Below are 144,179 nucleotides of genomic sequence, written 5' to 3' on the forward strand. Positions count from 1 at the left end.
AGCAAAACAGAACTGGCAGCATGATAGAGGACAGTAAACCTGAAGCCTGGCTGCCTTCCCTCTGATGCACTCTTGAGAAGTGCCTGCTTTTTATTGCCTAGCAACTTTTTTTACAGTATCATTGTGTATTAGTTCACTGCATTTCAAAGGAAAATGTTCTAATTTAAAATACAATAGCACCTGGTTGTGATACTGTAATTGCGTATTCATATTTATAGATTACTTCAGAAGAGTTCAGTACTTGCCAAAGTAGCGAATTTGTGAGCAAAGATTCCATAAATTATGAGATTGCCTTAAAATCCTGAGGCTCCAGGATGTGTGCCTGTGTATTTCTCTTGGGTATTTCTTTAGCGGTTACATTTTCAGGCTTTCCACTGCCAGCTGAAGGGCAAGTCACTTATGAATAATAGAAAAGCTGAGAATTTCCTTCATGTTAGAGGGCTTCAGGAGCCACAACTTGAGCATGAAATGTCACTGGATTTCTAATGAAATCATAGAAGCTGGCAGGGCTGCAAACTTACTGTCCTTTGCCTACTCCTTTAAAATTTGGACTAGTGTTCCTGGAAAATTAAATATCACTGTCCTTTAATACATTTGCCCTGTAGACCCGTGCTTCATTATTTTGCATTAAACGTATGATTTGCAGCAGAGCAGATGTATTTAATATTGATAAATAGATGAGTATTTGATGTATGCCATAGTCCTATAGATGTGCATTCACATCTTTTCTTGTTGTTTGACTGTTGCTACACATCTGCAATAAAACTGTAGTAAATACTTTGAGGAAACTTTTACATTATACTTTCAAAAACTGTTTTTCTTCACATTGCAAACTTTTGTAATTTAAACCCAAACATATGCATTGTCCGCACATTTCAAGAGGCAGCCGAGTTAAAACCTTTTGGATGAGATTTTAATGAATGACTGTGTTCTCTCACTGAATCAGTGCAGGGAGTAAATTTTTAATGACTCATTAACAAAGTTAATAGTTTTGAAAATCATTACAGTGTGATTCCATTATTTTGTTTCCTTTTGCAGTGTGACTAATGCTCCATGCATCATAGTAATGTTTTGCTTTTGTTGCTTCCAGCAGAAGTTGTTTTGAGTCAGAGCTTCCTCTAGGAAATGTGTTATGAAAATGGCACTGTAGAAATATTCTGAGACATTCAGGAGTCTTTAATGGATTTAGGAAAGCTACAGACCTACTCGAGGGCCAGACATCACAGCCCACATTGGTCCCTTGAGAAGCAGAATTATACCTAATATGATTTTCAAAAGTATTTTAATAGCCTAACATCTTGATTTCAGTCTGAATTAGAGGCCAAATCTCCATAGGTGCTCTGTGTAAGCTGCCTAGCTTAGTTTTCCTTCCTTCACTGTCAGAAATGTTTCAGATGTTCCTCGGTTAGCATTCACATGGCTGCTGACCTGCAGCCATTTGCCTGGCATGGGAGAGCTTTATACAATACTATATATCCTTTTCTGTCTACAGGCAGCACTTTCTACCAACTATTTTTTATGCACAGACGTATCTTTTATAGAAGCCTTTTTGCTACAGCTGTTGCCATGAAAATTATTCTGTTGCATTCATTTCAGATTGACTACTTCTAGTGGATAAAAAAAAGTACCTAAAATTATTTGCTGCAATTTGTCTCTTAGTCAAATGTCTGTATAGCCCATTGCCCACTGAGTGAAGAGTATTTATAATAAATGCTAGCTAACAAGCTTCTTCCTTGCTAACTGGAGCATTAAATTCATTGACAAATGTTGTCATGGGTTGTCTTGTGAGCAAATAAATGTAGTTCAGAGGTAAGGGAGAAGAAATATGAGGCCACAGAAAGGGTCCTGGAGAAATCTGAAAGCTTAGAGTGTAAGCCTTAGAGAAGGCTTTTATCCTGACAAAAATATTACAAGGCAGAGTTTTATAAAGTGATTTACAGAAGAGATAGTATGGTTACCCTGCCCATACTGAAAGGTATATAGGTGTTCAGAGACTCCAAAATATATTACTTTAAAATGAAAACAATGATTCCCATTGATTTGAGGTACTAAATTATATAAATACAACTAGTCTTGTTTTTTGTGAAGATTGCCTCCCTTATGAGCTTATGGCCAGATTACTCAAGAAGTCTGTGGGTATCAGGAGCAGGTATTTATTATTTTGCCGACCACAACATATTTAAGGCTGCACCCAGGACACCCTGCAGCTTGGGCTGTATGTAAAATAACTGTAAATAACCAGCTTCTTCTCCTGACCTTTAGATTACAAGATCTTTGGGGTCAAGAAACCTCCTAACCTGCAGTACATACCTCTGCTGAGGCCTTGACATGCTGCTATGGTGGTGGCATTGTATTTGTGAAAGATGCTAAATTATCATTTCCTGGCAAAGAACTTTGTCTCTGCTTTACAATTTTGTGCTTTTCCTAACAGCCTTACTACGGTGTTTTTTCTTGACCTATATCATCATCTTCATATGTACCTGTGCCATCATGGGGACTGTCATCCCGGCAGTCTTCATGGGTGAGATTTCCTTCGTCTACAGCAGGACCCTGCGATAGTTTCAGTCTTGCTGTTTTGCAGGGACTAAAGCCCGCTGTCGTAACAGTGAATTGGGTTACTAGCAGAAATGAATTTGAAGTGCTTTCATGGATAGGACTACAGGGAATCAAGGGTTTATGAAATGTGTAAATAGGAATTTGTAAGAAACGCTACATCCACTTGCTTTTACCTACTGATAATAAAAATGTATTTCTTTGGCTGCAGGCATATTATCTTGCTCGTCAGTAATACATGATGCTCTTAACCACTGTATTTAGACATTCATTCTGTACATTTGCTTTCCTTTCAATAGAGGTATGGAGACAGAGTTATCTTCTCAGTGTGTGTATGTGTGTAAACCTCTTTTGTTCTAATGGAAGATACATGTGACTACCTTCATGCAAAAAGGAGACAGCACCTGATGCTCTTTTATCTCTCTTCTCCCCACAAGTACAGGAGACTCCATTTATTTAACAAGGTGACTTTACTTAGAATATTTGCTTATGAACTGAGGGGAGGTAATTTTGCAGTCTGTTGCTGAGCAGGGCTCTGGGAGCCTGGTGCCATGCTTGAGATGGGCTGCAGACCTAGCTGGTCTCTGGGTATGACTTCTGCTTGCCCTGTCCAATTGCTGTGCTATCCTCAGCCTCATAAGCCTCAGTGTGGTGGGTAGCTGCACAGGCAGCATTTTCCACTGTTCCTTGTGCTTTTGGTTAGGCTTCAGGGGAGGGAGGTGTGTGAAGGATACACAGAAACATGGAATAATTGTTTAGAAGGCAGTTTTCAATGCATCAGGCTTGTAGCAGAGAAGTTGTGTGGACTGCATACAGGGCATGCAGTTTTTTCCAAACCTTCCTGAGCAGGGTCTCAGCAAGCCCTACCTCCCCAGGAATCACTTGCAGATCCCACAGTTTCAGTCATGACAGGGAAGGTACCTGTGTGTCACTTACCCACTCTCACTCCTGCTTCTGATGCTCCCCAGCTCTGGATCCTTTTGGCAGGGGCATCAATTTCCTCCGTAGTCTGTTGGTGGCATACGTAGAACTCGGAGCTGGCCCTGTCTGTGACGGGGTCTGGATGGTGCTTACCACAACTGAATAGGTCTTCAGGTAGTTTGATTTCAAATGAAGAATTTTTTTTTTATACTGGAAGTGTCCCCTGATATTAAGGACTATAAAGGGATCCATGGAAAAAAAAAATACCTACCTTGAAGGGTTAGGCAATGTTGAAGAATGTGGACAGAGAGGGAGCCCATATTTTTGGGCACCAGCCAGCAACCATCAGGCCTGATTGCTTCTGTAGGTGCACTGTAGTTTCTTAACACCGTATTGCTGTATTATTGCAGTTGTGATACAAGTTATGCTCAACCTGTGCAAACAGTCATGGACTTTTGACTTTTGCATGCAAGTTTTGGTCAAGACACTGAAAATTAGTAGCATTTGGAAGGGAGGCTGTTTAGTATGTGCTGCCTGTTACTGGACATTTGAGTCAGGGGGAAATTCTTTGTGCTTTGTCCTCATAAGAAAGCAGTGAACTATGCTGTACACTAAAAAATTTATGCAGAGCTCTTAAAAATGGCAGTGCTTGAAAAATAAAATGGACTGTAATATTGGCACATTCAGCATTGCAGTACTTTTAAGACTAATTACTAATATATAGATTCTAACTGGTAATTCCCACTTTAAATTATCTTACATTTAATTACTGCAAATGGTTCCCTTGTTCTTTAAGCGTAAATAAATTTATGTGAGCATGTGTTTAATAGCCTCTTTCATATTTTCCTTTTCACCAACACTGGAGTTTATTCTACTCAAGCTAGACACCTCCGTATTTTGTGGTGGTTTATTTACCTGTCTACCCTTTTTCTGAAAGTATCACAGTCAAGATAAATATATTGGCATAAATTTGGTACTTGGGTGGTTAATGTGAAAGCCATTTCTGAACCATTAGTTTGTTGTACATGGCATTTTATCTTTATTTAGGAAAAAGTGCATTAATTGCAGATGCTAACTGTAGCTTAAGCAAATTTGGTTTGCTTTGAAATATAATAAACCTTGGAGAAGGGATTACCCCCAAAGGTAATACCCTCACTTATAAGTGCTCAATGTGTCAACAATCTGTATTTTAAACCTACTCCTACTTTAGTTTGAGGTGTTTGTTCAATAACACCGCACTCCAGAAACACTGATTCATGTTCTGTTTAAAAGAACAAAACTAACAAAAAAACCCAAACAAAACCAAAACCTAACACCACCATCACTACTCAAAATGCATCTTTCTGAAATGTGTGTTGCTATTGCTGTGTGTTCTCAGCACCTCAGGGCACTGAATAATTTTATATTCAAATTCCAGTATAAGATTTTGTATACATCACTTCTGAGCGAAGATGTTTCATCCCCAGAGTTTTTGTTAACATTTCTCATCTAACAAATGCTGAAGGCTGTCCTTTAATGCTTTTTTCACTGATTTAAGTTACATATGTGATTTTATGTCTGTATACAGCCTGGGTAAAGGCTTGGCTTTGGTTTCACATGTCCTTCAATTTTGCCAGCTGCAATTTCTGCTGAAAGCAGCAAAATTTCCAGCCAGTTAGCGAGGGACAAATTTCAGTCGTGAGTGTGTAACTGATCAGTGGATGTCACAATGGCCAGCTAAGAGCATCAAACATTGGGAAACTTTTGGGAGGGAGTGATTCTGGGTGATACAAACTGCAATACAGATGCACAGTCACTATTTGCAGTTTGTCATCTGAACTTGCAGTGTAATAGAGCAGCAAAATGGTACTATCAATTACCATGAGCAGGGAAAGATGGTCAATAGTGTGATATTAATGAAATCAAGGTATAGATTTCCATTTGCAGCCGCAGTACTACTGGTAGAGGAGTAACAACTGTGATGTCTCTAATGAACGTTAGATCTTATGTGCTGTCTATTTAAACCCTAGTTTCGTAACCCAAATCAGTTCTTGGTAGCTACGAAGTTATCCAACAGCCCAAAGAGAAAGAGGTGACTTTAGCCCTTGATTAGATTGGAAATGGAACTTACAGAGTTGTTTGAAATAGCATGATTTATTCTGGCTTCTACCCTTAAATATTACTTTTTTCCTTCTATATTGTGCCTACAAAATATTTTAAAACTTCAATATTTGGGGATTTATGTGCCCTGATTCTTGAAAGTGCTCATCTCCTGGCTGCAGCCAGGAGATGGGAGAAACTTGCCACATAAGTGAAGACATACTGTCAAGCACAGTGCCCCAAGAACAGGCTTTTTTAAAAGCCCTGTTTTCCAGGAGTCCTTATGGAGATCGACTTGTGTGTCCCAAACACTTTTGCAAATCAGATGCTGTCAGTGAGGTATCTTCTTGCAAATTTGAAATGTTGATAGTCATGTACATAATGTTTCCGCAGAGTTTGCTCATACTGACCTCCTGTGGACTTTGGCTGTTCAAAGAATGCACTGGCTCCAGAAATATCTCAGTGTGTCCTACAGTCTGTCTGTCATGTGGCTTCTCACACCTTAGTAACAAATGAAGTAATTCTTGAATTGAATAAGAAAAAAATTGCAAAATGAGAGCTGGTGAGAAAGAAAACTGAATGCAGGAAGATAGAAACCAGCATGATAGAATTAATGGATTAATCTGTTCATCAATTATTCTTTGAAGTATGTGACAACTTCTTTGCCTTTGATTTGTAGCAGATGGATCAGCATTACTTCCAGGAATAAAGTCATCGCCTTTTTGTTCTTTTTGCTTTCTTTCCTTTCCTGTTTAGGACACATAAATGATAACTGAATTTCTTTACTTTTGTTGCTCCAATGTAAAATCTTTTGAAAAAACATACCTTTATCTTATTTCTCTACACAGCAGCCTCTTCATTCCTCAGTAGGAAATACTGCAGGTTTGTTAGCCACACATATATAGTATCCTGAAAATACAGCATTAGTTCAGATTTTGGCTCTGTTAAGGACTCCCGTGCAAAAGGAGGGGGCAGCCCTTTCCTCTTCTTTTTCTGGGTAGAAATGGTCCCATTCTCCCAGATTTTATTTTCCTGACAAACTATAAATTTTACATAGCTAGGGTTGCCTTTCTGCCTCTTTTGACGTGATGTTAGCTAACGTTTGGAGATTTGCAAGTGGTTTCCAATGGATGAGGAAAGTGTGGATATGTTTGAGACTGTGTTGCAGGAGCAGCAAGGCCGACTCTCCTTTCTCTCTGATCCTTTTGGTGTGCCAGGGAAGGAGGAATGGTCACTAGGTGAAAATGAATGAGGAAAATAATGGAGATGAATAGAGAATGTGCATGATGATGTGGGTCTATTATTTATTCCTAGATTCAAGATTTCAAACCCAAATAGATGATTCTTTTCTGACCTTCATAGGTCAGAGCTCATAAATCCTACATGGAGCCTGTAGTTTTGGCAGAGATACTGCCTCTCCTAAAAGGAGGTGCTGGATCCTCATTTAAGTGCTTCAAATGGTGAAAAAGCCCATGTCATCCTTTAATTAAGTTGTGATGTGAATTATATTCTCTGCCAAATAATAAATAATGGTAGGCAGTTCTCACCAGCATGCATTCAGCTCACCTCTCAGTCAAATAATACCTGGTTGCTGGTTACATGCAGAAAAAAAACAGTAATCAGCACTTTCTCTATTGGTGTGTGATCAGGGACAGTAAGATAACTCATTTCACTGAGCCTAAGCTGCATTTTGCTGTTTCCATCATTCAGTAGTGATTGCTGTCTACCTTACCATATCAGTGTGAGATCTGGGGCAGGGGGTCAGTATGTTGTGTGGGCATACCCCTTGATTTATATTGCATCAAAGAGTTTCTGCTTAGGATTTTCCTCAGTGTAAAAGAAGCAGAAGTTAACACAAAGCTGTATTGCTTCTGGGTGACATTTTCTTATTGGAGGGGCAATAGTGTAGATGTGAGTTACTTGGAAAAAGGAAGATTGTGACAGTATGCTCAAGGGTTGTATATTAATGGAGTGAATGAATGCACACACATGCATTTGCTGTGCGAAACACAGTAGACCTAAAGTTCATGCTTGTAAATCATACATAATATACAGCAGGGTTGCCTGGGTAAGGAAATTCTGAGACTTTGTATAAGGAGCTCTTATGTGCACTGATAGCTTGCTTTAGAGGAGCAACATCATCTCCTGGCTTGCTCTCTGCAAGAAATTCCACATACTGCTTTATCCTACATTGGAGCTGTGATACCACTGAGGCTATAAATGCAAGCATAAATAAGAAGGGTAGGTGGAGCAGCTCTCCATTGTCACTTGATGGTCTGTTTGCTACAATGGTTGGTAGCAGGTCAGCATGAGTGTAATCCTTTTCTCTTTCCGCTATGTATGTGTATGTCCAAAGGCAGTCCTCCTCAGAGGCCACATGATAGCCCTTCTCTGGTGAAAGATGAGTTCATTGTTGTCAGTCCCACTACATAAGCTCTGAAAGTGGAATTTCCTGGCAGTTTCTTCTAGGATCTGTGGGGGCATCAGATGCCATGAATGAATGCATTCATATAGAAAAAAAAGACCAAATTGTCAAAGGCAGCCAATGTTTTTATTCTTTGTTTTTATATCTTAATGTAACACTTAACCACAAATACAGTCTGGGGTATGGGCAGGCTCATTTAAATGTCCGTATGTGTGTCCCTTAAGGAGTCAAGTCAGCTGCATCTCAGGCAGACTGTGGTTCCAGCTCACATTCCAACAGTCTTCAAAGCAGACTTATATGCAGTTCTGGGCCAAGAAAAATGGGAGACTTAAAAAATTTAATTTCTAATTTGATCTGACTTTTGGTATGTGTGGCTATACGACTTCATTTGTATCATTTTACGTGTGGGCTGGTCAGAGAAATAATACATGTCTTACTGTCCTTCATGGAGCACCAGTTCAAGGTGCAGCACAAGACATGACAGCTTGGAGGGAAGGTGGGTCTCTGCGGCAGATGGGAATCAAGCTGTCATGTTGATTTTCCTATCCTGAGCATCAGCCCAAAGAGGAAAGGGAGCTGCTGCAGGCAAGGCCTGCAGAGCCAAGTGGTGCTGAATCTTAATTCAGCAGCCCTTCTTAAAGGGCTGGAGGAAGGATCTGTTGGGACAGAGTGACCCTGCATTGTACCTCCACACACTTTTTGAAGCGATTGAGTAATCCTCTGTATGTGACTGAGGCCACTATACAATCTTGTTTGTGATTTTTAACTGTAATGTAGTATATTTGCACTGGATCCTAATGAAACTGTTTTAGGGCAATACTGTAAGAAGTGTGGTATAAGTTGGCTGCAGTTCTAGCATTGTAGAAGAACATAGGTGCTCACAAATCTTCTGCAAAGCAAAAAAGATAAAAATATGGAACCTTTTTAGAAATGTATGGTTTGATCAGAAGATGATTAAATATACATTTGAGAGTGTTTTCTTTCCCAATTTGCAAAGGCTGATGAGATCATTTCAGTGTGAATGGCTTTCAAACAGGCAACAAGATGAAAACAAAAGTCAGGTTTAGAAGAGATTTATGATTTTAGAGGTAATTATAAGGAACGGTACTAAGACAGAGCACCTAACACAATGCAACTGAATTATCTCAACATATTTACATTACAAATCCTGTCAAGAATAGTTAAGCTAACAAAAAATGGAAAAATTTCACATAGGATAAAAAATAGGAAGGTTCCTTAGTCGTTAATCTGATTTTAAGCATTAAAGATCTTATAAAATTAAGCCTAACATGAGAGGACAGAAATGAGTAACCCATAAAGCACGAAAGTTGCAACATGGAATTTGAAGTTTTTGGTTTGGGGTCACAACCATGATGATCAGAATGAACCTTTTCTACTCTTAACATAGCAGCAAACTCTTTACAATATTGTGTAAGTATTGTTATATTATTAGTGTCTTTAAAAAGTCACAACTTGTAGGTGAAAATTCAATGTAAAATAAACCCCCTGAATATAGTGATTAGTATTGGTAATTATATTTGTCTGCTGTATTTAATGCCCTTTGCTCTCCTGGAATCAGTCCATGGTAATACCATAAGCTCTCTCACCTACATCTTCTCCATAAAACTTGCCTGGAGACGTGAAAGCTCTTTTCTGCTATTCAGGTCAGGGCTGCATGTAGGCTAAGAGCTTGCGTCTCAGAAGGGGCAGCTGCCAGGATTGCTGAGTCAAGTTCTCAACATCATGAGATTGAGTCCTCTCTGTATGTTGTTTTATTTCTTCTGTAAATGAAAAGTCATGCTTTTTGCCATTTCCTCCTGCATGTAGAGTACACTCAAGTAGTGCACCGTGTAGGTGCTTGGCTATAAATATTAATAGGCCAGAATACTTGACTTGGTGACCTAATATGGGCATTAACTCAACAGGTTCACTACTGATAGCATTAAAATGTGCACTCCTTTAAAAGCTTGACCTTTTAATTGCACACCATTTTGCTGGCTAAATAATAACCTTTCAATGGGTAGAAGATACTTGCGATGATCTAGATTTTAAAATTTTAAGTGGTGTCCTTCAGTGGCAGCCTTTCTTCTTATTCAGCTTAGCAGAACCTCACTTGCCCTAGCTGACAATGAAATCCTTTTGCCAAATGGGAGGACATGCTGGCTTGTGTGTCAAAGTGGCTAGAAGCTCTGCAGACAAAAACCACTTACCAGCAATGAGATACTTGGATTTATCAGAGAAGCGTCACTGGGTAGCTGCAAAAAGCCTCACTTGAGTTGACAAGTTGGAAAAGGAGTTGTAAAAGATTGTGAAAGATTGTAAAAGAGCATTATGATTGGCTGTGTTATGCTTAATAATGTATATTTTGAATTTGGGAAGGTCACAATGTGATATGGGCTTCTAATGATAGCTACTAGGAATGTTACAGCTAAACCCCTATCAACACATGGTGTTGATCAACCAGATGTTGCACCTGGTCCCATCAAATATGTTGTAGCTCTCAAAATTCAACTAAACAGAGAAATTTGACAGGCATGATCTGAAGATTTCTTGGCAAATGTTCATACTTTCAGCTAAAATGGACATCGTTTTCGAAAGACCTCACCATCTGCTAGCTCTCACTGCTCAGATAGGAGTTGCAAAAAAAGTGGCTCTCACTATCATAACCAGTTTGCTTACCCATGAACAAAGTAGTGGAGCCTTTTTTTTTTCCCAGCAGACTTGATATTCTACATGTAAAAATAAAAGCAAAGAAAAATGTGGGAAAATTAGGTTTTTCCACTGGAATACTGCAGTTTCATGAAAGCAGACATTTCATGGGAGCATTTACATTTTGATGTCATCTTCAATGGGAAAGGGTGGAAGCAAATGGCTTGCCAATGTCACTTAAGTAATGTTGAGTTGCTTGTCTCAATGAGTTAAAACATTTCATTTTCATGCTAGTTCATTTAATTCCATTGAGACTTTTGTATTGTAACATTCATTTTATGCTAAAATGCTCTTTATTTTCTTGTATACTGCTCCAATGTTGATTTAAAACATCCTCTTCTTAAAAAAAAAAAAAAAAAAGAAAATAATAGAATCAGCATTATCAAACCAGGCTTTTGGTATTCTGCAGTTTTTAAGTTTCACAAGAAATCTCAACTTTTGTGCTATTTTACAATACAAATGCATTTCAAAATGTCAGAAGATCCCACTGAACAAAAGTATTTTCTTTTCAATTCTAGTTGATAAATTGCTTTTGGACTGTTACAAGTACTGACAGGATATATTATTACTTTTGCTGGGTGGTATTTCTTCATTATGTCTTCAACCTGAGTTCTGTCTAGAATTTGTTCAAGTAGTCATCATATTGGTCGTGTATCACAGGCTCCTGTTTTGCTTTAAAAAAAATAGAGCATAATTCATTGTACTGGTAACCATGACCTTACACTATATAAAGCAAATTGTCAGTGACTTTCCAAAAAAGACATTTTGTGCAATTTCTATTCAGGTTATGCTAGCATAGCACTTGCTGCTGTTTGGTTTTTTGTTGCTTTTTTTCTGGTTGGTTTTTTGGTTATTTTTGGGGTGGTTTTTTTTTGTGTGTTTTTTTGTGTGTGTGTGTGTGTGTTTTTTTTCTCTCTGGCGGGCATGTTATTTCTAATCAGAAACAAAACTGCTATTCTCATCGATCAGCCAGGTGAGCTTTCTCTTTGTCTCTTATTGCTGAGGTTAGCTCCTTCCCTCGAAAAAGGGCTTGTTCTTATCATTGATCGAAATGAGTCCTTATGATACCTGGGGCATCAGGTAAAGCAAGTTTAGGCAGCATAGCCCGCATCTATGGAGCTCAATCTGGACTAACATCCGGTGCATCTGGATTTGTGTGCTCTTTGAGTTTGTTCCGCAGCCTACACTCAGCTTGAAGTCTTTATACACTATTGTCAGTAACGAAAGTAGCTTCTCTACAGTGACCTTGATAACACTTGCCCACAAAGCAAAAGGTCATTTTAATATCAGGATGAACTATTGTGACAGTGATTGTGATTTTATTGATTCTGGTCTGTAATTTATCCTACTCTGTACTGTTTGGAGTGGCATGTGGCCTTCATTTGCAGGTGATATTTGCCCTGTCCCTGAGGACATGACTTTTAATATCTGTTTCTTCTATGGCAAAACACTTGTCTTTGTGAATTGCACTTTTTGTCTTGGATAAACCTAACCGCATGTCTTTAGTTTCTCATTATGAGGCAGGTGATCTACATTCTGACCAGTGATAGTGTTTTTAATCTGAAACACTGAAACAGGTGGACATGAAGTGCTTTACATGATGTAGCTGTGCAGAGTCAACTGTATTAGGCAGATGTGCGCTAAGACAGAGTTGGTTGGCTGTAAGGACTGACATGACTAAGGCTAGGGCCATAAAAATAGAATTAATTGGTATTGCTCACATATGACTTTGAGGGTGAGGGCTATGTATTAACAGCTTCAGAACAGTTTGATATTGGTATTGCATTTTGAAATTTAGTCTTCATGCAGTATTTCTAACTGAAGATTTTTCTGTATTGATTTGGGTTTGTGGTAGACAAGAACATAGCCTTCCCTTCTCCCTCACTCCCCACGCCAGTGCTAAGAAGCAAACCTACAGAAGGTGTGCTACAAGTGTGCTTTCTACCCTTATTTTTGCAGTCTTTGTAATCCATAAACACATTTTGACTTTGGGTGAGGTACATTTTGACAGTACCACAATTATAGAGAAAGGATGATCTCCCCTCCTGTATAATGTCTAGCTAAATAACTGAGCTGCTTTGGATACTCCTTCCCCTGTATTCCTGTTGTGAACTCATCCCTAAGACTTCATTATTGAATGGTAGGATGTAAAAGAGGGAAGAAGAATGACTGCAAATGTAACTGTTATCCTTGTATAACAGGGAACTTGCAACCCTTATCTCTGCTGTCAAAAAATAGGTACCAGGGATGTTATGCTCTATATTATTGGGAAGTTGTTTTCCCATTTATTTAATGCTCTGAGAACTGTTAAGACTGTATCAGTCCTCTGCATTAGAGAGGAAAACTGAAGGAAGATAACAGTGTTTTTCTTGTCTCCCCTGCTAACAAAACAAGCAAACAAGAGCTTGTATTAAGTCCACAGAATGCCATGTTTCTTACTCCTGAGGTTCTGCATAGGAGCAAACAGAGTGTAAAAAAAAAGAAAGAAAAAACACATACCTCAAAAAAATGGAATGATAAAATGAGCATTTCTAATGGTGGTGTTAAGGGATCATTTGCTGTCACAATGACATTCCATCAGCATGTCTGGAAAAGGTGAAGGATTCCTTGGCCGTGCTGGTCCAGATCTTTCATGGCACATTTTCCATTGCAGAGGGTCATGCCAGAGCTGGGGAGAGCCAGGACAAAGAAAACAAAAAGTACTATCCCCTTAATGATAATTTCCAAGGTTAAAAACCTGAGAAATAGAATCAACGGCATGACTGTCGTTTGGTGACACTGAAAATGTTTTGCTAAGTGTTCCAGTAAAGATGATACAGTAATGGTGTCACATTGTGCATTTATATGTCACAATGCTTTTTACAGTAGCTATAGACTTGCAGATACACTCCTTGATAATCCTGCAATTTTATCATCAGGGAGTGATCGCCTCTCAGATATGAAAGCTGATGTCAGCGTCTTCTGCCACTTTGATCTGCGTGAGCTGATGCCTTGAAAATTAATGAGAATGCTATATGTGAAATCAAAATCAATCTACTGTGGATTTTTTTCCTCTCTTTGCCTTTCCAGCAGAGTTGGCAGGGGGAGGGGGTGGGTGGGAGACATGCGTTATCAAATCTGAAGCATGGAAGAGTATAAAGGCTGTAATCTCATCTCAGGATTCTTATGGCTTTAATAAACTCTTCATGCTTCATTCTTGCAGTTTACTGCATCATAGGGACCCCTCTGCAAAATTGCAGCCATAAATTTTCTCTTCTGCTGGACAGATTTTACTCCCTTGCTTTGGTATATATGTCATCCTGCTTTCAACAGAGTCGACACGACAAAACTGATTAAATATTTGTATTCATATATAAAGAACCGCAGTTTCTTAAATGGAGAGAAAGAAGGCAAAAGTGTCATTGACTACAGTTCATGGGTACTTCTTGGTGCTTACAAACACACAAAGAAAAGCAAAATTCAAGTCCTGTCACCTCTTGGAATGAAAATTCTTTGTCACTTGATCTAAGATGGGCAAAATATCTTTATTATCACTGGCATTTGGTAAAAGGTATTAGTCAGTCATCCAAAAAAAACATTATTGTCCTGCCATCTGCTCCCACATCTGCCTAAATCCTGATGGCCCCTAAGAAACTGTCTGCCATTAGCAGTGATCCCTAAAAATAACGTCCTTTTTACTATGGGTGAGGTGAGTAGACCAAGTTCTCCCTTAAGGTGACTGTCTGGCTCTGATTGCACATTATGTTTGGGGCTAGCAGCTGTAAATTGCAGTAATTGTTTGCCTACTTCTGCTGGAAGAATTTGTGTGGTGGAGCCTATTTCATCTGTATTCTTTGTCTCCAAGGCCCATGCATGGTCTCAGCTCACCCTGCCGCTAGCAGAGCTTTCTCCTGTGCTGTGTATATTCCTCGCTGGGGCCAGCTTATGTGGTACAAGGCTGGTGATAGCAATTCCTGTTGAAATGAACACAGCAATGGAGTTACCTGCCAGATGTGACATCTTTGTGTCCCTGCTGCTGTCAGGCAGGCTGAGCCAGTGATCTTAGCACTGCCTGTAGGCCCCGTTCTAAGGACAAGGCAAGCACTAAAGACTGTTGTTTCCTCAGCCAGGAGTGCCAGAGCAGGGATGTTTTCGATGTTCTGCAAAGATGGGGTATCTGTGCTGGGGAGACAAGTGTTGTCCAGCAGGGAAGGCATCCCCAGAGCTGTCAAGGGTGGGAAACTGCAGAATGCAATTGCAGTCAATACAAATGGCAAATATTTCTGTGCGCATGACAGCGGTCTGGTACACTCAAGTGAGTTAGTATCAAATCAATAGTCAGGACTGGAAGAAAGCATTTCTAGGCAGTCCATGCGTGCATTTCAATTGTGGTCTACACTACATGGAAACTGTACTTACAGCTGGAAGTAAAGTTTGATGTGTTTGGTCTTCACTGCAAACTGTTTTGAGCAAAGTGTCATATCAGCATTGAAATGAGGTGACAGTGTGATGTTTGTAAAACCTTTGCTTTATAACATTTTGACCACTAGGAAACAAACTAACCCTAACCTTGCCTTTGGTGTTTTGAGGTAATTAGAGAAGTTGTAAAATGGAGAAGGCCATTAAGAACTTTATCTTCCTAAAATTCTCAAGTAAGTTGTGGAAAAGGTAGAATATTTCTATTTAAAAAAAAAATGCTTGGCACTAAAACTTGGGATTTATAAGGGTTCTCCTTCTTTTGTTTCAGGGGCTTGCATTCAGATTAGTCATGACATAATATATTGAAGGCTCTTTTACTGATAAGGAAAAATAAATTCAAATAACCCTGGTGCCTTGGTATAAATGTCACAAAGTTTGAAAATGCAAGTCTAGAGTATCAAAACTCAAAGGTCTTCAAATTAAGAACCAATTTTAAATTTGCAGCTATCATGCTGGTTTCAGCAGGGAGCAAGCCTAAAAGGATGCAGTGCATGAATTGAAAAAGCAGTTAAGATTTATGTGTCTGAATTACCACTGTCAAAAGGATATTCTCATTTTTTTAAAAAATGGCTCATATTAAGTCTGTAGATTCCTAAGGAAGGGAAGAAAAGTTACTAAGCCTTAAATATGAAGACAACCATGAGACAAACATTTCATAGTTAAGGAGGATTGTAAGATGGATCGGAAGATGGATAGACAATCACTGGGTGTTTCTTCTGGCCTTATTTCTTGCTGCCCTGCAAATCTGAGAACTCATTCTGATTATCCACATCCATGGTGGGACCCCAGTGGTGTGTGGCAGTGGAGGTAATGGTGCCTTGCTCAGCTCTTTACGTATATATGCACTAAGAGCACTTCTGCAGAGTGTTGCATCTCTTGTGTGTAGAAGTTGTTGCTTCTTGGAATCTAGAATGCTTCCACAGCATGCACACTAACTGTATTAAAGGACCTGAGAGGTATATGCTGAAAAGAATTTGAGGACCTTTATAGTGTCTCACTGATGTTTTGCCTAACAGGATGTAGGAAAAGTAATTAAAATATGGAAGGCCAGATTTTTATTCTCAATGGGTAGGAAAAACCAACCAATCAAACAAATAAAATGAGGCTTTCCAAAATAGTTATGGGATTTAGAAAGACTGGTTTCAGGTTTCAACATTTGAAACTGTAGGGATCTATAGAGTTTCATTCTAAGCTAATTGAATTAGAGGTTAAGATGTGCATTCTTTTAGTAATCTGTATTTCCAGCCCTTTCCATCTGGATAGTATTGGTATTTCCAAGGAGACACTATGCTAAATATATGTAACCAAACTGCTCAGCACAACCTGCCACCAACATAGTCGCAGTGCTTTAGGGTAGATGTAGATCATAGGAGCTTGGGCCTCAAGCAGGGCAAAGAAGCATGCCTTCTACAAGACACCTTAGGGATCTCAAAGGAAGAAGCAACCACTATAGTGTTTTTCTGCCAGTTTTAGCCAAACAAGGAGTATGCCCATTAACCTTCACATCACATTGCAAGGTCTATTTGCTCAAGACTTTCCTTGACAGAGAGAGGTTATATGCTGAGCTGATTTGACAATAAAGGCATCAATGTCAGCTCTGCATTCTTTTTATGAACTCATAAAGTTTTAAATTGAAATACATTTGTTCGGAGACTGCAATGGGTATACATCCATCAGAGAGGAAAATAAAATGTCACACTATTTCTGATTCACCAGCAGCTGTACAGAGCATAAGAGGCTGCTGTTTTATGTCAAATATGTTACTTAACCAAGTGGAATAGGGGAAACAAAAACGTTCACAGCCCTATCCTCCTCCTATTGTCCCGCTGTGTTGTTTGCTGCATTTCCAGGGCACTCAGTTCCTAGCCAGAACTTGCTTGAGCATTGGAAATTTTCAAAGACATTCAGGACAGTTTGTCACCCAGCTGCCACACCAAACCCAACCCATTTCAGGATCCAGATATGAGACTACCCAGTCAGACAAGATTGTGTTTCTTGTAGCTTTATTCAGTCCCTGTAGTTGTACATACTGGAAGGTGAAATAGAAGAACAGGACATCTGAATAAGTCACCTCTGTGGCCAAGGGAGAAATGCATGAAGATCTGCTAAGCAAGAGGATGTCCAGGGAAGGTATTGGCCAAGTTAATCCCCAGAACTCTGGTCAGACCTGTTTTAGTGATATTTGTGATTCATGCTATGTCCTAGAGCCTCAGAGAATTCAGAGTAAAGAAATTTCTTGTTCAAGGGAAACATTGCACTGAAGTTGCAACCTGCCTGTGTGTAACTTGGACATCTCAAAAGCCAAAGGCAGGCTACAGGTTTGCTAGCACTGTTTGAACTGTCCTCTGTCATTGTCATGCATTATCCCTGTCACTTGGCATTTGATAGCTTTCTGCCCATTATGCCTGCTCAGCTGCCTGATCTGTTCTCATAACAAAGCTACAAGAAACAGGTTAAGCTACATATTAATGTTTCAGTGCAACACTGCAATTTGATAACAATAAACAGAAGCTTTTATGAGGCTGTAAATGTCTCTTCCATTTATAAATATTGTACTATAACTGCAGGCTCTGGGGTTACCAGACAGTCAAACCTTTCATCAAAGCCAAATAGTTCCTAAAGTACCACTCTTAAAAATCTTTTGCAGGCATTAATGTTTCATTAGTTCTCTCAAACGAGTCTCCTTGGGAATCTGTATAGCAAGTAAAATCTAGCTCGAACCCGTGGAAAAATTAACAGCATTTTTAATTCATTTGCTCAGAATTTACTCCACATGGCTTGTGGTGGTTCATAGCTGGTATTCCAAATGTACTCAATTTTAAAGGGTAGCAGTGAGATTAATAACATATATACAAATGTACATTGAACAAATGCACACTCACCCTCCAGCCAGGTGTCTTTCTATATGTCCATCCAGCTCTCCATCTATCCCTTGCTTTTCCATGGAGAGAGGCTGTGTCTACCCTGAATACATACGTACCAACAGAACATATCTCAAAGCCTGCTGAATCTTTGAGTATGCTTATACTACCATGCAGCACCCTGCAGGGATAGTTTATTTCATCTTGAAGAGTTTGTTCTTCAGTTAATGCAATACAGGCCTGAAGTTTGGAAATCTGACTGTAGGATATAACTCTTGCTGCTGCTAGCTCCAGATCGGTCTCATTTTGCCCAAACTGGGGAATCTGCATTGTGTGGGGTTAGCATGTGCACAGGCAAGCGGGTCTTTATGTGCATTTCTACAGACCTGGTGCTTCCTCTCTCTGCTTGGCCAAGCCAAATTTCCAGAAGCTACAATGCAGTTGCACCCATGGCACAACAACCAAAAAAAGCACTGTCCAGGTATTTGATTAATTCACAGATTTTCAGGTCAGCAGGGACACTGCGACTACCATAAGTACACATATTACCTCTCTAATGTACTACTCAAATTGTGCCAGCAACACATGAAGCCTGTGTATTCACCATGTTCACTGGTCCTCGTTGGGTGCTTTTTACATCTAGCCCTGTAAAATATATACCCTCAGTTCCTGCTCGCTGTTTAAATGTGAGTAATTTGCAACCTGTTGTTGTTACTTGCACATTGGCTTATAGCTTTATAATTGGTGTGAAAGAAATTGATTTTGGCATCCCTACTGGCTTTGTTTTTTCCAGTTTGTATGTGGTCTTCCAAGCAGTGTTCAGGTTTGTATAGCTTATCCAGTAGACATTTAATATAAAGTACAGCCAGAGTGCAAGCGGGAAAGATTGAACCTACATCTTTCATTTCACAAGTGACTGGTAGTTTATTCTCTGTGGGCAGGATTTTTTGGGACAGTCAAGGCCTGAACTGATCAGTAGATGTGCTAGGTGAGCATTTGTGGTTTTATAAGGCCTCCTAGAAATAGAAACAGAAGGAAATTGCTTTGTGATGTTAGGAGTTGGGATGGCAGGTATTAGAGGGAGAAGGGAGGTAGAGGAAGGCAGGAGCATGATGGAGATACATCTCTGGGTGTCTGAAGGGCTGCAGGTGTGGAAATGGGTATGAGCTTGTGAAGTCCCATGATCTACACTGCTGCTCACATTATTTGTTTGAACAGTGTTGTAGTTCAAAGTACAGTGAACTGAGCTGTTCCGTGCTTGGTCACATCCAGCTCAGTGTGACTTTGACTCTCACAAGTCAGAGACTTTGGATTTGAGGCTGAAAAAGCTGTTAGCATTGGGAAGAAGAGCAAGTCTATGCTTGACAGTAAGCTTGAACATGGTTATAAATGATGTCAGCATGTCTGTAGATTTCTTCAGAATGCTGGCATTCATTTCATTCATCTTGCATCTCTCTGCTATTAAACCAATTGCAAGTGTGTTTATTGATAGTCACCTAAATGCATTAGTAAACAGGGACTCAGCAACAAAATGGTCACATACCTAATGGGTCCCCCCATGAACCTTTGTGGACTGATTAGTCTACATTATCTGTTCTTGTGGTCTAGAAGAAACTGTCTAGCTTTGCTGGGGGAAAAAAAATGGAATTAGTAGAGTGAAAAATAGCAATGGGAACAACAGAGTTGCATGGGGCAAGTGAGATTATGTGATGCCATTTTGATTTGAATTACTGATTTAGCACAGTTGACACAGGATTATGCATCCAGGAATGCACAATATAGTTCCCGCTGACTAGATGATGTTGAATATCTCAGAAAATGGTGTCTCAGGATAGGAACTGAGCATCACAAGAGAGCAGAATACGAGTTGACGACTTCTGCAAAAACCTACCTGTGAAAAATCATTATAACAGGCCCACAGGGATGCTTTCCCGAACCATGTGCTTAAAGCATTTGTCCTGAAATATCGCATGGTTGTTTGCAGTGAGCAGAGGCCCAATTTGTGAATTCATTCCCCAAGCTTGCTTTCTTTCTTTTTCTCACACTTTATAAAATTGCTGTCTGTGGCAGTGACAAGGCAACATGTAAATACCTTGCAGAAGAGTTATTAATCATTAATGCAGATGGTTTGAAGGCATAAGCAAACAGCGTTTGGCAGGAAAAACTTTTTAATGAGGACGGCATTAAGGAATTCAATTTAAAAGCTGTGAAGGGATTCTTTGCACATGCCTCTGGCTTCTCAGCCTTCCAGTTCTTTCCCTGTCCACTAAAGATTTTTAAAGAAGCTTTAAAAAGGCAATTTGGAGTTCGTTGATTTCACATGATGTCTTTGCCACAGCTTCTCACAAGCAGGAACTGCAGAAGTGACTGCAGTGTTAGGGGGAAGTGCAGCAAGGATTTTTCATACTAGAAATCTTTAGAAAGGGCATCATGAAAATAATTTGCTGGAAAATGAAGCTGGACAAAATCAGTTTATAAATAAAGTGGAAATGTTCAACAGGAAAGGAACAACTAACCCCAAGTTGGGGTGAATGATCCATCTCTTTCTGTGACATCTCTCTAAAGCAACTGCTAGTGCTCAGTCAGGAATTATGGGGTCGATGCAGAGGTTATTTGGTATTGATCTTTGGCCTTGTTTTATGTGGAATAGTCTGTAAAATTACAGTGGTCCTTGCAAATTTATTAAAATGGCTTAAAATTTATTAATTGCTCTGGAAATGCAGGTCATGGACTCTGAACTACAATAATAAAGCTTTAAGCCACTACTAATCATCGGAGAAGTTTGTACAATGGGTGGTTCAATTACCCTGCGCACACGTTTCTCAGCCGAACTGCAGTGAGGCCACACTAGCCATTCTGTCCTTTCCTAAGTAAATGGGACTGCCAGCACTTCCCAGTTTAACACCGTATTCCAACATCAACAATTAAATCTTATTAGTAAGGCATGTCTGTAAATTATTACAAGGATATTCAAATAAAATATTAATATTGGAATAAAAATATGCCAGACATGAGAAATGGAGACATTAGAAAAAGCTATGGGCATGCATCACTGTTCAGGGGAGCATCAGGGGGATGCTTTCTTATCTACATAGAAATTATGGCTGTGCTATTGTATCCCATAGCTCCTGATGAAGGAAGAGGTCATTGTTGTACACGTTTTTTGACAGAATGAGGTCGTTGACGTTATCCCTTATTAGTTCAACAATGGCCATGACAGATTCTTCATTGCCTTACCTTAGAAATGACAGTCTAGTTTCCTATCCTGGCTGACCTTTTTTTTTTTCTTAAAGGGAAATACACTTGCAAAACAACAGCAGAAGCTAATATCTGTGGATGCTGGGATTTTCTCTCTCTTCTTGTGAAAGGGTAGTGGGAATAAAAGGAGAAGAAACTTGAGTGGGTTCTGCAGCAATAAGCACCCCTGTTTATCTATAGTGATGCATGTGAAGGATGTAGTCTCTGCTGCAGGGGAGCTGGTGGAAGAAATTCCTCTTTCACAACCACGTCAGATTTTTGCCCCTCAGAATGAGGCAGGACTGCTCGCTCCAGGGTTACACTACAAAAAGGCTCATAGAAACAGACTGAGTTAAAAGCAATGCCTTCTAGATAGAGGAGCAGGGCTTGGCAGCAAGGGGATGGCACAGAAGTGGCCATCAGAAGTGGATCTGCCCTCACTACTGTGCAGGGTCTCACAGGCTCACAGTGGCTGGAGGTGCTGCTTCTCCCACCTCTGCCAGAGGTAATGTCCTTGCAGCAAGGCTTGCCAGTTGTTCTCATCCCACGGGAAGCAGGAGGATGGTGGCAAAACCCCAGGGGGACAGGAGGCTGTGACAGCACACAGGACTGTGGTGAGGAGTGCCCCACCTCATCTGCCAAAATGCTCAGCTGGTTAAACTTGGTCTGATACAGTTGGGGCAGACCCCTGCTGAGCAGACCCTGAGCAGCAAAGGGCTGCTCCTTAAGGGAATGATTTAACTGGTTTGCCTGTCTGAGAAATTTCTTATGTTTGTAAGCTATGGTTAAAACATTGCAGAGCTGAAATTGGAGCCTTATTATTTCAGAGAAGCTTAGCAATATTTCCACACAACTTGATTCAAACTGGCACTTTTATACCAAAATGAGAGTTTATGTTCAGGCTTTATTCATTTTCATAAATTTTAAGGCCAGGAGGACACATTAGATCATCTGCTTTGCCTTCCACAGCATCTTAGCCCTGTGCCCCAGTACGGAGCACAATAATGTGACTAAAGCTCCTCTTAACATTAATTTTCCATTGATGCACCACTCAGAGTAAGAGATTTGCACCCTTGACCTTGGGCATCTAACACATAAAGATTATATTTTTTCAATTCTCTTGTACACATTGAGTCTTTCAGTGCTGGAAGCACAGACAGGTATAACCAGCTCAGTCAGCCAACATAAAAACCACTTAAACTTTCCTGGCATACACAAGGCTAGAGATGCAGGAGAAATTCAATGTCCTTGTCTTGTTTAATAAGTCTGCAAGCTTGAAAGTGTTATTAAACATTCAGAAAACAGAATGTGACACACTTAGAGAAAGTTTGTGGGAATTACCTTTTAAATTCCTGTTGAAGTCTCCTTGAAAAATGAGAACCGAGAACAGAATTCTCATTTATGGTGCCTTACAGTAATTTGGATTGAATGAGAACTGGTTTCTTTTCCTCTCCATTCGTTTAGCAAGTAAATGGAAAATATTTTCCCTGAAAAACCTTTAGGGAGTGCATGGGAATGAAGTCATTCTAACCAACCACTGCAATAAAGATGTAATATAAATGAGGTTCACTTTTTTTGGTGGAACTTCTCTTGGATTTGACCTGAAATGCAATGAACTAGATCAGGGAGACAGTTATAGGAATAGTTAAATTATAGGGAACAAGGAGAAATGTAAAAGTCAAAGCTAGAGTTGACCTGTGTCCATACTCTGTATCATCCTTCTTTTTCCCCACCCGGTAGGGATAAATTTGGAGTTTGTAGTGGATGTTGTTAATTATTCACCTAAAGCAGCTCATGAGATCTAATAAAGCACTAAGACTTCATGAGGACAAACTTCAGTGAGTTGAATGGCTGCTTTCCTGGGTGAAGTACCACGCTGTATTTCTGACACTGGTGTGCTATGTTCAGAGCATCTCAGAATTCAGTAGTAAAACAAGGAGGCTGTGAGACCCTTGGCAGCGTCTATGCTGGGTGATGTCTAGCCTAGCCACCTATGGGGCCCTTAGGGCTTTCTAGGCACTCTAGACCTTCAAATGCCTTCTCAGTGCAGATGCCTTGGCAGTGTACAGTGTTTTCAGACCACTTACAAAGCTCATGGAAAAGCTGCTGATTCGAAAGAGGACCAAAGACCATGAAATGCCTTCTCTAGAAACAAGTTTGTTATCCACCTTTGAGAATCAGAACTTGGTTTTGGTGTGAAGCGCAGAGCACTGAGACTGTGGGACTTGTGTGCAGGACATGAAATGAAAATGGCATCAATCACCCAGCAGGGGCACGTAGGCATTCCCCAGACTGTAGCAAGACATTTTCTGAGGTGGCATTGGGCAGTGTCTCCTTCAGTAGGGATCTGTTTGCTAGCCCAGCCACTGGCCAGGCCATACCAATCTCCCTGTGGTACCTAAGGATTGGAGTTGAGAGGAAGAGATTGCTCATGCAGTGCAAATGGGAGCAGGGTGGACTCTGAGACAGCAGGTCTTATGCTGCAGGTTTTTTGAGGCATATTATAAGCAACATCGTCTCTGTTTCTTTACCTTCAATAACTTCCCACTTTGAAACCTGTTAAGAGGCTAACTCAAGGAACTATTGTGATTGGTTCATGATCCACTCTGTAATGAAAATAACGATCCAGCAATGGTTATTATACAGTGATGTTTGTAGAAAGATAGAGGGGGCAGTCTGAGATAAAGCAAAAGATAAACTGACGATCTAAAGTTATAACCTCACACTAAAAGGCAAAAGAATATTTTCCAAGGTTGTTATCAGGGAAAGTTAATAGAGCTTTAACGAATATTAATTTATCTCCATAGAGATTGCTAAGTTCTGTGCTTTTGCTGACATGGCGAGCAATCAGTATTTAAAAGTCTAGTATTTCTTTTGATTTGCCACAATTAACGTTTCATGGCATATATGTGAGTTTATAAAATAAAAATAATTAGAACTTGTCGTTCTTGTTTTTTTGTAAGGACTAAATGACAAACAGAGCCATAAAGCCATGTCACACTCAGAATCAGGATGCTCGTGTAAATGCGGGCAGATGATGCTAATGACTCTGAGATATTTCTTCTTAATCTCCTCATATTTTGAATGGAAACATGGTTTTAAATAAAAATGCTTATTATTCAAATTAGATGGATGTTATTACTTAGCACATTAATCTTTTCTTTTTTTTCCCTCCAAATGTTCACTTTACAAATGTAATTATTTTTAATCACACTGGTTCCACTAAATTAAAGATTTGGTTTCCTTTTTCTACTCAAATTCAAGGCCTTTGCATTTAAAAGCACATATTTTTTTTATAGATTATTTCCTGCCATTTTACTTCAAAAGCACCTAATAAAATTTCAGCAAATGTGATTAAATAGCATAGAAATGTTGCCATGGTATTTTTCATCCTTTCAGCATCGGAAAATAGTTGGTTTCTCTATTGCATGTTTGCAGCTTTACAAGAGTGTGGGTGTGTAATTAATCTGATTCCTTAATGTGTGTATTGAAAATATATTTTCTTGCAGTTCAGTGACTTATAGTAAGCTACTGAGTATTTAACCCTGGCAGAAGATCACAACAGGGCCTGTAAGGCATTCAGATACTGCCTATAGTTTAAAGTCTCGCAAGGTACTTTGGAGGCCTTATTGTCACCTCAAAGGCAAGCATGAATTCTACCCCATGCTTAAAAAAAAAATAAATCCCAAATCCTCAAACCTATAGGAGATTTTGCGGCCTGCTTTTCCCCTGGCAGTTTGCAGTAGAAAAAGCAGCACAACATATTGTGTTATCTACTGCCATCTGGCAAAATTTCTTTGTCTGAACTTTTCACTGGCTTTATGAGGAACAACAATTAAACTCCACGCTGAAGACTGTTCAGCCTCGCAACAAGATCCAGTCATTTTCAGTACCGGCCCTCTGTTAGTGTATATAATTAATACGGACTTTGAGACATTAAGCAACAAATTCTGTAATTGGACGATATTTCATGTGCAGATTAGGAAGCAGCCATCTGCCACGTTCTCTATGCATTACTGTGGTTTATTTTAGAAAAAGAAGAAAAATCCTAACATATTCACTGTTTTGCAAAGACCAAACATGTTCCCAAGAGAACCTGGCTTTGCCTTTGCTGGAAATGTAGTTCAGCTGCAAGTGTAAATTCACATTCTTTTCTGTGCATGTTTTCTCCAGCAGTTTTGCTAGTGTGCCAAGGGATAGTACTTCTGTGAGTTTCTGCCTAACAAAAAGTATAGAAGTAAAAACCAAAAGATAAATAAAGCCGCACAACAATCTATGTATAACGTATTATTTGTCTGGGACATGATGTTCTTTATGTTGGCATCCAATGCTCTAATCACAGTGTTGCATTCTGTGCTGCCACGCTCCATATCTGATCTTGTATTTTACTATAGTTCCATGTGTTAACTCCCCAACTGCACTTCAGTGATGCCTCCCCATCCAGTCTATATGACCTTCATCTCTTTTTAGAAAATAAAAATCTACCTAACTTCTATTGTCCCTGACTTTGATGTTGGTTATATGACCAAGTCTGCCTCTCCACAATTTTTCTGCAGAAGGGATCATGAAGAAATGCAGATGAAGGAAAGTGATTAATTGATGGGATTTTGTCATTTTGAAGGAAGCAGAGATGTGCTGTGAATATCTGTGTTAGTTAAAGGGAGCATAGGCATTCTTAAACATGTAAAAAAGGATATCCATTCAAAAAGTATTCCATGAGAAAATACTGCTCATCTTATTGCATTAGCAATTTAATACGCTTTGAAAAATAGTGTGAAAAACAGTTCACTTTCATTCATTGTACAGGAGGTTGCTGTTGTAGAGCATGGTGTTATAGCACTGATGATCTGTTGTTTCAAAGTCATTTTTGAAAACTGGCAAAACATCTATACAAGTCCTGTAAGCTGAGCAAATGCTTGTCAAAAAGGATTGGGGGAAAAAAGGGATTAAAGACATTGACAGGAGAGAGGCCCATCAGTAGCTATTACTTGTACTGGACCATATAAAACCTGTTAGATGCAAGTCTGCCCTGCAAGAAAGTGGGAGGGAGTCCCAGAGGAATGGGTACTCTGCCTACGTCCTTCATTATGTTCTTCTGCAAGGGCCTCTTCCTGTCAAGCGCATAAGTATTATCTCATTTTCTGGATGATTCAATTGATCCACAAGGGCTGTGTATTTAATTCCTATGTTGCATTTTACAGGCTTTATGGAGATTATTGTCTTGGATCTCCATGTGAAGTTCAAAGAAGCACTGTTTCACTGAGCTGTGCTTTTCTCAGTCCCATAGGGTTTTGCAAAGTCCTACCTGAATTATTTCTTTTCTGCACTTCTCTTTACAGTGTCAAGTTAATTTTTTCTTTCTGCTCCATAGTGGGCATGGGGGACTCATCCCCTCCTTGAAGCTCTAAATATAAAACCCCTCAGGTGAATGACCACAGTCAGGGAAACAGTTATTTTGCCGGTGGTATTTCACCTCACTGTAATGTTACAGGCAACAGCTCCATCAGTGGTGAAAGCTTAGCTTGGTTTCCTATGACTTTTTATGCCAGTGTTGACTTCTTGGAGGCTGACGCAGGTGACTCATCCCCATCTGTTCCTTCAGTCACAGGCTGCTAATATATCTCTCTTTATTAGCTTTTCCAATCTCTGAAAGTTTTTAGGAATTTACTGTCTTTAAGATCTCTGCCTTCTTGTCAAATTCAGTGGAACTGAGTTTGCTGGAAAGAGTGAAGGCGTAGATGCATGCATACATACAGCATGATTACCTAGCCTTTGGTTCCTTAAGGAAGATAGGCAGAAAGTATCCACTGCATTCTCCCCAGTCCCCATCAGTGCAAGGTGGTGAGGCTGTCTTTCTTAAAAGGCATTTTATTATGGTGTAGTTTTAAAAGAGAATGAATGATGTGAGGTCTATCTACTTGGTAGTAAATGGGCTGTGATTTTTTTTTTTCTTTTCTACCCCTCAGAATCCTTGACATATAACCTTTTGCTTATATAAAACTTTTCAGCTGTTCATTCATAAGTTTAACTATGCTGAAGACTATCCAGTGGAAACAAATCTTATTATCTCTAGCTTAATATTTCATTATCTAGCAGAATATGAGGATATTAGACTTGGATATCTGGTGGTCTTTAGAGATTACAACGTTTAAGTTCTTATTCCCATCTTAATTTAAATTTAAATTTTTATTATTTTTTTTTTAACTGATCACAATTACCTCACATTTAAATTTTGTCTTTCAGGTTTTCAGGGTAAAAAGTTTAGGTGAAAAATATCTTATTTAGGTTTTCACTAAATCGTCCACTCATTTCATGAGTGTTCGTCCACTCATTTTATGTCCTAACAATGTGTAGACAATAATGAACATGAAACAATTGCAATGGCCATTCACTATGCATCAACATCACACATCTGACAAAAAAAATCCCTTCAAGAACTGTATGATGACCTAATACATCTTTGCATGTTACAAAATTGTTAATCTGTGGCAATGTCACCCAAAGTTACAGTAAATAAATTACTGAAGTAGTTTTATGGGTCACAGTAAGGTGTATATTTGGAATGTGTTGTACACTCAGAAACGCATATACATTTGCCATAAATGAATCTTCAGTCTCTGTGAATCTTTTTATTCTCTTTTTACACACTGTAAAATTGCCATTTTTATGGACAGGCTTGGTGTACAATATGGCTAAAGAACTGCATGAGTTAATTAAAGAGTAAAGGGCTGTCTCTTCAGCTGTATATTTCTGTTTGTGACATTAGCACTTCAGGACCACTGGCTTGTACTGGGCAGACATTCAAGTAAATCACATACGCTGCAGAAGGTGTGCTCTCATACTGTGCAGGAGTATGTGGTTTGGTCCAAAATCCAGAAGCTTTGTATCATCAAGGGAAGTATCTGCTCTCCCAGGATGCCTTCACATTTTTTGAAAGCCTCAATAACACCCAGACTGCAAAGCAGAGTAGTTTCTGTAAATGGCAATCCCACCAAGAAAATGAACATGGAAAGTAGGGCAGGAGAGGCTTACTTAAATTCTGTCTGCTGCTATCACAGATAGCCATGCTGTCACAACCCAGTCAGGCGTGCATCAGACTTTACCTTAAATCTCCTTGATGTTTGCTTTTTGTTGTTTTTTTTTTTTTTTATTTTTGCTTTTTCTATGCCCACTGAAAAGCTGTTCTAGGAAATCACGCCTCCAATAGCTTCTCAGCCAAAATTTATTCATGCCAATTAATGCTCATTTGTTCTCATGCCAGCATTGTTCTTCAGCTTAAATTGCTCTTCTAGCTCCCTGATGCTTACCCTGATGTATTTATAGAGCTCAATCAGATCTCTCTTGGCCTCCGCTTTGCTAAATTAAGAAAGACAAACACTCTTAGTTCAGTCTCAAGGGACATATCTTTCGTTTCTTTGATCATCCTGCCCCCATGCCCTGTTGGGTTTATATTTTTGCATGGAGCTGACAAGAACTGTCCCCTGAACTTCAGTCAAGGTCTCCCCAGGTTGTCTTATCTGTGAAATTATACTCTTCTCTCCTGGGAGGAGGGAATCAGGGTCACCAAAGTGGCCTGTTTTTCGTCAGCTTCCAGAAGTGAATGTTTGCACCCAAATACCCGACTCTGAACTTCACACTAGCCGTGTATTTCCCAGTCTATACCTTTCATTCCATGCCAGAGCAGAGATAAGCAAAAGTCATATAGGCATATATGAAACTTTCAGTTTCAACATTTTTTCCTTTGAAACCTGGCTTCTCTGCATTAAATAAGAGTTTCTTCCTCTGTAACTGAGTGATGGTATTTTGCATAAGCACTTTTACTTTTCATCAAGATAATATTATTGAGACAGCCAAAAGGAAGGCAATTGTAGCATAAGAAGTTCATTAGAAAAAGAACACCTAATATTTACATTTTAAAAGCATGAAGTTGTTTATCTTGCTCATTATTATCCAGTATGAACTAAAACATTTTCAGAATGTGTGCTTTCCAAAACAATTAAAACCAAAAATACTCTAATTGCTCTGATGTATAGAACATAATTTTTTTCCTACATGTTAGTCTCAGAGAAAAAGTGGCACAAAAGTGCCAGGAACTATAACTCATTGCTGCTTTTCCACATAACTTAGTCATATGCCTTAATTTTGAAACCCATATCCAATAATGCAAGTTCACTTTTAACAGCATCTTTAATAAATCATCCTGCTTCTGCACAGAAGCTGGGCCTTTTCTGCCATTTTTTTCATGTAAATTAGATTATATATGTAGATTTTTTTAATATCACGTGGATGCCTGTGTTTTCTCCTTCAGATCCTTTTGTTCTGAGAAAATAGTCTTTAGTTTCAGTTACAGACAGATACAATGTCTCTTTCCTGTGGGGCATTGTTTTGTTGCAAACAGGCTAGAAAAGCTAGAAGCACAGTTAGAGAAATAAACATCAGGGATGGCAAAACACCAAGAAAAAGATTTCTAATGCCATGTGGGTTATAGGGCTTTAAAAGGTACATGTCTCTGTCATATTCCTTCCTACAACCCCATTGTGTCATCACAAATATGCTGTACAACTATCATTCATTTCACATATTAGGCTTATCAACTCCTTCCCCTTTACAGCCTTCCTCATGTCCTCTGTTTGCTCTAATCAAAGTTAATCCATAAAAAAAGGCTCAAAAGACCAAACTGACCAAGCTCAATTAGTTCATTGATTAACTTCATAACTGTGCAAGAAGCCACAGAGCCAGACTTATGTGAAGCGAATGGCACTCACAGTGACAAGGTAGAATCTGCTCAGTGTGCATTTCAACCCAATTGTATTTATATTGCAGCCTTTTATATCTTAAAGCATTCATTCTTATTACCTGAGTCTTCATGCATTTTGATTTTATCTCACCCTGTCTGTAAGCCAGCTAGAAGGGCACTCTCATAGCCTCTCTATATTTCATCATATGTGGGGTTCAATAAATGAGGATGCCAGCCCTGTCTCTTGGCACAAGCTGCTTAGGCCCTGTAAATATAATTTAACATTAGTGCAAACCATTCGGGAAAGAAACCTGTAGTTCCTCGTAAAGCATTTCAGCATAGTAGAAGGAGGGCTTTGTATTCTAATGAATGTATACAATGGTTAGAGGTGTATATCTTGCTTAACACCAGGTAAATAAGTGTAAGACTAAGTTTTGTTTCTCTTGCAGTGCTCTCTGAATTAGACAGATGTACGACAACTGTAGTCTACACATGTGCTGTTGCTATTACGCATTTTCTGACCCAGAAATATTTTGGCTTTGGCTCTTTGGATTGTACACTGAGCCTGTCTGTTTCTGCCCAGATAGATACACCTGCTAAATCACAGTCATGAAGCATATGCAATCTCTTTGTAACCACGTTTCTCTTCTGTTATCCTTTCTGGATGCTTTTGAAGACAAGATAGTTGGTGAGGTGGGCCTTTCATGTGATGCAACATCACCGTAGCCTTGTGCTCTGCTCTGGACCAGGCTGCCCAGAGCTGTGCCCAAACCTCTTATGTGCTTCTGACATTATCTCTTTTCTATTTGTAAGGTTTAGCAAGGAGGTAGTCTGCGTATAACGTAGTAACGTGTGTTTTTCTGTACTGAAATATCTGTAAGCATAAAACACTATAGATGTTTGGAGGAGAAGACAGAGGAATACATTTTTAACAACTCTGCAAACAACTCAGATTGCTTTTCAGAAGTTTCCTCCTGCAATTGAATATTCAAAAAATGCTCTTATGATAAACATAAACCCATCTGTGGTATTCACTAGCGGCTTGTTTTAGCTTTACGATGCTGGAGACAGAACTCTAATCTCAGCGGGTGCATTCTGACTGAAGAAATAGCCCTATAAAAGGTAATGGGTAATTAATATAATCAAAAATTCTTCAGCAATGGCTGGGATATAAGAATTTGGTTCATATCTCCTTTTGGGACCATGGAAATTAAGTTTTATACTTTCTGGCAAAAAAGGCTGATATTTCTATTCTGAATACTTTTATCTCAAAGTGTACATGCAACAGCAAATAGTGCATTTCCACAGTTTTGTACCGTTCTTACTGGAATTCGATTTCTTCCTTTACTAGGAATACCTGAAACACCCTCAAAGTAATGAGATGGTAATGTGCTAGAAAAAGCCCTTGAATGAGCTTAGTTTTAGTCAAAATATTGTAAGTGTGTTGATTCTGAGACCTTCAATGACAGTAAAAATACTCATTGACAAATGCTTCATTTTCTCTTAATAATACTTGCTTTAATGTTGCTGTAAATGACATCAACCTTGCTGTAATGATACAATGCTAGCAGTTAAAATCTACCATCAATGGTTATTTGTATTTTAAATTTCACATTTTCATTTGATCCCATATGCTTTTGACAACCCTGGATTGATTTAAACCCAGGTGATTACAGAACACTGAATTAAAGCTGAATGGTGGGTACATTACAAAGGTGAGGGAACAGCTAGATTCTAGACAAAACCTGAGCTAATGTCTCTCTTCTAATTGAGTGATAGGCAGGCAGTTTGCAGTGTCAGCAAGTATGGTTAAATCACATTGACTTTTAGTGTTAGACCAGTAGTTCTAATAGACTGGGTTCACAGTCTATGAATTGATGTGAAAGACAAATACATTAAAAGCAAAGGTCATTTTTATCTTTTGCCTTTGGTAGCATACACTTAACTGCACAGAGGTCGTTTCCCCTCCAAGAAATTATTGTTCGTACAGTTTATCTCAAATGAGTTTGGTAATGAAACTCTACAAAGGTTTTTTTCTTTCTAAATCATCCTCCATAACTCACTTATCATCCTCATACCTCATTGTACTATTTACCTCCCTTCATGCTCAGATAGGAGTAGTATTGTTTGCCTTTTTATTTTTGCTTACAGCATCCAGCGCAATGATCTTTGCTTCAGGTGATAACGTGGCAACTAATACACAACAACAGGTCCAACTATGAAAAACAGAAGGAAGCTATGAGCTCTCCGCAGGAATGGAGCGCATGGTAGGAAATATCTAACATTGCTTCCTTTGGCAGGCAATAGAAAAAGAAATAGGTATCCTGGTGAAATTGCAGCACTATTCCCCTGCTGAGTTCACAAACTTTTTGCTAATGCTAAAAGAATGGCCTTTTCACGTGGCTGAATACTGTGGACAGGGGAAGAGTTTTAGTACTGCTTTCTGTGTTGTCAGGTACCGGTGGCTGCAGAAGTCTAGGCCCATTGATTTCTCGGGGCTTGCCGTTTACTTGAGGTTAAGTATGTGCCTGTGTCTTGGCTCAGGATAGCAACTGGAAAGCTCTGAATGCTTGTGTAGTGCAGATTAGTAGCAGTGCTGGTGGTACATAATAACTACCTTCAGCACAGTGGTAGCAATGATAGCACAGTAAAAACGCTGCATGTTTACAGCTGAAGGTTTGCGTCTGATGATGAGGCAGGATGAAAGGAGTTGCGTTTCAGGAAGGACTTCGGTGAAAGACAGCAACATCTTATGCTAAGAAATAAGAAAAGTATTTAGTCAGTAAGTAGCAGTATCCTTTCAGTGCTGATTGAGAGTCTCAACAGCATTTTGGTAATGTCTGATTTGTGGTCTTATCTAGTATGGGGCTTCCCAACCCCATAATAGGCCACTGAGAGCCCTCTGGACAGTGCTGTCCCCCACACCAAGTTAAACATGCAGGAGGAAGACATTCTCTTGAGAGCCTGATCTGGTCAGGGGATCCATATGGGATGTGCTTCCAATCCTTCCAGCACCCACAGGGTGGGATAGGAGAGAGATCTTTTACTCTGGGTTAGAGCCATTTGATACACTGAATGTGATGGCCACGATTCACAACACAGCACTCTCTCCCTAGGCTGCTGATTTACTAAGGTGCTTCTTTCCAGTCTTTAACTTAATGGTTTGTGTTACTGGAGGGTGCATATGGAGGGAGCAACTTCTGTGTGCTTGGGCTTAACAAGCTGAGAACAACTCTGTGTGTTGCTGCTGCAGCCAGAAGAGGCTGTATCATACTGCCTGTCACTGTGTTTTTTGGGAGTATAGAAACATGAGGACTGGGGAGAACAGATACAAGGAGTCTAATGCTCAAGAGCAAGTAGGGCCAGAGACTCATGCACTTTGTACTTTAAGTTACCGGCACATTCCATGGGGCTGACCAAAGTAATTTCTGTAATTATTTTTTGTTAGAATACGCTCATTTGTTGACATCTGAAAATTCTGTAAGAAGTTGGGGCTCTTCAGCCTGGAGAAGAGAAGGCTGCATGGAGATGTCATAGCAGCCTTCCAGTATCTGAAGGGGGCCTACAGGGATGCTGGGGAGGGACTCTTCATTAGGGACTGTAGTGACAGGACAAGGGGTAACGGGTTAAAACGTATACAGGGGAAGCTTAGATTGCATATAAGGAAGAAGTCCTTTACTGTGAGGGTGGTGAGGCACTGGAATGGGTTGCCCAGGGAAATTGTGAATGCTCCATCCCTGGCAGTGTTCAAGGCTTGGTTGGACAGAGCCTTGGGTAGGATGGTTTAGTGTGAGGTGTCCCTGCCTGGTGCGGGGGGGTTGGAACTAGGTGATCTTGAAGTCCTTTCCAACCCTAACTATTCTATGATTCTATGATTCTAAGTTATCCAACAGCTGAATTCAGACAGAGCCCTGATTTTTAATTATTTTTTAGTAGTTTCATTTTACCCATAATAGTACTACCTATTTGTATTAACTTGGGTAAGTAATTTTTAAATGCAACCGTCATACTCTGTACTGTAAATTGCAGTGATTTTACCATGTTGCAAGGAATATATTCTGTTACTATGAAAACTAAACTTTTTACTCCAACATTTTTGATATCCACAATGGTAAAATTTTGGTATGGTCATCTCATGGCTTCGCTATAGACCAGGTTCAAAATTACGTTCCACAATACATTTTGAGAGTGTAACAATTTTTTCTTTCTTGGTTTAGGGAGGGTAGAATAGCAAGCAAGCGGAACACTAAAAATCTGGAACTTCTTGCAAGCTGAAAATTCCATGGTTTGCTTCCCTCTAATACCAAGAGAGGAAAGGTTAATCTGAAAGTACACAGAAATTCACATTTACAAAATCTGGTCTCCACAAGGCCATGAAATCCTTAATTTGTTTATTTCTCCCAGAAGAATATAAATCACTGTTGCATCCCCCAAATGTTTGTGAGTTTATCAAAAGGAGCGTGTATTCAGCATTCATTCCAGTCTGTCATTAAATCCTCTGGATTATATGGCTGTTGTTGTCTTTTAAATTCCTGGTAAATATGATGCTGACAACCAGCTGTTCTTTTCAATGCATCATATAACCAAGCATCCTAGAGTAAATCATTAGTCTGCTTGCATCCACCTATTTTATGTCACTCAGGGAGATTACAGTGTCCATTTGCAAAAGTGGGCAGCTTTTGTTTTGGAGGAAAGCACTATGGCATCATCGAGGGCAGGGGAACATGAGAGGCAGGGCAGAGCTTCTAGGATATTAGCTCACTCAGAGATAAGGCTTTCTTTGAGCCCAGTAAAGGGACACTGTTGTTTTTGGTGACTTTAGCCCTTCTTGCCCTAAGGCTGCTTTAGAGCTAAGGTGTTCAGCCCTCTGAAAACAAGGGAATGCTCTCCCTTGCACTTGTAATTTACAGTAATTAGTTGTGAAGTGATGTTTGGTTTGAGGGTAAAGCACTGTGAGCAACTCATTCCTAAAAAGGAGATTGGAGAGGAGGGTCCCCAGTGGGAGATAGTACGTCATGGTTTCTGGTGTAAACATATATATTCAACATTTTCTGTAAATCAGGAATTGGAAGGAAAAAAAAAAAACCAAACCACAGTGATTTTGGGTTGATTGAACTTTTTCTCTCCTTGCTTATGTTTAAATGCTTGGTATTTCAGCTGTGTGAAATGCTAGCAAGCTGATTGATTACTTGTATTCATAAGGAAAGAAAAAAACCCCGCAAAAACCCTAAATGAAAAAATGAAAAAAGAATCCTAGCTGAGACGCTACTTTCAAAGAACAGATGTCTTGTGTCTGTAGAGTATTTTGCAGAAGCATAAAGGGATATAGTGTATCCTCTGGGGATGAAGGAAATTGAGATGGAGAGAAAGCATTGCAGGGAAATTCATTAGAAGCTTTAGAAGTAATAGAAATACCAGCCATGATTTTTGGTGCCACAAACCTTCATTGGCTTGAAGTACCAAGTCCTACAGGGCTTGCCTGAGATTAAGGCATAAGGATTCTTGCTTACACTGAGTTTTCCCTTCTCATCAGGACAGGAGCAGAAGCCCCATCTGCAGATATTTGTTGTGGCAGTGGATGTCTTTTATGCTTTCTCTATCAGCCTGCTTGGCTTAACCTTTTGACCATCTTTCAGGCTGCCTCTTAATGTGAGCGTTTTATTGACAATTGTAGTTAAAATTGCAGTCAGTTTAGCCAGTCCTGTCTGCAGTTGCTTATAATTCTTATGTATCATGACCTTGCTTGTGCCCTTAATTTCTGCTGGAGATGCTCATCTCCTTGCATTATAACCAATGAATCAATTTTATTTTCTCTGCTGAAGGTGTGTGTGGGAAACTATTTAGCCCCACACTCCTTATCTCCAGTAAGAAAACTCCTACAGTTTTTCTCTCTTTGTAACAGCCTATTGATTGTGTATGTCAACCATACATTTGTGGTCACTGAAGGATTTGATTTTACTTCTCTTTGCTCAGTGATATCTAGAAAGTGACTGCTTGAGGGGCTACTGAGAAGTGGTGATCTTGTCAACATGTTTTATAATATGCTATTTGTATGTAATTACAACACAACCTTGTGAATAGAAGAGGCATTTTTCTTCCTTAGGTGCTCTTTTTGGATGGTATATGCATCTGCATTCCTGAGGCCTCAGAACTGCAATAAGCAACATTGCTCCATATTGCTTGTTGTGCGTGCCCAGATTTAGTGCTCTTCTATAAACTGTTTGCCTGTAAATAAAAGTAGTAATTTATCTAAGTGTTCGATGGCAGTGCCTGTTGTGCTCACTTCTGTTGGTCCGGGCAGTCCCCTGCCATTGAGAGTGATTCAGATGTGTGCCTCAATGAAGCACAGGCTGGGAAGGATCAGTTGCTTACGGGATGAGAAAGGAACATCACTGACTTGCTCAGGGTCACAACAACTTCAGCACTTGAGGGCTTGTGCACTGAAAATGCTGGCCAGGGCCACCACCCTGGGCAAAGGGACTCTCAGAGGGAGAAACAGTGGCCAAGACGGACTTTGGTCCATCAACACTGGAGCAAGGCAGTCCATGGGGACCATCATGACCTAACTGTCATTGACTCCTGAACTCCTTCTATAAAGCTCATTCCCGTTGACACACTCTTGACTGAGTGTTATGTCTGCCCTAAGGATTTGGTATTGCAGTTCATAAAGAAAATTTGCCACTACTTCTCTGGTAGGAAAAGCACTTAATTTCCCTGAGAGAAAATGAAGACAAGTAGCTATATATAATAACAGGGCATGTAGTAATTCCCTATCAAACGCTTATAGTGTCTTTAGTGAGAATTATTCTGCAACCGGTATTTCCAAATCAAGCGCAAAAATGTTTCGGGTGCACCTTCCAGCAAATATGTGCATATCAAAATAGATTACCTGTTTATTTAATTTCAGATCCATAATCAAGATCAACATTGCCTTTCTTAAATTGTACTGCCCTCTTCTGGGATAGATGTCCAAGGCACTAAGCCCCTGAGAAGATGCCAGCTCTCAGATTAGTATAGCCCTGTTTAGTTTGTCTTTATATCCGTATAAGCACAATATCCATTTTCCTTTTACCTGCTAGGACCCTCTGAATAAGAAAACATTTTGAATATGTGCAGGAGAATGTTGCAGCTTCTATTTTTATAGAAGAATTAGACCTGTATTTTTGTAGAGAGGTCCCTGAATAGCTTCAGGCTGCAGAGGTTAGGAGCAAAGGAAACAAGGAGAGTCAGGCTGAAGTTAGGGCTAAGGTAGTTCTGAGTATTGCAATTCACTGCTTCAAGATTTAGCTTTATGCTCTGCAAGAGGATTAAGGTGGGATGTTTGACGAGCCTCTGAACATGGCATCATGCTTCACATGGCTCTTTGAAAAAGAAAAAAAGGCAGCAAAATAATCACATATGTGTGGGCCAACAGGGTTGAAATTGGTCAACAGTGTACAAATAGATTCTTTGTCCTTATTGTTTTGAAAGCAACAGCTGGTTTTCCTGTGACACCACTGCATGCATCAAAGCTTTAATAGGTAAATAATTAAGAGTTAGAATGAAAGATGTCCAAGTCCAAAAACAAAGCACCTTCTGCAAGGTAATGATGTAAACCAAAGGGTGGAAGAATACAGTGCTTGTATATGTGACAAATATTCCCTGTTGGTTTAAGAATAGGTGCTTTGTTTTTCATTACATACCACGTTGGAGATGTGTCATCTTTAATCCATTTCTGTCAAGCTCAGTTGTCAGTAAGAGTGAAATTTCTTTCCAAAAAGACATAGCTGCTAATCCCTAAAAGTGCACTGTGACCACATTCTTGTCCTTCCAGCTCTCTAATCAATGTTTCCTTCTGCAAGGTTGCCCTTGCACCTGGGAAACAGCCTCTTATTATTAATAGAAAAGACAAAAAGCACAACTTTTTTCTATTCTTGTTTTGAGGAGAGAGACACCTTTTTAGATATTTGTTTATTTTGTAACTTAGTGTCACGGTGTTTCACCAGTCAACTGAAAACTCATCAACTTTTCAGTATGAATAAGAGGAAAAGACTGTTTGATGTAGCCTGTTTTCTTCAGGTGCTGTCGTATAGTGCTTTAAAAGAGCCCCCAAATGGTGAAACTCGTAATTTTAAAACTCAAGTCTTCCTTACTGAGTTTTCAGACCAATAAATGGGATTGCTGGAAGAGCTATATTACTTTTTCACAGGATAATATTGCGTATTAGGAGGAAGCTAGCTAAAAATCAGATTTCTTTGACAAAAGATACAAAGTTTGTTTTTTTAAATGAAGAATCCATTAGTATTATTGAATACACTTATATTTCTTTTAACTGTAAATGATTTCTTCCTACTTGGTTCTTCAGACTTCAAAGGCTTTCGAGGTTAGATAAAAGCAGGTATATGTTAGAAACCTGGATATTATGGAGGTGTTAATATGTGGTAGAGTTTTTTTAATCTAAGTGATCAGGACCCATTAACCTCTCTTTTCCTTTGGTAAAGAGGTTTTTAGATTGACTATTACATTGCAAGGAAATCCAGGGTGTATTATTTCATTCACGTGGTGACTGATGCTCCTCAACTGGACAACTGAACAAGATGGGTGTAGAAATGTTTTCTCAGATGTCCTCACAAGGCAGAGCTGGGTGAGAGACAGTCTCTGGTGTGCTAGACGAATAAATAACTAGACACTGGGGCCATAACAAAGGCCCTGGGTAGCTTGGCCCTTGGTTCCAATACCTGCAGAAAGAGTTGTATGTTTGAATCACATATGGGTGAGGATGTGCTGAGACCATTAAAATAAACATTATTCCATGGTGCTAAACATGTGTGATGTGAAAATTGCCTTGAATCGTAGATATGCAGCAGCCATTACACACTCACCTATGATAAACCAGGGTTTTCATAATAAAATATTTTTCATGCAGATACTATCTGTGTGTAGTGACAGCACAACACTTCATTTACGTTTACCTATGGAACACTGGAACAGGCATACAGTGCGTTTCTCTAAAAGCTTTCATGAATGTTAATGACGGGGAATATTGCTGGAAGACAAAACTTGTGCCTAGGAAAACAGAAAAGGAAAGCTAATAAAACATCATGTGGAAAATATTAGCTTGCTGGAAAACTCTTTATAGTTTGAATTAATTTTTAGTTCAGCAGCACTTTGTAAACTATAAATAAATAGTCTCTTGCTTTCCTGTAGCTTTCTTCTTCTTATGGTATGCCTTAGAAATCTTCACATTCAGTGATTTTTATTATATTTAGCTATCACTGCAGGCTCTTTTTCAGAGAGCTTTTGTATCAGGCTGCTTTATCTCTGTTCCTAATGTGATAAAAGCCAATTTAGAATCACTTCCTTTATACATATACTAGATATTTTGTACAATATACTAGATACTTGATACAAAATACTAGATATTTTGTTGATAATAGCATCTTTTAAAAAGGATGACCATCTGGCTTTATTCACTTCTGCTTTCAGTGTCTTTTCCAGCTCAACTTTCCCCATGGAAAGATTAAATCACTGAGATAATTTTCAGTCGTGTCTGCTGCAAAGTTGTGGTAGCGGTCTTATAAGGCTCAGCCTTAAGGCCTTTTCCAAACTGGATATCCAGATATAGGCTGCCAAGTTGGGTACAGGATCATCTGCCACTTTGATTCGCTCCCACAATGCCTCCACGCATCACCAGGAAGCCTGGGCTGCTGCCTGCTCTTTTACAGGTTGGCATTTCAGGGCAAGAGCAGGTGACAGAAATGCAGAGCTTCAGAGTCTGAAGGCTTAACTCTAGGTTCCTGAATTTGAAAGTCTCGGAAATACTTTGGGAAAGGTGAGACTCACCTATCTGAAGGATCACAGCAGAAACGCAGTTGCAAGCCGCAAGGTGAACATGGTGGTATCTGGATGTTGGGCAGCATCTGCAGGTTTACCAGGAAGTGACTACTTTGAGATACTCTTTGAGCCCACAGGCTGAACAACAATGATGTTCACACAGTCATTGTTGAGCAGGCCAGGAAGGATCCATTAGTTCATCTGAGTTATTTTCACACAGCCCCTCTCAAAACTGTTGTCTAGTAGGCCCAGTGTCCCTGTGTCTTCCTATATTTGCAGGGTTGCCTGGAGAAGTATCACAGCATAGATTCCATGCATGCCATCCACATCACACCCAGGAAGTAGGAGCTGCATTTTACCATAAGATTTCCTTAGTGTTTATTACAACTTTGAGGGACTGGGGGAGGTGGTCTCTGATATACACAGTTTTCCCACACACCCATGCCAGGAGCTTAACTTACCTGTTCAAATCACATGGAACTGGCCCTGAAAATGAGAGAGGGTGGAATAATACTGGAAGATCTGTAAAGGCGTGGGAAGTTGGATTTATTGCTATTTGTGAAGCCACTTAACACCATTCAAAGCAGTTTTGGCTGGTCAACAACCCATTGGTGAATCTCAAAATATATGCCATGTTTATTGAGACAGCCTTCTGTAAAGTATCGTCACGTGTTTTTACCTAGTGTTTGCTCTTACCCCCTCATTTACTACAGGAACCAAAACCCTTCTCCCTCCCAGGCCACGTAATGAAAGACCAGCTAATAAGCAGGAAGGTAAATGATTCCTGAAACACATCCTTTGCCTAAGCTAACTGTTGAACAGAAACCATGCTCCTAGCAACTGGAGTCATTCTGGAAACACATGCCTTGAACAGACTTAAAGCTGCAGCCATTTTAATCAAGTGATTAACAGATACATAAGTAATTTTAGCAAGTTACACTCCCACATGAACATTTTTAAACCTGAAGATTGCTAAAACGAGATACTCAACAAACATGAAATGAAAACAGTCCCAGTCGCTGAATTTAGAAAGTAGCCAACAGTCTGGACTCATACATACACTGGCTGGGGAAAAAATGAGTTTCAAAAATATTGTTTTCAGGTATAAGTGACTAAAGAGCACAGAAAATAACTTTTCAAATACAGGTCTTTATTAGCAGTTTGGGTTAGAGAACTGGGTGTTCACTATGACTCAGGTTTTCCATTGAGAGCAATAAGAACTTCTAGGTGTTCACAGATTACAAGTTAAAAATATGGAAAGTTATTTATTTACATGACCGAGATGAAATTGAGTTACAGTGGCTAATAGGATAAGTGTTGCAAGTTAGACATGAGAAGAGTGATACAAACCCAATTTACTGAGCAAATTAACTTTGTTAGAACACTTGAGCCGGCACAAAGATAACAGTGTTTTAGGATGAAAACTGCCTGCCTGGCTTGTGTGCTCTGGTGTCTCTCTAATTATTATAAAGTTCTTTAGGCAAGCTTTTTCACCAGCCTAAGGGAGCCAAAAGACATTGATAAATGAGCAACAGAAATAGAATGAAAACTTGACTTAATGCCCTAACTCTGTTTATCGTAATACTCACTGAAGCAGTTCTGGTTCTTTTGCTCTGTGTAACTAAAATTGTTACATTTTGCTTCTGCGTTACACAGATGCAGCTGATTTGCAAATGGAGTTAAATGGAGTTTTCAGGATTGAATAACAAGCCCAGAGAATCCCTTAAAAAATCATGTCCTGAAAAGCAAAGTAGCAGATAGCTACTGACCACATTGAAGGGGAGCTGAAGCAGCAGTGTCCACCCGAGGCAGTTCAGATATGGACTGCAATGCATTTAGCAGGATCCTTTTGCCTTTCGATAATGAGCTGTTCTCTGGTTCACCTTATGCCCAAGGGTTTCACAGTGCTTTACACAAGTAAGGTGAATGGTGTCTGGGTGCAGTCGGGCAGTGAACAAGGGTTTTTAATATGCTTGTCAGTCCAGAAGGTCTTCTGCTATTTCCAAAACTGTTCAATGTGAGAAAGGAAGATGGACTTCAATGAAGTACCCAAGGTTATGCTGTAAATTAGTGGCAAGGTGGGAAGCACCTCACAAACAGTCCCCACCTGGGATTGTGGGGCTGATCCATCTATCTGAAATTAAAAGAAAGCCAGACCTCTCTGATACATTTAAGCCAATCTGTATTGAGCATTTTGCTATGAGATTCAATTATAAAAAGAGAAAGAAAGAAAAATCTTGTAAAGCTAAACTAAACTGTGTTAACAGCATAGCGGTCATTCTTTGATGTGGTGCTTTAGAGGAGCTGAAGCAGAACATGCTGTTCCTGTGCGATTTAATAATAATAAGGCTGTGAAACTTTTTCTGATGCAACAACCCAAGACTTGTCAACATCTAACACTGGACCTTAAAATCACCAGACCTGAATATACGAAGACGAGCTGTATTAATTAACGGCATCTGTGCTCATTTACACCAGCTAAATATCTAGCCTAACATTCAATATAAGCAAATTTCTTGTCCTTTCCCAATTAGCTCTATTACAGAAAATCTAATTAAATCATATCTCTTAGCAGAAACTAAGAATTCAAGAGCTACATTTTTTTCACTTAATTAGAAGCTCTTCGTCTTGAACTATTAATTTTCTGAAAAAGATACCAAGTGATTCTTCCTCTAATCCACTTTGGTTACTGAATGAAATGGTTTATTTACTCTTGAGTTAGCTCTTGAACTGTACGCTTAGGCTCCAACTCCTGTGAAGAGCTTAGAAGATGATAGGGATCATAGCTGCTTTTCTCCGCACCTCTGGATAAAATCTCTTCAGGTACAGCCTGTGTTTCTTTTGTGCCCAGAGAGACATCTGGATGACCATCAGGAAAGCAAAAACACCAACTACCAAAGAAAAAAATAGGGAAAAAAAAAAAAAAAAAAGGATTACATGTCATCTTCAGTGTCTGTTTCTGTGAAACCAACAGGGTTTATGGAAAAGTCTGCAGTCTCTTCTGTGCGTAGTAACAAGTTAACTCAGCCTTTGCTCTCAGCCCTGCAGTTGCTGATATACCCCAGCCTGAGGCTCAGCTTCCATATCAGCATTCACACAGATGATGATGTCCAGAGCTGTTAGACACACCCTGAATCACCTATGGCTTCGTCATAAATCACAAGGCCTCCTTCGGACTTAACTATTTTTCTGGTTTGCTTTTGGCCACCTTTGTTTTTACCTCTGGCTCCCAACCATAACAGGGAGCTATGCTGCAACTTCCTGTTGCATGGAGAAGGAGCTTGGCCTTGGAGCATGTAAGCAGTAGACACATGAACACATTTAGCTGCTTGGCAGCAAGGTCTTGCAAGGCCTAACAACTATAGATACCCAGGCCCCTGCTGTGGTTATCAGGAGGCAGTAAGTGATCCCCCAGGAATCTCTCCCTTTGTGCTGAGTGGCACCGAATGGGGAATGCTTTTACAGGTGCTTTTTGCAAATTCATTATCCTTTCTTCCTTAAAATAAGCTGGCGGTTCAGAAACATTCATGTGACATCTGGTCAAGTTTTGTTTGGGATAATGACAGCAAGGATGAGTGTGATGCATATGTTGCTGCTCCCTTCCCTTGTAAACGCAGCCCTACAATGTCTCCAATCTTTCAGGTTATTTCCATACCAGAGCATAAAGCACATAAACGTTGCATCTTTTCAAACAAAATTAGAAGCTTTATTTTTGCATAATGCGGTTTAATCCACTTTTGAAATTCCCTTTTCATTTGTAAACCACATGGGGTTACTTTTTGTAAGCAGCTTTTATATGTTTCTGGTTTGGAATAGAAAAATAATTAAAAAGTGAAAGTTTTGGAGAGCTCAGTCCCAAGGACCATATTTGTATGGGTATTTAGGTCTCTGAGGATGCAGGAAAGTACTGAGCAGGAGTTGCAAAAGTGCTACTAGGCAGGCTGCTGTTATGAAGTGGCTGCCTGCTACAAGCAAACAGGGAAATTCTACAAGGAACGCGTCTTTCCTCTCTTAAAATACTATGTACATCTGGTTTCCTCTCCCTGTAAGTGTTTTTTCCAGGTTTACAATGCAAAGAAACTTTATTATATCAAAAATGATTGACCATAAATAAAAAACACTGACTTTTTTTTTCTTTCTAAATTTCAAAATCTGCTTTCAGTGTGGAAATAGAATAGACAATACTTCACAAAAAGCAGAGAGCTGGTTTTGATCAAAAGGAGGTGTTGCAGTAGTGTTCTCACTTTCTACACTTTGAAGATTTATACAGTCATGTCAAAAGGGGGATTTGATGGCAATATTTCATATGCTATACAATTTTGGACAAATTTTATATTTCCAGAATTCACTTCCACAAACAGTTTAGAGACTATCCTTATTCTGTTCCAAACTTACCTGGCAGGGTTTGTGTCATCACTGTGAAACTAATCCAAGACCCAACCTGTTATAAAGACAAAGTCACTGTTAATTTTTTACTTTCTGTAAAACAAAAGGGCAAGTTTTCAAAAGCTCCCCCTTGAAGAAGAGTGTGATATTTTTACTGGGAACAGGTGAGGAAAAATAGCTAGAAAAGAACTCCCCAGTGTGCTGGATGGGGTGAAGAGACGGGTGGTAAAACCTTGGATCACCGGGGAGTCTGTAGCAGAAAGGAATATGCACAACAGTCATGATATTGATGTGAGAGAAGGGTCTGGTGGAGAAACAATTGCCACAGTAAAAAGACTGACATACTGAACATAATGATTGGTACGCAGAGGGAACTACATCAAGGTATTGCAGACCCTCTGCAGGCAAAGGCTGAAACAGTAGCTGTCTACTCTTTGCATGTAATCAGAAGAAAGCCATGTACCTCGTATGTATAGTTGGGACAGGAAACCAGAAAGAAAAGCCACGTGAAGGGGTTGTAGGTTGGACTTGGAATACAGGATTTACTTCCTTTAAGAAAGAAAAATAGCACAAAATTAAAAAAAGACTCAGACAAAACCAGTTTCAATAAAGGGAGGGTAACTGAGCTTTAACCACAACTAGCCTATGTAATAGCCATGCCTCAGCCAATGCTTCCAGAGTAAAACTTCTTAGAAGAGTTTCAGTGAAATCTTTTCAGACAGCAAAAGCTACTGAGAATACTGAGCACTTAGTAAGCCATATATCAGTTTTTACACAAAAGTCTGGCATGTCCAAAGGATGCAAACTTTGTTCAGCAGAAGAAAGACATGTAGTTTAATGCAGACTATCCAGCAGGTGAGGGCTAAGGGTTATAAAGGATGCAGCTGTATCTTATTTAGCCTGACTTAACAATGTGAACTTGCCCCCTTTTGCATCCTCATCCTTCATCCCAGGGTAGAACAGAAAAAAACTCCAGAGCTAACAGGATGACACTCCACAGCCAATGATAATGCTCACACAAAATGCCACACATGCAACACTTCATTTTTATGTTCTGGCAACAATGCTCTCTTTAATACTTGTAGGCACTGGGAATGTAGATTAATTATCTGGCTCTTGCTGCTTTTAAACCAAATTAGGCTCCTTGCAAAAAGCAACATAAGCACCTGCCTAACCACTGCACATCAAAAGCTTTCCAGAATAGAAACTGACTTCTGTGTGCGAAGTTGATCATACTGTGGTGAAGTATTTTCTTGAATAGGGTGTTATAGTGGGAGATTATACTATTATTATCTGAAAATATATTTGACTTTCTAGTATATATAGTATAACTTTTATCCTTGTGGTACAAAAGATACTGAAAACCCATGCTTGAAGCAGCCTTTTAAGAGCATATATATACATTGATGGCTACGTAGGTAGTTATTCATGAGTCTATCTTTGTGTATTTGTACATATCTCCATGTGTATCTTTGCATGAGTTGCACATATCTAAAAACTCTGCAATCTGGTTTGAAAGTTTTTGAAACTTATTTATTCTGTTGTCAGTCAACAGGATGCTTTAGAGAACTTACATGCTTACATCCATATTTAAATTACAGTTGTGCCTAATTAAGACAAATTTGCTATAAGCCTTGGAACAATAGTGTTGTTAATGTTGCCTTGACACCACATTTGTTTTGAAAATGTTATACCAATGGCATGGTACCCACTTCATCTTTCTTTATTCTGTGGGTGTAGATACATAAATTACTGTATTTCAGAAGAAGATGGATAGGTTAAGTACACTTCAGTCTTAACTAGACAAACAGGAAACAAAGACAGACCTGAATGATTTTGGTGAGCTAAAGCTACATTGATAAAGTGATTTCCAGCTTCACACATCTGCAAGACATTAAAAAAGTATTTTCAGTTGTATGCTTAAAATGCGGCAGTAACTGCGTTGCAGTGCATAACCAGAATCCCCCCCCCCGCATTACCTCTTAGTCTCTGTATACAGAAAATATGTACTTCTAAGTGACTTTCCCATGGGAAATACATTCTGTGACCTTTGTCAAACACACAAGTGTCTAGTGAGCACCATAGGCACAGCCAGGTGTGAAAGCTCATTTTTCAGCTCCATAGAGGTCAGCGCAGGCAGGCCCTCACTGTGGTTCCCAAGACCAGCATGTACAACATGTTTTGGTCTGGGAAGATCAGAGGGGCTGCCTGGGTTCTAAGGAAATTAGCAAGATACTTTCTGAATTGAACATCATTGCCGTGATTTGGATTTAATCCACTGGTTTTGTAAAGATGTCATCAGCTACAGTACCTACCCTCTTCCTAAACAAGCTTTCAAAGCTGTTCAGCATAACACGTTTGGTCTGCTGGTTATAGAGTACAATAACCAGTTCTTTGGGTAAGTCATAGAGGAAATTAAAATAGGCAGCAGTTCTCTGAAGAGCAGACTGGTCGAATGGTTAGTAGTCAGGAATTGGTAAATTAGGGCAGTCAGTATTATTCTTGGTTCTGCTACTCTGGTTATGCCATCTTCAGCCTTAACTAGCCTCTCAAACTTGGTCTTTAATATTTAGATGGTTTAAAATTTGGATACCATGTCTCCTCACTTGGTTATATAGCACATAATACAGGGTGATTTCACATTAGTTTATGGCTTCAGCACTTCAATTACAACTACTGTAGAATCAAAACCGATTACTACCCATACTTAAAGTAGGAACTTGTAGGACAACCACTTTCAATTCCTGCAAAAGAAAGCCTGTTAGTACAACAATCTAATTTTATGGTTTTCATTTCCCCCTGCTTTATGAAGAAAACCAAAATGCAGTTTACATTACAATCTCAGGCTGAACAGTTTTATTCATTTCACTGTTTGAAGACTGGCTTCTCCTCTCAAACTGAAAAAATGCAGTGTTAAAAAGTTATGTTTTCTTATGTAATTTTTCATTATAAATGTTGGAAAGTTAGAAAAATTAAGAAATTAAAATAAAAAGGAAGATTGCTAAAACCTAGACACGTTGAAAGTATAAAGTCATAAAATTAATAATAATAAAAAAAAATAATTGTAATTTTTAAAGCTAATTTTAAAAGTTATCCATAACAAATTTCTGTTAAGAATAATTAAAAGGAATCTGTAACTTAATTTTATATTGAAATGTGACATTATCTGAAAGAACATTTCAGTAACATTGCTGAAGAATTTTACCTTTTTTTGGCAGAGAGATTTGTGGGGGTTTTGTTAGGAAAGTTTAAATCAGGTCTATTAGCAAAACTGTTTTCTGCATGGAAATGTATTCATGGAGCAAACCCTGCAGTCCTTTTATGTTTTTTAATTACTAACTGGCTGTCATCCATCATAAACACCAGATGTAAAACACTAAATAGCCAGAAAAGGAAATTCTATTATAAAGTACCATATCAGAAGCTGTAATTCCAGCCATAGCAGTAGAAGTAATTTTAATTTACATGCTTCCAATTATGAGCTAGGAACATGATTTTTTATGATTACTATTATTTGAAAGAAAAAAAGTTTTAAAGTTAAAAGCATTTTTGTGAAACACTATACACACTAAAATGTGCAATGCCCACATCATTGTGGAGCAAGAGAGATTCACTGTAGTTAACAGCTACTAATTTTATAATCAATTCCAAATAAAGCAAGCAAAGGATAATTCTGCAGGGCTTTTTATATTCTGTTGTAACTACTCTTATGTCCTTCTTTAGAAATGTGGCTGCTAATGCTCTGTATCAAGAAGTACTGCTAAATGTATGCTAGTTCTTAGTATCCCAGATATAAAATATGAGGGTATGGGAAGCCACACTAAAAAAAGGCGTCACGTTTATGAAAGAATGTTGAAGTGTACGTACTATTCTCCCTCTTCATAGTCCATGTGAGAAAAACATCCCTGCAAAGCTTAGAGCAATTTCTCTAAATATGAGACTCTTTCAGAGTGGCCTGCTGACATGCTTCAGATGACTCAGTACTGTTGTTTACAGCAGCTGCAGGTATATACACTTAAATCAGGGTATGTAATACAGACAAGCCTTTAAAGAAGGGGAACAAAATTCTTCCAAATATTTTATTTGTATGCTTTAGAAACCTGTGAAAACAGCTTCAAATCATTTTATTTTTTTATGTTGCTGTTTTAAGTTCATTGTCTGGGAACCTGCCAGAACAAGGTCTGAAAGGGAAAGGTTTTGAGTTCCTATGGGTAGGAAGTTATCAAAAGAGCTGGAGGAATTCAGACCACAGATGAGGTGCTGATGCAGATCTTAAGGGGATGGCTGTATTTTATAGCAAATACCCCCAACAGGATTCATCTTTTTGTTTGAAAACCGCATTTTTCATAAAAGCTGTAACAGGCTATGTTGCATTGAGGCAAGGAAGTTTCATTATAAAACAAGGTTTTTTCTAAGCAGAGGTTTTAACAAGGTTTTACAGGTAGCACTGAATATTCAGGCAAGTGGTTTGCTTGGTTTCAAGTAACCCCTGAGTTTAGGAAGGGTGCAGACAGTAAGATGCTCTGCACACCAGTGTCTACCACTGCCATAGCCTCCTGTCTCCGCAGTACAGGAATACTGCTTTCAGCTGTAGAGCCTCACTGAGTGCATGAATTTCATGTGAGTGGTTTTTTGATTGAGTATTCTTTGCTATACCTTATTAGGGCAGGAAAAGCTGAGAGCTGCATGGCCAGTTCCACAGACATACACTGTCAAAACCATGATCTTTATGGGTCCTGATTTACAAAAGCATTTGAATATTGCTAAGAAGTTGTTGGAATGCTTTTCTGAATAGCGTTTGCCTGAAGGAGCCTAGACACATCTCCCTGTTATATTTCTGGAAACTGATCTGTATCTGATTTTCAATAAGGCTGACTTGGCTACTGACCCATGCTTGCTTGGGTAAGTCTGCACTGAGCATTTCCAAGAGCAATGCCCATGGAGTATGGAAGAGAATGTATGCTCCCATGTGAGAATTTCTTAGTGACTCTGTGTCTCACTATATGGCTATATTCATTCAAATATCAGGTTTAGTAGCCTCAGCCATTCTTTGTCACCTGTCCTTTCCCTTGGCTTAACCCGCGTTAGCAGGGATTGTTGTTACTGTTTTTAATAGCTGTTGAGGTTAAGTTGTTCCAGGTACACAGTACTACTACAAAGTTTGCTGAGGATGTAATTCTTCAGTATTAAAATACCTTTAAAAAGTGGCAAGTTCCAATCTATCTAAATATAATGCAGTTAGGAGTAGTAATAATGCTGACAATGTTCTCATGGCTTTCAGATACAGTACTTCACATCAAGCTTTTACAAGTAAATAGTACTAGGAGACTCCATGGCTAGAAACCTTAATAGATTTTCACTAAATCCAGTCAAAGGAAATAGGACTGTGAGCATGAACACACACACACACACACATACGTGTATATATATATATAAAAGTAAATGCATGGCAGCATTACTGAATTTTGCTAAATCATGAGTAATCCTGATTTTACAATCATTAATAAAACTTTATTTTTGTACATACCAGAAAAGCAAGGGTGGCAAAAGAAACTTGTCTGTAGCCAAATGCTAGAAAATAGAATGAAATTATAAATTGCATTTTACAGTATGCACATGGTTTGATGGGTGAAATTAATCTAGAGCTGAGGGGCAGAAATACTTCTTGCCTGACAGGTTCTGAAGGAAAAAGTGGACACTAACACACACACAATATGAAGACAATGCAAACTGTAGTACTTAAGAAATGACAGTCTCTTTAGCACTGATCTCAAGGCAGTTTTCATCTGGCTTTTTTCTAGTATTTGTCAGCTTCATATACCCAAAGTGCTCTTGTCAAAGCAGCTGGTCACGTTAAATTCCTTGGAAAGGCAAGGGGGAGGGGTAAAGTTGAAGAACCAGGTCATTGGCAAAACCAGGCCAGGAATCACAGTGTTATCTATGGGCCCTTCTATCTCCATGAGCAGAGAACCCAAGATGCAACCTATCCATAATTTTTTCTTTTTTTCTCCCAGTAGTGACGCAGTAGAGAGGCTTTATTACATAGCCACTGTCTGCTTCACAGTCTCGCCATACTAGAAATGTATTTAGCCTTTGGAATTTTTACCTGACCTTTGCCTGCTCTCTCCTTTTCGCAGTTGTCCCCAGACCACTGCAGTGCCGTATCATGTTCACCTTCAAAGGTTTACAGGTCTGAGGGCCATGAATCATGTGTATGTAACTCATTTCCCTAACCAGGTCTCAGAGAGCCTTTACTTTTGAGAGCCCTTTTTCTAGCACATGACTCCTCTGAGGTGCTAAGGGCACATGCTAAAAATCCTGCATAGCATTCTGCAACTATCTCCTTGACTTTCCTTACCTGTCCCCAAATCAGCAGTCTCTGGATATGGCTGTGGAGGTCACCTCTCCTGCACCCAAAATAAACCATGGATGTTTTACTAACAGCTAACTGTGCCAGAGGGCTGGTGATGCTGCAGCTTTAGTCCCATGTAGCTATTATTGCCATTTTAAGGCAGTTGCAAACAATAAGAAGTACTTCTGCATGCTTTCTCTGTTGGAAAGTTATGTCCGGAACAAATGATTCCCTCTATAAAGAAGCTGCACCTACTGATTTGATGGCCTAGACTGCTAAAAACTGTATCTAGGGAGGTTTCAACATTGTTTGCAGCATTACTGTTAAAGCCACACCAAATTCAACTTTCAATTAATCACATAATTCTTAAATAGAACTTATGTGTTATTTTGAAAGGAAAGCGAGTACCATGTAGGAGAATTGTTTTATTGAAAACAAAAATCGTAATTTGAGTGTAAATAAAAATGGCAAATCAAACCTTTTGTTCCCAAAGATCATAAATAAGATGCAGAGAAAGGCTAAGGTGTAGCAAGGAAAGTAAAGGAGCATGAAATAAAATTTATGCCAATTATGCTCAAAGGCAGCAAAATTTCAAAGAGTAAACAAGAAAAAAAAGCATAAAGAAACAGCAGCGTAACAATGAAATGTGAGAAGGAACAAAATGATGAATGAAACATGGAAGCAAAATCATAGGATTTTTTTCATTATCAGCATTAATATCTGATTAACTTTTCTTGTTTCTCACAAAAAATGTCTTCATTTTCATTGAAAGGATGTACCTTTAACAAGTGAAAATGGAGCCAGCTCTGCTTCAATTCTACATTCTTAATACAAATATAGTGAAGATGAGCAACATATGTCGATCTTTGCATTTTCTCCACTTGGTCAATATTTCCAGTTCACAAAACTAGACAGTGATTGACCCTGACTGAACAGGAACATACATTCAGTAGCACAGCAGGAGTGCCTCATACACAACAGTCTTCCTTCTGACAGGGAGTAAAGGCTAATCTCTGGCTAGATTAGTCATACGCTCTCATTTGAGAGCTTTCTATCGATCTTGAAGGACTTAAAGTTGCATACAAAAAACTTTTTAAAAACCAAGGTCAGTTTTGTGTTCTACTTATACATACAGGGTGGCGTATATCGTGGGTGATTGATGTAGTATGCAATCCAGGAAGTGAATCCCCAGTAAAAGGCACAGCCCTGGAATGGACAAAAGAGAGGGTTTGGGTTTTTTGTTAGACAGGGCAATAAACAAGTACAAACCATAACTCTATAAATTCTGGTAAGTGCTAAACACAGATGACTGCTGAAAGACTTTGTAGTGGCTTTTTGAGTCACAGAATATAGATCTTTTTAAGACACTATGAAGCCCCTAAAAAAAGTAAAATGGCACACAGTGTAGATTTTTTGGATTGTTGAATGCATTTTATACCTTTTGTAGAAATTGACATTTGTTTTCTCCTTATTAGATTCTACTGCTAAAGGGCACATTTCTCAGAGCTGTACTATTAAAAGTCTGTGGCTGGTTAACACAGCTGAACTGCTACTATACCTTAATCTCAAAATTTCCAAGCAATACAGAACTAGCCAAACAGAATGCTAAACCAGCTAAAATGAGTAAAACTGAAGAGGCCTGGTTTAACCCTGGCAAAAGAAAGGGCACACAGCTCCTATAAAGATATTTGAGCTACACACTGCATCTACTCCTATGGATCCAGGCCCACTTCATCGTCTTGTTAAAAAGCAGTACTCCAGCTGCCTTTGCTTGATGACTGAAGTCGTGGGATTGGGAAAGCCCAAGCAGAGATAATGCAATCATATTCTTGGTCTGCATAGGGGGTCTCTGCTCTCATCCTTTGTACAAGGGCAAAACCAAAACCCACCAGCCAAAGAACCGAAACCACCCTGGAGACTGGATAAAGCCTTTGTATGTGTCTAAGCTAAGGATCCCATGCTCAATACCTTCTTGGGAAGAGCAGTGTGCTGGGACTGGATACAGCTCTATCCCATAAGTAGGGCTGCAAGTCAGGCTTTCTCCTTTTGAACTTTTTATGTGATGCCACCAGTACACAAGGGGATAATCGTAACCCTGAGTCTTTAACTCCCACATGCATGAATCACTTTGGAAATGGCACTCTGGTTCCAAAGCTCTTTAGCTTTCTCTAGCTGTGCATCTCATTAACTCCTTTCTGACTGGAACTGAGTCAAGCCCCCTGCCATGGCCATACGTTTATCCCCTTCACTGAAATCTTAAATGTATTGCAAAACTTTTAAAGAGAGGATCTTTACATCACACTGCATGGGATGGGAGGTGAGGTGATATAAAATTACCAAGACTGAGTATGTGAAATGAAAGAAAGTAGAGCCTGTAAGTAATGACACACAGTTGAAATTCAGGAGTCTTTGGGAGACACAAGACTTTAGGCCACCTCAGTATCTTCCTTCCTGGGCATCCATCTCTAGGAGGACAATATTTTTTTTCTGCCTGTAATTTGATTTTCACTTCCTAATGCAAGCCTGTCTCATGCTCTATATTTATATTGCACTGAGGAAGTGGAGAGTGATTTCTGTCAGCATTACTAGATGTTGCAGCAGCATATCTCACAATAAAATAGTATTCAGTCTGACAAATATCCTAGACATGACATTCAATCCCTTGGGTGGATGAGTCAAAGTGGACATTGACATGCAGGAGCAAAAGCTGACATTGATTTCAGTTCAGGTCCTTGGGGACATGGCCCTGAATTTTTTCCTATATTTGTATTTTGACCAATTCCTGGAGCTAGAAATAAATTGTTTTTTATTCTTCTGTCTTCTTCCAAGGACTGCTTTGATATGAGGATATTATCTCTTACAGGAAATGATAAACATATTGTCACCTTTATCATATTTTTCAGAGGAGTGTGCCCTCCCGAAAACTTGTGAACAAATAATGTCTCCAGAAGATGTCTGATGTAGTGTAAACAATGGCAGAAGCAGGCCAAGCTGGAAGGCAAAAAAATCAATGTAAGTGGAAACTGCTTTTTATTACTTCACAATTTAATGTCACAAAAGGAGTAAGGACTAATATTCTAAAACCGCAGTCACACTGAATTCATTAAGATATTGTCTTAATTGAAGCATCTATATCCAGAGATTAATGGAATCATTTTCAATTTTATAAAAAAGTTGTTTTCATTTTGCAGACAAGCAACTTGTTTTTACTAGCCTTGAATTAAAGAGTTCCTTGAGCTCTGAATGTGATACATAGTTTTGACAAGACACTAAAACAGGACAGCTGTGTATAAAAGCAGGCATCTGCTGTGCTTTTCCAAAAGATGTCTCCCATGTTTTAAGGCCACCTTAATGCTCCTGTAGAATGTATCTGACATTTAAAAACATTCTGAATATCTTCTGAATGGTTTCTTTGTCCTTTGCCAACTCAACTAGCTGCATGGAGGTAGTTTGTATTTCATTTCCTTGTGGATGCAAAATGAGATTTTGTTGCAAAGTTAATCTATGCTGATGGCTTTTTTGTTGCACTTTACAATGAAATGAGGTAATTGTTGTAGAAATTATTTTACTGATTCTTTTTTGAGGAAGGTTACGAAACAATAACAGGCGTTGATGATTTGCTTCCAAGAATAAGTTGCAGCTCATAGAGACTGAGTTTCAGAAACAAATGTCAAGAGTGATTCCTGGTGGCATTTTATCTTGGTTACATTTACCGTATTACCAGAGCCTGTCTCACAGCAAACCAATTATAAGATATAAATGAAAAGTGGTTTTCAGCATATGAAATCTCAAAGAGTCAAAGATTAAACAATTTCAAAGTAATTAAACCAGAGAGAATTGAACTAAGAAAATTTCAAACAATTAACAACTTATCTAAAAGTCTAGAGCAAACTTTAAGCTTTGCTGGGAATTTTAAAATTAATTTGGCTTAGGGAGACAACCTCAGATGAACCCATTAAGGGGTGGCCTCTGGAAGGATTCCACACATACCTTGCCCACTTAAAATAGCGTTAAGGTATTGCTAACTCTTGTGTGCCATCAGAAATTATCTTCTTGTGAACATATGAGCAAGAAAAGGAAGTCAAGCATTTTGCACTCTGGATTTTAAGTCAGCTATTCTGTGTTCTCTTTCCCAGTTCCATTAAGTCCCTTAATGTATTTCCAAGTCTGTTTCTCCACCTGTAAAAGGTATTATTACTCACTGTGTTTTTCTGCTGTATACCAACAACCTTGATTCTGCAATCATAGCATGAAAAAAGTGTTGTGGGAAAGCTGTACAGGTCGTTGAGGCTCCTAGTTCCCTGTGTACCCTCCCACTTCCAGGGCTCCAACTTGTGCAGCCAATAGGCTTTTCTTGATCATGTTCCATCCCTTTGCCAGGCACCAGTCCTCCAGAATGGAGACAGTCACACTGAAGGGAATTAAGTTCCTTAAGTGTGAAAGTTCCCAGCCTGCTTGGTGCATTAATCACCATCCTGTGGAGGGGTACAGTTGGTGGTGGAAGTGCCTTGATCATCCCTGGGAGTTACCATGAATAGTGATTGCCACTTTCTTGTCTGTAAGAGTTTTTAATCCCTCTCATTGATCAAGTCTGCTTTGTTTTTTCCAGAGTCCTGCAGAAGGCTTAGGAACGGCAGGGGCTGTTGGAGGTCATAAAAAACTATCTTGGTTGTCTGTCCTCTCTTCATTGCTTTTTGGCACATTTTTGAGTCCTAGCGGACTAAGCAGGTTGTGTTTCATTGTCGTCAGCTCCTGCTGTATTATATCAGAGCTGTTTGATTTTCCTTGTTAGCATTACTGTTACAACGATGGAAGGAAGCAAAGCTATCTGATTTATGCTTATATATGAGCTCCTCTGATTTGTTTCTGTACAACCTGTTCTCTTCACTGTTTTATACTGGTAGCTGAACTCTTATTTTTGTTTGTCATTTTAAGTCTTTTATTTCTAAAAAGTCTTTCAAAACACAAACATGTAGAGTATGGTCCCATAGAAATAGTTCATTTTGAAGAGGTTAGTTTTAAAAATCAAAGTACCAGTTCTGAATTCCTATGGTGCTTCTTTTGAGTTTCTCAGTTGTTCTTGTCCTGACTTATGTCATGTAGATCTCTCAGAATTCCTCCTTGTTGTGCCTAGGTGAGAGCTAGTGTGGAGGTAATTATCTTCTGTGCTGGATGCTGGTGCTACTCATCTTATGAGTGGGAATGTGCTGTAAGGATACTAGGAGTAGGCCACCTGAAGTCTTGTCCTCTCTTCCCTGTCAAGTATGACTTTGGATGATTACCTGCTGTGGTTTTTATTTCACCTTCTGTTCATGCTGTGAGTCTGGAGTGCAGACTACTTGGAGAAAATACTACACCTTCCATTGTGACCAGGTGCAGTGACCATTGCAACTGGGATCCCATTTTTGGTCAGGCTTTTGAGTGCTGCTAGGATAACAAAGGGCTATTGATAATAACAGTCTGAAACTCCCACTGCATCTGAGACTATGCATGCAGCCTCAGAGCCTCTGTAACCTTCTCAACCCTGAAAATGCAGTTTCCACCCCTCTGGCTCCTTGTCTTCCAGGACAATATTTCACACAAGTGTCACTTACTGAACCACTGGGTGCCGAAAGTTCTTCTTAGTTTCCACATGATCGTAGATAGTTGAGAGGCGAATGTAAAAGAATAGATATATTAGAAGAGGCCCAGTGTATTCTGTTAGAAAAAACTAGAAATGAAAAAGAAAACAGATGTATCAGAGTAGGAAATTGTAAAGGCATGAGAAAAAGAATACCCTTATCCACAACACCTACTTGTCCTTTGAATGTATCTAGAGAATGAAAAAGAGATTTCTGTGCAGAGCATTAACCCAGTCAGGAATGCTTCCTGGAAGGTGGTCACAATCGCTGTTATCTCCTCTTTATACTTTTGGCTGTGCCGTCGAATGCCTATTAGGAATCTAAATAGCACTGAAAATTGTGGTCCAAAAGCTGAAGGCAGCTTGCTTTCCACCAGTGTTTTTTGCAATTAAGTGTTACATCAGATAAAACCCACCCAAGCATGACAGAGGCAAGCATAGCTTTGAATCCTGGTTGCTAGCAGAGTCACCTGGAAAGGAGGGTTCATTGCCTGAAATTTGGTGGCTGATGTAGGAGCAGGACCTGCCTGCCTGGTGTATGGCCCTTTGAGCCTATTCTTCAGTGGCTGAGTGGAACTAATCCCTGTGAAGAAGAATAATCCTGTGGTGGGCAGACTGAACAAGTAAGTTACAAAGTAAAACAGAAAGAAATAGTTTCATCTCCACATTGTCACCGCTGCTAGCCATAGAGAGCCACGAGGACATGTGAGGGCATGAAGAGAAGGTAGACTTATAGTGCTGCCAGTTAGCCACCCTCAGTTTTACATTCTGGCTTTGATTTGGTGCAGCCTGTATTGCCTTTTGTCAGGGCACACTCTTAAGCTACAAACAGCTGGAAGAAGTAGAACATGGTTAGAGTGACATGAGGCCTGGATTTGATCATCTGTCCCCACTGGAATGAATCTCAGAATAAAAAGGAAATGGTGTAGTCCTACATATTTACAAAGATCAGCAACTGGCAAATCATAACTGAAGTGCATAGTATTGCTTAAGGGGTAGAGTCATAACTAATGGGCTATTTGGCTTTAAGGTGGCTACTTGCACTGCTATGGAATTGTAATGTATAAATACCTGTGGCTTAAGGAAGCAATAGCAAATCTAGACTACCTTTCTTAAAAGCAGTAGCTGGCAGGCAGTCTGAACCCCAGTAGGCTATTCTTCTAATCACTTTTCAGAAGAGCTGTGAAACAGAAAGGTTTACCTGCAGAAATATTCTGCAATTAGATTTCCTTCATTTGGGACCACCGGTACCATTTTTTTCCTCTATTACAGAGGGAAAGTTTTTTGAAATTTCAGCCTTTCATATCAGGACTGTCTCCAAAAGTATCATCTTAAGTGCTCTCTATCACAGAAATGTAAAATTCTCTTTCTTTCCATGTGACACCATGATTTCTGTGCTCTCTTTAGGCTCTGCATGATCCCAAATGTGGGGAGGGGGTGTGTATGGAAACATTTAATCAAGGAGTTTCTAAGAGCCCACATTGTTGTGGAACACATCACAGCCAAGGGCTTATGAGAGTTTTGTCCTAATAGCAGTTGTATGGATCTGTTCCTGACTGTGAGCCCACTGCGTTAGGCACTCTGCAATCACTGGCAAGAGACAACCTCTGCTATGAAAATGGGATACACTAAGTACAGACAATGGTGGCATAGAATACAGAGATGCAGATAGTATGTTCTGGAGAGGATAGTGTAAGAGCATTGGAGTAAACTGCTTTCTTCAGTGTGGCTTTTCCTGTCAGCCGTTACTGGCACCCCAGAATACACCTGTAACTGCCAGCTTTTATCATCTGTTTGGCATGAGCATATTACAAAGCTGCCAGGAAAAATTTGGCAGGACTTAGCACCAAATTGTGGTTACTTGTCACTGCATCAAGTGTTACCCCCTGCTCCCTGGCTGATTTCAGATGCTGTAGGAGAAAGAAAGCTTCAGGATTCAGTAAAATAATACGTTCTGTATTTAACAGCCAAAGCTACCAGCCTTGCGATACCTCAATACCTGTGACTGGAGGAGGAGGTGGTTTTGATCTAGGAAGGGGGATGCAGAGCCTCCCATGACAGCAATTCAGAGAAGCAGCAGAGAGCAGCAACAGCAGCTCTTGAGCTGGGATTTCTGGAAGTGAGCATTGTCAGCATGCTCAAGGTGCTTTACAGGCTGGGGACGAGGTCCTGTCTTATCCATATGTCAGTTGCAACCGCAACCGACACAGTGTTTATCACCCATGTGGAGGCAGGCAGCCCAGGGTCAGCTGTGAGATTTGCAATCAAAGTAGGTATTGTCTGGCAGATGACTGTCTGGCAGGACTGTGTTTGCCTTTGTCATAACTGCATCACACTGCTGGAACATAGTTAAGGTCAGTAGCATTCTGGTTTACAGGATGAGATTCAGCTTGCAGTAGTGTTTTTCTTTGGGTTTGGGTTTTTTTTTTTTTTTGGGGGGGGGGTCACGTTTCGGGTGAGTTTCAGTCTGTTTCCCTCTGTTGCATCTCCCACGCTGCAACCTCTTCTCTCCTTCTCCGGCTCACTGATTTTAAATTCATCAGAAATGAAAAGTGAGTTCCAGTAGGGTAGGCAGAGAAATTCTGCTAAAAATCCCAGGAGATCAAGGAGGTGGAAGGGAAAGTACTCTTAAATTAACACAAAATTACTATCAGTTCAAACTGCTGAGAAACAAAGGCAAGCACCATTCTTTTACCATTGATTCTTAATGAATATATGCAATTAAATCTACCTAGTATTTTCATACTCATTCTATAGCTGACTAATTGCTGGGCTTGGGGAGTTATTAGATGTGTTGAGGATCAGTTCATTATATCACTTTTACAGATGCTCAAAACCCCTACAGAATTACTAAGATACTAGTTCCTGCTAACATATCTTGCAAAAATGATAAAAAAGATTAAAGAAAACCCTGAGAATAATAACATATTGTAGTTTGTGGACAAAAGAAATTTCATTTTGTAAAGAAAAAAAAGGCGTTTATTTAAAACAGAGCATTTTTCTTCTGTAGAAACGTAAAATGAATCCAGTATTTAGAAAAATATTACTTTTTCTTAAATATCTTGTGGGTCTGCTTAGATTATTTTGATACATTTGGTACACGCAAATATGGTGGTCCATAGTGAAAACAAAGATTTTTCCTGAAGGAGCTTTACATCTCTATTACAGTGTACATAGCTCAACAGAATTTAGCTGCTGAGCTTATCATTAACACTCTGAAGAAAGAAAACAGAAGATTGTCCATTTTTTTCCACACCTGTACACTCTGTTTTATAACTTGCGTGATGTCCAGTTCTTATCTTCTTTCTGTCCTCTCTGGTGCCTGGCATTGTATATGCTATATACCTCTTTTTCTTAGTGCCATAAAGTGCTGTTCTTGAATCAAACATTTCCCAGGCATGAGCTCATTACAGGATGGTAAACTCAAGCTTCTTGAACTGTCTCAGTTATCAGGTCCTTGGGGAACTGATTCAGTAATATCTAAACTGTAAACCCCTACTACATATACAACAAAACAGACCTGTAATATGTCAAAAGAGTGCTAAGATGGGGTGTTCATCATTCAAGAGGTGATGAGACAAATAGAAAAACAATACAGGATAGCCAATTCACAAACCAGCAAGGCACCTCATCTTTCATAAGCCAGACTGTACATGCTTCTATTATCTGTGTTCAAGGCCAGGTTCAATGGGACTTTGAGCAACCTATTCTAGTGGATGGCATCCCTGTTCATGGTGGGTGGTTGGAACTAGATGAGCTTTAAGGTCCCTTCCAACCCAAACCATTCTGTGATTCTATGATCTCTGTTAGGATTATCATGCCAGTAACACCTTGCTGAACTGAGTAACCACAAGGTCAGGAATTATGATTCCAGACCCTATGAGGCAGGGGGTATATTTAGGGAGATATGAATGCAGCAGAGGTGAAAGGAGCTCTCTGAAATTATTTAGAGGAATGTGAGGTGAATTTTCTGGCTGACAGAGTGCCTGGGACCATCCCAACAGGTCTGTTACAGGGAATGGAAAGGGTTTTGATGTGAGTTAATAGTACTGTGTGTACTGCTTGGAAAAAGGCAGAAAAGGACAAAAAGAAGCTATAAACAGGGGGGGTGGAATGGAGGGAGCCTGACTGAAAAAAAGTCCAACAGAATCTTTATAAATGAATGGCCCATGGATTAGCAGTCTTCACATAAGGGCATCAGCTAATTACTCTCGGTAATGTTTACAACATGCCCTTTCAGTAATACCACACAACATACCCTATCTTGTATCATGTTGCCTTTTGGCATAATCTCACATTATCTCATTTACGACAAGCTGCAGAGCAGAGCTGAGGAAAGGCCATACAGTCTTTTCCATACTTATCCCCTCCTGAAGCTCTTTCCATACCATGTAGGGTCATTTTCCCAGTTCATCAGTGTTGGTTGTGATGTTTTCTATTCCACTGCCAACAGGATGTCTGGGTTCATGCAGGGGAAGCAGAGGGCATGGTATGAGGATGATACCTGCAGCCAGGACAATGACTTCTGGTCATTGTCTGAAGCTCTCAGCACAGTGAGAGATACAAAATAGCATGATCATGTTCTGGGTAACTCTGGAAAAACAACTGCAGTATATAAAATATCTAACAGACAGAGCTCAGTTTCTCTGATAAATGTGAGACAAAGGCACCAGTTTCAGGTCTGAGCCAAGGTCAGACTGAAGACAGTAGGTACTGCGTAAAGAGCAGCATTACTGACATCAGACAGGCAATTACTATGTGTGAGTGTATGCAGCACAGCTGGGATTTCTGAGAAACCCAAGAGAAACAGGCAGTTGAACACCCTCAAGTCTCCAAATCATATTCAACTTTGCATCTAACTACCATAGACTCCCTTTACAATCCCAGCCCTAAGTGCTCTTAGCTAATGATCATTAAGGAACATTATTAATTTCTGGAATAATTTCTACTTCATATGCTTTGCCAGCTCATTAAAACCCATATAGTTACCTGGATATGATAACGGCATAATTTTAGCAGCACCCTTAAATATTCACCTCTTTAAATTCTGTATTTTCATGTTTGCAAAAATCTGCAACAGCAGCAGCTCTTTTGCATCAAGTAGTACAAATCTTAAGGGCTGCTTAAATATTCAGTGATTTTTGCTCTAGTTCTCATGGAACTGGCTAACCCATTCTAAAAACTTAAAGAGTGCAAGCAGGGGCACCTGAAACTTCCCTTTCCATAGAGTATTTCAGGCTGCAGCTCAATATTTACTGCAAATAGCAGAGACAGGGATGGATTTGCTAAAAGATTATATAGGAAAACTGCAGCTGACTCAGGCCAGCTTCAGGAGGTGGGGAGTGAACAGTGATGCATGCTGTTTGTCCCTGATCCAGGCCTGTGCTCCCCCTGGGGAAAGGGAGGTGAAATCCCAGCTTCGTTCTTCTGGTTTCTTCTCCTGAGATTGAGTTGTCTGAAATCACTGGTTTGGAGTCAGACCACTTCATACTCTGGTCAAGATTCTTCCCTGGGAGCACAAGCCTTTTCATGTTTCTTACTCAAAATGGAAAACTACTGCAAATTAATTAATGCTCTTCTCTTACACACACATATTATACATGTTATGTATGCAAAGCACTCAAGTTCTGTTTGTAACCAAACACAGTGTGAGTTCAGATTTGCTGCCAAATCTCTACCAGGCTTTGACAGCATTTTGAAATCTGTCACATAATGTGTATCATTTTAAAATGTATATTTATCATCTGCTATGTAGATACCTAAATGAGATAGTTCTTTTTGACACCTGGCAATTATTAATAACCTCGAGCAGCTCTTCCACACTGCCTTTCATCTAGAAGCCTCAAAGCAATTTGCAAGGAGGAAAATACTATTATTTTCATGATTCACATCTGGAAACTGAAATACAGAGTAATTCAGTGACTTGTCAAGGTCAACAGACAAGCTATGCAAAGAATAAAAAAAGGGGTACCTGGTCCTCTCAAACACTGGTTCAGTCTCCCAAACTCTGGTTCACTCTCATCTTTGTGCTCTCCTTACCCCCAGTATAGGACTGGGCAAAAATTTCCCATACAAAATAATTTTGACAGTCTTATACATTCCAGAGGGACTAAAACTTCTCAAATTTGTGTAGATTAACAAACAGTCAACCTCTCTAATTACTCCAAATACAAATAGGAAAGGGTCTACACTTATAAGCACCTTACATCAAGTAGCTCTTTGTTTCTTAAGTAGCAGGAAGGGTTTAAGAATAAAGTTGTGTATAACTGAAGGAAACAGCTTCTTCTGTTTATGCTTACTGAATTCCCTCTATCCTCTTTTTGTTGTTGAATTGGTAAAAAATCAAGGGATTACTATAAACACACATGCATGGGTTCTCCAGCCTGTACTGTGTTCAACAACTAAACCATTCACCCTTCAGAATCAATTTTCCTAGTAGCCCTTTAACTCTCTTTGGCACCTGAAAAGATGACACATTGGCATGGTCCATCATGAGCTAGTGGCATTTGTTGCTGAGACCAAGAGAAATTATTGCAACACTGTTTGCCTTATCAGAAACAGCCTCTGAGGAATCCCAATTGCCAGCTGGGCACTTTCACAGTTCACTTATCAGTTGACTTCATGCTGCCACTGGGCAGTAACAAAGAGCCAAAAGTACATGTGGCTCAAGGAAAGACACGAACAAGTAAAACTATGGCAAGAAAACAGGCAAATACAAACTGCTGTGTCCTGGTAACTCTGAAGGTTAAAAATTATTAATCAAATAAATAGTTAGACCCATTTTGTGTGTGTAGCTTGCCTCTGTGAAAGGTTATATTATAACGTTTTGAATGTTCACAGCATTTGACTGGCATCAGCTCATGACTTGGCCAGCTGTACCAAGGCAGAGAAACACTTACTGTGTGTTCAAGCAGAAATCCCAGCCAAGTATAAGCCATTAACTATAAAATGGAGGTACTTTGTGTTACAATTAATTGTAGTTGGGAAAGGTGCTGTAGAGTAAATAGTGACTTCTTTTTTTCCTGGAGATCATCTTCTATGATCAAATTACCTATTGGTCCAAAAGTTTCAGCAATGAAACGCCACTTGGGGATTTCTCTCTCTCTGACACTTTATTGTTCTTTAGCCAGTCACAGATATACACAGAATCACACATTCTGTTTATTTGGCACTGCTGTTAAGTTTTTCATGTACCCACAATTCCCTGAAACTGTTACTCAATTTGTAGGATCCTGTCCCATAGCTAACTGTGTTTGAATGCAAGCTTTGATATGTAGCCACTAAGAAATACATTCAGTGACATTTTCCACCGACACATCCCACAGATCCTCTGCTTTCTCTCTTACCTTGACATCAAATTCCTTCCAAAGCAATGACCGTATGAGTTTTCTTACATTATCTTCACACTGGTCCAGTAGTTTTCTAGGACTCCCAGCCCTCCCACTCCTGCAAATTCCTCAGATCCTCTCTTTTTTCTTCTATTATAATTTTCTGTACTTCTACATCCTATTTAACAGGTTACTGAAGTCTCTTTTTCCCTTCCCAAATTATGGGAAACATCTCAAGTTGTTCCCCGTGGAAAGCTCAAAGCTGCCCTCAGGATAGAGAAGATGGAGAAAATCAATCTGCAGCAGTTTGGCTGCCTCCTTTTCAAACCCATCAATACTCATTAATTGCTTCATATCACACTCATCCCTTTGACTTCGTGGGATTGTTCCACATTTGCAGGACCAGCTGAGTGAGCTCTGCCAGCCACAGTCAGAGCAAATTTGTTCCTTCCCTACTCACCACCCATTCACACCCACAGGACAGAAGAAAACTGGTACTTGTGCACCAGTAAGATGGAAGGGGAGAACCATATTGACCCAAACTCCCCCAAGAGAAGAGGTGCACCTAATTATTCAATACAGTATGCACTTGCCCACTGTGTACACCTGCTACACGTAACTGCAAAGCTTCAAACACAGATCTCTTGGCTAGTTCATTTTCCACAATGCCTAACTTGGTATCTGAACGGAACCTACAAGGAGGCGGGGGGGGGGGGGGGAACACGGGGGACACACACGACGACTCTCCATCAGGAAAAGTAGCGATAGGACAAAGGGGCAATGGATTTATACTGAAACACGGGGAGTTTAAGTTAGATATAAGGAAGAAGTTCTTTACTGTAAGGGTGGTGAGGCACTGGAATGGGTTGCCCGGGGAAGCTGTGAATGCTCCATCCCTGGTGGTGTTCAAGGCCAAGTTGGACAGAGCCTTGGGTGGCATGGTTTAGTGTGAGGTGTCCCTGCCCATGGCAGGGGGGTTGGAACTTGATGATCTTGAGGTCCTTTCCAACCCAAACCGTTCTATGATTCTATGATAATTTTGCTTTGCCATCCAGAAGGGAACAGACTAATTAGTGAAAGCATGGATTTTCAGATTTCAAAGATGTTCTTAGGTTTAAATAAATATTAGTCTCTACATTTCTAAATCGAGCAGAAGCTTTGAAATGGAGCAGTTCTGCTGCCAGCCTGAGTATTTTAAGGCTCTCAGGAGTCAAAAGTGTTTAAGCGATCTCTAATTTTAAATCATAGTCACAAAAAATATTTACTGAAGTACTGTTTCAGAATTAATCTTATGAAATTCACAGACTTGGCGCTAAAATATATTTTTCACAGTTTCATGTTGTTGTCTTAGTTCTATTTCAGTCCTTCTGGTAGCCTGCCCGGGTAGCAAGTAGACAACAGAAACTGATAAGTCAGAAATTGCAATCGCTGCTCAAATGAGGAAAGCTTTAGTAGAAGTCTGAATTTGATCAGGAAGATTTTTTTTTCCTTTGGACTACAGCAGCAGTATGCATTCTTAGCAGTAAAAAGCCAGCCATGTTTTCAAAAAGTCACATGCTAGGTTGCAATATGTGAAAAGAAGATGTCTCTGTCAAACATGCTTAGGCCCAAAATTGGACAGAGATTAAAGGTAAAACCCATGACTCCGGTGGACTCCTGGCAGTACAATCTTTACAAAAGGTATATAGAAATGATCTATAAGCTCAGCTTTCATTAGTATATCTGCTGCATCATTCAGTAAACCTCAACTATCCCCTCCAGGTAGGGTAAAGTAATGGGTAAGTCTTGTGCAAAAAGTAAATTATATGTTTCCAGTAATATTTGTTTTATAAAAGAGAAGGCAGAGTAGAGAGAAAGTTCTAACAAAATCCATGATACTAAGCAAACGATTCTGGTTTGTCCCTGAATTTCTTTTTGGAAATGAGCCATGAGCATGTCCTTTCTTCTAAAAGAGCCAGGTGAGGTTAGATTTCTATCCACATTACCCCAGGTAAAGGGCCTTATTCTCAATAGATTGACAAGTAATTGCTCCGGTGGAGGAGAACTATAAATCCCTCACCCTAGTTTCTCCTCTTCCTCCCTCAGAGCAACCCAGCCTCTAGAGCTGAAATCTGGTCAACCAGTCTCAGAGGCTTTAGTGTTCTTGTTCTCAAGTGTGATCTCCAGTGAGGTGACAAAGCCCTATAAGACCCACCTCTATGCTTAGTTTTCTCCTAGACAGATCATGCCTAATGCATCAACCTCTGGAGCACTGACATATTGCCATGTCTTTCTATGTGCCTATTTTTGGAGTTCAGGTCTGAATGTGGCCCTTTGTGCCTCAGCTATCATTTTGCTGATGAGATAAGAATATTTTTATTCTGTGCCTCACTTATTTAAATGTCAACCCTTTAATTCAGAAACATCTCTCACCATGTGTGTAAATCTGATAAAGCATCAAGGGAAATGGAAAAATGGGAGCTCTAAGCACGGTAAAAATGAGAGTAAAACTATACGTCCTGTGTACAAATGCGTTCTTAATTGCTATTGTTAGAATACAATGTTCTGTGAACTTTATTGCTATAGACTAGCTATCATAAAAATCTCTTGACTTTTTAAATTATGTGGCTAGGAAGAAGATTTCTGCCACTGAGAATGGAGACAATTTTGAATACAGAACAGAATGGTGTAAGATGAATATTCAGAAACTCATGAAGTCAACTTCCTGTACACACAGATCAAACCATAAAAAAATGACTAGGCAACCTAGTCATAACTGCACTATTTGTAATGGGATATTAAACTTTAGTTATGTTATTGTCTAAGGCTACATAAGCCACAAGGAAAGGAGAGAATAAATAAGGTTCTTGCAGATTGCTTAATTGTAGAAAACAGGAGGCTGTACTACTCGGAATTTTGCTTTGCAAGGAAATTCCATGGTTGAAAGGTGGTGAGATGGGCTGGGGGGGAAACAAGGCCCTAGCTAGCATTAATCAGTATGGGAATCACTGGAGTAAAATCTCAGCCTTGGTAAGCTCACAGACCTCTGCTGAAATGAGTAGGTCTCAGTATGAACAGCTCTAACTCCGCTGAAATATGCTGCTTGTCACTACCTGGAGATTTGGATCCTGTCTTTAGAACCAGGAAGGGTATATATAGGTCATGGACTTGTTCACAGGGGCTAAAACTTGCCAAGTTTGCGCTGCTAAGGGCTATCTGCTTCCCAGCACGTGAGCTTGAGGAGGTAAGATGGATATATGACCTTACAGTGCTGATTCAGAAGTTGACTTTTGCTAAAGTCAAGGGCAGTGCTAGCAGTAACATCCGCCTTGAGTGTACTGCTTAACAGAAAAGGAGCTGTAAAAAGGAGTATGTCCATTCTAAGCATCTTATAGTTATGTTTCCTAGCTCATAGTGACTTACTGGAAAGAAGAACCAGTAATATCATTTTCAAATTGCTTGAAGACCTGACACTCACAAGCTACACCCCTACAGACACAGCTAAGGAAGGGCAGTGGGCTTGTTGTACCCCCATGTGAGCAGGGTGGGATCTGTGGGCTGTCTGAGGGAAGAATCTAATAATTTGTCCTACAGCCATGATGCCAGCTAGCAGAAACTCACTTGCAAGGAACTAAAGGAATTGCAAACAGTTAATGGTTTGTTTTCCATTGTTACGAATGGCTTTAATGGCTTACAGAACCTGTAGTTCTGTTTTACTCATGTTTCTCAATGCAGAAATTGGGAATCTCATTACCCAATATACAGATGTGGGCTGTGTGTTACTCCAACTAATACAGTACATGCAAACTACAGCAAAACCTAGATGAGACTAGTAGTGAGACTACTTTCAGCTCCACCCCTTACTCCTGTTACAGAATGTTGGAAAGATTTCTTTATCTCTCATTCCTTCACTGTCCTTTCAAACTCTTTGGCTGTTGGGCTGTGAAAGAATTGCATCTTTCATTTCCTTCTTGCACAGGTGAGCCTGTAAGGTTAGAGTTCCCCACAACCTTATCTGAGTGGAACATGTTGCCTCTCTCCCACCAGCCTGACCTTCCAACACCTGCTTAACAGTAAAATAACTGAAGTCAAACTGAGAGCAGAACTAAAACAGACAGGCATGTCTGCCCATAGCAAATGATATTGTTTTACAAGAGATTCAAAATTCCTGTGACTCCTGAGCCTGGCTGGGCATCTTCTGCCTGGAATCCCTGGCCTCACAACTCTCTCAAAAGTGTTCTTCAAGCGATCGAAAGGTAAGACATTCCCATTCAATAATTTTCCTGCATTGGTAACAGGGTTACCAGAAATCCATTTTTTGTTTTTAATGTATTTCCACTTCAAAGCTGAGGAGCCTTGCACCACATTAATGTATTTGGCAACAGGTCCTGCACAGGCATATAAACCCTAGATAAGCTAAAACTGGTTTTAATTTATTCTTTTTTTCCCCCCTGAGGCAATATTGTTATGTCCACCTTCTAATCTTTAACTAGATGTCAGAGTTAGCACACTGATAACTTGACTCACTGTCCATTTAATTCTGGTTTGACTACTGATAAAGTAATTGCACCATTTGACATAGGAAAGGGCAGGCTGAGGAAGCTGGGGTAATTTGATGCTAAAACACACTATACATTAAGATGTATCACGTTGATTGGTACAAGTACATACTTACTGTGGTCCAACCGACCTGCTGACCCAGGTCTGTAAAATACAGTGTAATGATGGAGGAAACAGCAAGGCTTTGAATGCTAATAGAATCCTTCAAATAGGGCCCACCTGTAATGACAAAAAGGAAAGAGAAGATGGAAGGAGTAACAGGCAGTCTCTCAGAGGCTGAACGTAACACATAAGCTGCCTGGTAATGGTCAAGGTGTAGGCCCAGCTTGTATTCTGATTTATTTTGGTGACTTGGTACTTATTCTCCAGGTTAGGAATGTTTACATTTCTATTGGAGTTATTCTGCTCTCATTTTAACAAAAACATTAGGCTGACATGATGTTGGGCAGCAATGCATAGAAATTGTTATGGTGCTATCTCTGTTAATCTAGAACATTAGAAACATGCCATGGAATCACACAGACAATTTCTTAGAGCACTTTTTATTCTGTCTTGCAAGACTAATGGGAAAGTCAGTGTTATGTGGTGTCTCTCTCACTGGTATCTTCTGCTGAAACACCTGCATTCTCAAAGTATTTTACAATAGGTGGCACCATCATGATGAGTACAATTTTTTGCACAAAGGCCCACAATCCATGATACCTTTCGTAAGCAGCCTGACCTCTGCAGACCAGATGTATAAATCTGAGCATAACATTGCTTTTCACAGTATTCTCAGGCATCTGCTTCCAGTTCTGATGGATCCAGAATGTGCACACAGAGACATAAAATGGCAATTTTTTTAATAGAGCCAGTAAGTGGGATATTGGGAAACCCCAACAGCCACTTTATGCATTGTGTCTCCTTTTCAACATATGTTTGATGGCTGTTTATGTCAGTGAGGGTGCTAACTTCCACCAGGTGCTGAGCCGCCATTTTCTGTGGCTCTGCAATGCCGCGTCCACAGAACAAATGCCACACAGCCCATAGCAGCTTCACCTCCCACTCTCATGTCCACCAAGAACTGGTGTACTGACAACAGTGCCAGCTGCATCTTCTGATGAGGCTGTGAGCAAGTATTGAAAGGGATAATGCAGTGAGGGAAGTACGTAAATGGTTTTCAAACTGCCTTGTCTTCATTATTTGATCATATACTGTATCCTGAAGAATTTTTACTCAGTGGTTATGAAAACTATTAGATTCCATTATTAATGAGAAAGTTAATAAGTTAATCATTGATATCAATTAATGAAAAAGTGCCAACAGTTCACCTAATAACACATACAGAGAGAGCAATATTGTTAAGAGGATAACTTGCCAGAGGATTAGTAATGCATTAGGTAGCTGTATTCAACCATATGAATACTTACTGCGTTCTAGTTGCAGGCCAACACGGGAAGGGTACCACTGGGGACCTGTTAAAATCACAAAGCATGGTGGTTAATTTCATGGTAGGAGATCTAAACTTCTCTTTCTATTAGTATTCTTTTCAGGTGATTGCTACAAATGTAAGGTTAAAATAAATCTTCTCTTTCAGTCTCAGCTATACAAGGAGAACACAAGAGAGCTAGGAGGAACGCACAATACACATACAGAACCAGAAATCCCCTCTCCCCACAGGAGTGTTGGAAGGGCCAGTCTCTACGCTGAATGCTCCATCAGCACAAACACAAAAATGGGGGTGTGTGCTCACCACTGGGAAGTATAAAGAGGACCCTATTTATTAGTGTATTTCCCAAAACTCTGTAATAAATGTGTCAGTTGCACTATCACCACCACCACCACCACCACCCCAGCCATTTCTACTGCATTTTCTTCATTTCCTTTGATACACCTTAGGGCAGTCAATAGCCTGAAAAAGATTTGCTTTGTCTTTTCAGTTCAAAATCCAGCTTAAATTAGTCGAACACAGCCACAGTTTTCTTTAGATCTGCATTACAATTGTAATTATTCCTGTATATCAGTATTCCTGTACCTTAAACAAATTGAAAAAAGTTCTTCACAACAACTGTGATCAGACATGGGAACATTTGCCCAAGAAGCTGTGGGATCTGCTTCCCTGGAAATAGTCAGGCTTCAGCTGGGGAAGACCCTGTGCAGTCTTATGGGTCTTGAAAGCTGACCCTGCTCTGAGGAGGAGGATCAGATGAACTCCACATGTTTCTTCTGCCTTAACTGTATTTTGGATGATGAGGAGAGATTGTTGACCCCACCAGCTGCCAGCTAGAGGGGAAAGGGAGCTACAGGAGTAGGGAGGAAAGGGAGTTAGGAGGAAAGGGAGTACACAATGTGCCCTGTACCCACTGTGCAGTGGCACTCAGAACAGGCTCATTTCAGAATCATTTGGTTTGAGTTTTCTAGGTAGGCAGGAACAGGCATTAGATGAACCCATGAACCAGGGCTAATGGCAGAAGGCAAGATATCCATCAAGTAAGTCACAAACATTATTTTTTCCAGGTATTACAACAATCCATGGCTATTAAAGATAACAAAAGGAAGATAGAGAAAGAGCAGCTGTCTGACTTGTCAAGGAAGATATGATTTGCTCCAGGACAGCAGATATCAATAGTTATTTGGGAGCCTGAAATGCAATGTACTTGCGTTAAATTGGAATCTTCTCCTCAGTTCTCCCCTCCCCATATTACAGTATGTTTCAATAAAAGCCAATTTACCTGATCCTGTGGCAATGTGCTTTTAGGTATGGCTCATAATCTTCACAAGGGCAAACAGAGGTTGTGCGTTTCAGCACGTCATCACACATTTCCAGTCCTTTAGCCTCAGTACACCAATATGTTCAAGCATACTCAAAGATTTAGACAGATGAAACTGTGCCTTTGCCACTGCTTGTCTGCAGTGACCTCATTATCACGCCACTGTGCCTCTCTGGTTTCCAGACTATCCTTTGTGTGTTGTGTGTATCTTGCTGGAGGGACCTGGAATTAGCTGTTGGGATATTCCTTCCCAGCTTTTACTATCGGTGGGGAGCGACTATCTAACATCAAGTGGAAATGGTATACAAATGGAGTAGGGAACAAAGTCGAAACACATCTCTTTTTGTCGTGGGTTTAGTCTGAACATGAAAGTTTCCAATTTTCAGTCTTTATGGCAGCAGACTTTAGCAAGGCTCTTCCTAAGCCTTAACTGTCTGGGTTCCTGCAAAAAAACAGTGTTGCTTTCTGGAGAGAAGTATGACCACACTTTATTTCTCGGATCTCAAGAAACTCATCAGCTTGATGAGACTCATTTCATAGAGAGGAAACCCCATGCATTCCAAAACATCAAAGATTTGCCTGCTCACCACTTGATAGCAGTCAGCCAAGGGGACTGTGGCCTCACTTGTTAGCATTTTTCTGCCTTCTTCCTGTGACTGTTTCCCATGGGAATCCTCCAGAGCTTTCACTAGGACAGCTCTGGATTTCTGTTTGGCAATCTGGGAAGCCATTCCAACCCAGCCTGGATCTGGCAAACACACATTCATGTCATTCCTAAAGAAAATGATCTCTCCTTCCTTTTAATAGTGAAAAGAAGCCAAATAACTAATTACCACCTGTATTAACTCTTGCTACTACCTGTCAGAATAAGGGGTTGATGGCTCTCTTGGACACATAGAGGCATCATTTAGCAGATTAGCTTAACCTGCCATCAGCAGGAGTATAGAAGTGTATGTGGAGAGTGCATGTTCCCAGGTAGAGTAAACAAGCACTCACTAAAGATAGAGACACAGATGCAATTGCTTGCAGCACTCCAAGGCTCCTCCACACTCCCACACCTGGCAAAGCTCCTCTCATTTCCAGTCTGGAAGTTTTCTCTGGAGGGTTTCTCTTTTGCAGATGTTGGTTTTCTTTTCAGTATGGTTTACTTTCAGTTTATTCTTATTAACACTTTCCATTGGTGCCTCCTGCAGAGATTAATGTCAGTCCAAGAGCACGGCTGACTGAGTTTATCTTGTTGTATCTAAGATCAGGAATGTATTATTATTTACTTTCTGACATTGTGATAGTGCATCAGAGCTCAGTCACATGGTATGAGTAGATCTCATCCCTATATAGTCCTTGTGAACAGCAGAGCTGCTCAGTTCCCTTAAGCAGGGCTATAGTTTTGGCTAGGTATTTCACACTTGGAAAAAGTTGCAAAAATAACATTTCAGCCCACTTACATCACCAACCAGTTTTCACTTGAAAAAGCAGGTACAGTGGTTCAAACTTCATGGTTTAAACAACAGCCTTATTTAGCCAGTATTATATTCTCTGATGTTTAGCCAATATTGTGGGTCCTCCATCACATTTCTTAGATTTCTGACTTTGTGTAGGACAGCTTTGGTTTCTTTCTTTGCTGTGTGTTTGAACAGCTATTGAAATGTCATCCTGGTTTTCCATCTCCTATTTGATTATTTCTACCCTCCTGACTTATCCTTCTCCTGATGTTTGTCTTGGTCTTTTACTACGGTCACCCCTCAACTTCATGCACTTAGGCACTTGAAAGCTTTGCCCATCCCTCACAAACTCCTTGATTTTAAGTGACATCAACATCATTCTTCTTCGCTTAGCAGCCTAATGTAGTGAAAGATGTCCCCTCCCATGGCAGGAGGGGCAGACTAGATGATCTTTGAACATTCATTCCAAATCAAACTGTTCTGCAATTCCATGATTCATACTGTTATGGTTCAGACAATGTTTATTCCATGTATACAGGCTTCATTTAGTCCAGAAGTGTAAGCAATTCATGGGAAGTCTTAAACCTTTTACCTTATTCCATCTTCTCTGTCGGAAATCTGTTCCAACTTTGTGGAAAAACTCCATGCTTTTACTTAAAAACTGTTAAAATATTTTAATGCTGATACCTTTAAAACATCATCATTTTTCAACATAGGAGAGTATTTTCTTAGAAAATGACTCAATGCTCACTTTTAATAACTTCTTTTAAAAATGGACATAAGGAGAAAATATTTAATTTTGGATGGGTCATTTGTTCTACTTGCAACTATTTAAAACAAAAATTAAAACATAAGCAAACTGACAGGATATATAAAAACTGATAGCCACCTTTAATTTGACCATACACAAGTATGAAATCACCTGTCGATACCGGATATAAAAAAGAGATGCAGTGCTATTAAATAACCATACAAATGCTTGCTACAACGACAGTATCAGTACCATGCCCAGCTGCCAATTCCGCTAAGGAAAGATACACAGAAAACCAAGTTCTACTGGTCCCACTGCTCACACAGTTTGTTTTTCCACTGCATTTATACTAGAATTTCAGTAAATGAGCAGGCTGTCAATCACAGGACCACAGGACAGTTTTAAAAGCCCATATGCAGCTTTGAAAGTGTCCAAAGGTACTTTCTATCCACATGAAATTCAAACTGAGCTTCATGTGTGCTCCACTACCTAAATATCACAAGAGGTTTTGAAAATTTAACAACTAAGGAATCTAAGTACTGGATACTTTCCAATAGCTACGAAATTGAAGGGGTCAGTCTAATTTTTGTCAAGATTCAGAAAGAGCCTTCGATAAAAATTCTTTAGTGCATTGCCTGTTCTGTGGTAAATTACACAAATGCACATTTTTCACAAAGTATTTATGAAGTTACATGAACCTGTAAGACAGCAAAGGTATAATGTGATGAAGACCTCTCTTACTGGGTAGGTAATTCAGTGTGTTCCTTAGAACGTGGCCCTGCAAAAGCTATTCTGGGGAGTACGGAGTGTAAGAAATGCAAAACAGAGTTGACAGACGCAATTTGGAGATAATTAGCAGACTGACTTTCCATGATCAGCTAATTTTGTTATCAGTTAAATTGTTTGCTTCTCATTGTATTTCAGCACCCATGCATCTGCAATGACAAATAGCCTTAAATAATTATAAGCAATACTCACTGTGATATGAATAGGATGATATGAACAACAAAATAACTATAATCAATCAGCAACCGCAAGTTTACATTTGTTTTCAAGTTTAAATTTTAAACTTTCCTTATTTTATTTTTTAGTTTTTAGTTTTAAAGTTTAGATTTGCAGAAATAAGGGCAATTCTGAGGACCACTGCAGCACCAGTATCCCTTATATCATCACAAAACGTTACACATTAGCTGAGAAACGTAACAGCATTTGGTCATGTGAACTGAGCACGGCTGAAACACATTCCTTCATTTTAATCAGATGTTAGTTTTTATATCTGTGTAGCAATAAGAAGAGGTTGCTAGGAAAGATTCACATACCAGTATGTGTGGGGATGGTGTCTTTAGACAGGAAAGCTTCTGAGAAAATGGGGATAGAAATATTGCCATGCTTACAATTATAACCTGTACTGGATTAAGGTTTGCATACCCTTTGCTGTACTGAGCTGACAGCAGGAAAAGTGGGATGCTGAAATGACTTGAAGCTGTTGCTTTGTGCTTTTATTTGGAAGAAAAGGCTGTGAGATTTATTGTGCTGTCATTCCACCAGAGTGATTCCTGAGCATGATGGCAGTAAGCAAAACACACCTAAGAACCACAGTAAAACTAAGTTGGGCCATAAGACCAAGAAAGAAAGTATCTGAAGCTATTACTTACTATTTTTGCCTTCACTGTAATAAATGACAGCTGCTGACTACTGCAATCTGAATGGCTGGCTCACTTTAAGAATTGCAGCAGCGAGCCTGGGGCAAGCAAGGTCCCACTCAGAAGGCCCTTTTTGGCCACACACCTAAAGATGTTTTGTTGCTTTGACCCACAAATCACTCAGCACAGTCACCTGGGTCTCTTTTTTTCAGGGCTAATGCTGAGACACCAGCTCTAGCCAGGCCTCCTCCAGCTACCAGACAGCTGTATTGGCCTGGCACCATACTGAGCTCCTGAGCCCAGATGTGCTTGCAGAGCCACCAAGTGTATGCTGCTTCCAGCTCTCACTAAGCCTTTAGGGGACAGGATTGGCCTTGGGAAGTGTCATGGTTTAAACCCAGCTGGCAACTAAGTACCATGCAGCCTCTCTCTCACTTCCCTCCAGTTCCCCCCCTTTTCTGGGAGAGACAGGGAGAGGATAAGAATTTGGAAGAATGTAAAACCCACAGGTTGAGATGAGAACAGTTTAATAATTTGAAATTAAGTAAAATATAGTGATAATAGAAATAAAATCATCAATAACTATACTTACAATAAGGAACAACAAGAAAAGATAAATGGAGAATTCAGAAAACCCAAGTGATGCACAATACAATTACTCTCCACCCACCGACAGATACCCAGCCCAATGTGAGCAGTGATCGGTCCCTTGTGGGTAACTCCCCCCAGTTTACATACAGGGCCTGATGTGCTGTGGTATGGAATACCCCTTTGGCTAGTTTGGGTTAGGTGTCCTGTCTCTGCTTCCTCCTGGCTTCTTGTGCCCCTTCTCACTGGCAGAGCACTGAAATGTGCTTGATTGGAGTAAGCGCTACTTAGCAACAACTAAAATATCCGTGTGTTACCAGCATTGTTCTCAGCCTAAACCCAAAACCCGGCACTGCACCAGCTACTGGGAAGAAAAATAACTCTATCCCAGCTAAAACCAGGACAGGCAGGTATTTGCTAGATCCAGGATAATTTAGCTGGGCTGTTGCCTTTTTCTTTTTTTTTTTTTTTTTTTGTAGGACCTATAATGTGGTATATCAGAATGTTTAAAGACCTGTAGCAAAGTCTTGAACTAGATCCATGTTTTTATCAGAAGTCAGTGAAAGGAGCAGATCCAGTGTTCAGTAAAATCTCATCAGGGTACTGAAATGGATGATGATTTTAATGGCTCCATACCCCGGGACAAATCCCTTTTCTTTGTCAGCTTTTTTCTCTGAGTATTTTCTCTGATTTGTTTAATTTGTAAGGTTTCCAGGGAAGATCTCAGATGAATCAAATTCATCTGATTGCATTTTCATTGCAAAAAACTTCTATAAATGCCTGAACAACTTGAGGAACAGAACACTCCTTCCTCTCCCCCCACCCCCACCCCCAACTTTTTTTTTTTTTTTTTTTTCACAAAAAGCAAACACATCAGACTTCAGCTATATTCTGATTGGGCAATAATGGAAAAGTTTCTTAAGAGTCAGCAGTTTTTCCTAATGAAGATCAATTTTTACTAGTGGTAAACAGAATATTATTTGTCATTTAGAGGTCAATTTATGTCACTAGCAGATTAAGCTTTCAATTTTCTTCTGAAACAGCTTGACACTGAAAGCAACTGTGGAAATTCAGACAAGCAAAAAGCATCAGAAGCTAAAAGCAAGCAAGAATACAACACTGGGTTTTTGTTTGTTTGTTTGTTTTTTCTATATTGTTTATCCTTCCTACTTCCAAAAAAAAAAAAAGAGAAAAAGAAAAATCCAGCCGTGTGCACTTCAATTTTCTGTGTAGCCTGCTGCAGAAAGTATAATTAATTTTGATCTCTCTATGTGGATTTGCATTTAAATGAATGTGCGTGGGCAAGGGAAGGGAAAGGGAATGAGGCTCACCTTTCATTTCATTAATAACAACCACAGAGCAGAATACAGAAAAACGAGTAAACGGATACTCTGACAAGCCTCAAGCTTGAGGCATCATTCCCATAAGGGACTGCCCTTAATCAGTGCAAGAAGGTGCAAAGGTGGCATCCGGCACTGTGGGGCAGAGCAGCCGGCCTGGCTCCCTGCAGCATTGACTTCGTGCTGCCTTTGCTGCAGCACACAGAGTAGTGCATTGTCACTGTGGGGAGTGGGGTGGTGGGTGATGGGCAGGTTGGTCAGTGAAGCTGGACTCTGTGTAATGGGTTTAGGGATTCTTTTGAGCAGGGATTCCCAGGGAGGACTGTGTCCTGTGATCCATGCTCTAAAATAGCACAGAGTCTGCTTTGTATCTGCAGACTGTTGTGTTTGGGCTCTGAAATGTCACCCCCAATTAAGAGAGAGGTGTTTAATTTATGCCAAAGGAGGATCTGTATTCTGGAAGTTATATTTGATTCTCCTGCCTCTACAAGTTTGGAAAGGGTAACAAAGATAATTGTTGAGGGGGCTGTGAGAACTCAAGGAGGATTCTTTTCCTAAATGTGAACTCTGCCAGTGAAGCCTTGATACAATGAATGAGCAGAACATGAGAAACTGCATGTTAAGGAGTATACATTTGCCAAACTAAATATGTGTTCCAGGGACTAAAAATATCCTTCCTTCTCTTATCTGCCTTTCCGTATTCTATCATGGGATTTTTAAAAATGCAGATTAACGTTTGGTGGTTTATGAAATCAGTTGCTATCTATCCTGAATGTTTACATGTTCAGATACCTTTACTGGTGTGGCAGTAGCTAACCCAGACAAGGGATTCAAAGGCAGCAAATCAGAACATCTGAACAAGTATCTGACTACCCTTGTGGTCTCAGAAAACCCAAGTAATAAGGTATAAAGGCCTGTTTTAAAATGTTGTTTCTTTCAAAACTTTAGTTCATGTTCAGCCTGTGCCAGGTTCGGAGAGAACAAACAGTGCTATGCCTTGCAGTGTTACAGATAAGGCAGTGTTTCAGAACACTGATAACACAGGCCATTGCCTCCTCAATTCAGAAATCAGTATCCCAACTCCAGTTTGCATACTAGCTCAGCACAGGTCCTGAGCACATTTAGGTAGCAGCATGAGGCGAAGAGCAGAGAACTGGCAAGGCCGCTGTTATACCCTACACTGTTTGCAGGCTTGGGGCTCTGCTGATTCCAGCATCAGAAAGTACCTGATGCTCCAACAATCAGAGCTGACACAGCAAAAATGGCTGAAAAGCTCATTTGTGCCTCCACCACAGGTGTACTGGGCAGAGGAGGGTCCTACCCCAGGCTCTAGATGTGTTTCGTTAAAAGAGTTCCTTAGTCAATTAGCTAATAAAACATGCTAATGAAGCATGATTTTCTTTCAGTATTTGACTGTCCAGGGGATAGCACTCTCTCTAGCTTCTAATCTAATCAGGATACATTCCATCAGTAACCCTAATAGCAATGTGGATTTTCTATCTAATGGCCGTACCAATGCCATCAACAGTTAGCTGAACACATTTGAACTGACGTGATTTCTTCCTTAGTGCAAATTAACTTCTCATAGATTCATTGGTAAATTTACCACACTGAAAATTAATCTCCGCTAATACCAGAGCTAAACTGTAGTTTCTCCACAGGCAATGAAGAAAAGGTAGCACAGATTTGCCCTGCTTTGGCAGCAGGTAAAACATTAGCATGAAAGCCGGAGGCTCAGTCATGTTCCCGTGTCCTTCCTGGGAGGAATTATTTGGGCTGGTTTAATTCTCCATCCCACCATGTTACTCTAGGTTGAACAAAGGCTTCAGGGCCTCAGAAACGCTGCCACAGGGTTTGGGAAATTGCTTTTCCCATGCTAGCTCTGCAACAGAGGACAAATAATTTTCCTTAAATAAACAGCAAATATATTTGATTCTAGGTCACCTCCTGTGCATGCTGTGAATGATGCTCTAGGCCACACGGAGAGCACAGGACACACCATCTAAAGCTCTCCCAGTAGGAGATGAACCCAGGCAGGCTGTCTGCACATTAACCACGAGGCAGCCATGTAGAAAGAAGTGTAACATGCTTAAAATTGCTTTTCCACACTTACACAGTCATGATCACTGTGGGACTTGATTATGGCGATAGTGCTAGGTGAATATGCTCATTCTCATACTTGAGGGATGAGATTTCATCCAGTTATATACAGCAAACACTTAATGGCCTTTGAACACCTCTACTGCTTTTCCTCTGTAAATGTTATAGCCACAACTCATCTAGACTGTGAACAAAAACTTGTGCTCTAATGGCAGCATATAAAAAAAATACTGCCTTCCCTTTAATATGTACTTGAATTAGAGCAATATGCATTGTTCAGAGCAAATAAACCACTGGCATAACCTTCTCTTTGTTCTACTACAGTGTCAAAAATTCGGTGAAAATCTTTGGAGCTAGCCTTCTTATTTGCAAGCAGAATTAGTTGAAAGTTTTCACCAATATTTTTTATGCTGTAGAAATAGGGCTTTTGTTTCAGAATGCTTTTGTTTCAGAATTCAGAGTTGTTTATGGAGAATGTGAGGTTGTATATTTTAAACACAGAAAAAAAAATAGTATTGTGTTTCATGACTGACTTACTGGTTTTTCAGCCTCTGATTTTTCATGCACGGTTCTCTTTTTACTTTTTCTATCTCCACATTTTCTTTATAACCACATTTATGGAATAATTTAGATTATAAACTTTCTTTACATAGAAGCTTTGGTAACTTCTGGTTGCCAGGCTATGTAAGTTACGTTTGCCTGCCTAAAGAAGAAAATCAAGTCTTGCTAACTGATGCTAGGCATGACTTAGCTTTCTGAGCTGGAAATGTTGATTGGAAAACATTGCACCTCCTATATTCATTTTGACAGGAAATCAAAAGTATGAGCCATATTACCCAAAAACCCAAGTTGGAATATAAATGTGCAGTGAAAGAGAATAGTGTCTAGATTGCAGCCTTAAACCTGCATCCAATATATGTCATCGCAAAAGCAATAATAAAAGAGATGAAGGAAAAGTTAAGACTTTCCAAGGTGTATGCTAAATAATTAAACAGTTTATCTATAACCAAAATGGAGCAAAGTATATACAGAAACAGCCACCTTTCCCCTGGGCTTCAATGCCTGCACCTTTATGTCGTAAATGTAGTTCAGATCACACAGGAAATGTGTCTATACATTGCCACATTCAAAGCCTGCCTTATATCAAGGCATCTAGCAAGTAGTGAGTCCAATGTGCTTGTTTAGACTTACTCGATTTGAAATTGAAGTTTTATGACAGATCTTCAATACCTCAGTGTTTTGTTTTGTTGTTTCTTTTTTAAGAGATCAAAAATGTTCCTTCGACCAAGGTGCTGCCATGCAGTCATCTCAGTATAAATTAAGACAGCTCTTGGCAATGGCCAAACTAAGCAATGTGTTGGCAGCCTTCTACAGGCAATGCAGCAACCACTGCTCTTACCTAACGGGTTCAGGGGTTATCTCCAGGAAAAACTAGATTATTCTCCTAAAGATGAGCAAATTCCAAAGAAGTCCCTATCCTCTCTTAGCTAGATACTGCTAAGCTTTCCACACTTTCAGGGACCCCATCTATTTGTGTATGTTTGCTTATTTTCAAACATTCAAAAAAGAGATCAAAATAATGAGAAAAAGAAGGTAGTAGGTGAAACATTGGGTAGCTTCTATTTCCAGAGTCTTTTGAGGGATCAAGAAATGGCTGTGTTCCTGTTTCCCCAGAGAGGAGATGACGTGTTTTGGTACTTCATTGAAAACTTTGAGACTCATTGCTGGGCATAGGAATTAATTTCAATTTAATGTCGGTTGGTGGAGGAGCATGCTTAGGGGACTGGAAATAACCAAGCTGGAATACAGAGGTAGATGCACTAAAGTACCTAACATCCATTAGCAGCAGTAAGAGCCAGGCAGTGGGCAAGACAAGCCCACATTTTACATGAGCACAGATTGTGAATGAGCTGCAGATCCAGTATAATTCACATATCAATTATTTCTATGGTGAATCATTTCCAGCAAATATATTCGATATCACTGCAATTTGGAGACAATTTAGAAAGAGGTGGAACACCCCTCTACTACATTATTTTTATTGTGAATCATTTGTTCAGCTTCTTGTCTTTGATGCATTGCTTTTATTAAATTGAAGCAGTGGCAAATATTATGTTTTGCTTGAAAGATTTCTAATTTTGATTGTTCCTAGAGTTTATTTTCCCCCCATGCCAAACCAAAAAAATAAACAGGCTACAAATATGAGAGAGAACGCGCAAGAAAACAAATGCAAAACAAGTCATCATCACAGGGTGACATCTTTCACATTCAGGTTTCAACAGCCTCCCTTGCTTTTGTTCTGCTTACCTGATCCTACCCCCAGAACTGCAGATACATTTTACGTCACACCTCCTGTTGGCCCTGTGGAAGCTGGGGGCTTCAGAAACACAGACAGTGAAGACATGAGGCAGAGAAGACCTAGTCGAAAGTCTGAACTTAGCAACTAAGGCTGCTGCCTCTTCTCTACCCTAGCAGAGGTGACACCATGGGCTTTGTCCCTTTTTTTCTTTCCCAGAGCTTTCCAAGAAGGAGGTAAGCACCTCTCCTTCTGGCATGGGAGATTCTCTTACTTTCTGTTATCTAGAGCCTGTTTGCTTTATTTCAGAAGAAGTTCCTGGGACATTTAATGCAGACCCAATTCATGCAGCTCCTCATAGGAGAAACCATTGGATCCTTCTGTAAAACCATCTGCCCAATTTTGGTGTCCAAAAGCACAGGGACTCCTATGAAAATCCTGATACAGATGCAGAGCACATTTAAAGGCCTGAAATGTTCTTGACCCTGCCATAATCAACAGGCATCAGTCTTTTTAATGGACATGAGATTCTTTTCACAATCATGAAGACCTACTGGGGCTTTTAGTGTCTTGAGTTCCTTGAATGAACATTAAACCTACATGAGTCTGGTGGTGAACACCAAGTTACTGTTGGAAGTCTAACTGTCCTTCAGACAAAAAATGTAATATCCACATGTAAACTGATATAGAAGCTGTTTAAAAACCAAAACTACATTAGCATCTTATATTAATAGTTCAGTGTGCTTTAATTCTTCATTTTACATGAGACTAGATATTCTCTAGGGCCTGGATTACCTCTACAAGGCCTTGCACTACCCTTTTCTCAATTGAGCCATCGGCATTAATATAAAGCCCATTTTAAATAATAATAGGCAATTCTGGTAAACAAATTTTGTTGTTTCTCATTTAGATCTGTCAATTAAATTCTACTGCCAAAGCAAGAAAAGCAAAGAATCTAGCTATGAAATTTCCTTTTCTTAATGAGGCATTTAAATAGCATCTCACATTTGTTCTCCGATTGTTTACATAGGATGTCATTTGTGATGCACTGTTAGAGCCCTGTAAATCTCAGCCGGGAACAATATCCCAGAGAGCAGAGAGGGCCAGTTCTGCTTCAAGCTACATCTCAATAGATTTGCTGCCTTTTCTTTTATTATGTTGCACATCTGAAATGATATCTGTAATCCTGCTAATGAAATGCGATAACATCAGATGCAGCAGCTGCCAAAATAAGAGAAATAATGTTCATTTCCATTAAAGTTTTTGAGTTGATCTTCACTTTTTCCATTGCTGATTTAAAAATTTATGTTTTTTCTGAAGGTCATCTTATTTCTGTGAACATTTAATGGATAGCCTGACTTTTGTGTTTTAGACACCCTTCTCCCTCTGGTTCAATAGGTCATTTGGCATATATTTAAGTCATTCTTTGTCCCAAATGTTTCTTACGGGATCACAGCCAAAACAGACAAAAGATCCCAAGGTGGATGAAAGGCAGACTAATTATTCTTTTTTTATAGATGAGAAAATGAAGCTCAAAAGGGAGCAAGTGTCTAGCACACAACTCACCCTAGTCAATATCATGACTTCGACTGAGTTTCAATCAAGTCTCAAAGACCTAAATCTTAAAAATCACACTCATTTCCATGTAAATCAAGAGGCTTCAAAAATCTCAGTTGGTCTTCTGGCTTTTATTGTTATCTTTAAAAGACCAAAATGCTTTAAAAATCTGACCCTAAAAGACTTGCTTAAGGTACTACGTTACGAAGTGCACTGCTTCTAAACCACCCGGGTAAGCCAAACCTTAACTTTCTTAATTCACTACGTAAGGAAAATGTTCGTGGTAACCACATACATTTCAGAAAGCAAAACTCCAGGGATATGTGATCAGATGCTTTTCAGACTGATTTAACATCTCTTTCTCCACGACCTATAATAAGATTCAAGTGCTCAGCAAAAGTGAATGCAGGTACCTAGTCTGGTGCTTGCTCTCATTATTAAGTCCAATTATGCTGGGAGAAAGAAATCAGACATCAGCACCCAGAAATGTCTAAATGCAACTTCTGGGCTTTGGCAGTGTCAACAAGAGACACGTGAGTCAGGGTTTGAATGGGAAGATTACGACCACAACTCAGGATGCAAAATAGTGTCTGTGCAGTTCATGGCACCTTCTGGAGGGCTGCCCAATGGCTACACGACTGTGATTTCAGCTGGAGCATTCCATTCATTGTCCCTTTTGAAAACTGTCCAGAACTGGTTTTCTGTAATTCCAGCACAGAAGGAGGTGGAGGAGATGGGATGGGAAGAGAGAGAGATTTTGGAGTCTAAGGTAAATTTTTAGTCACTTTGAAGATTAAAATCATGACGCTAACTCAGTTTGTCTTTTTTCTTTTAAACTGTGTTAAGTCAATGAAGCCATTCTCATTTCCTGACTGGCTGTTACAAAAAAAGGGAAAGTATTCCCAGCTTTCACAGGTGTGCTTCAATTATTTTGACAGCTAAGCCATAAATTCAAGGTACACAAATCTGTACCAGCAGACTCTTCTATTTTCTGTGGAAAGATTTGCACAGATATGCCACAAATAAGCTGAGAGGAGGTCATCCTCCTGATGCTTCCTCCTGTACAGATCAGAAATGAAGCCTACTGGACAAGCTGGCATCTTGGCTAAAGCAGCATTCCAGGGCAAGAATTTAGGTCTCTGTTCTCACACGCACACACTGCAGAGGCAGGAAGCAATTTACTCATGGATTAGATCTGATCGTGAGCTGGGGAAGAAGATAGTAGCAACTAATTTGAGGCTCATGGCAGGAGCTGTTGCTTACTTTGTGCTTAGCCTTGCAAAACAAAAAGTAGTATTTTAAGTATATGCAGGCCTCACTGTGGCAGTAACAAGAAATTCAAGGAGCATCTAATAAAGTGAGTTGTGTTGACAGGTATAGAGAAGCAAAAGAAGTTTAGAATTGTGTCATTTGAGGGGCACTGAAATTCTTTGTAAACTAGTCTTCTACCGCTATCTGCTGTGTGACTAAGACAAAGGAAAAATAAATTATAAGATGAAATAAATATCATCATGTTTCCTCCTAATCTAGTCATTGTCATTTACAAAGTCAAGACAGATGAAAAAGGCATTTGCCCAGATGAAAATGCTGTACTTGTTACTGCCCATTTGCAATATCTGCTCATCCCTCTCTAGTGATTTGCCTTCACTGTTAATTTCCAATTGAGTTGTTATGAATGCAGAGAGGGGAAAATTTATTGAAAACAAAAGTTGGATGTGACTGCCAACCCAGTGTGCTCAGCAAATCTGCACTGGGGACATAATGCTGGGCCTATGAGCTCCGCAGTCAGACAGCCTGCACAGCTGGGTATTGCCTGTCCCTTTGAATACTCATCCATATATGGATTTGAGTTGTCACTCTGGGCAATCATGCACTGCTTAGGATAAAAATGGAGAGGAATGAGTTTAAGATTTGCAAAAAAGCCATAGACTTTGTAGCTGCCTTTCTGCTTGGGGAATGCACTCAGCCCAAGGCAACTCATGGCGGGATCAGACTGAGGCCTCTTTCGAAAGTTTTGGCTTTTTCAAACCCTGATCTCCTAATATCAGGCAGAAGAAAGATCCCTCTGCAAGGCTTTATGCCCTAGATATAACTTATTTGGGTCTCTTCAGTTTGTGAGACACATGAAGGGCTCCTGGCTGATTGACAGGCCAAGACTCTTCAGTCAGCTTGGGAGAGCCATAAATAGCATAATTCAGCTTCTCTGAGTCCACAGCAGGTGTATTCATCAGACACATGAGTCTCTCCAGGCATCAAAATTGACAGATTTCATTAACTTTCTTCAACTTGAGAATCCAGCTGTAATAGACAGTGTGGAGAAATCAGAGGAACGGCACGTTCTCAGCAAGGCTGTGTTATCAGACAGCCCTGATTATATAGAGCCGGTAGGCAGGGCACTAGCTTAGCAGTCACCATTCTCCCTGGTACTGCTCTTAATGACTAATCCCCTCAGCATCCTTTCTCACCTCTCTGAGCCTTGAAGTTTAATATCGCAGCCAGCCTCTAGAAGGGAATTATGCGATGCAGTACGAACAGTCATCGTTTCCAGCAACCGCTCTGCATCCAGCTCTTATATTTTTGCATGGGCCTGGCAAAATATGGAGTTTTCCTTACACCCTTGCTCTTGGAATGATGCTGCTAGCTCTCAGATGTCATCAAAAACAGGAAAGTTGCAGATTCAGAGCATGAACACCCTTAGCAGACTTTTTGTAAAGGAGAAAAGATAAAGGACCTCCTCCACTAAAGGATTAGCTCTAGTACCTCATGTGCCTTAAGCTCCTCTCACAAGGCTTGCCTAGTGATTCCTTAGGAGTAAAAAATTCTTGCTCTTCACTTGTCCAGCATGACTTCTGCTCATCAGTATTTTGAAGATCTGCTTCAGAGTTTTGGGCAAACAGGATCCTCTTGATTTCAAAATGCTGCTCTCCTTCCAGCTGCTCAGTGCTGCCTGAGCTGAGCACTACTGGCAGGCAACCGGGGAAAGAAGCAAGCTGGAGGCAGTAACGGGTCCTTTTGAAAATGGAAGGCAGGAGAATATGCACAGGCCTTCCATGCAGCTGGAAAAGGATTGCGTGATATGGTACTTCTGCTTACATTTGTCCTCTGAGATGGTAAAGTATCTCTTTCCATTAAGCAATAAAGATCTTATTCAAGGCACTTGGAAGTCAGTGGGAGTGTTTGGTAGACTGAGTGAAATGGTGTGTTGGACGGGCCTGCACAGGAGCCTCTGACCTTGCTTTTGTGCAGGGAGTCAGACCGGGTATGCTGTGACCAAGAGGTCTGCAGGGTAATGACATCTAAGGGGCTGCCTGTTCTCCTATGGCTTCTGGGGAGCATGCAGGACGAGAGCAGTAGGTAAAACCTGGCAGATTAATGCATCCTAACACACTGGCCTACAAGCCTGGTAAGGAAGAGCCTAAAGGAGAGATTGGTTCCCACCATGAAGAAGGAATTTCACTGTCTTTCTCCTTGTCTTCTCTCTAGAGGAAAGCAACAGGAGATATCTCAATGGTTTTTCAGGGAATGTAGCTCTTAGGATTGCTATAGAAATACCTGTAAGAAGCAGCTGTAAGATGGTATAGCAGTCTTCTAAAGTTTCATAGAGTCCAGAAAATGGTGTTTATTCTTCAGTGTCATCTACTGACATTTTCTTACTGGTTTACTTTCATAGACATTTCTTGTTTTAAATGTCCCAAATAACATCTGTTAGCTTAGTTGGAGGGGCCTGCAATTTTGGAGCTGAAGGTTTAGGAGTTAGTTTTTTTACTGGGACAGCTGGCAGCTTGAGCACTTCAGTACCTCATTCCTCTCTGCAGATCGGGATACTCTGCATGTGTTTTCAGTTCTCTCTTCAACTTCTCTTTTTCCTTCCACACGTCACCAGTCTTCCTCCCATCTCCTCTTCCTCCTCTGCCTGCTCCTTCCATCTAGGTGGCAATTTCTGGTCTCCCTAAGCTCACTTTTTTGACTTCAAAGGGTTGTGCTACTTCCTCGTGCAGGTTGCATCCATGAGTTTGTTACGGTATAGCTGCGATATTATTTCCCCCTCTTTACTGTTCTTCCTCTTCTTTCAAGAGCTTTTTCAGCACTTTTTTTGCAATAACCTTGAAAATATTTAATGATATCTGGCTTCACTATATTACCTGTTCTAAAGGTATTTTATTTTCGTTATTTGATACTTGAATTAGCATTATTATTACAGTTTTTCATTTCTATCAGTAAGATTTCCTCCCCAGTAGGACAATGTGTTTTGCAAAGATAGAAATTAATTAAAGGTGAAGAATTATTGCCAAGGACAAGAGCTTGCAAAGTTTAGCCTACAAGATAAAGAAAATGCCAGGTACTTAACTTATTATAAGCAACTGAAAAAAATGGGACAAGAGCCTTGCTTCTTATACACTTAGTTTTTTGCTTGGTTTCACCTCTGCCAACTAGACAAAAGAATGAGGAAAATAGTAGTAAAGTCACCTAGTGTACAGCACAATCTGATTGAGTCTCCTTTGACCATGCCTTAGATAATACAGTGTAATGGCCAGTAAAACCCAGCCACTCAGCTGCCACTCAATCTCTGGCAGCAAATATCAAGCAGCAGATGTATAGACATTTGTCCAGAATGTACTTATATTGTGGAACTCCTTCCCAGAAGATGTTGCTGAGGTCAAATTTGTGAGTAGGTTTAAAAAGGATTAGGTAGATTCATGGTGGGCAGGTGTGATGGTTGATATTAAGAACAACAGTCTGGATTTAACATCTGTTACAAAAAGTCCCTGTAGAGCCAAGGGCTGGAAAGCTGCAACAGGGGAAACTGCTGTTCTGTGTGGACCCCCATTGGTGCTGCTGGTCCCTGAAAGGGGCAGTGGCTACAGCGACCAGGGGTTGATTCAAAACCACTTAAAAAGAGAAAGCCTTTCAATTCCTATGGAAATGGCAGCTTATCTTAGATGGTCATTCTCCACAAAGCTCATGGATTCCCCAGGTCTCCAGGGATAAAACTGGGATTTCCCCCCAGAACTCAGTGCCACAGAAAACATGGGGTTAGGTTTTGCTGGGGTTGTTTCAGTAGAGACAGTTTTGGTCAAGGAAAAGCTGAGGAGTATTTCTGTATTTGTTCCTGGACTTCTGAGTTCATATTCTGCTTTTCATATAAACACAGATCTAAACTAATGTTTGACTGACTGAAACACTACTTGGCAGTAACACATTATGTTGCCACTTGCATTTTTTTAATTTTTTATTTTAATGATTAGCATCCTCCTGTGCAGTAATTCATAATTCAGGTTTTTTTCTCCTTTCTTGAGTCAGGCAGTGAAAAATCAGTGACAGAAATGATGCTTGCAAAATGGCTGTACAGGGGTTCCTCTCACTGAAGGGCTGACAAGATACCAGCTGAGCAGAAAGCTTAATTGCATGCATGATCAAAGGAGAATGTATGAAGATGGGGAGACTGTAAAAGGGTGTGCGTAGGAGTGTGTTTCAGCAAGAGATTATAGAGGAACATGTGAGTCTGGCACACATGAAATGACAGAAATGAATGCATGAGCTAGTACAAAACAACATGTTAACCGAAGGCATCCACAGATCAACTTCAGCCCCTTATCAACTCTTGCCTAAAAGAACTTTATTCTATTAGCTGTCATCTCCCAAACTATATGAAAAGAGTGAAGGCTTGCTCTTTGCAAGTGGGAAAGAAGGAGGAGGAGGGGGAACCTCATGAGACAACTTCCAGGCTGAACTGGAAAAGAGAGATCAAAGCAATGAGCTGGAATGGGAAGAAAGGACACAGGACACTGATACAGTATACTCTGGGAATGTGAGGAATTGACATAAAAAAAAATGAGAACTGAAAATGTATTGGAGGCACATGCCAGTCCTTCCATGTGCTGTAAAACCTTGCACTGTCAGAGTTTCAGTTCACAGTTCGTACCATGCTTTGTTGTATTGCTTCCTTTATACTCAGCTTCACGTACCACACTGGGAGTAAGATATCTCTAAATATGAATACAGGAGCCATTAAAATGTCTTATACAAGAGACTTGCACCATTTTAGCCCAAATCCATTAAAAACCTCATTACAGTTAAATTGGGATAAACCTCTGTGCCAGTGATCTTCAGCTGATTTAAGCTGCATCAATATAAATCCAGTTTCAATTGATTTAAGAGAGTCTAGTCAGAAATGCACTGCCTTTCATAAACTGATGGAAGGACACACTCTTACTGAAATATTAAAACTTATGCACTCAGTCTTTTCATATTTAGCTGTGGGGTTTTTTTTTAAGTTTTACAATTTTGCATTTAACAAGCTCTTGCAAGGAGTGAAAACAAGTAGTTTCAGAGTAGTCATGTCAACAGCCTTTTGCTTCATCAACTGAACCTCTGTGCAATCACAAAAGCCTTCAGCTTTAGTGTTTTATTAAATTCTAAAGACAGAGGAGAAGCATAATATTTTTTCTACTTCCCTACTCTGAACTCCAGAGTATTAGTGTCTGACTAAGCACCTTCTGTTTTGTTTTTTTTTTTTAATAAAAGGCATCTCGCCTTTAGTTGAATACACCCTTTTTGTAAAAATAATGAAAGTCCATCATCTAAGATGCTTACTCCAACAGTAAACTGTCCTCTCTTGGAAACAAATACCTCATTACCTCATTCCTAACTTGAGTTTCCCTGGCCTTCACTTCCAACCCTCAATTCTTTTTGCCCTTTTTCTCCTCAGCTAAATACCCCTCAATTTCAAGAAGCCCACTTCAGGGCAACAGGTCTTGCATAGACCTGTACATCTCAAATGTGGGTGACACTCAAGTTTTTCAATCCTCATCACAAGTAACACCTTAGTTCCCACAAGAAGAAGTGGGAGAAACATTTCACAGTCTAGGAGCAAGGGCGCAACACTTAGGATCTCTGCACATGCAGATACAGCAGTATTTTAGCAATTCAGATCTCAGTTGCATACATGTATATGTCTTGCAGAGTTCAGGTACATTTGGCCCCACTCCTCAAAATCCTGACCAGCAATTCAGTGTACAAAAGCAAATGGCACCAAACTTTGGCACTTGGCTGCTTTCATTGTTCTTCCTCCTTTCTTTCCAACAACCTCCCTCCTGTAAGAGCTGGAGGCATGTAACTAGGAAGAGGCAAAAGTGAAGCCTCCAGCAAAACTGCTCTGTTCTCTGGCAGGAAAAAAAGAGGGATGTTTTAAGTGTGATTGCTCTAATCTCATCTCATGCACAAGGTCCATGTCTGCAGTCTGTATGTGCAAAAATTATCTCTCTTATTTTCTCACCACCTCATGGATGCAAAGAAAAGTGGTACTAGAAGAAAGAGAGATTGCTCTGACCGTTAAGGAACTGGACATGGCTGAGTCAGTTGAGAAGTCTGTCAGATTGCCTGCGCAATCCCAGAGAAATCATTTAATCACTCTGTGCTTGAGTTTTCCACTACAGTAGTTTTTTAGTTTACAAGGTTTGTCTGTGGCCAGCTTGAAGCAGTCTCATGTTATCAAAGCTTATCAAATATAACACTGGGAGGGCAAATACAGTTGTGGTCTTAGATTGGCACTGTGTAATGTTAAAAAGAAGATAGAAATGTATAGCCCCTAATGGGCTTGCAGTGATAAATCATGCATTCCTCTCCTTCCAGCCTCTCACATCTGTGATAGCTACCCTAGAACCTTAGTCTTAACAGTGCTCTTACATAGCACTAGAGCTGTCAGGCCAGGCTCATCTTTCTTGCAAGACTTAATGAAAAATAAATTTGACAATTTCTCCAAGCTGAAAGTCTTCTAGCCATGCCTCCAGCCTGCTGCTGTAGTACTTACACACTTTGTGGAATTTGTGTTTCACATCAAGAAGGGTAGATGATGGAGGTACCTGGAAAAAAAAACAAACACAACAAAATGCATGCATATTAATTTGTCTGTCTTCTCCTCTCTTGGATCCCTTCTTCCCACCTCTAATGAAAAGATGATTCAATTTGTCTGCAACTTCCTTAGGCAATAATGAAGCAAATCAGCAAATTTGCTCTCACACGTTGATGTGTTATTAAAAATTGTCCACCTCTGCTTGTCTAATAAAAGGGTCAAGGGAAGTTGCTGGCCCTGCTTGAGGCAATAACTGTCCCCAAGATCAAACCAGAGGGAAAACTTGAAGGGTTATCTTTAAAGTTAGATTTGAACATACTGGTGCATGTCACTTGGAGACATGAAAGAGTTTTCCTGAGGGGCCAGTAGCAAAGGCGGCAGGTTCTGTATTTTCTGCCTAAGATAAATTTGCTTCTGTATGCCGTTATTCATGTTCACTGAAGCAATTCAGGTGTCACAGTGTTAGATGGTAGTCTGGAGGCCTTTTAGGCTCTATTTTATTATGTATATTGATTTCTTAATACACTTTGTAGAAAGTATCTGAGAACAGAGTTACAATTTACTAGAGCAAAAGACTAAGAAGTACCTTGCATTAACAAAGAAAGGCAATGGAATATTTCAGAAAGTAGCATGTTGAGCTTGAGATCGAGGTGGCAAGAGGTAAGGATCTGGTCTTAACAAGACTGTCCTTTGCTGTTGACACTGATTTAATATTCTGTATTGTTCATTTAAGCACAGAGACTAAGAACTAAATTGAAATGTGGTTTAAGTATGAGGATCTGTTTTGGCTCTAGCAAGAGACCTCATTGCTGCAGTCAGACAACAGAATGCAGAAAACCACCTTCCTTGGAGACTTTAGGCACCTGCAGAGGCTAATACCAATATGAAGTGGTGGTGACATATAGCAAAATCTTGAGGAACAACAGAATTTCTTTGGGTTGAGGTAGAGAAACAGCCATAGCACTATTTTCCCTGGCTGGTTACTCATCACCTGGGTCACACTATCTCCAAATTCCCCAGTTGAACCAGAATGTGTCTGTAGCCAGACATTGCCTTGCTTAATTGGTAGTTACAGAAGAACCTAGCAGTTCTGCTCTGCAGAAGCTTGTCTGTCTCTTCCCACCTAAAGATTTCTATGGTGTTTGCTGGGCAATCCAATTTCTGTTCCATTGCATTGCATAGAATTTGTACAGTTAAGCACTAATTGACTTACTGAGCCTTGCTTGGATCTTGGCACCATCTTTAGCCTGTAGCCTCACTTCTTCCAAATGTGATTGGTGATATCTATCTATTGTTCTTATTAGTGATAGTATACTTCTTAGTGATATTAAGCTATTGTACTTATTAGTGATATTAGTGAATTGTGACAATAACCATGAAAAAAAAAAAGTACAGAAAATATAAGAAATTCTGCTAGTAGTGATCAGTCAGCATGTTAACATAGGTGGTTCAGCTTATAAGACTGAGTTAGGAGAAATACTGATGTAAGAAAATAAAATTGCTGCCTCCAAAGCAACAAATTAACATAGAAAGAAAAGTTTTGCTCTTCTATAATTTGCCACCCCACACAATTATACAATATACATGCTATTAGTGCTTAGGAGTAAGCCAGCTTATTTCTAGTAATAACATGAACAGGCAGAGAGCTCAATACAGATTTCAATGACTAAAAGCTGTAAAATTGTATCTGTGGTAAATGGTATGCAAAGTTCAGATTTTTCCTAGCTTTTTCTTTGGGTTTGGAATACTTTCTTTTCCACAGTTACAGAGGTTTTTAGTGGGCATTGGAAAAGTCCTTATTTACAGAAACTGCTATAGATTAATCTCCACTTAAACACTGACTTGTGTCTCTGATGCAGCTGCTAAGCAATACCAACTCCACACAGATCAAAGGCTGGGGTCCTTGAAGCCAAGAAAGTACCCTTTCCCCATTCCCAACGGCATCAAGATCTGTGTTGCACCCAAACAATGTTGAACAGTACTGGGTCAGGAAAGGGACATTGCCCTTGGAGTCCCTGATGCCAGCTGGGTCTCATCTCTTCCTACCTACAGGGAATAATGGAAGAAGCTAAGTAAACATTTTATCTCTATTCACTGTACTTAAGCCATTCCATGCAATATCCAGTAGAACAGCACATCTCCCATAGTCTACGTGTGTCTTTTCTTCTGATGTGTACAATTGCTGTGGATTTGAATGTGGGAAATACAGGCGGGTTCTGTTTTTGAAACCTCTAAAATTACCTGAAATTGCACCTTGTAATTTCACACCCATGAGGTCTGGAGCCTAGAATCCCTCAGATACGGATGCAAGTGCTGTTAGCTGGCAACGACTATACAGCACACAAGACTGCAGACTAAAATGTGTCATGTGTCCTAGTGCAGGGCAGGTATGCAGGTTTTCAAAGCTGCAGCTCAAGGACAGGGATGGTCTTTTCCGATGTGATGGAGAGTGATATGGCTTTCTAAATACAGCACAAGCCATGTTACTGCAAGGCCTGCATCCCTTACAAGAGATCTCACCATGATGGGCTCTGGGAAAGTTTGAAGCCAGGGCCAACCCATGCTCTGGAGAACTGATCATCTGATTAAGTCAAGGGAAGCTGCAGGACTTAAGCTTAGCATGCTCATAGAACAGTGCTAGCTCAAAACAACCTATGGTCTCTATCTCCTGTACTTTTGAGTATGTGTCATCCTTAGCTGTCAAAAAATTATTAGTCTGAGCTTGGGTTTCAGGTCTAACTATAGAACCATTCATATGCCTTAGGTCTTTAAAAGTTACAAAGTACCTGCCAGGATCTGTGTTTACAACAGCCTGCTGCAGCACAGAAACCAGTCAGAGTATCCACGTGGTGAGATGTGAACCCACACACACCACTTCCCCTACCTCCAAAGCTGGTGTTTGAACCATGTAGCTGCAGCTCTGGGGGACTGTGCCCTGTACAACACGTATGAAAGAGGCAGAGATCATTAACAAGAGCCCTGCTGTGCCTGAGTACATCCAAGCTGCTTTAAGCTAGAGCAGGTCTAGGTGCTGCCAGCTAAGGCCCAGGCAGAGCATGTACTTGGTTGGTTAGTTGTAGTCTGGCAGCTCTGCATGGCACCACACTGTACAGGCTGCATGTGCAGGAAGGCCTGGAGCACACATGCAGGCAGGAAGGCAGGAAGACATTTGTTTTATGGACCAGCTGGATTAGAGAAGGACCTTTCCACTTGAGACAAACTACACAGATCGCAAGTTGAAAAATAACACGAATGCTTTTCTCTTCAACAGGCAATGACATAGAGGAATCGTAGTGTCCTTTTCCAGGCAGAATAAATGAGTCTATAGCCACAAAAGAATGGAATACATTTTTTTATGATCTTGATAATTCTGTGTCCTTTTTTAAAGTCCTCATAAAACAACCGGTGAAGTTACAGTTTCTAATCTTGATCAATGTGAAGATGGATGCTGAGACATCAGCTTACTACTAAGAGTGTCCTCTTTGTAGAGCATTAATTATCTTTTGTTCTTTTCATTGTACATCAATACTAGCTAGAGAATTGTACAGACTGGAACAGCATCTGCTCTTATTACCCTTTGTGCTAACTGCATAAAAAACCCTGGAACATTTCTCTGTAATTATTAGTCTTACTCTTCTTTTATTCATTTGAATTATTTCTGAAAGTGTTATAACCTTCTTTTTCCTCTATTTCAGCACTTTTCAAATACGAAAAGGGAAAACAGAGTGAAAGACCATCCTTAGCTATTTAAAACAAGATTGATTTCTTTGTAAAAACACCTCTTGGCACGTGTTCTATGTCTGATGATCAAGCCACTTTTTCCTCCAAATTAACTTTCACTCTAACACCAGATTTTAAATATAGTTAACTTTCTAGTAGGTTGTTGTCATGTGTAAGGTTCACGACTGATTTTTCTTCACAAAAAAGTTGTTATGAAGAAATGCAGATTTTACAGGTATGGGTTGCATTCATTGCACTTTTCATTCAGAAAAGGATTATTTAAAAACCTCAAATCCTATTTTTCCTGTATCTTCATAGCAAAATACTTTTCCATTCTAGGCAGCTTTTCATTTTTTAGGAGTTCAAGAATGAAAGGACCTTTCTGAGTCATCCCTACCAGTTCCATCCTTCCTTTATGCAGCAATGCACAAAGCATCCCATTTCTTTGTAAGATTTAAAAAGGAACTTAGGCCATCACCCAAGGAACAGCACTAAGTGAAAGGTAAGAGAACTTAATACTGCCTTTCGTGAGTAAAAGTGAATATGATAGTTACCTACTTCATACCTCTTTCACATTTACAAGTCAAGAAATTATAACAAATCTGATGATGTGTGTGTAGTTACATCACATAGTTCTTGCACTCAATATTTATTTTAGGGGTTAGAGGTTAGCAGAATATCAATAAGAATTGGAATAATAGAATTTTAGGAAATCAGTGATCTTTCACTCAATATTTCCCTTTGAATATTTTTTCTCTTTATGACATACCAGTACCACTGCACTGCTGAGCCACCTGTTTCCCAACAGGCACTCATTTTCCATAATTTAAGAAATCCAGAAATTGTGCCGCTCTAGCTGCTCATTAACCAAATGAGGATTACCCATCTTCAGCCAGAGTAAATTTGTTCAAAAGGGTGACATCAGCTTATTGCAGCTGAGGATCTGACCCCAGTATAGCTAACCAGCTAATGGGAAAGCCAGGTAATTTCCAAATTCAGCAGTCAGCAAATACTTCATCACTGCTGGTTTTGTACCCTGTCCTTGTTTTGGGATCATGCTGTATTATTACAAATCAGCAACATATCAGAGAAAGTAAATCAGGAAAACATTCTAATTGGTCTCCATGTTTTGTGAATTTGGCTTCTAGATCAGATTACTTTTTCTTATAATTAATTTTCAAAGACTGTATTAAAAATTGGATATTGTTTTACTGTTAACTCCCTCAGTATGTCCCACACTGCTCTCTTGTTAGCTTGGCAAACCAGTATGCTGGTCATGTCCAAAGAGATATAAACAAGTGAGCTCGCTGTGGAAATTACACAGAAGTAACTACATGCAGACAAGTGATGTCAGCCACTACATGAAGGCATTATATAGAATTTAATATTTTATTCAGTAGACTGCAGTGAACTGCCAAACAACTAGCTCTGATCTCAAGCCAGTCTTCACAGAAACTGGAGATATTCAGAACTATGGTTTTAGCTCATCAGTTCCACTTTATGTGAGTAGAGGGATGTGTCGCTTAGCAGTCTCCTAGATTAATATGTGGTCATATGAACCTCAGTATATAAGATAATCCAACTGACTAATCTTTCCAGTGATTATGGGTCAAATTATCTAAGAATACACATAACCATATGCTTGCTGGCTGTAGTCATGTCAATTATCACTAACCAAGTTTGTCTCTAAAGCTTCTGTGTTGTTTTTGTACTGCTAGCTGGGTATTCATATATTTAAAAAAAAATCCTCCCCTTTGCAAGAAATGTTCTGAAAAGGTGTCAGACACCAGAAGGAGCTTTTTCTACCTGTGCTAAAGTTGAGAGTGGAAGCAAAAAAATATAAACCATTAGCAGACAGAAGGTGTGCGGGCCATCCTTCAATTTACAGAATTCATCACATTCACCTATTTCTGAACAAATCTGACTAGAATTGGTGCATCTCCATGCCTTCTGACCTTTTCTTAAAGGGAACTGAGTAAGGCTGCTGTATTCACCTTTAGCATTTTAACAGCAGAACCAGTCACTGCCACACCACTTCTATACAGGGAAATTAATTGTCTGGCAAAACTCTGGATGTGTAGTTTAATACTGACTTCAAATTTGAAAAATTAATTAGAAAATGTTGGTTTTTTGTTTTTTGTGGGGCACGGCTGCACTGTGCTTGTGCTCCCTGCTTTGAAACTGTGCAACACAGCTGCCATTAAACAAGCAGGAACCTTCTTGCAGATGTATTTATATTTGGCCAGTAGGTCCAAAGTTATGTTGGCAAGAACAGGCAGGGAAAGATGGAAAGACAGTAAGCCCTCTGGTCCATGAGGAGAAAGACAGGAAACTGAGAAGCAGAAAGGAATGGGAAATGAAGGTGATCTATGAGAACAATTAGACATCATCGGGTCAGTTAGAAATCTAAGTACTTTTCACAGTATCAAATACAACGAAGAGTTGCTTGCTGTACTTCTGGTACAGATTCGCTGACTGTCTCAATTTGTTCTCTTGTAACAAAAGATCTGTACGTATCAAAAAAAGAAAGCTTGCATTTTAAGGTTCAATTGTTTAAACATGGGCAGATATGTTATAATGATAGTACTTATATATACTGCTAGACATTTACAGGCCCATTACTACATGGCTCAGGTATTTCATGTAGAATCATAGGTCTGATTTCAGAATTAACCTGAAGCATGTTCTGACAGACCAATAAATCATAGGCAGGAGTATTTTAATGCTACAATAATGCCTATATGGGATGCCATTATACACCTAAATTTCCATCATGGGTTGTGCTGACTAGCTCTTAGACTAATAAAACACCTACAGCTCCCTGTGGTCTTGTATTGCTCCAGTACATTCACAGTTTAATAATCGGTGAATTATTTTTGATGTAATAAATTAGGCAAATGTGCAGCTGGGGTAAAATGTCATAACTTTGTTGGAAAAGAGGGCATTTTCACATTGGGTGGAAATCTGTCTCTATAGATATACATTTGGCAACATTCACTGCTCTGGTAGCATAGCTGATTTTACCATAGTCCAGAAAGGCTTATGTTCATGAAGAACTGGAGCACAACTGGTGCCTCAAAAATGCATTTTCTTGTTTTCACTGAACCTTGAATTAAGGTGAGGGTTTTTTTGTTTGGTTTTTTTTTTTTGGTTTTTTTTTTTTTGGGGGGGGGGGTTTAGTCATTTATTATACCTGTTTCTTTCTTCCCCCAGGATTAGACTTTTCTATCTAAAATGAGAGATGTATAAAACCTGTCATTTAAAGGCACTTCTAAGCTTTGAAAATCAGTATCAGCTGAAGCATTAGTCTTCTGTAGTAGCTTCTAATTCTTCAAATTACCCTTTTACAAATGTTAAATGCCCTAAAGTTAAAAGTTTCTCCTCTCCTCAGTCCCTCTCTTCTAGATAAATCAAAGGCTATTTTTCAGGTATTCCATTTAAAAAGCTATATTGAAACAAGAATGGTGACAGCAAAGATGAAGCAGAATTCAGTATGTCTAGTTGCCTCTCTTTATCTGAAACAATCTGTAGCTATATTGACATTAAAATGATGTAAATTTGTAGTAGAACAGGAAGAAATGAGTGTAATGCATTGCTTCAACAGAATTTGAATCTGTTTACCTACTTTACTAAGTGTAACTAACAACTGAGGAAGAAAATACTACTGTCATCACCTCCAGCACTCGCGGGTAGCATAAGATTCAATTCTTATGGGCAAGAAAATGCATAGACTTTATAACATGTAATGAAGTTCCTTGCAGTGCATCCCAGCAGGAACCAGATCCCCATTGTGCTGGATGCTGTGAAAACATACAGTAAAAGACACAAACCAAGAGAAGAAAGTAAAATAAGAGGACATCCACAACAATATGCCTACATCCAGCTAGTTTTATGTCTGTGTTCCTTTACCCATACTACTGTGGGAATTCCTAGTCTGTGGGACTCAGCATCAACATGTAGTCTTACCAGGGAAGCCTCTTCCTTTGACACAGCTGGTTATTCAGTCCCTCTGGGCATCTTTGGCATCAGAGGCAGGACATCTCTAATAGTAGATTGCTTGAATGAGAAAGATGATGATCTTAAAAATTAAATGCAATGAAATGAAGTCACTGTGGAAGTGCACAGGTTCTGCTCATTCTTCACAAGAAGAATATAGAGTCCTGTGAGGTGACATAATTGCAAGATTTAGGGGGAAAAAAAATAACAAAATAAAACACCAGAAATAAAAAAAAAAAAAAAAAGGAAAAAAAAAAAGAAAAAAAAAAACCCTATTTTATTTATTGGGAAAGGACTTCTTTAATATACTTCCGTAGAATGAATCAAATGACGAGTCTGATGTTAAAAGGCAATTTCCTGGTACTGCAAAGAGGTCCTTTGCAGAGTTACATTACCTATTTTAATGACTGCATTTGCTCACCTAAAATGAATGTGATATGTCTAACCTCCTAGTTATGATGTGAGAAGTTATTTTTATTTGCTAGAGATAGCTATGCAAAAGAGAGCGGGTGATGACTGTTCTTCTTAGCTGCTCACTTTCTATGACAGAGCTGCAACCCACAGGCAAGAGTAATAGATTTCTGGTACTGGAGATATCAATTCTATATGATTTTGCTGTCATTCCAGAGTAAAACCACAAGCCATAGTGAACAGATACAAGGACACTTGTTTTAGGTGCTTTACAAACAAAAATGCTTGTGAACTCTTTCAGAAACAGACAAGCCTTTCAGAGTAACCACAATGAGCCCTAATTCATCTTTGGCAAAAGATGCAGTAATACATACACTTTGTTAATATTTAACTGCAAGAAGAGTTGTACATGCAAGTGACTGAATTGATGAAAAACTTGTGTTTTGCTGGGCGTGGCAAAAAATGTGTAACAAAAGCACAGGCCGTATACAAGGTTCCTTTAATTTAAGAAAAATAACAGTGTTCACTTGAATTTCATTGTAGGCATTGCACAGCATATCTACACTCACAAACGTGTAGTTTAATGTTCCTACAGTATATAATTAAGCACAAATATTCAACTATCAGTAACTGGGTTTTCCAAAAATATTTCAATGGGAAAGGGCACTGAATACATGAGAGCTGGTTTAAGGAACAGTTGGAATTTACTTTCTATCATATTTGCAGAACACCAATTAAAAAAGCTTTTTCCTGCACACCTTAGGAAGCAAGCTCTCTTCTGTAGGACTTAAGAAGCATTCTGGAAAGGAAAGCCACTGCACAGTAGCCAAAACCTGAGCTTGCACTTCTGCTTACAGCTTAACTTGCAAAATTGCATAGCATGAAACTACTGAGCTCTAAGGCTTTTGATGGGAAAAAAATTTCCCTTCTGGTTTTTCCCAAAGCTGATTTATTCTGTAAAAACTATGTTGTGTAACGCTTTCTGCCTTAAAAGCAGCTCATGTAAAATTAATTGCATTGCACTATGTTTGTGGAAAAATACTTTTTACTACAATTTGAAGAAAAAAAAAAACATTATACAATGAATGCTATAACAGAAAGAGTTATGAGTTGCCTTAACAGCATTTATAAATCAAATCATGGCACATCAGTAATTTTAAAACTAACCTACATCAGGCTTTTGGAGTAGTGCACAAGTAAACCAGATTTTGAGTAACTATGTATTTTTCATAAATTGTGGCTGATGATGAAAAATGTGGATTATTTGTTTAAAAATACAAAAAAGGGTTATTTTCTTTCATTTTTAAGGCTTAAGAAATTTTGTATGTTATGTTGTTTTCTGTAGCAGTTTGGAAGTAATACAGAAGTCAGACTCTTTAGACATTTTGTGTCTCTCTTCAACTGAAAATATTTTAATAAGAAATCACTAATTGCATGCCCTATCCTCTTTACAGACAGACAGGGATTTCATCCACAGAAATTAATAAACTGAGAGGAAAAAAAGACACTTGTGATCTTCTAGGCTCACCTGCTGTTTTACAATGGCCAAAGAAGAGATTTATTCCTTGCTGAATACTTCTTTCATACCTTGAGCAAGAAATCTGTATAATTCATGTTTCCACCACAGAACACATTGAAAAAATGCACTCCTGATGTGCATGTTGAAGAGACTGAAGATTCACCCAGAAGATGCCCAACTGTTACTTACCACCCCTTGACTGACTGTCAAAATATGGGCCACATTTCTTGGCTAAATTTGCGTAATTGTGGCCTTCAGCCACCAGCTCCTGTAAGCTCTGTGCAAGCTTGGGTAAAGACCTCTCCATTCTGAGAAATCCTCTCCTGGGCTGTAGAAGCATCTCAGGTCAGGCTGTGTACTGCCGAGCCGTGCTGTGTGTGAGGACACACGCCTGCCTCTCTGAGCAGGAAGGAAGGAAGACCCTGGACTCTCTCATTCAAACTGGCCCACATACCCAGATTCTTGCCCTCTCATAGACAGTGCACAAAGCACTCCTCAAAACGTAAATGCCTTTTGTCTGCCTGCTGCCGTCAGATCAGAGTGTGAATAGTTCTGTTCACTTGAGTATTCACTTGAGTACAGTCCCAGTGTGCCTCTTCTGAGCATTTATATACTGCTTTTAAGGACAAATGGATGGGCTTGTAGCAGAGGTTTAAATTAGCTTTCCCTACTAACTCCATTTTGGTGCCTTTTTTCAGCTGTCGAATGTATCCCCCTTTTGTCTATAAATCACTGGTGCCTGCTGTCCTGTCAGAAGCAGTCTGGGGACATTTTGTAGAGTAACTGGAAAAACATTTTTGAGACATATTTGTGTTTCCTCTCTTCTCTCCCCTTGCCCAAAATTTGAATCCTCTTTTCCATGACATCTCACCTCAGAACTGATTTCTGTACCAAGAACAAATGCGGGGAAAAAGATCTCACACTGCTATTATTTATAGCACCATAGAATGGTTTGGGTTGGAAGGGACTTTAAAGATCACCTAGCTCCAACCCTCCTGCCATGGGCAGGGACACCTTACACTAGACCAGGTTGTTCAAAGCCCCATCCAACTTGACCTTGAACACTGCCAGGGATGGGGCAGCCACAATTTCATTTTTCTTTAAAATTCTTTAAGTAACTCACTGGAAAAACTCATATGCACCAAACTGCTAGCATAATGTCATATCCATAACAGAAAAAGTCCCCAAAGTTGGTTGACAACATTAAATAAAAGCAATTCTACTCCTATAAATAATCTTTTGTTCAAAGCACGCATGTATAAAATGAACTGCCAGTGTTGCTGACTCTTCTGAATTTACTTCAAGTTTTATAAGATTAGGTATTTTGCTTCAGGACCCTGCTCCTGGGGAAGGGGGGATGACTATGGGACAAAATGTCTGCGGTTTTCCTCTTCTACTACTTTCTTTGAATAATTTTTTACTGCCTTTCCTGACAGTGGAAAAGCCCACAGTACAATGTGAATGTATCTTACAGGTTTAAAAAACTGGCAAATATGTATTTATTCTGTTCCTTTAAGCCTATCTTAAAGATGGGCAGCATCTTGTAGTAACCACTCAGTTCACTTAATGTAAGTGACTGATCCTTCCCCAATGAATAAGATGGATAAGAAAGCCAAAGGAAATAATGTTATTTTCGTTTTACAGGTGAAGAATTAATTCACAGTCACTTATGCTGGATTCAAAGTCTATAGACGTTGATTGCTTGAGATCAAACAGCCAAACACCCTTCTTTAAATCCCTGGCACCGCACTGAGCACAAAACATCTTTTCTTTCTAAATACCAAAACTAGTCAGATATATCATCATTTTGCAGATTTTACAAAGCTTCCACTAATCTGAATAGGATTCATATACATATGCAAGGGTATCATAGAAACTAACCCTCTGGAAGCAGTAACTGGTATTTAATGACATAGCATTAACCATCTAGTCACTCTGACTGAGGTTCTATTAGGTGGAGAAAGACAGAAGTCTTCTCTCTGCTGTTACAATGTTGTCTGCCCCTTTAGATTTATTAATGTACATGTATAAATGTATTTGGTAAATCATAATAGCCTGAACTACTAACAAAATACAATAAGAGTATAAATACATACATTTTAAAATCTATGGCTCCTAGTCTCTTCTATTCTAAATCCTGACAAGTAATAAGTACATGCAACCCTCATAATTATCTTACAAACAGAAAACAGGCCTTAGAAGTGCCATGTTAGGTCTATATCAGTGTTATACTTAATTAAGCAGAAGATTATGCAAAATCCAGTAAAATGTTCTCATTCGCTCTAATAACAAACTGAAATGAAGTTCACCAATGACTAACAAGTGATCATGGAAGTAAGGAACTTCTGTACTTTCAGGGTTGCTTTAGGAAGGGATTATCACAGCAAATTAAGGGACTTATGCAACCAGGTGAATGTGCATTCAGAATCCAAACTTTTTAGGCAGTCCTGGAAATCTTAGTCTTGTACCGCACTTGCACCAATCCCTTAGTGCTGTGAAGATAAAAAATAAGAAGGTCCATACTGCTGGCCATGAACATGTAAATTAAACATAGATTCCTGAGCAGACACTTGCAGTTTACAGTTGTTATTGCTCTTCTGTATCTATTTTACCTCTATATAGAGTACGTCACAGTCACCACTTGTAACTCTCTTTCCACCACTTCAGGGGCAGAAGCCATGGTTTTGAGAGGGTGCAGAAAATGTTCAGGTCCATCAAAATTTAGAATAAAGATTAAAATGAAGGTCTGCTATTGTCCCAGCAGACTACAGTTCTTCCATGCATCACAGAAGGATTCCTGAAATGTGGCTCTTTGCCTAATTCTATTTCTTTTAATATATTTCTTTTAATGACACTATAGGAAAGCTTGAGCTAAGAAGCAGCCGGTGGGGGTTTTTGAAATCATATTCAGTATAGTATTTAGATAACTCATTTTTAATGACTGAGTAAATACCACTCAATAAATTAAATAATGCAAATACTATCATTAGGACTGGTACTAATAGCCATCATATTTGTTTGACTATTTTGTAAATGTTTCCCTTTTGGCTAGGTTAAAAGGATTCCCAAAAACTGTTCTGCCCCATTAAGAATGAACAAATGAGACATTTACCTTTAGGCATACAAATAGCAAAACCACTCTTTAAACAATCAAGGAGACTAGTAATCTGGTAGTATTCCACCCAGCATATTTCAAAGGCATTAAATTCAACATTTGAAGCCAACTTATCTACTGTTTCCAGCTGTTGCCGGTGAGGATAAGGGAATTTTTTATTATTACTTTTTTTTTTTTCCTAGCAAAACAGTAAGTCTCAAAACTCTACTATGTTACTGAAAGTTTCTGTAGTCCAAATAGATTAGGATTCATATTTTCATGGCATGCAAGAGCTCAGCTCTTCTGCTGAGGGACAATGAATCACAAAAAAACATGATGAAAATATTTATGAAACATTTTCTCAACTGCTTTTTACCGTGTTGTAAACTTCCTTCCCACCCAGTCCTCTCATCCTACTTACACAATTAGACTGTAGTTTATATTTTTTCAAATTCACATTATTTTTTTTTTAAAGCCTCTTTAACTAAAACACTTTGATTCCAAATAAAATCTCTTAAAATTATCAGGTTCCTGCCCAATCTGATAAGTAGAGCACATTTAGATGCTAACAAGAAACCACAGCATTGCAGAGATGCTAAGCTTTACAAATGTATCAAAACTCATTATCCATTCTGAAGTAGACATTCACGTATCATGTTCTGAAATAAACAGTCATCTAAGTGTCAAGAGACAGCCAAAGGACATAGCTTGAGTCCACATAGCAGCCAGGAGGTCTCAAAGAAACCTGTTTTGGATTATTTGTAAAAATCCTGGAGAAAAACAGCCAAGGATTGTGACTAATGAAAAGGTTTTAGTATCTCCCAGAGAAAATACTTAAAGTATTTCTGTTACAGAATAAGAGAAGAGCAGAGTGAAAACTGAGTCCCTGAACTGGCACCATGTAAACCAAGCACATCCCCACCGCTGGAATAATATACTCACCTTGTCCACAATGCAGATCTGCTTCTTGCTTTGCACATCAAGAATTTCCACTTCAAAGTAAGTGATTTTTGAATGTTTGAGCACTTGTGGTGGTTTGAGATTGCCAGAGGAGAGCACAAGTTGAGAGAAGTTGAAAAAAGAGCGTTTGTCATTGTGGGACATGGACGGAGCTCCTCCATGAGCTGCAGGATTCCCCTTGTGTTCTGGAGTGCAGAGTTCCTGCCCCCTGTGCATGGTGTGACCCAGCAGCAGTGATCGTCATATCAACAAGGGACAGTTCCAGGGGGAAAATGTTTCCTCCCTGCATCAGTTAAATACAATCACAGACTGATGAGACAAAAAAGGTCAAGTGGTGTTCCATTTTAAGAGCACTGTCTTATTTAGCAGGAGTGAAAACAATGGCTCTGTAATCCATGTCTATATTTAACCTACTATTGTGATGTGCTGCATTGCCGCCGCTTTTTTTTTTTTATTTAAACCACTATTTGAAACAACACATCTAGAGATTCCCCATTAGAAGTCAGATCCTGAAATTCCAGAGCCCCAAAGGAATCACAAATGAATGCAGCAAATTCCACTGTTATCTGCTGAGACAGATGTTTAAAGGTGTCTACATATACATATACGTGTATGTGTACATATATATTTTATATATGCGTGTATGTGTGTGCATGTATGTGCCCTTAGTAAGTATCTACAAAATCATGTCATATTTCATCTATTCTAGAAATATTTGTTAACAAAATACCGGGAGTTCTTTAGCACAATTAAGCGGTTGCTTGCCAATAGAGAGAGGATGTCATACCTGCTTGTTTTTAGTACTATGGGCTCTCTGTTATTTAATAGGGTAGAGCTTTCCTTGCAGCTGTTCCAGGGAAACCCAACTGAAGTAAAAGAAATTATAACCATAAAGGCACTAATTCAGGGCTTGGATAATTTGACTGTTTCCTTATTCTTTCCTCACGATTCATTTTCACAGGGCAAAAGTCTGCAGCAAAACAAAAGTAGCCTTAATGGTAAAAATAAGGATTACTTAAAAAAAATAAATATTTTCTAAAAGTGCTTCTGCAAACCTTGTTTATACTTCATTTTTCCTTGTATTGCTTTTTAATAGGATTTAATACAACTAGCAACACCTTTCCATCCTGAGATTCTGGGCTACTTAGGATTACAGTGCTAGAAGGGCTCCATGGATTTCTGAAGACAGGTTTTTCCAGTCGAGACACAAAGTTCTGAATACATTTCTATGTGGGAAGCTACAATCACTATTATAAAAATCACATAGGTTTGTTATGCTAAAGAATTTTAATTAAATAAATGTTTTATAAGATAAAAATGACCACATAACTAATATGCACTCTGGATGGCAGGGTGGGAACAGAACAGGTCTCTTTTCTTTGGCTGTGTTATAACTTACTTACATAAAAATTTAGTGGTCACCACATCTTGTCTAGCAACATGCAGAATAGAATCATAGAAACCCTATGAAATAATGGAGAAACTAATTGATAAATTGTTGCAAGAATTACAAATGAAAGTTAAGGGGGACACACACACACATCCCCAGAAGAAGGCAATTTCCAAACCAAAGTTCTTCTCCTAACAATATTTACAGATATAATCATCTTCACATGTATGAGTTATCTAGCTGCTACATCAAGTTGTATATGTGCTTAAGTTCTGGAGAAAAGCCTGCATACATGAAATATGCCCCAGTTGTAGACACATGGAAGAGATATAGGAGAAAGAAACAGCAAATTAGAGGTGCTGAACTCATAAAGGCTTTAGATGAAAGGTGTTCAAGGAATCCTTGGTAAAGTCAATATAGCAAGCAGAAATTTTGGTATAAGCTAGTCAGAACACAGAGAGTGACAAATTATTGGCTAATCGTAAGGGCCTTGCAAAAACAGGCAAGTAAAGACCTCATAAAACACAGGTCCTAAATTCCAGCTGTGAGATACACTTATTTGAACAGACCATTGTAAGGAAACTGTATAAACTGCTGTAAAAGAGGTGAGACAAACTGATATAAATCCCCTTTTAGCCATAAAATATATTAATTATTCAGCTGTAATGGCAGATATTAATACATTTCTAAATTTATTTCAATTCAAAAGCAATAAAGAATAACATTGATCATCATGGCTACTTTCTGTGTATATGAGGAAGTCATGCTGCAGTCATTACAGTGGGTGTATTTATAACGCTATTTAAAATTATAACATCTGAGCTGCTGCTTCTGAAGAAAAGCTTTTGATTTACTGCAGACATTGAAATGATCAAAATTTTATTACTGACCAATGAGCACTTGAATATCTAAACCAATTCCAGGAAAATGATTACAAAAAATATATTTTTATTCTTTCAAGCTAAGCTAATCATACACAGTTTCAATATTTTGATAAACAAAAGTCTTTACAGAGCCAAATACTTTGCTGACATAAACTAGTAGGGCTTCCCTGAAGGTGACTGAGTCTTTCCTCGCTGTATTAAGTTATGGGTCTACAGCAAACATATTGCTTGCATATAAGGTGTGTGAAAGCTACACCACCAAAATAAGCAGAGATAGAGTTACCACTGATAAACTAAGCTCTGCAAGGAAGATGCATAAAAGCAGTGGAGATTTTAACATTACTGTGACAAGGGCTGCACTTCTCTGAAATGTCATCAATGGGTTTGGATCTTCTAGCTCAATGTGAAGTTATTCAGCCCGTTCTATGTAGAAGTCCACATAGAAGAGACAGATCAATTACTGCACAAAAGGCACATCTTCCCTTTCAATGCAGTTATATGTACCTCATCTCAGTCCCTGGCACTGGTCATGGGAAATCTGAGCACATGGGGACAAGCAGTCGGTCCTATGTGAGATTCACTGATCCACATTACATGGGTATGAGCTGCTGTTCCTGCAACTATGGCAGGGCTAGTAGCCAGCATTCAGAGTCCCTGACCTCAGCTTCATTCTGGGACTCTGAAAGGGGTCAAAGAGCCCTCAGAAAGAATTAAATCATCTCTGAGAGCTTCAACTCACACTGAATTTCCTGCTATATGTGGAGCCAGTATTTCTGTGGGGCCACGAGGATGGGCATAACTCTTCTCAAACTGTGGCTCTAGCTCCTCTCCTCACTTGCCACTTGGCTGACAAAAGACATTTTGGGGACAGGCAGGCATTTTGTTAAGCCATCCTTCTGAAAGGCACTTTTTCCAGGAGGGAGGGAATGCCTGACCCTAAAGCAGGCAGCAGGGCCATAATTTCTGGTTAACTGAACTGATGATATTTTCACAACAAAAGTGACACATGTAGTAGAATTTCTGCTTTCTTCTGTTACAGCATCTTGGAATGACCATCAACCTGTGGAGGTCATGACAAAACAGGTAAAAAAGCACTTGGCAGGGACTAAGACTCATCATTCAGTTTCTGCTTATGACACTAATCTCCTGTGAGGTATTAGGGAACTGCTGTTTTTCCTGCTTTTCCCTTCCCATTCCACATGTCTTCTCTGTGTGAAGCACTCTTGCACTGTACATTTTGTAGACAGCCTGGTGCAAAGGGATTTCACAAGATCTGAGCTGGGACCTTAAGGTGCTTCTTAAGTTTCTTTTCATCTTTGGCCATGTTTTGTACTTCTTCTTCCCCAGAGAACTGGTCACCTCCTTTCAGTCTGCAGAATGTCAACTGTTAAGTCAGCAGCAGGGGGTCATCTCTGTCAGTCCAGATACTTGTCAGCAGCCCCTCATGCATCGCTTTTTTATCCCACACACTTCAAATGCTTGGTGGATGCTTGGTTATTCCTTTCCCACCAGCTTTGTGATGCCAAAGAACTAAATATGCCCACAAGACACCAGAGCCCAGAGTACGTGGGGCTCGGTACTGCAGGTCATGCAGCCTAAAGCAAAGCAGATTCCCAAAGTCACCCATATTCACTTCACTGTCCCCTGTTTGGAGATTCTGCAGTTCATTTTTCTGGGAAAGGAGACACTAGGCCAAAGTGCTCAACTGTGTTGCAAACAGCAGTGAGGTAGATCACCTTGCTAAAGAAGGTCTGAACAAACAGGTTCACACAATACGTACCGTGCCCCATGGCCTCACCACCCCTGTTTAGTAGCTGAGCAGCCCGTACGCCTAGTACTGTGCTTGATCTGGTCAGTGCTGCTCCACCTCTCCCCCTTCCAACCTTAGACTTTGTATTTTCAGACCCAGGCAAGGGTGTAGCTATGCTTTCAGTCTCTTTTTACTGATCTAAGGAAGGATTTAAGAACCTGATACAATGTACTCACTTGGAGAAAAGCTGCCAATAATGTGTATGTTTGGCTCCTGGCTTCATCTGGCTGAGTTCAGGGCTAGGTTTATCAGATTATTTTGGGAGCTAATGCTTTCAAATATTTGGTTTGATTTTGTTATCCGTATCATATTAGAAACAACTAGAATGCATTTCTGAAGCACAGTAGAAATTTAAGCATGTGAGCCTGGCTGTTTTGAAGAGCAAAGAACTAAGATTGCAGCATATAGTATGTGAAAGTTGATACCATTATTCCCAAATACTGTTCATAAAGGCTGCATGGTAAAAAAACCCTTCATGAACCTCTGGGATTTCTTTGCCTGCACATGCCTGCCTTAGCAGCCTCAAAATCAGTTTAAGGCATTCTATGTACATGTGCATACACACAAAAAAAGTCACTAAGAAGAAGCTCTGCAGTGTTGCTACTAAAAATAGTTTGGTGGTTAATTTTTCTTTCTTGAAGATAAATCTGTTAGCAAATTAGTAATGGACAGGATAGGAAGGCACAGAAGGAGAGTGTGCTGACTCTGTAACACAAAACAATTCTAAAGCTATTTTAAATAATGCTGAATTCAGAACTAGACCAGAGATCTCTGGTGCTCACCATGTGCCTGCAGAAGTTTTTAACACTGGCTATCACAGCAATGGAGTTTTGCCAGCTGTTTAAAATCTCACTTTAGTAGCCTGGCTTTATTCTTCAGGCTTTGAAAGCTGAAAATGTTGACTTTAGACTTTGGTGTGGGTGGTGCCAATTAGAAGCAAATTCATAGTGCAAATCAGATGCAAAACCAGGACTTATTTTATCCCCCACAGATATCCATGAGACATGTAAAAGAAGTAAGCAAAGCCAAGAGACAGGAACAGTAATTCTATCTGCACAAAGTACAAAGTGAAACCTCCACCCCCAGCTCCTGCTGCATGCAAACACACACCTACTTCTCTACCAAAATAAGTACAGCATGATACAGAACTCGAATCTGATGACAGTCAGAATATATTGTAAAAGACAGCTGTTGGACTGCAGCATAGAAGTCTAAGGTGATGAATAAAGACACACAAATGAATCTTTGTAGGTGACCTGCTAGATCAATCTTTTAATGTTATTGACAATAAATAGCATATTTACAGATGTGCAGCTGAGAATTTTCAGTTCATTTAAATTACATCAGTGCAAATTGTGCTATTCCTGATGTTATTAAATCTCATTATTTGAGGCATGTGATGGTCTTTTCCTCTAAATATGTGGCACTTGGAAGTGACTATGTGAAATGCTATGTGAAATGTCTTTTTATTTTTAGCTTACATATTTTGTTATTTCTTTTTACTTAGGTAAATCTGTAGTCCTTAGAAACATACATCTGAAACCTTGATCTCAAAAGGTTCAGAAAAAATTGCACTTTTTTTTTTTTTTTTCCCAAAACAACATCTATGATTTTTAAGCCAGTCTTGGCATTTTACATTTAGACAGGGAGATCGCTTTTAAGTCCTTATACAGACAGTACCCTTTGTACCCCATTGTTTCTTTGAGGCAAAGATTAGAAAGCAGTATTATGAAACAGACAAAGAAATACCAGCCAAACTTGTCCAAAACCTACTTTTAAGGAAAATTCCACTGGCCTTTACCAGCAGAATTTTCCCTGCAGCATTATACTCACCCTTTAGCATCTCCTTAAGCTTTGTCTTTCAATGGCAACAAGTGTTTCCATACATTGGCCTTAATATGGTGTGACATCCCCCCTTACTGCATCATCAATTCTGCTTAATAAAATGGCACCTCAATTAACAAAGGTCAGAAGCTTGCTTCCAAATGTTTGGCTTCATTTCAGCATTTTACAACAGGCTTTGTGCACTCTAATGTGCCGTTGCTTACTTGAAAAAGCCGCTGTGATGAGCTCCCTGTCAATCTCAAAACGTATATTCTTGCCCAGCAGCAAAGAGCAGCAAGGCATCATCTGGGTGGATTAGAGTTCTCAACGCGTGGGCAGACAAAAAAGTTTCTATTTATTTCATTGTGCCTTTATGTTATCATGCCACTTCACAGTGCAAAGAGAGAGGACTGAGTGAATTAATGAAGGACAGGTGCTGTTTGTTGCAGCAGTGTAAGCTTACTTTATGTTCTCACTTAATTTCAAATGAGCACATGTATTACTGACAGCATTTTTTAAATCCCCCTCCAAGAACACATCCTGACCAGATAACAGATTGTAATTTCACGAGGTAGGATTGAGTAACCACATTACTTGAAGCTGATCAGCCGCTAAGTAAGGATGATGAAAAGAAATACAGTAAGGTAAAACCATTTTTCACGAACAGCAGCAGTACAGAACTGGCAAATCCATACTCTTACAGCTAAGATTAAACGTGTCTTTCTTCTGTGCGAAACTGTTTTGTGCAAGATGGAGCTGGAGTCACTTGGAATAGTTGCAGGAAAACAAACTGTTCTGATAATTTCTGACCAGTAAGAGGGAACAACAACATTGACTAGGACACCTACAGATTCCTAGAAGAGTTATTTCAACATAAAAATATTCAAAAGGCTTTGTTTGCTAATGCAGAATGCATAAAAAATCCTGAAAGCTTAGTAACTGCCACAAAAATCTCATTGTGGTCTTTCAGAGAGTTCTGTCCAGTGATGTGTTTAAAGGTTTACAATGACAAAAAGAAACCTGACTCCTGATTTACAATCTTTTCTTTACCTGAAGTTCTTGGGGTGATTGGTCTTTTATTACTTTTGAAATGCCTCATACAAGAAGCTGAATTGTTTTCAGTCTTTCTCATTTCAGGACTTCATTAGCTAGGTTTCTGAAACATCTGTCAGCATAACCTCTTTCTTTCACAAACTTTCAAGTTCTCAGAAAAGTTGCCATTTATTATGGTGATTTTAATATTCAGACTCAGCCTGAAAATTATTCTTGAGCTAAGAGAAAAATGATCAGTCATTTTTTACATTCACTTTGTGACTAAAAAATATTCTTGTGACCCTTTTTTTTAAATAGAATGATTTTGAGAAAGAACAAAATTCGTGAAAACTTAGATGAGTGAACAAAACAGGATTTTATTTATTTCATTAGAGCTGTTGTTCAGAGCCGGGGTTTTTCAAGCTCAAAATACTAGGAAAAAATGTTCCCATGCAGAAAATAACAAAACAAAAGCAAGCATGCTCATCAGATTGAAATAATCTTTTTTTTCTTTTTCTAATTCTTTCTCCTCTTTAGACTCTTCTGCCTACATAGCTAAATCTTCTGCCCTCTGGCTGCTTCCATTCTCAGTAAGGACTCCAATGAAAATGTGATCCTACCCCAATTTGGGTATAGTGCTGGGCTACTTAGTGCTTTCTGTTTCATGTTTTGGACATTATTTCTGACAATAATGCATGAGAGACCAAGTTCTCCTCTCCTGTTGTTTAAAACAGTACAGGCAATCTATCATATTGAAGGCAGTACAAGGAACCCACTCTTTATTTATACTTCAGAAGCAGAGAGAAGTCTCACCCAAGATCAGACTATTTTTCTGCTGGGTCTGAGGCTTGCTCCGGCATGGGAAGCACTGCTCAGCCCGGCAGTTCTGCTTGCAGCAGTCTTAGTTGAAAATGTCACTGACTTACTACCTCCACTTTAGCAGCATCACACGCTCAAGATTACCACAGCATCAAACCTGCCATCCTCACAGAACCTGGAGCCACCACATACCCTGAAATAAAACCTGCTTTCATCCAGGTTGGAGGACAGTGACAGATTCACAGTAAGTAGTTTCTCCATGTAGGGAGCCCACAGATGCCATGCTGAATCATGACAGCTGGCTCTCTCACAACGTAATTGTGCAACCTTGCCCTTTTGCTCATGCCTAAACATGATTAGGCTCCAGAAACCATGCATAACTTCAGAAGACAATATCCAGGTAAGAGCCCCATGCTGAGAAACCTGCCTCTCCTAAAGAGGTACAGGGTAGCTCAACACTGGACTCGGAATACATCCCCAGGACCTGCTTGCCTCAGAGCAGAGTGCTGTAGCACTTGGGTTCCTTTTAGTATCTGACCTGGGCTTTCATGCTCTGCACCACAGGTTTGTACTCTGAGGAGAAAGCAGAACTGACACACAGGGGAAGTGAGCTGCCCACAGATATAAAACTGATGAATTTCAGTACAGCATCAGGGCATCTTGCCTCACAAAGAGAATGGATCACCAGGGTTCTCCTCACTATCATTGTTAACCAGCAGAAAGAAGTGCAGACACAAGTGTGCATTTCATCTATGTAATGGCATTATACCACACAGGAACCTGAGACAAGTTGAGAAGAAACTCTTTTTTTTAAACTTGTGCTCCAAGGAAAAATGATACTTTCAGCTCCAGAAATAGTTTTGTGGCTTCTTGTGAAATACTTGTATTCCTAGTGAAGAAAGCATTTTCCATCTGCAATGCCGGCACATCCCAATTTACTCATGCTTTGTTTTATAAAACCAACATTGGCAGAGAAGCATTTTAGTGTAAAACATGTGCTTCTATGCAGTACATTTGGCAGGGAAGAGTGTACTAATTTGTGTGAAGTTTGCACTGCATGGACTACCCTTGTCCTGTAGCAAATCAGAAAGGAGAGAGGCTTGCTGCTAACATTAGCTAGCATGTGACAATTCAGCAGTAAGTAGTTTGGCTCTGAGGACAAGCAAAGCCACAGCAGACCATTGCCATAGTAGACTCTAAAACCTTGACAGGAACCGATATGTAAGCTCAGGCTGCCAAAAGACAGCACTTGTTGCTTAACACATTAGGACAGCAGCATGTCACTCAACACCTCTTGAGTCTGAGTTCCAGTTTAACGGCTCCTAGTCAGGAATGACTGTGACCAGCTAGCAAACAGTGTCAGAACAACCACAGTGTGGTTACATCCAGCTGTCAGAATTATCTTTGCTTAAAAAAAAGCTGATGCTGTTCATAGGCTGACAAATGTCTCTGTAAAGCATTCCTGCGAGTTCCATAGCCGTCCTAGGGGCAAGGTCGTACAGATAGACGTGACAAGGAGAGCCCTGACATTTAACAGTCTGGGAAGCAAAGAGGATTACAGGTAAGATATCAGCATGCTTCATGAGGACTTCGGTTGCAGAAAGCAACTCAGATCCACAGGCAGCTTCAAAAAATGCTGCAGAAAGCCCCTGGGTAGAAATAATATCCTCCCTCTATATCCAAATGTAGAAAGTACTCTATAAAGCTGGAGGTGCTGCTCATTTATAAGAGTGAAATTAAGGAATATTCAGCAGAAGGGGGAAATCCACAGTTGCCTAGCAGGACTTAATGCAGTTATTAAATTATAACTTAATGCAGTTATAACACAGGCTTACCCATGTTATCTTACAGCAGGGGGCTGGAGTATGTCTGCATTCGAAAGGACCCACCCCCATCAGCCAGGTTGCTAGATACAGCCTTAAGTACTTGGTCGTGTGTCCTGTGTGAAAAGCGATGAGGTATAGCTTTGCTTTTCCTTTCCTGGCCATCAACTATTTTTCAATATGTCCATCACCTCAAGATGTCAGACATCTGGCAATCCACACACTGCTGCAGATGTACATAGACATAATCCTTGTGTACTGCCTGATCGTGCTGACTGGGAGGTGTGAGTTGACCAGGGTTACTCGCTGGGCATGCATGACAGCCACAGTCACCTTCTCAGACTCTTGTCTCTTTCTCTCCAGACAGCTGTGGTCATCACTGCCATACAAAAGACCCTGCTCCAACTGCTTTCTGCTGAGACTTTCCACTGAAAGCAAAACATGTACGAGCACCACAGATGCTGTATCTGTGTCCATCCAGTTCAGCAGTCTTTTTGCCAGAGCTCTTGGCATTATGACAGCCCCAAGAGGAACTGGCTGTGCCTGCAAGTTCTTTGCAGATAAAGAACACGCTTTGCAGTTGCTGCTGTTAATACACAGGCACTGGGAGCTTCATTCTGTTCTCAAAACAAGGCAGATTTTGCATGCAAAAGCACAACAACCAAGAATAGACCTAAAGAAACTGTCTGCTGTGTTTTTTCTGTGTAGGTTTAGCAACCCACTCCAACGTGAACTGTTGGTGTATGCAGATTTAGTAACAGAAAAAAAAGACATATTGCAAAGCCTCAGGTTTCTAGTGCACATTTGAATTCACAACTTCTTTTCCCTGAATTCGCAGCATTTAGAGCAAAGCAGACAGGCCACTGGTGTCAGCTTGTTGTAGGCTACGTACACGATTACTATTTAAGGGAAACCACAAACCACCTCTGTCTTTCAGAGCACTCCCTTCACAGACTAACACCCAGTTAAACTGAAATACTTGATTCTTCAGCCAAAATACAAAACCAGTTTTGACTAATAGGGCCGAAAACTAGAGAAGTTTCTGTTGAAGTTTCTCCCAGAAAACATTTCTGTTTTCATCTAGCTGTAGCACTTAAGGATAAAAAAGAATCTGTCAGAACAGGCATATAGGAACCTTCTATCCTTCTTTTGCACTGCTTACCAGAAGGTAAGAGTAAAATAATTTCTGCTTCTTTTGCTTTTATCATCTTTGTTATTATATGCTAACTCCTGCAGCACACCTTTTTAAAACACTGCTAAATAAAGTGAGAGGTTCTGTTGAGAACTGAAGAGGTCACAGGATAGCTACATGCACAGCCCAGCAGGTCCCCTGTTGTAGCTGACGTGCAGGCTGGACTCAATGCCAATAGCGTGCTGTGCAGACCTATGAACCTGTCAGATCAGGAGACAGGCTGAGTTCCTCAGGCCCATGCCTTAAGTTAGCACTGCTGAGATGGTGATAAAGAAGTAGTCAGACAACTTCACCATCAAAATCCTTAAAGGTTGTTTTAATAATGTTTTGTGTGCTGCTAAAGGGCAAGTTCTGAGCCAAAAGTTAATGGTTTCCTACTTGATGCTCTTTAGACTCAGAGGGACAAGCATTTCAGTATCAGTAGTTTCTCATTCACTTTTCCAGCTCTCCCTTGCAAAATGCAGCCCAAAAAGGCAAAATCTTCAGCAGCAGGTGCCTCCTGCTCAATAGCTCTGTCAGCTTTGTCTCAGAGCTGAAGTACAGTTTACATCTCTCCCTCCTGAAATCCAACAACTGATGGAAACAATACCAGACAATATGAAAATGCCAGTGAAGCATATGTAAGTACTTAAAAACAATGGAACAAGCAGAAAGTCATTAGTAAGACTACTGAAATCCACAAATTAAATTATATATTTCTCCCCAGAGGAAAATGGGAGATTGAACATAGCAAACTATTCCAAAGGAAAGGACCATCTGGGCAGAATTTCGAAAATCACAGCAAGTGCATTAGCATGGACTGGGCATTTGGCCAGGTGGAGCCTACAAGAAAATGAAGGCCTCAGGGGGCTCAGTGGACAGTGACCTGGAGCCTTTGTTCAGAAACAACACAAAATGACATGAAACTTGTTGAGCAGCCAGAAGAAACTTGGTTAAATAACACAGGTATGTTTGTGTCCTTTAATGAAAGTATCTGAAGCACATAAAAAAAAAAAAAAAAAAAAAAAAGGATACTTTGAAGCCTAAAAAAAATAGTAACTTTTTATGGGATAAAAGGTTTTGAGAGATTCCAGTTTGTCATTGTCTCATTCAGATTATACATTCAGGTTATTTTAGCCTAGAAATGAATAAGGTAGTTAATCTATTATTATCAATAAGGTAGTTATTTCCATCCAGCACAGGAAACTGCCTTTTGTACCCTTCCCACATACATAGTGAATGCACCAAAAGTAAATCAAGGCACCTAAATCAGTCCTGGGAAAAAGAACCCAAACCCATTCCCTTTTCTGTGAGTTGCATGCCTAAGTTCGGGCTCTCTGATGTGCACCATCAGAAACTCACAAGAAATGAAAGCTCTGCTTTCGGATCCACTTTAGTCACTGCGCGGCCTAAATTTTGGGATTTGGTGACTTCTCAGAAAAGGTAGGCAGGAATCCAGTCAAGCTGTAGATGATCAGAAACCACACCTTAGAGCTCAGCTATAAAAAGCCTTCCTGTAGAACAAGACTTCCACTAGACTTAAGACAAGTTACTATCCTATCCTCAGAGTACTACGTGCACATCTCCTACCAGAGAATGAAGGACAAGCCCACCATTCCAATATTAACAATATCAGATAAGCTTTTTATTATTAAAACATCTGCATAAATCTGTCAACTCCAGCATATTTGTTTTCATTCCTTAGTGGGTAACCAAGATCAAGATCTAGCCTTTCATTTTCAGCACACAATCCAATTAACAACATATAAAATAAAAGCCTGTTTTAAGAGCTGATTTTAAAAGATGGGTATATATCATTTTGTTTGCAGAGTAAATGGCTAGGTTAGATTTAATCCAGGTTTATTAATGTCCATGAAACTTGCTGTATAAGAGAACAAATACAATTATCTTTACTATGGGAATAAATGTACAATTAAATCCTAGCTTTCCCTCTTTAAAGTAACATGCTTCAAAATAAGTATAGATTTTGGCAAAGCAATGTTGCACTGTCACACAGCACATGTTTAATGGAGTTAGTTACTCCTCAGCTCTTTGTAGCTGAACTGAACTGAGCCAAAATAAGATAAGCTAACTGAGTTTGTAAGCATTCCTAGTCCATTAAAGTGGAAGCCTCTACCAAAGGAAAACACTTTACAGTTTCAATCTAAAAAGTATGTCATCTTATCAAAAAGACAATCATTCTGTCTTTTTAGAAAGCAATTAGAGCAGAAAGCAATCACAGAAAGAAATTAAGAGGGATTTGTGGTCAGATCTCCCATCACGATCACTCAGACCAGATGGATTCATACAACCTCAGATACATCCCTTTGCCTTGTCAAATCCTGGCCAGCAGCAGCTTTGGCACAGTTTCATTGAAAGAATGCAAGTGGCACTGCATTTAATAAGCAAGTTTTTAATTTACCTATTACAAAAAATGACATTCTAGGAAGATAATGAAAAGCCATTTTATTAACAAGAGAATATTTTCTCTGGTCTGAATAAACTACCCCAATGTTACACAGCCCACTTGAAATCAGGAGGGAAGATTTTTGGTTTCAGAAAAGAAATCAGGACTCTTTATATGGAAAACTATGTCACTGGAACAGCATTTGCTGCAAAATGGAGCTTTAATAGTCAATAAAGATGGAAAAAGGCACCGCTTGCTACCTCATAGCTAGCAGGTTTTCAAATCATGGAATTCATCTGTCACACTCTACTTAGCATATCTGTAGTACTTCACCCAGTAATGCCACCATGAGATAGTTATTTTAATAGTGAACAGGTAAATGAATAGTGTAAAGGGTAATAGAATGGTGAGGAAAAAGATGAAAGACCATTAAGTCAAGCCTTTTTTTTTTTTTTTTTTCTCATTTTCTGACACTGAAGAGCAAGGATTCCTCTTTAATTTGTTTTAAATGTGGAGGAATGTAAAAAAAAGGGAGATGTATTTAACGAGGTAATTTGCTTAATATAAGAGAAATCTTCAAGCTTAATTGAGGAGCAGATCTCTGGTGATGCTTGCACTTCTCAAGGATAAATAGACACCGAGAACTTTACTGCACAGATAAATGCGCATAAGGCAAACTGTGGTCCAAACTTAGAGTGATTGAGACTGTGCCCCCAAAATTCAAAGCCTTTACAGTCTTTGTTCTCCACAGGACCTGGTAAACTGTGGTCTTTGGTCAGGTAGTTCTCAAGGTTGAAGCTGCAAAGTCTGCAGCTCTCGAGCAGGCTGGCTGTGCCCATGATGCCTCCTGAGTGGGCTGTACGGAGCGTGATAGATACACTACAGTCCTCTGAGCCTCAGCAGCAGAGGCAGCAGTGGAACATGCAAACTGCCAAGGGCCTCAAGCAATTCTCCAAATGTGCATCCGTGCATTCTCCTGTTCTCCAAGTGCTTATACCAGGAAACATGGGCTGCTCCTTACCCCGTTACTCACATTTGTTAGCACAGCTGAAGCTGTTGGGAGGTTTTAGTAGCCACCACGTTTTTCTCTGAAAAGCTGTTTCCCTCAGTTCTTCAGTTCTTCTTTCCCTTAGTTTCTTCAGTTCTAGCATTAACTTGGGCCAGAAAGGCAGCACAAAAGACTACCACAGCCTGAAAGCTTGAAGCTGAAACACTCCATGTTTTGTTTTTAACCTGCCTTCAGTTGCTACTTTGGGTCACCACTCCTATTGTGCATGGAGACTGGGAGAGTGAAGGGGACAAAGAAAGAAGAGTTTTTGCATGCAGGGCATGTTTTCTAACGGAAAGCCCTAGGACACTCTTGATATGTGTAGTTCATGCATAAAATCTGCCCCTTATATATTGCTGCTGCATACATACCGCCACATTAAGCAGCCCACTAGACAGGGGGCCTGGGCCTTCTTCATAAAATAAAGTGTACTTATTGCAGAAGAGATTATCTGAATTTTGTAAGGATCTTTTGTTCATTATTGAATAGAAGAAGATAGCATACATTCAGGAAATGTTTTATTCACTATCCTTCAGCTGACTTATTTTGCTTCTTAATACATTTGTACATATTCTCAATGTAGTATTTCACATTCCATCTGCAGATATATTTTTTTGTCTTCGCAGTGTCTGTGGAATGCATTAAATAATCACTGTAAGCTATCTTTTGTTGATAACATTATCATTTTACTTCCCTGAATTATTCATAGAAAGCCAACACCGTATCACTATATTATTACAGAAAAGCAATTAAGGCAGACTGTATGATTTGAAGAAAAAGGAAATTCTGTTGCATAGAGCAGGTTGTTTCCCCTGTCCTCCGTTTAGGTCAGTGTCAGAAAACAACAGAAGTTTGCAAAGCTATTTGGGTATATATGTGGTTGTTTAGTGGTGTTACCAGCTGGATAGGGGAATAAAAACAGGCCATTTTTCTTTCCTTTTTACAACTGAGAGAACACTGAATAAAATACTCTGTAATCTAAAATACCTATCAAAGTCTTGAATATTGCTGATTTAATGAAATTGACTGGGGAATCTGAATAGACAGTCTGTGCAGGTTTTTTTGCTTAGACCAGATTTAATGTGAATATGCAAGAGAAGGGGAAGTAGGAAATGTCCCCACACAGTCTCATACAGCCAGCAGTATGGCCTGAGAGAGCCAACCTGTGAAAAAAAATCAGTCCTGTCGATGAAAAACATCTCACAAAAGCTCCCTCTTCATCATCAAAAGCTTTTGCTATGAGAAAGCATAAGTCCTGTTATATATACATACATACATATATATATATTTTACTAGTTCCTGTAGTGAATTATTCTTTCCCAGGAAGCACTGAAGAAGTTAATGAAACATTTTCTCATACTGTAGGGACCACTTTTCGGTAATACCTGTAAAACAGAAAAGGGAAAAAAGAAAAAAACCTAAGTAAAAATAAGAAAATCAAACTACACAGAAATTCTTCCTGCTCTGCCACTCTCTCTCACCTCAGCAACTGTGCCTTCTCACAACTCTATACAGGGGAAACCATAAAGCAAACTGGGATTGCATAGTCAAGTAAAACAAAAACACAACCACCAAACCCCACATAGCTATTACAGATGGAAACTGAAGTGAAGCCTTTTCCTTATGCACAACGCTGTGCTGCAGCCAGATGAAACCACAGCCCAAAGTGAATAGCAGTACAGTGAGGCTGAGCCTGTGTCCAGCACGTCCTTGAAGTCTGCAAAAATTTTCAAGCCCGTCTGGAAATCTTGCCCACTGGGCAGTGGAAATTACTGAGCAGAAAGGAACCAACCCTGTAAGCAACAACTGGGTTAAAAGATAGACCCTCTTGGCCTTAGGTGACTCTGTCCTTTTGCTAATGTGTCCTTTCTTATCACCTAAAAACAGCCCTCGTGGATGTAGAGTGCAGGAAATCACTTCTAGGTTTGCAAGAAACCCCTGTAGGTTCCATGCAAAGAAGAAAAGGCTCTGTCAAGTCAGTGCCTCTGTCATTTGCACAATGAAACAATGACCAAAGAAGCGCTATTCGCTTATTCACATTCAGCAACCCAGAGCATAAAACAACCAGGGACCTAGCTGGCAGGTTAGCTGAATATAACATGGTGGGTAATTTATTATACACAGCTCCCTAATGAGCTGTGAAATAAATTCAGATGTGTCCATTTTAGCTAATTCAGAATAATATCCATCTCTCAAATATCTGAGCTAATGATCCACAGTTTGCTCACAAATGGAAATGTCACTCCCCCAGTCTTTTGCTACTGTTTTTTATGTCAAGGGAACAGTAACAATTCTATACCTCTTCTTTGTGTCATAGAGGTACCTAAATGCTCCATCAGAGCTCAAGTTTCTGTCCTGCTTGGGACTGCACAGGCAGTCCCTTTGTGATACCTTCACTGCAGGGTGGCATTTTATCAGGATTTTGAGATAACTCAGAAAACATCTTTTGATCCAAAAACTTCAGCAAAGGCTATCCTGGCTTCTCTTCTGTATAGTTGTAATCGCTTTTTCCCGTTTAACCATAAAACCAGTTTTTTGCTAACCATGTCTTGGCAGCTGTGGGGTTTGTTTGGTTTTGGGTTTGGTGGTGGGCTTTTTTAGTTTTTGTTTGTTTTTTCAGAACTGAGAGGAACAGATATGCATTAAAGGGAAAAAAGAATACGTAGTGGTTGTGTGCTTACAACTCTCAAACGTATGTGATGGTGTGCAGCAGGTAAGATGCACATATTATTTGATGTGTCTGTCAAGAAGTATTAAATATGATGAGCCCAAGACTGCGAAGCCTCAGCTAGCTTAGCCCCGTGGTAACTATAAATTCACACACTATAAACACACAATCTTTCTCAACCCGAAAGACACTTGTACTCTGTCACACACAGTTTTGAAAGTCTCAGGTGAAGGTGATTTGGTAGACTATTATTTTTCATTAACAAGAAGCTTTCTGGATACTCATTTGCAATTTTCCCTTCCTTAATCTAGTCCAACTACTTCTAGTTACACCTTTGTGTGCTTCATTAAATCATTTCATTTCCTCCTTGGTATTTAACAATCTTCAGTTATTTGCAGACTGCTGAGCTCTGTTCTCACCCTTTGGGTTGGCTAGTGGCCAAAACTAAACTAGCCAGCTCAGATCCTCAGCAGGTATAAATCACTTTAGTACTTCTAATCTTTCTCATAGTGTATAAGTTGCCCATTCCAAGTTAACAATCTGCTCATCAATTTTAGCTCTTTCAGCTCTGACCTCTCCCTACTGATAACACAATGCCCAGACTCAGCATGATATTCAAGAAATGAGTGCACCAGAATACTAAAGGCAGCCCAGATTGCTACTGGCTTTTTCTAAACAGGTTGCAAAACAGTGGCTAATTCTGGTCACCCATGAGACTAGCAGACTCTCTGTCTCCTTCAGTATTTTCTTACCATGCTGTATACATGTGGACATTTTAATAAAATAATGGGGTAAAAATACAATTTAATAAAACTTTAGTAATTTCCATGCATAGTTCTGTAGATTTTCTCTGCTCCAATGTGTTGGTGTCTCTCGTTGAATTACGGAAAATCAGGTCTGTTTATCCGATTGAGTAAAACAAGCACCAAATGAATCTTGTTGGAGTGTGAGCCAGTGAAGTGTATGGGATTAGATGCTGCTGAAACGCAATGGCGCAATACCTGTTCAAATCTGCTCACTAGGAGAGATGTGGGGAACACCTGTGGAGTTTACAGATGTCCACAGTACAGAACTCGAAGAAGGAAGAAGTGCTGTCCCCCAGTCTGAATTATTATCTAGCAGTGCAAGGGCACTATGCAAACAGAAAGCCAGTCCTTGTCTATGCTGCTTGCATTTGGAGTATGTTGAAGAAGTGCAGGCGTGCCTGTGCTACTGCTTGCTATTGTCATGATGTGCCTAAGTTTTGTGCAATGAGTTACATTGTTCTTAGTAATTTCCCAATGACTTCAGTTGACAGAAGGAAATAGCTTCATGCTTTTGTGCTTCTGAGGACTCAGCTTCCATTCCAGCCCAAAGCAGATGTTGCTGTTTCTGCTATGCAAGGGACAGTGATGCTGAAGTTTCCTCCTAAGCATAAATACAGTTGCACAGTCCAGAGTGTTCAGAGAGGTCACTCTGTGTATGCAGCTTCTCAGAAACAACCCCACTAACAGTCTGTGAATATATGACAAATGGACATGCTATGAACAGCAATGATTTCTCACAACAGAGAAGGCAGGCAAACAGTGCTGATCACAGACATGAAAGGCATTTAACACACAGGTTTTCAATGGCCTAAATAGCAAGGTTATTTTCCTCAAGAAAGGAAACAATCATGGCTGAGGTACTGCAAAATAGAGTGAGCTGAACACAAATGACAGGAAATAGTTTTCCACAGAACTGACAGAGCTGAATTTGTGTTTAGCAAACAGGTCAGTAGCTGGGGCTATCCCAGAGGGCTGCAAATGTCAACATGGCCAAGTAGTTTCTGTGTGAGATGGAGGGAATTACATCCTACCCATTCTATCAGAACAGCAATATAAGGGACAGTGGCGTGACTGCCAGTTTCTGAAAGACAGCTATAGTTTTGCTTTCCACCCTTCCACACTAAAACTGAATACCTTTTTCATCCCATAATCTATATACATCTATTCCACAGAGGAACAATAGGATGGCTATCTGAGAATTAGCTGTGTAGAGGCTAACAAAATAAAAACTCAGACACACTGGAAATAGCACTAGTAACAAACGGTTCTTCGTGCTCATCAAAGATCAGACAGAGGACCAGATGTTTCGTATTGGACAATATTTGCTAATTAGACAATTATTTGGTATATCTTATTAAACAACAATAATAAACCATGACTGCTTTAGAAAATACTGTTCTTTACATGCAAATACAGCAGACTAAACACTGTCAGTTTCTTGAGGCAGACTAACATGTTAGAAACTGCAGGCTGAGAAAGCAGTTCCCAATGCAATGATTCTCAAGCACAGAACTGGCTGTGTAATCCTTTAAAGCTTCTCTGAGGTTGCTGTGCCTACACCATACGCATGGGAATGTAATACAAACAATTGTCCTGGTTTCAGCTGGGATAGAGTTAATTTTCTTCCCAGTAGCTGGTGCAGTGCTGTGTTTTGGTTCCAGTCTGAGAGCAATGCTGATAACACACCAGTGTTTTAGTTGTTGTTAAGTAGCACTTATCCTGATCAAGGACTTTTCAGTCTCATGCTCTGCCGGTTCGGAGGGGCACAAGAAATCAGAAGGCAGCAGAGACAGGACACCTGACCCAAACTAGCCAAAGGGGTATTCCATACCACAGCACATCATGCCCAGTATATAAACTGAGGGGAGTGGGCCTGGGGGGACCTTTTGCTGCTCAGGGACAGGCTGAACATAGGTCAATTATATTGTGTTTCTTGGGGTTTATTCATCTATTTTTATTAGCTCCCTTTTTATTACTACTACTACTACTACTATTATTATATTTTACTTTATTTCAATTATTAAACTGTTCATATCTCAGCCCGTGGGTTTTTACATGTTTTATGTTTTTTTTCCAATTCTCCTTCCCATCCAGGGTAGGAGAAGTGAACAAGTGCCAGCATGGTACTTCTTTACCAGCTAGGGTTAAACCACAACAACAGTACCAGTAGGCACCATACAGGTATGATCTGTACGATCTCTCTATATGGGCTTCATATTTTTCCTGCATCATTATTAGATGCTAGTAGCATTACAGTGGTGTTAATATTTGTCCCATTAATAATCAAAAAGGTCAGTTCTGTTCTCAGCCAGCTGATCAAGGTAGCTAAATGGTTGGTCCTGATCTATGCCAAATGTTGGTACAGCCACAGTGATCCAGAAATTCATGCTGTTATTAACCCTTGACATGAACCTCTCCCATCCCCACATAAATCTCACCAGCTAAGAAACATTCAAGACCTTTGGATGTCTTTCTAATCCAAGGATAATCCACATGAAAGTTGTGATTTGAATTCAGGTGGTTTGAGTAGTAAGAGTCCAGCCAAATTTCCAATATACCTGAAAAATGAATGAGCTAAGAGGATAAAAGCCAAGTCAATACAGGAAAAAGTTGTAATTTGAGTAGCTTGAGCAACAATTTACAGGAAGAGAAAGTTGCAAGTAAGGCCGAAAAGACAAACCTAAACCTGAGACAAGCCAGTGCTCTGCAATGCAAATTATTCTGGTCTTTAAAGGCTGTCAAAATAGACAATTTTTAAACTAATGAAATACAGGGAAAAATTAAGTATATTTTCTGTCAGAGAAGTCTTCCTTCCTAACGGGGATCTTTCCTTTGTTTTCCATCACTTAACCTGTTTTGATTCGACTGCTCACAATAACAAGCACCATTATGACTATAGGATTGATTTTTCTCTAAAATCATCCTGTGCTGTAAAATCAGATGTGCAGAGATTTTAAGCATGAACCTTGCAAGGTTTGAGGTTTTTGAGGCTTCCTGGAAAAATCCACCTTTTGGAGTGAAGTTATGCTACAGCACCAGATTTTATTAATGTCTCATTTTTGACATCCCATGAATGATGTTTTGAATGTGCATGTTGGCAAAGCAGTGTCTGTCTTAGCAGAGAATGACTGGGCCCCTGATTTTAGAAAGGCACTTCATTTTACATGTCATGATCAACTCCAGTGAGGACTTTAAACCACACACAGAGTTGTTGCCATCACTGGCAATCAAATGTGCTGCTGAGTTGGCCTCACCCCAGACTGCTTCCCCTGCCAGTGTGAATTTTAATACTTTTATGCTCTTCTCTTTCCCTCTACAATCAGCCCACACACATACACATACACATGCAGGCACTCCTTTCTCGACATCTTTACTTCTGCAATCATATATCTAATCTGAGAGTCAATAATGAAGCTAAACTGTGAGCTTTTGAGGGCAGGAATGTATTTTTTATACTGGGCCTCTGTTTTTGCCAATAACCAGCTTCTTAGTCAGGTAATCCCTCTGAAAGCTGGAAGCAGCTACAGTTGTGGCAAAACCTAAGTGGGAGTGATCACAATACAACTTTTGATATATGTACCCTACCTGGAGTATTTGTGCTGTCTTCTGTGCTGATGTATCTAAGTGTTGGGGCAGGACAAACAGTGACATGCTCTTTGCCTTCAGTTTTAAAGCAGTTTTACCTTAAGACCCTATCTATTGGGATGCAGCCACTTCAAAAAGAAGAGATTTGACAGGGCATTATCGACAGTCTCCTGCAAAGCCTGTTTTAATTAAGCTATGTTGAGCCAACTGCACTTTGAGCTTCTTATACCTTTGTTTGCTGGGTATGAATCATCTTCATTATTTGTGCTTTCATTTTTTCACTGATGGAAAAGATAGAAGGAAAGGATTCCTCAGGATTGATTAACTAAACTCTCAGCCCATTGCCCTTGATAAGTTTAAAGAGAACTGGAGGTTATAGCCATCTTTATCACTGCACATTGCACAGCCATGCAGATCTCAATCTTTCATTTTATCATAGCATGACTTTGCATTTACAGTGCATAGCTCTGCTAAAGCAGCCATCCCTTCTCTTTCCAAACAGCAGTTGCCAAGAAAGTTCTGGATAGCTACAGTATGCTGTGAAGTCTCCTTCGGCGAACATGGCTTTATAGAAGTGCTTATTGTGATCTTGAGAACATGACATTAATCATATGGGAGTTGAGATCCCTGCTTCATCCTATATTACCAGTGTGACCTTGGGCCATTCAGGTTAGGTTATAGGGACAGTCAGATCATGCCTCTTCCGAATGTTTGTGAAATTCACAGACCTGGTTTTATTCTTCACAAACAGTGCTTATGGCAAGCGTATAAGCCTGGAAAAGGCCTGCAAAGGCAGCAGGGCGTATAAGGGAAAAGCATAGTGTTTCAGGGCAAATTGGAAAAGAGATGTTGCAAAGTTCTCAGACAGCATCCTTCTCTTAGGCTTAGAGGTGCAAACCCAAGTGCAAGAGCCAATTTAGTTCAACCATTACAAACCTCATCTTGGATAAGGGATTAGTGCAGAAGTCTGCTTTAAACATTTGCAAGTAAAATTCTTTCAACTGAGTCTGAATTTTGGAAGCCAAAGTGGTAGATTGTGTCTCATGGACCAGTGGTAAAATTCTTAACTCAAACTGCCTGAGATGGAAAGCCAGCTAGCAGGGTATGAAGGTGCTAATAGACTCTAATTGTCCTTATCGTCCTCTCCTGGTGCCTCTAGCCTCCACCCATAGCCCAAAAGCTGTAAATAAGCTCAGGCTTGACCATTTGTATTCTTCTTGTGAACTGTTTTGTAGAGAGGCTTTGGGCCTAGTCTTGTTCTCTGCTGAGCCTGACTTACCTGCCAAATTTTCCAGCTTGCTCTGGGAGTTGTTTCATCCCTCCACGTTTGTTTGATGGTCACTGAGTTGTTGTTGGACTTGTTTTGCCACCAAGCCTGCCCTGCCTATGGTGGCTGGCAGTGTGCCCCACACTGGTGAGGCTAACCTGTGCACCCTGGTTTGTCCTCCATGGAGCAGCCCTGTTCTCCCAGCACCCTGCTGCTGGCCTCCTGCCTCCAAGGTAGGTGCCATGTGCACTAGCGATGGGTCAGACTGGCTGAGCACCCCTTGGAGCATGGGGTCTGCCCATGCCACAGGTACTGAAACTGGTTTTGGTGCTGACAGCTTAATGCTCCTTGCAGGGCTGTGTGTGGTGTGAGATCCCAGAAAACACAGCTGGGGAATGCACGGGGCAGGGCAACACAAAGGTACAGGGGCCTTAGTTTGCAGTAGGGAGGCTTGGGTGGCTTTGTGAGAGCTGCCAGCCCAAGCTTGGGGACTTGGGTGTCCCTGCACTGGAAGGTGGCAGAGCAGGGGTTCTAAGATAAGCCACCGACACTGGAAAAGACTTGGGTGGATAGCTCTCTTTGGGGAACAGGTACCTGTTTGAATGACAGTCCTGTGCATTTCATGTGCTGGCTACTTCTCTAGTGAAGGCAACTGATCAGAAAAGGGTCTTTTGGAAGGTTTAAGGACCTCTGGTTTTGTGCTCTTCCTTTTGTTGAGCTTACTTTAGTGACACTAATGAGATGGCCTGATGGATCTGATGGAGCATTGATTCCATCTCCTGGTTGTAGAAAGAAAGAGCTGGAGTAAGATTTTATTGCCACTGTGAAGCTTTGTAAGCCTCTTTCTTCAAAGCAGTAAAGCAAACCAGAAAGGAATTATAAAGAACAAATGCATGAACTGTGCTTTTTCCAGAGTTTAAAGGTGAAGTTGTACAAATATCAAAAACTAATTAAGCTGACTGTGTGATATTTAGTTATCTTAGATCCTAGGAGAAAAATCAATTTCTGCTGCACTGAGCTAAATTACATTTTCATACTGATTGACACAACCAGACTTTGCTTCTACTTGTCTTGCAAAAGTAACCATTATCTGACTTTAATTCTTGAAACAGGCTGATGAACTTCTGCAGTGATGCTATTTTAGCACTATATTGATGAACACTTTGTCTAACAGTAACACTGGTCTCAAAGATCTTATATGCGTATTACATCACTTTTTCAACTAATTGCAGTTTTGAAAAGGGCATTATTTTTCCTAAGTGAAACATTATTTTTAAGTTGTACAAATAGGCTGTGCTGATACCAGCTTCCAGGTGCAGCTTTTTGTGCGAGGTATGCACAAAAAACTTGTTTCCATCCTTAACTGCAGTCAGATTTTAAAACAAAGTTTTAAACCCAGTTGGTGCCTGGAAACCAAGCACAACGCATGTGTGAATTGCACGGCTCCTTGCATCTCCCCCAGCTGACACCAACCAGCTAGCTGCAGGAAGATGAGCCTCAAATCATGACTTCTTATCAGCTAGAAACCCCAAATTTGAGGATGTGACATCTGCTACTGCTTGGCAATGGTGCCACAGTGCAAATACCCGCTGCAGATCATTACTCATTGCTGAGCTTCAGAGGGAGGAAAAGGAGCAGTAGGTGTCCAACTGGTGACCAATCCTCTTCATTGCCAAGTTGCAGTACAGCACCATGGCACATTTCAATTCCTTTGCTGAGAGTGGCTCAACAGCTACAGAATTTGAGAAGCTGCTGAAGAACAGGATCCCCATTTCTGATCTCATTTTAAGGGTAGCCAGGGCTTTCAGCCTCTGAAAATCAATTCCACCAACAGTGCATACTCCTCCTCCAGCACAAAGGAAGAGAGGATTCTTGTACCTGTGGATGAAGTTGACATTGTTGGGGAAATGCACGGAGGATGCAGTGCATTGTTCTTTATTGAACTAGGAAGATGTCCATGAGTGAGTGGTAGAGCACTAAAGCATTTTTGGATGATAGCAAAACTGATTTCCTGTTATGAGAGAAGTTCTGACCTTTTTTGCTTGAGGGGGAATATACAGGAAGGTTAATCTGCAAATATTATCTTGCTATCTTGATGTACTTTGTAATGATCTCTTGATTCTCTTAAGAAGATCACTTGATCTGTTAAGACAATTTTGAGAATCCCCTTGATTTCTATGTGAAGCAGGCACACCTGGAACTGCCCAGGCTTTCTTGTCTGAATAATTTTCTACATGCCTGTCTCCTTCCACTCATTCACACTTCTCATGGATTCCTGGTGATCTCTGTAATGGAAATTGCATGTGGCATGTCTTTCACACTCATGGGCTTATCAAGGTAAAGCTGACAAGCCCTCTCTTCTCGGTCTCTGACTCTGCATGACAACCTGTACTAAGTCTTGGCTGCTTCCAAACAGACGACAACTTCTGTTTCCCAAAAGACCAGGGATGCTTTGTTACACTGATAAAGTGCTGTCACAGAGTGCTGGGGTTAAGTGCTGCTCAAAATATACCCAAAGCAATGGGAAACTGGCACAAGAAATTGAGAGGGAGAAAGGAAATTTTGGGCTAGACCCAAGTACTGTGAACAGCTTGGTCACCCTGTGGGGAGAACTGCACAAATTCAGTGGACAAGCTTAGGATAGCAGACAAAGGTGAATGCACACAGTTTGCTTAGGTCACAGCCATGTGCTGTGTCTATCTGCTTTCCAAAGTTTTAGATAGTTTTGCTAAGCACTGTGAACATTTGGTTATGGAAAGCTGGGCCCAGATGCTTCGCATAAGAACTTCAGTCTAGTGAGTAAGAATTGCCTGACCCAAGGGAGAAAGTGTAAGGCTATGTCCTCATCCCCCTTTTTTGCACTAAGTAGCAGATGTGCATGCATTGGTCCAGTTCTGTGCTTCATGGAAGGCCTGATACATATGAGTAGGGGAGCAATACTATCTCCTGACAAAAATGCTATTAGGACAGCAACTCCAGACTTGCCAATGTGGACAGCCTCTCTGCCAGGGGTAAGGACCTTTAACCAAGGTATGACAAAAGGAAGTGGAGTGAAAAAATGAGCCTGTTTTCCCCAGCACCAGTTGGAGCCCATGTACCCTGCAGACTGAATAAATTCTGTCTCCAGCGTGCTGAGCAGACTCTTCAGAAGTCAGTATTATTCTGCTGTGCCACTGATGCCTACCAACACATGCACTGGTGTTTTCCCTCAAGGTATTTGCATTGATGTCACCTCGAACTCTGAATGTAAACCTGCACACTATCTTGTATAGTGTACAAATAGGTGAATACTCTGAGCTGCAGAAAAGTCCCTTTCAGTGTGGGTTCATACTAAATTAATCTCACCTTTATTTTTTGCATGATCTTCATTTAAAAGGTACTAAAGTGATAGCATCACTTTCGGACAGCACTACTTAAGAGTTCCATTATGTAATGGCTGGCTAAAAACCTTTCTACTTATTTAGGTCATTGTTTCTAAATACTGCAGAAAGAGGTTAAAAGGCCATATCAATTTGCAGGGTGTTTTCTTCTGCAAAAGCCTGTCCTTCCTATCCTATCTTTATCCCAAACAGTGTTCATTAAGGCAGAGTTCCATTTCCTTTATGAAGACTGAGGTAAATGCTCTCCTAGGTATAATTTGAAGAAAATCTCCCAGATTCACTGAGTATTATGACAAAGACTTCTTACTTGTTTGGTTTATTCTTTCATTTTGGGTAGTTCTAATTTTTAAGAATAAAGTTTGTAAGACCCATTAACAAATACAAGATATTTTGCAGATAATGTTGATGGAAAAACCAGCAAGCACTGGGATAAGCAGAAAGGGTAGAAATAAATGAGGTAAAGACATACAAAACGTAAGTAGCCTTCAAAGATCAAGAGGTTGTGGTGGAGACAGATAAATAGTGGTGGAAGTACAAGCTGCTGATGCAAAACTGTAAGAGAAATGATTCCTACAGGGATGACAGTGGCCCTTTCCTAAATTACCACCTTACATGGCCTCTGTTAGAGCTGACTCAACTTGCAATCTGTTATTTTAATCTCATGCCAACATTAGGTACAGGGCAGAGGGTGGCCACTGACTTTTCTGATGGGGGCCATAAGAAGGATGGTCACAGAGCAAAGCGAGCAGTCTTTCTCCTGCTTTAAGCTATCCTCCAGCCTACCAAGGGCACTTGCTCATATTCTGCTCAGTCAGTTTAGAAATAGTTAGTACTCAAGGACTAAATTTCCACTCAGTTTAATTGAGAAAGGCTGTAGGGCTTTACCGCTATCATTGTTTAGCAGTTATTTTTCCTGAAGCAGCAATTATCACTGCCAATGCAATTCAGTGGGTAATGGAGGAAGTCAGGATTGTATATGCTTCAAAACCTCCCAGGTGCTACCTACCCGTGACACTTATTTCTGAGGCTTCTATCCTCCATTTTTCCAGACAGAATTAAAAAAAGAGCTTTCCCTGGTTTGAACCTCTAGCTCATCTTTTACCTGTATCTCTGAAGGAATGCTGGGCAAGAAAGGGAACTAATTCAGAGTTGAACAAGAGTAATTACAGAACAAAGGCAAAAAGTCTTCTGCACTCACTAATTTAGCCCTCAGGGGAGCTAATGAAATATCAAAATAAGGGATTAGATGGTTAAACTCATGGGCAGGTAAGATTGTTAGCAATTGCATTGTGGACCAGGTAAGTTTTTTTGGTGTTGTGGGGTTTCTCTTGTGTGTATTTAAAGATGGTGGGATTGAGGCCTCAGTAAATCCAGTAGTCATCCTGCACTGAGTTATTTGTACTGAGATGCTTCCAGTTTTCCCCTTGAGGTTCTCATTCAGAACTTGGATCACAGCCCTTAAACAGAAGATACTCCTATGACAGTCGGCCACACTCTGAAGATATTTGCCCCAGTCCTTGAAACATTTTAGTTTCAGATACTGGTCATTTACATTTGCCATTAAGATTCTGCATATAAAGAGCTAATAAACAGTTTAATACATTCTTCATGAAGTCATAAAATCCAACAGAGCAGCAAGTTGTTTCTATCTGTGGCCTGTAACCATCTGCAGCATCTACTGATTTATAAATGTCTAGAGATAAGTGGCATATGTGATAACACTATATACTCATTTATTGACTTCATACAGCCCACTGGAGAATGTTCCTTTGATATGAAGTTGAATCATAATTTTATAATTTATAATTTTATTCATTTTATTAGATAAATTAATTTCAATTTACCATCTAGATAAACAGAAGTTACAGTTGTAGAGTTTCACTGGCAATTCATTGCTGCTTTTGAACCAAAAGGTTAGAAGAAATCCCTGAACCATGCATAAACACATGCAATGAACAAACTTGCTACAAACCCTCTAATAGAGAAAGAATAAATTATCAGTCAAAGAAAAATTGCCACCTTTGGAAGAAAAGGCTTTGTAAGGCAACAGCAAATCTCTTACCAAACTTAGTGAAAAAATGTAAAAGTAATGAATTATCCAGGCAATATCTGGGATTAATATTGCAAAATACAGGGCTTTCGTGGTGTAATTATTTTGTATGCCCTGCTTATCTCTACTCAGTACTACAGTGTTAGATTCCTTTAATCAATTAAATAGGTACATTCCTGATGCAAAACAAATTAAGTGGAACAACTTTGGACAGGATTTGCTTGTTGATTTGTCCTGCCTTCAGACTGCAGTGTGCTAATGCAAGTCTGCCATCAAGTGGTACAACAAAATAGAACTTGGCAAAGAACAACTCTAGTTTAAGCCTGGAGACCAGGTGTTCCCTGAATGCCACCTTTTTATGCATAAATAACAAGTGACAAATATTGATAAGCCACCATAACACTAGGTGGGAAAGAGCTCTGTGCCTGGGATTATTGGGCACATAACTACAGGGGCAAATATCTATTAACAAGCTTCAAGGCTCTTCTAATAGGCTTATATAGAAACCTAACCTTTTTGAAGTCTGTCAAAGGCTCTAATAATCACAGAGTGTGGTGTATGCCCTATGTAACAGAACGAAGCAGCTCCTGAATGACCCTTCTGAGTAACTGATGAACATCCTGGCTTGCTCAGATGATGCTGATTTCAATGTACCTCAAGTCAGCCCAGAAGGGAAGCTGCCACTGCCATCTGGGGCCTACTGGTAGTGCCTGCTTGGTGCAAGACCCGTGGAGGCACCAGGAGATCCTCCATTCTCCTGCTCTATTGCTCCAGCCATGCCGTTGCTGATGGCTCAGAAATGTCCGATTGGGATTAGGGATATGAAGGGATTAATTTAGGTACATGAAGAATTCTTGTTGAGGATTTCTTAGAAACCTACACCCTTTCCATCATCAGACTACCTCAGTACCTTAAATTTCAATACATGCCTACGTCACTATGAGAAGTCTTACTGCTTTGCTGTTTACAAGCGAGGTAACTTGAGCACATGCAAAGTAAAGTTCATACTTCAAGAGCTGCTAAGATGCCTGTACTCAGTAAAATCACTAGAAATTGACTGTCCCTAAATACATTTATAAATATGGTATTAGGCAATATGCCTCAGCATGCAAGTACATGCATTGTACAAACACAGTTATCCTAAGCGAGTGGGTGGTAAGACCAAGAGCGTCATAAAGTGAATCTGCTAGTTTTCCCTTGAAACTCATATATATATATATATATATATATATATATATATATACACACACACACACACATGTATGTTAAGGTAAAGGTTCATTAAAATTGTTGAGACAAATTTGCCTTGCAAGCCAGGCAGAATCTTCTGACCTTCACTCTTGAACAAAATTTCCCCTTCATATTGTCTGATGCCAAACACATCTCAACACTGCCTCCTTCATTTGATGAAAAAGGCAGTGCAACTGTAAGACAAACAGCATGGTTAGTGGGTAGCCACAGCTGTGCTGAAGTAGATGTATGAAATAACAAAATAGGAAAATGTCAAGGAAAAAGAACAGTCTGAGCAAGAACTGAGGGATTGTTTGGAGAGCATCAGTAAGTTGTGGTTAGCAACACAGGCATTTTTTAATCGGGACCGCAGTCATGTGTTTCCTAAGAACAAACAAAACAAACCTTTCCAAAGCAGCTTGTTCTCACTGTCAAAAGCACTAGGGAACATCCAGCTTTCCTCTTTTTCACTGACTGTGAAGACTTACACTCAGTGCAGTTATCCATGGTCAGCTGAGCTGGGATATCTGTCTGTATTTGTGTTCTTGCCCACAGCCAACCTCCCCTGGCAAAAAAGTCACAGAAGCATAAACGGGGCCCTCATTTACTCCTTGGGGAGCATCTGTAACACTGGCATGCTGAAATAGCCAGGTGTGGCATTCTCTTTATTGTCAGTATTTACATGGAGCTGGGGAGATGGGAAAGCACAGGAAGACAAGCATTGGCAATACACGGTATGTCAAATAGAGGAATGTTGCTTTTAGCAGTTAAATGGCTGGAAGAAAAAAATGAGACTTTGCAAAGATTTTAAGTGACCATATTAGCATGCTATGGGATTTGTAGTCCAGGAAAATCAGAAAAAAACAACCACAAACCAGATGGAGTTTCAGTATTAGTATCATAAAGCAAACAGTAAAACATATTGAAACCTACTGCATACTGTGGACTTTCTAAATTGCCAAGGAACTGTGACAGGGAAAAGTTCATCAGAAGACAATGTGAAGAATGAAAGGTAATTTAGTAGGTGTGTACCCAATTACCTGGGAAAGCAGGAAAAGGACAAACAGAGCATTAACTAAAAATAAATAAACAGCTGAAAGCATTTGTGATTAAAATTGCAGTTATTCTCTCCTCACTTTAAATGCTGTTGGAAAAGTAAACCTGCTGGTTGGTGAAGGTATGGCTAGGACACAGGAGGCTTGGAAAGTAACAAGTGAAAAGCAGAGGCTGTGCTTTAAAGCGTTCAAAGTAAGTGAACGTCAGGACTTCCCAGCCTCTTCCAAGAAGCTGCCTACCGCACTACCACGGTGAGCAATCCTTCTGCCTGTTGTGCTCAAGTGACTGCAATGCTGGTTCATGGAAAAGGCAATTTACCTCTGCTCTTCTGTTTTCTTTCCTCTTTAAAAGGCAGACCTTAAACGAGCTTTTCTCTCCCCCGCTGTGGATAATATGATGAATAGTCCTATACAGCCAGACTGGCCCAGGCTCTGTAGGAGTCAATCTGTTGCTGCTAACAAATTTGTATCAAATCTGTACCAAAGAAGGGTCATCAAAGCTGAAGGCAGCATTAGAGGCAGCATCACATATGTACTCTTGGTCTTGCAATATTTGCTATAATCCCTATGCTGAGCCTGCAGAATCAAATGAAAATACTCCAATTCATACAAAGCTACTTCCCAACAATGTATTATTAAGCAGAAGCTTTCAAGCATCTCTGTGCATGCAAACCTTCCTCAGGGAAAGTGGGCCCAGAGTTCAGTGAGACTAATGGTATCTATGTACAGGCTGAGCCACTGTTCAAAGGTTCAGAGGATCAGAGCTAATGGTGTTAGAAATCTAAGTGGCAGTGAAGTATCTCAGAGCAGTAAAATGGAACTTGTCCACCTCTTTTCACTGTCTTAATTATGAAGCTGACTTAAATCAGGTTTTAATTGAATTTACTTTTTCCTTTCACCTGTTCTTCAGTTTTCTTATTTCAACTTCTAAAGCTTCTCCAATTTCCAAATTGATTTTCTCATAATTAGTTGGACAATTAACTGTAACTTAGTAATAATGTATCAAGTATGCTCATTATGCAAATATCTAGATATCTAAAATATAGCACACATGGATTTAATAACAAGGCCTTGCTGTGGATATTACAGAACTCTTCTTCACTTGCACTAAATATTTGAAAGGCAAATGTTGGGATTATATTTCCTTTCACAGACCTCATAGGGTTTTGAAATATGGTGTAGAATAAAATTACTGCATTGATTGGAGACTAAAAAGCTCTTGAAGAGATTTGAGGAAAAAAAAAAAAGTGAAAATGGTTTTGAAATTTGCATGACTCTTCCAGGCTGGTACAATGGTCCCTTGATGCCAGTATCACTATGCAGCTTAAGGAAGTTGTAGGGAACATCACAGCCAGCAATGCAAACTCCCTCTGGCAGTGTTGTTCAGTATAGTAAGCTTTCTAGGCTGCTTTATTGGTGTAATCCTAATTCTGAATATCTCCATTCTTCAATTCTTTTTTCCCCCATTAAAGCAGGACAGTAGTTCAATTACCAGAACGTGCTCAGTACACAGTACAGGAGAGGGTATCTGGTGTGTGTATCACTGCCAACAAAAAAGGACCAGCAGAGGCCATGCTGACCACTGAGTCCAGTTCTCTGTCTTCACAAGACAGCAAGCAATAGCCTATTATTGCTGAAAGGTCTGTAGCCCATCCCTTTCATGTATATCAAACCCTACCTGTGAGCCATAAACCATCCTATAAGTTATGATGGTGGCTCCTGGTTTGTTTGAGGTTTGTTGGGGTTTTTTTTCTGTAACTGTCAAAATTACAGCACACTGCATGAAAGAATGAATACAAATTTAAAAGGTCTTGGAGATCTGCAGTAGCCTAGCTGCTTTTTCTCTGTTAATTATCCCCTCCCCAGCAGCTTTCTAACTTCATAAATTGGATAATTCTTTTTGCACATTAGTGCATGTCCTAAAACACTCCTGAAAATATAAAATCAGTATCTTCCCATCAGACCCTTACCAGCTCAGCTATACCAAATCAGTTTACAGTTCTACATAGTATATCCTGTTGTGCATCAGCCACATTATTAAATCATTCTTTCTGCTCTTACTTTTGTTGACAAACTCCCCTTCTAATGTACTATTTCTGTACCTGTTCTATCACTTGCATTCCTACAGCACTTCTGAGAAACAGCCATGTTGCAAGCTCCTTGTAATTTGATTGTTTTCCTTTATTTTGATTAGACCGATGCTTAGGCTGATGTGAAGTGCCACAGCATTTTGGATTGAATTAATTATATTATGACAACAGGTAATGTTCTGAAAATGCAAGTACAAAAGGAGGAACAATTTTACTTTTAATGACCTTGGTGTGGGTAGTTCTTGTTTCCATGCTCCATTCTTTTGTCTTCCCTCTTCATTCGTACCTCTACTGACCCACGGGACGCTAATACTTCATATATAGAGAACCAAAGAACCATAAATGGCAGTTCTTGTCACTTAGTCTCATTTTAGAGTCCCTCCTAGGTCTATAATTAGTGTCAGTTCTGCACTTCTACCTTTTTTGCTGCTGTTTTCCTATCTACTTTACCATGAGCCACTCAGAAGAAGGTGAGGACACTGAACTGGAAAAACTTTGAAGAGTTATATGGCAGTTTTTGTGATGGGCTATTTTTATTTTCATGGCTCTTTGAGAGGCAAAGCATTGGAAATACCTGGCTCGCAGTTATTTGTGAGTAATGTTAAAATGTCAATCATCCTGACTAGCTGGAAAGCTTGGAAGGCCATTTTCTGTTTGGAAATAAAGTTGTATCAACATCTTCTTTAAGAACAGGGATTTTTCCTGAATGCTTGATTTCAAACTTGCCCCCTTGAGCCCACCCTGCCAAAGGTTCAGTTCTTCCTCCCACGGGTGGCTTCCTTTGTGCATTGCTCAATGCTTTGGTTTACTAATGAGAAGAAAAAAAGTTAAGTAATAATACATTCCCTAGGGTTAATGCTGATAAATCCTTAGCAGCTTTTGATGGGATACTGAAATCAAACTATTTAGCCGAATTCTATTGTCATATCCACCTGTGAAGTCTAAAGTCCTCCACTGAAGTCATTGTGGATCTATTTTGGTATTTACAAGATAAAAATCTGACCTCTTACTGCTACACCAGCAATACACTTTGTTAGTTCAGTCACTGTCTGCTCTCATGCTAAGCATACAATATCTTACCTTAATCACATCAGGATAAGATATAGTGGCACTCAGTACATGGAATTCCCTAGCATCTGTGGTGACAGTCATGTGAAACAGTTCTGTTGCAGCCTGGCCATTAATAGTGTCCTGTGAGTAACACCAGTGAAAGGAAAGAGAAAAGGACATGTGATACTGTGATACAGTATGATGATTATAAAAAACATAGAATGGTCTGGCTTGGAAGGGATCTTAAAGATCATCTAGTTCCAACCCCCCTGCCATGCCGCCTTCCCCTAGACCAGGCTGCTCAAAGCAACTTTGGCTGCACAGGGTGTCATGTGCCAAATAGTACTTTAATGCGTAAGAATATCACCTCCAAAACAGGCTTTTTGTGTAGCAATTGCTGATCAGTCATGAATGTGTGCCTGCTGTTTTGGGCTACTCAGCCACCCACGTGTCTCAGAGGCTGTAGCTATAATGTGATCACTGGTCTAGCATTTGCACATCCATTTCAGGTCATCCTTATCAGTATGCTCTGTGATATTCGGGGAGGAAAAAACATGTTTAACCAATGCTTATAGCACAGTTTCTCTGAAGAGTTGGTGTGCTCCCATTCTCCCTGTTCTGGGAGCAGTACTGCTGCACTACCAACCTTCAGAAGGCATGCAGCCTAGCTGCTTGAAAATCACCAGCTAATGCATCCGATAATGAGATCGAGGGCTTTGTCTGACAAATAAAATCCCAGTGTTTCTTTTCATTGACTATTAACTGTAGACAGATGCCACTTGCAAGTGTCTTTCTGCAGGGCACAGAAGAGGTGATGGCTTTAAAGAAAGCTGAAGCTTTGCATGTGGGAATTGCAGGAACTGGCACAGGAATGAATGTCTTTTCTTCCTGGTTGTGATAATTAGCCGCCTAACTACTTTTCATAAAATCAAATGTCAAGTCTCCTGGAGGGGAAGAATCCATAATACTTGTGATAATGTTGTGAGATCTGGCATCAACTACTGTGTTGATAATGGGTAGGTCTTGCTCTGCAGGTGGGATCCAGGCCACAATCCAGGCAGACATGGCAAGCACATGGGTATGCTTTGCAGGGTGGCTGGTGTAACTTGCTGATCTCTTGATGCTGGTGTTGTAAAATGCACCTGCTTGGCTGATGACTTGCTATGCTAAGAGATCTGAAGCTGTGCTGGGAAGTGAAGCTTGAATTTCTTTTTGTGTGCTTTGTGATGCAACTCTTGGGGAAGAGGGTAACAGACCAACCTCAGATCGGTGCGTGGGTACTTATAGGTGATGAAAAGATTGAGGTCTGAGTCTGAATTGCAGAGCACAGGAATGTAACCCAAATGGGAGTCTCAGAGGGGTCTGGAGGAACTGCAGTAGTGATGGTTCAAGATTTCTGCATCTCCATGGATGGGTGTTTTGTCAGAGCAGGTGCATTTTGTTAAAGCAAATCGAATGACAGACAACCAAGAGATGCAGACATAGAGTTTCTGTGCAAACTAAGCAGTTGCTACAGGGTCATGACTTAGACTTCTTGGTAATAAATATGAATAGTGTACTCTGAGCACTGTTCCTGCTGCTTTAGAGTACAACCACTCCTCCAAACCCTCGGAGCTCTGAAAACACTTGCTGCCTATGTATAGGAAATGTAGATTGTATTTAACAGCCACTGAACTGTGACAGTGAGTGAAGAAAGGAGCTGGGACCATTCAGCATCTGACTAAGCACATGTATAGATACAACTTGAAGAATCTGTCCAAGGACTGAAAAGAAGTCAAGCCCATTACATCTCTATATAGATGCCATATCTGTATTCACATGGAGCTTGATTCTGAGGATGGCTAAATTCATTCAGCTACTTAAAGAAACCTGCATACTTGTAGTGTCTCTGGAAACCAAGTTATTTCTGTCAGTGTCTAAAGATCCACAGGTTTTAAAGTTTTTGGTGATATTCTGATGCTACTCAGATGTTGCTGATATAAAAGTCCTGCATATGTCAGAAATACTGTGACAAATATATTTAAAGTAGTATAACTCCTGGAAGATGTGTATATAATGCAGAAAGATGTGATAAATCTTTATTCAATTTGATTTATACATGAATCTAGCCTGTATAAAGGAATTTGTATTCATCAGGCTTTGCTTTCAATAGTAACAAGGCATTTATTCATACTTCTCTTGACTGATGTGGAGTTTCTCATATCTGCCAAAGGTAGTAAAGCACAGTAATAAGGGATTTGGCATTTGAATGCCAGCAGTTGCATTAGATGTGTGGGGCAAGAAGTGACAGACAGCAGAGCTTGTCTGGGAATTTTTCATCTTCAAGACAAATCCCACTGATGTTGAGAGAAAACTGTACCCAACTCCATCTTCACGTATAGCAGTCTCAGGGCAAGTTTCAGGTCCTTAATGTAAAATTACAGCGGATGTCAAGCACACCCATGTTTTATTGACACAGAACTGTTAACAAGGAATACTATTTTTGCACATTATATCCATAGGGCATTAAAGTGGGAGACTGAAGGAATGCAATTAGTTCTACTAAACACAAAGCTGATGGAGGTGTGAACTGGCAATAATGTAGAAAAAACTGGAGGGTTGGGGTGGGGGGAGAACCTTGATTTAGGTTAGGAAGTCAATACTTTTAGATTTAAAAAAATCAACTATTAATAGTGAGGCCAATTAACAACTGAAAATGTGTGAGAATATTTGCTTGGTTTTTACATTACTTGATGGTCTTAGATCAGATGTGTATCTGTTTGAGCATTGTGTTATTAAGTAACAGGAATATTTGGGCTCTCTCGTGCCCTTCAGTTTGTAAAGGAGATCAAATGAAAAGGTATGGTTGACCTTAATATTTAACACTTTTGGAATTTTCTTCTGGCACAAATCCACCATCTTCACAAGAGCTATGCTAGCAGAAGGTGGGTCTAAAGGTCCCCTGCTTGTTCCAATGAATCAGAGAGGTAAGTATGAAGAGCAGGAGGTTTTAGTAATTGAACTCTGGAGCTCAAGAAGAGTGGGGTCAAGGATTCCCTTTTGCCACTGTGAACACCACTCAGACAGTTACACAAATGCACAAAATCATCTTAGGACATACACCAGTGAGGAGTACGTACTCTATGGGAACAGCCATGTGATTGTGTGAGTATGGGGGAAGGAAAGAAGAACAATGACAGCAAGGGAAGGTCAACATCAAAATGGCAAAGACAGGAGAAAAAGGAAGATTAAGCTCAAAGGACATACTAAAATCAAGACATCCAAACTCCATTAACTCTTGCTATCATTACAAAAAGGCTGATTCACTAACCACCATTTATTTTGATGTCAGTTTTGCTTGAGCCTTAATAATGAGGTGGGAGAGAAGTTTGCCTTTAAAATATCTTTGCACAATCAACATGGTTGGGAGATAATCACTTCTTGAAGAGCTGAAGATGTTCCTGGAAACCTCAGAGATTTAATTGAGGCCTTCTGTCATTAAATTCATATTACTGTGCAATGGAGCTCTGCAACAACCTAGATTAAAATGAGTCATCTCAGTAGAAGCTGGCATCAAGATGGATCCTATCGATATTAGCATAATGAAGTCTTTCAGATAAACATTCAATTAGTTTGAAACAGCAATGGAATGGCTTTGTATTAGGAGAAGCAGAGTAGTGTTAATATTGTCTGGTTTTGTGTTTGCTGAAAAGTCTGCTCTTTCTGGGTGTAAGTTTAATTCTTAATAATGTCCTCACTGAAAAGCATATAAGATATGAAATTCTCTATGGATTTGAAAGTTAATAATAAAGGATTGATTTAAAGCTCAACTGGCTTGCCCTTTCAAATTCCAGAATGAAAGACATTAAGAGCAGAAAAAGACCAAGTAAAACAAAGACCAGAAAATCCACACCACATGTACGCTTCCCTCACCCCTATTCAGGCACAATTACCTATGTCTTGCCTGAAGTAATAGCACTTTAATTTTTGCAGCCACAGATGGAAGAGTGCATAATATTAATTGCTAGTGGAATTAAATGACTAGTCATCAGAGAAATGCTCAGGCGGAGAAAGAGCGGTGTGTATCTTCATAGCCCAAAGTGCAATGAGAAGGCTCCCGTGGCTCTTCACTAGACTGATGCAGGCTCCAAAAATATGTTTATTAGCTCACATATAGATGTCACTCAGCAACTTAACTCTTCAGGTGACACCTTCTTGGGTAATTGTAATAAAAGACTGGACTGCAAGTAGGTACTTGAGGTTTTCCACAGAAAACAGTTTCTTTAATATAGAAAGTGGTGTTTCCGCGGGATATAAGCAACTCCCTAGATTTGTTTATTTTTTTCTGTAAACTTTGGGTTTACAGAAAAATGCATGCAGAAATGTTGTTGACCTTCCCTATTGCATCCTGCTTGCTCCAGTTCATTTGAGTATGACTCTCTTGTGCCCTGTAAACTCTAAAATCAGATGGACCTTTGTAGTTCATCTGATACTCATACAAATGGGATGCAGATGCTCTTAGTGCTACACGGTGTGACAGAGGAAAAGCCAGTTAAGGAATGGTGATGCTGAGGGGAAAATGCTAGTCCTTGTAACAGTACTTGTGGTTTAAGTGTTGTTTTCCTTCCCCCCCCCCCGCCCCCCCCGAGATATCTAGCATCCTCAGAAACGATTCACTTGTGTTTCAGTCAGGCAGGAGGACTTGTGCAAGCCTGCAGGCATCACTAGGTGGTGCAAGCAGACCACTAGCTCCAGCACCACTCCTCTTCCAGCCTGAAGGAATCCCCACATTTGCAGGAATGGATTTGTTTGTGGGTTGGTTTTTTGTTTGTTTGTTGGTTGTTTTTTGGGTTTTTTTTTTGTGTGTGTGTGAAAATCGCATCTTATTGTTTTTATATTTTAAACAAGCTTTTATTTGAATGTTTTCAGCAAAAAAGATACTGTTAAAAATTCTTGTACAGACCAGTTGACTTCATTTTCTTTTGCTTACCAGCTGTTCTTGAAACACTGACAAGCTTACAAATCTCTTGACTAAGTGCCTGTTTTTAAGTAGGGTCTATTCAAAGTGAGAAAAAGAGGCAACCAGTGACCACACTGAGGTGACTAAGCCAACTAGACTCCAAATTTTAAAGGTTATTGAGTTCCTATAGGATGTGAACAATTTAACCACCTGAATTCTGTTGTCTTGATATTTCAAATGGATTAAACTCCATCAGTTTCTTCCCCTAGTAGAAGACTTGCCAGTGGCAATAGCTCTAATAGCAATTTCAACTGTATTTGTCCTACTTAGTCATAGTGAAAATGAGTGAAAGAAAACAAGGACAAAGGTGGAAGAAGCTCTAGAAATGCTGCACAGAATCCAGACTTCCTCTGTGTCAGCTAATTTTTCCAAAACTTTGGAATGGGATAACATTACTTTGGTCAATTTAGGTTAGATATCTTAGGTTAGAGATCTCTTCCTGGAAGGCTGGTTTTGGGTTAGGGTTAAGGTTCACTCCAAGACAATTTCTGAACAGCTGTTGGAATTAAAAAAGAGTGAATAGGATGTTCCCATTAGCCTCTGCCTTGGATAGAACTTTATTTCTATATTTATGTGCTAGGTCTGGCAACATCCGTCCCTTGACAAGTATGAACTGTGTTCTCTTCACAGGATCTTTCACAGGGTACAAAGCAAAACATTCCATCTCAAAAGTTAAAAGCTGAAGAGGGGCTATACCTTTCATAGAGCAGCTGTCCGTGAGGAAAAAAAAGCATTTTTGATTACCATGGCCAAACTCTTCTGCTCCTGACATGTGAAAGTATTCTTCTGAGAATAAAGCGGGACCTGGAGTACCTAACAAACCATCTGGGGGTCAGAAAAAGGATGTGGTGTTGACACTCACTTTAAGGAACAAAGCAAAGAGTGGTAATTTATGTAAAATTTCAGCCCTTTAGGATGCAAAAAGAATCTGTTCACATATAGAAACTTGCTCCTTGATTGAGTTGTTTCATTAGCTGTATGAAATCACACAAGGAAACACTTGGGAAACCAGTGAGATTTAGAGGCAAAGAGTGAATTCTAAGAGATTATTTGAAGGTTATGTGGTAAAATGCTCAGTTTCTTCAACTAATTAGGGCTGCTGGGACTGTTGGGGAATGTGCAGTTTCTAGGTCGTATTAAGTCTAAGAAGCTTTTTTAGCCAATTGAAAATTAAAGCTTGGCTGAACTGCTTTTGCAATGCAGCTATTTTCCTATTAGGTTATCTATCTTCATTTAAGCATTTGGTATGCTTAGCAACCAAATAAGGTAGAGGCAGAAACCAACTACACCAGTTTATTAAAATCTGAAGTTCATCTTTCCTTCCCCTCTTGAAGACCCCTCAAGTAATTTTGAACTGTAAAACTTTGTATATACAGAACCAATGTTTAAAATGTACTTGTTCAGCTGCACCTTATGACAACTGCTACTGCTGAATTTCCTGTACTCTGAAAACATGACCAAAAAGTCATGATGGCCTGATCCGGGGCTCTGTTCATCTCAAAAAGCTGATTGCCTCAGTAGAGGATGTGACCCAAGATTTCCAAATGGAAGTTTCGTGCCTAAGAAGTCTTTTCTGCTGCTGCGGTCATACAGCACCTGATTGTTCCAGACTCAGGACAGATTCATGTCTGTAATCATAGCTGATCCTGCCATCCCCATCTTACACAACCATGTAGTGTCTGTGAGCATCAAATCATCTTTTGGGCTTCTGTCAAGACTGGTTCAACCCTTCACACCTCAGCGCTCCAGTGAGT

General features: G+C 39.8%; 1 protein-coding gene across 2 annotated transcripts; it reads right to left on the reverse strand.

Moving 5' to 3' along the window:
* Positions 1–40,669: 40,669 nt before the first annotated feature.
* TECRL (trans-2,3-enoyl-CoA reductase like) lies at positions 40,670–104,293 on the reverse strand. 2 transcript variants are annotated; one of them, XM_065689704.1, is made up of 12 exons: positions 104,020–104,293; positions 90,296–90,347; positions 69,428–69,472; positions 68,149–68,237; positions 56,126–56,241; positions 53,417–53,522; positions 51,665–51,737; positions 49,707–49,750; positions 46,006–46,063; positions 44,643–44,728; positions 44,189–44,234; positions 40,670–42,684 (listed from the first exon to the last, which is right to left on the reverse strand). In XM_065689704.1, the coding sequence occupies exons 1-12, from the start codon at positions 104,251–104,253 to the stop codon at positions 42,557–42,559; spliced, it is 1,077 nt and encodes a 358-aa protein (XP_065545776.1). In that variant the 5' UTR covers positions 104,254–104,293; the 3' UTR covers positions 40,670–42,556. The 2 variants fall into 2 exon arrangements, with proteins under 2 accessions (XP_065545776.1, XP_065545766.1); XM_065689694.1 differs by having other exon boundaries at positions 68,134–68,237.
* Between the last annotated feature and the right edge of the window lie 39,886 nt (positions 104,294–144,179).

This window comes from Lathamus discolor, chromosome 1 (assembly GCF_037157495.1).
Source record: "Lathamus discolor isolate bLatDis1 chromosome 1, bLatDis1.hap1, whole genome shotgun sequence".
Lineage (NCBI taxonomy): Eukaryota > Metazoa > Chordata > Aves > Psittaciformes > Psittacidae > Lathamus > Lathamus discolor.

Bases quoted from the DNA above. Each gene is read 5' to 3' on its own strand.
- TECRL (XM_065689694.1), bottom strand. From the start codon at position 104,253: ATGCACAGGGGGCAGGAACTCTGCACTCCAGAACACAAGGGGAATCCT. The intron at 90,348-104,019 runs GTGAGTATATTA...TTTTTTTTCCAG, and splicing joins AGATCTGCATTGTGGACAAG to GTACCTCCATCATCTACCCT. The intron at 49,751-51,664 runs GTATGTATAAGT...TCTATTTTCTAG, and splicing joins CCCACGATATACGCCACCCT to CATTTGGCTACAGACAAGTT.